The 144,179-nt window shown below is 40.6% G+C and overlaps 1 protein-coding gene and 1 long non-coding RNA gene across 2 annotated transcripts in view; one reads left to right on the top strand and one right to left on the bottom strand.

The window, feature by feature from the left end:
- The window catches only part of LOC118089928 (uncharacterized), a 9,331-nt gene extending 1,351 nt beyond the window's left edge, over positions 1-7,980 (top strand). Inside the window, exons 2-3 of the long non-coding RNA XR_004693202.2 lie at positions 1,708-1,963; positions 3,170-7,980. This is a non-coding gene — a long non-coding RNA (uncharacterized LOC118089928). The remainder of the gene's footprint in view (positions 1-1,707; positions 1,964-3,169) is intronic.
- An 18,431-nt stretch (positions 7,981-26,411) lies between these two features.
- ST18 (ST18 C2H2C-type zinc finger transcription factor) lies at positions 26,412-88,843 on the bottom strand. Its single transcript, XM_035126260.2, has 19 exons — positions 88,813-88,843; positions 76,738-76,916; positions 70,961-71,749; positions 68,133-68,267; positions 65,890-65,980; positions 63,912-64,016; positions 63,190-63,395; positions 61,822-62,033; positions 51,611-51,856; positions 44,651-44,763; positions 41,039-41,101; positions 40,368-40,436; positions 37,140-37,202; positions 36,847-36,927; positions 34,840-35,061; positions 33,140-33,228; positions 31,939-32,042; positions 28,238-28,381; positions 26,412-26,733 (listed from the first exon to the last, which is right to left on the bottom strand). Exons 2-19 carry the CDS (start codon positions 76,898-76,900, stop codon positions 26,593-26,595), a joined length of 3,036 nt encoding a protein of 1,011 aa, XP_034982151.2. The 5' UTR covers positions 76,901-76,916; positions 88,813-88,843; the 3' UTR covers positions 26,412-26,592.
- Positions 88,844-144,179: the final 55,336 nt, after the last annotated feature.

Below are 144,179 nucleotides of genomic sequence, written 5' to 3'. Positions count from 1 at the left end.
TCGAGCTGCCACTGCCGCCGCTGCAGTCAAGGGCTGGGCGACCAATCGCAGCTCCAGCTCTGGAGGCATTGTTTTTTTTCGGCCGGTCTGTCAGGCTGTGCAGCGTTACTGAGTGTAAGAGGAGCGAGCAGCTGGCTGTGAAAAATAGGGCGACGTATCCGATTCCACCCGTAGGGAAGGTTTAGTTTTGAATCACAAAGAAAGGGATTTATTTTCTGCTTTCAAATAATAAGTGTTTTCATTCTTACCTTACTCCTAAAACCGAAGAGTACTGGGGTGGCTTCCTCTTATTTTCACTTTTTTCCTACCGTGTTTTCCACTCCTCTGGTCCATGCGTTTAAGAGCAAGCTTCCCAAGCTCTCCTGTCAGAAGTGGGACATGCTCATGGTGGTTAGTACCCTGTTTCTCATATTTTAAGACATACCCATAAAATAAGCCATAGCAGGATTTTTAAGCATTCAAGGAATATAAGCCATACCCCGAAAATAAGACATAGTGATAGGCACAGCAGTAATACCGACCATGGCAGGAGGAGGAGGAGGAAAAATATAAGACATCCCCTGAAAATAAGCCATAGTGTGTTTTTTTGAGGAAAAAATAAATATAAGACATGTCTTATAATATGAGAAACACGGTATGTCCTCTTTTCTGGCCTTGCTGGCTGCCATGTCTTTAACAGCAGCCTTATAAGCATGCAGACATGCTAAGTTAAGCATGCAAAGCTTTTGCTCTCTCTATATGTGTAGCAGAAAAATAATCATGGGTTTCATTTATGTATTTACTGCTGCCATTTTTTTTCAAAAAAAAAAAAAACTGAAGCCACACTTTAACAGAAGGTTATAATTAGTACAGAATGGCTGCCACGTCCTTGTTTCATACTTTTGATCATTAACACTAACACTACATGATCCTTGCACACCTGAATAGAAATCTACTTGCCTACTCTAATTATGAACATCCACAAAAGTGTGAAATGAAGACTGGATAGGATAACCACTTATGCATTGTCAAAGAAAAAAGAAAGAAATGGGTCACCAAAACGGACATAGAATTTATGCACATTTACATGCAATAATTAGTTGAATGGAAATTTGTGTGTGTGTGTACTTATACAGCTATAAGTAGTAACAGAAAGGTTGCTTATTTTTACTATTTCAACAATGCACACAAGTGGTTTATTATTACTAAAACACTCCAAATATTATACTCCAAATATATATATTAGTAAAAACATATATATATATATATATATATATATATATATATATATATATATATAGTGTTTTACTAATAATAAACCACTTGTGTGCATCATTGAAAGAGTAAAAATAAGCAACCTTTCTGTTACTACTTATAGCTGTATCAAAACTGGGTGGAGAGGGTTGGTTACCAATATACAGAACGACATGCGCACATATCAGTAAAACAGCATGAAAGCTGTCTAGATGCAATTACACATACTGTACAATCACATTGAGATTGCTTTTGGTTTTTTTAATCAATGTATGATTACATATCAGTATGCCATAGGGGAGAAAGGTGCTCTAATTCTGGAATTAAATTTAGCAAATCTGTTAAAGAAGAACTCAGGAGGGTTGGAAAACAGCTGAGCAAACCCACAGAATAAATGTATAAAATAAGGTATAGGTTCTCATCCCTAATGGTAAGACATGTAACGGTAAGAATGGTGTGTTTTCTTCTTTGCAGGTTGCTTTCAGAGCTGTTTTAGCTGAAAAGGGATGAATTAAACAATCCCATGCCTGAATAAAGGAGAAAAGGCCCCGGTTTCCTATGGTATACCCCTGTGTCTGTTGAGGATGAAGTGAATCAACAACACCAATGAGGCTTGCGGGAGAATATTTTATATCACAAGTGAAGTCCTCAAAGAGCCTTTTCCACCAAGAGTTCCAAGAGCCAGGAGATACTGCTCCCATCTTTCTGAAGAACCCTACAAGATTTCAAGGTATGTCCTCTTCTAGGAAGAGTGCAGATAAAACTGAAATAAAACCTTTTAGAATTTAGGAAGTTTTAATTGTTGCCCAATTTTACTTTGCAAACTACAGTGATTTTGTTGTTAATGTGGTATATGGATATTCCAAATCTAAATTAATAATAAAATAAAATGTATTGGCATATATTGGTTTCTGGCAATGAATTGCATGAGTGGCGCAATTGAAAAAAAAATGATCCATTGATTGCATTAAGAGAAATCACTGTAAGAAACAACTGATTCAGTGTCCTTGTTCTGGCCTACACTTCTTTGTGGCTCCATCCACAGGGCTCCCCCATGAGAACATAGTGTTATGAGTTTGGAGGGTCAGTCTGGATAAAACCCTGGTTGCCCTTCCAAACTGGGGAACCTGTATCTGTGAGGGTAAAATGTATGAAGGGAAGCTGGTCAAACCAGTTCCATTGTCCAGGTAATGGATTTGGCTGGCTAGTTAAGTATCATGATTTAGTATAACCAAATAAGTTGCTCTGTAATAGAACAAATGGATGGGCCTTTCTCCCACCCCACTCACCTAGCTGCTATGTAGGAGATCAATAGACAATGTTGTGTGTGACAGGATGCAGGTTGGAAGCTGGAGGCACAAATACATATTTACTCCTTGCTAGATATTGGGGCTCACATAAAAACCAAATGGGAAAGTAAGATCTATTGGGGTGCTATTGGTGTCTGTCCCTCCATTCTATGCTCAGGTTGTATCAATCAATCTTTATTGTGGTCAAAGATCAGAGAGCAAATTTAACATATGCCACATCCACATGAAGAAGCAGACGTACTGAGAGATTAAAATCAGTAAAATCAGCTTGCCATCACTGTCACCGCAGCCTGTCTTGTGTTCAGGTTGTATATATGTGTAAATAAAACCTAAAGACACCACAGTCTCAGCTGATCCTCATTCCAAGGAAACCAAACCGTGGGTAAGCATTTGGAACCCCTGAAGTCTCTCACCACTCAGAGTTTGGGGTGGTGTGTAACAATATGAACTGCCATACAGGCTGTGTGATACTTCAGCAGCCAAATTCCTTTATCCTATCATACTCTATTGTAAGCACTTTGCCAGTGGTACAAACCACTCTCAATATATTTTATTTACTCAGTTTTTACCACATTGGTCCCTCAAACACTATTTTCTCTCTTCTTATGTCTGTTTCTCCTGCTTAGCACAGTGGCATCGCCTGTCTGGATAATCTGCAAACCGATCTTAACCATATCTACTCCAAAGTAAGTTCTACTGAATTCAGTGGTGCTTACTCCCAGGTTAGGATTGAATCCTTAGTTTTGTTCAGGGCAGTGAGACAAGTCATACCTTTCCTTTTGGTTTCCTTCATCTGATGTTACTAATAAATATCCCTTTAACTAGTAGCAGATTGAGGAGGACATTTGTCTCTTATTTTAAGATGTTTACCAAATTTCTGCATGCATGCTTAGTAGCAGCAGCAGCAGCGCATGAAATTCTGACAAGCAGGAGCAAGTCTTAACATAATGTTAGAGCTCTAATCTCACCAGTAGCCTGAAGGTTTCTTTGTACTGAGAAAGAGCCAATAACCTGTCTTTCAAGAGGTTGGACTTAAGCACTTGTACTGCTGCCTCACAAAAGGGGGAAAAGCTGTTGCTGCTTATTCTTAATTTCCAGTATGACTAGCAGGTAATAAGGATGGGGATACCGTAGGAGTCTTCATAATCCACAAACACACACATTTGATTACATTAGCAAAATGAGAAGCAAGGACACCCAGCATGGAATATTGAGGGCAGGCCACTGAGAGAGAGGCAAAGGAATAATGTTGACTGTAGGAAGTCAAATCTACAAATATTAATACTAGGTTTTCCTAAGGGAAAAAAAACCAATTCCCAGCTGGTTCAAGCACTGTAAAACTGTACAGGCTAACCAAGTAAAAACCTTAAAAGGATTAGATTTGATAACAAGGCTGTTAGTTAAACCCTGTAGTAATCACCTGAAATAGCCCCAGTTGAGCCAGGATGAGAAAGTTGCACCAACATATCTCCTGCTGAGCTGTGGTTGGGGGCTTCCTCAGGGTGAGAACATGCAAGGTGACAGGGGAGCAGGTGGACAGGATAGCAGCAAAGTAGTGTAGAGTTCCTCCACTTGCAATGGGAAATTTTCTTGCTTTGTCTGAGAAGTTACAAAACACAGCTCTTTAAAATTCTATGTGTCCATAGTAAGTGGCATTTCAGTTCTATAGCAGTTTCTTGACATATTTAGATCACAGGCTTCTGCTAAAAGTAGGAGGCAATTCTCTTGGACATATTCTTATCTACTTGAAGAGTGGGAACAGCCAGTTCTCCACTGTTGCTCATTTCCAGTCTACTTTAGGTATATTATCTATGGAGCCTTTTCAAGTCAGACTTGAGGGCCTGAGACAGCAGAGGTAAAAAGGGTGGGTAAAGAAAAATCCAGGTTTTTATCCTCTCAACCCCACCAGTTAGATTGCAGCATATCTGTTAATCAGAAACGTATTTATGTGTCTTCATTTTGTAAGAAATACATCCTTCAAATATTTCTACTGTGGAAATTGTGCAGAGCAATTTAGGGCAAAGATCTTTGCCTTGGCTTGGACCTTGATGCCATGGTAGAGGCAAAGCCCAACTTCATCTCAACTGTCTCTCCACTCCTAAGAGGTCCCTGATGTAAAAGCCCTCTCACTATTTAGAGCAGTTTCGTTGGACAAGTCTGTATAGATGCAGTGACGACAATGAAGTATATATATTTTAATGTAACCTGAAACCTGAATCTAGAAGAATTTCATGTGAACAGGTTTGTAATGTATACAAAAGATGTTTAAGGGCTTTCAGATATTATCTATATTGTTACTGTTCCTCTTAAGGAAAGTATAACAATGACAGAATGTATTTCAAGGAAGCTGAGGGAAAACGTAATGGGAATGCATTGTGGAGTCATAGATTGGCGTTGCAGTTCTCCTTTATGTGTAATGATTTCTAAGTGAAAAGTTAGATTAAAGGCAAGGTGAAGAGAAATGTTTAGTTTTTTTATAAATCTGTGTTCTGTGTAGCTGCTTATAATATACTGCAACTTGACAACATCGTTTGAGGCAATTCTTCTACTGAATCAGTGAAGATTCAGAAAGGAAGAGCAAGTTTCAAGTTGACAGATGCCATAGGGGTAGAATGTTAGTCTGTTACACCGAAGAGATACAAAAAGAGTCCAGTGGTGCCTTCAAGACTAACAGGTTTATTGTGTTATAAGTGGGCTCTAGTCAGTGAAAGCTTGTGCCACAACAAATCTCGTAGGGCTAAATGGAATTTGATGTTAATTGTGTATGTGTAAGCAACTATTGTGCTCAATTTGAAAAAGAAGAGCAAGATTAAGGCCTTCTCTCATGCTCCTCACAAAAATTGTCCCCTCAAACTGCTAGTGCATCATGTACCATGTTAGACTTGTAGAAGTAAGTTGGCCCATAACCTATTAGACTTGGGCCCACCATTTGTTGTTCATACTACATCACACTTTGACCAGTGTGATCAGCAGAGTATTGAGTCTGGACTAAGGATTCTGAGCTCCTGTGTTCTGATTCTATACATGATGTCCAAACACAGAACATTTCAGGATTTGTGCCTCTGCCATTGGCCCTTGAACTCCGAGTCGTGATTCGCAGCTTGGAAGTTTAGGCATTGGGAGTGGCCCAGGCTTTCAGGAATGTATATAAGCAGTTGCTTTGCCCCTGTTTCCCAATTATGTAGTTCAATAAAGGTTCTTGCTGTTATTGCTGTGTCTTGCCTCATGGGAACACCTAGACTTCACTTTCCATCTTTTACAGCAGGAGAAATGTAACATGTCATTTTATTTGAAAGACAAACATCAGAGAGTGTAAGTCAATTAGCAATCCAGGTGTTGATAGCATGTCTATGATAGGGTTTCTAAAACAGCAGTTGTTTGTCTTCACCTCTATGAAATGTTGCTAAACATTTTGCTTTAAGGGAAAAGACATTTAATCGAAGTTATTTGTAATGTAGCTGGGAAATTAAAGAGAGAAGGTGATAAAAAATAGAAAATACACTCTACCTTATTGTTTTATTAGGATATAAAAAGGGCAAAGTGCTGATATTAAAGTGTAGTTTTCTTTATGGAAAATCCCCTGCTTGTGTGATAGTAGATCTGGTAAACTTTTAGGAGCAATTATTATTTCCATAAACCATAGTAATAACAAGTCTTTCTATTAAAATGTAATAAGCTTTATGATGCTATGTGATTGCATGCTAACTTCCTTTTTCCTTAGCATCTGTTTAGTAAAAGAACATCACTTTCGGTTTAGAATCTGATTTTTATAAATTTCTCAGTGTGTCTCATTTATAACTACCGGTAACTAACTATGGCTATGCTTTCTCCCCACTGCCTCCTGTTTCATGTCCAAGTAAATGTCTAGGTTGTACATCACATTCATTTCGTCATAATCAGATGCCTTTTGTATTCTTGCTATATTAGCCTTGGTGTACTGTATCTCCTTGTGCAAGACTGTACTCTCGCTCACCTTCTTAGTTCACTCTAGGCATCTGATAAAGTCAGCTGTTGCTTATGAAATCTCACTCCAGGTAAACCAGTTATGTCTCCCGCTTGCCACAGCAGTTTTATATGAGCTTCTACAGTTTAGCTAACTCAGTATGACAGATAACTCAGTCCAGTCACATTATATCTAGCTGCTGGGATTTAGTTCAGATTTACTAGTCTCTAGGGGTGTGTGTGTGTGTGTGTGTGTGTGTGTGTGTGTGTGTAGAGGTGTGTGGCTTCTAAGGTTAGAGTGGAGTTTGGATGAAGCGGAGGTACACCTTTGACTTTTGGCCTACACCCTAATTAGACTCTTGCTTGGAAGTCCCATACATACATACTGAAGGGTTTGGAACCAGTTTATTTAAGAGATTGTCATACCTCATCTGTGCCTATTTGATCCTTCCAATCTGTGGAACAAGCGCCACACAATAACCATTCTGCATTTGTAAGGATTCATGTCTTTAGTGTGACAGCAGCTGTACTTTGGAGCTCCCTGCTTATTGACATTAAGCACTACCACTGCATTCCTTTAGATATCTGCTGAAAACTTCTGTTTAAGGGCTTTGAACATACATAAAAAAGGCAGCATTACTTCCTTTTGGTGAATTTAGCTTCTCAAAATCATTACTGTCAAAGTGAAAAGCAGACCTTTGTCTCAGCACTATTTTCATCTTTGTAAAACTTGGACATTTTCCCTAGCATTTCTCTCCATCCATCAGTTGCCTTGTTTGTTAACTGACATCCTCATTAGACTTGTTTAAATTCTCATTGGTTTCTTCAATATTTCAGCTTCACTTCCCCTAACAGAACTTAATGAGGCTAGCTAGTGTTTGTTGTGGGTCTCTGTTAAGCTTCATTACAGCTTGGCAATAGCAGCTGGTGAAATGTGCCTTGTGCAACCCATTTCTTCCAGGCTTATCAAACAGAATGGCCTGCAAAAAGGTGGACTTCATTTGTTTGATTTACTTTCATTGATTCTTGTATGTGGCAACTGACACCATATTGTGCATTAAAAAACTTCCTGAGCCCTGTCTTTGTGAGTGAGTTATGCTGGAATGTGCAGCTTATGGCAGTATGGCATGGATGCACTGAGAATTGGCTAGAGATCCAGTGGATTGTAACTCTTGTGTTTAGATTGCTCCCATAGTTGAGACATGACCTTCAGATGATCTGATATTGACTGATGGAATAGAATCAAAGAGTTGTAAGGGACCCCAAGGGTCATCTAGTTCAACCCACAGCAATGCAGGAATAATACTAGGAGTGTCAGGAGTTCCTAGTGTAATGATACTAGGGTACTAGGAGTTCCTTTGCTTACCATAGTTGATGATGGTTTCTGGCTGTGTTGGCACAAAACAATTGTTTGTAGCAAGTTTGTGACAGACCTAAGCAGGTGGTTAAGCCCTTCAGACTCAACTTGGCCCCTTCTTTATATTTTCTATCATAGATAGATAGATAGATAGATAGATAGATAGATAGATAGATAGATATTCTTTTTTCGTTGTTATCACTTCACATGCCCATTTCTATTATATGCAAGCTAGCCTTGACTGCCTTGAGTCAAAGTATATTGTTAAGAAGTGAGTGTTGATTGTTCCCCATTTATTTTAGGATAAGCCTGCCATTTCTTAAAGAAATGGGAGTGCTTGATCGCCTCATCTGTCTCCTGAGAAATCTCTATGTGGGACAAGAAGCTACAGTTAGAACTGGATATGGAATAACTGATTGGTTCAAAATTGGGAAAGGAGTACGACAAGGCTGTATGTTGTCTCCCTGCTTATTTAACTTATATGCAGAATTCATCATGTGAAAGGCTGGACTGGATGAATCCCAAGCCGGAATTAAGATTGCTGGGAGAAATATCAACAACTTCAGATATGCTGATGACACAACTTTGATGGCAGAAAGTGTGGAGGAATTAAAGAACCTTTTAATGAGGGTGAAAGAGGAGAGCTCAAAATATGGTCTGAAGCTCAACATCAAAAAAACTAAGACTATGGCCACTGGTCCCATCACCTCCTGGCAAACAGAAGGGGAAGAAATGGAGGCAGTGAGAGATTTTACTTTCTTGGGTTCCATGATCACTGCAGATGGTGACAGCAGTTACGAAATTAAAAGACGCCTGCTTCTTGGGAGAAAAGCAATGACAAACCTAGACAGCATCTTAAAAAGCAGAGACATCACCTTGCTGACAAAGGTCCGTATAGTTAAAGCTATGGTTTTCCCAGTAGTGATGTATGGAAGTGAGAGCTGGACCATAAAGAAGGCTGATCGCCGAAGAATTGATGCTTTTGAATTATGGTACTGGAGGAGACTCTTGAGAGTCCCACGGACTGCAAGAAGATCAAACCTATCCATTCTGAAGGAAATCAGCCCTGAGCGCTCACTGGAAGGACAGATCCTGAAGCTGAGGCTCCAATACTTTGGCCATCTCACGAGAAGAGAAGACTCCTTGGAAAAGACCCTGATGTTGGGAAAGATGGAGGGCACAAGGAGAAGGGGACGACAGAGGATGAGATGGTTGGACAGTGTTCTTGAAGCTATGAACATGAGTCTGACCAAACTGCGGGAGGCAGTAGAAAACAGGAGTGCCTGGCGTGCTCTGGTCCATGGGGTCATGAAGAGTCGGGACACGACTAAACAACAAAACAAACCCTGCCAGGTCTCTGTCAGTAGTAGTAGTAGTAGTAGTAATTTTTTATTTATACCCCGCCCATCTGGCTGGGTTTCCCCAGCCACTCTGGGCGGCTTCCAACAGAAAAATGAAATAAAATAATCAATTAAACATTAAAAGCCTCCCTAAACAGGGCTGCCTTCAGATGTCTTCTAAAAATCTGGTAGCTGTTTTTCTCTTTGACATCTGATGGGTGGGCGTTCCACAGGGTGGGCGCCACCACCGAGAAGGCCTTCTGCCTGGTTCCCTGCAACTTGGCTTCTCGCAACGAGGGAACTGCCAGAAGGCCCTCGGTACTGGACCTCAGTGTCCGGGCAGAACAATGGGGGTGGAGACGCTCCTTCAGGTATACTGGACCTAGTGACTAGGCTGCCCTAGCAATCCCCAGTTGCTTCCTCGCCTAACACATATAATTTCCTCACAAAAGAGGAAAAACAGGTAGTTAATATTCTGGAAAATTAAGGGAAAATATGCCCAGATATTATGTATGAATGAAGGAGGAAAGCTGTGGCACATTAGATACAAATTAACTTACTGATGTATAACCTTTGAGAAGGCACAATGTTCTTTAATCAGGAGGTGATGTGAGTGAGAAGATAGTGAAGACAATGGGTGTCACACCAAGTTAAACAGAAGTAATGATAATGGGAATGAAACACATACTTTGTTCAGGCTAAGGCAGCATATCACTCTGGCAAATCATTGTTTTGTATCATATAGCCTGGAGACAAAGGTGTGGGTGTGAGCTAAGGGTCATGCCTTCTCATTTTCTGTAAACCATTTGCCCTGATTTTAAAAGCTGCAAAGTGTTGTCCTTGCTTTTTAAAAAAACTATTTCTAGCAGATGCTGTTCTGAGGTCTGCAACGGACAGGGCATCCGGCCCTCCGCCCAACACAAAAATGATTCTCTGTGTGTTTTCCTAACCAATGGAGAATCAACCACACTGGTACTTTTCTGAAGAAGTAGTAATTAACTCATAGCAGTTGCAGAGCAGCCATCTAAACAAAGTTTATTGTTATTAGAACTGGCCTTGTTATAGGAAATGTTTAGCCATATTAAATACCAAGAAAACTTTCTAATGCTAAGAAAGTGCCAACTAGACTAACCGAATATGATATATCACAAATTTATAACTACCCTGCAGCTGGTTACAAAATGAACCACTATTTTCAATATTGTTAGGGTCGCCTTATGTTAAGGTGGACTTTACAAAACATCTTATTGTGGGTTGACTGCTGTGTTACAATGATTTCTGCTTTACAATGCGTTTCTCATTATTTACTGAAATCAAGGAGAATGGGCTTTAAAAAATATCTTATTATGTTTCTATTTTCTTTTGTGAGCTAGTTTTGAAGTACTTTGTTAGACCAAAAAGGTAACAAAAGTATTTTAAATAGCTAGGTTGAATTTATTACACACACACACACACACACACACACACACACACATATTACACACACACACACACACACACACACACACACACACACACAGTATCCTTTTATTTTTCTGTTAGGAAAAATGGGTCTCATGGACAATAGAGAACAAATCGGCAATCAAAAAAGAGTTGCCAGCCCTAGTTCCTTTATCCATGTTATATAAATAAATAAGCACATTTCTTAAGGATTTGAGATTGCAATGCTTTCCTCCTGTTCTGCATTATACTATGTTTTGCTCATTTGAATCCTTGGTACTTTATTTATACGGTACATATGTTGTCGTCCCCCCCCCTTTTTTTTTTACTGCTCCTTTTCTTTCTCTTTCATTTGGAAACGATGCAGGTTTGAATCTAGAAAGGCCAGGTCATTTCGTGAGTAACATGCACCTCCTGACTGGTCAACATCTCTTTATTGTGATCCCCGGCGGGGTGCTAGGTCTTGGGGAAAACAAATATTTGAATATAGGTTCAACAAAATGTACCCTCCGCAAGTCACTTCCAGTCTGTTAATGCTCCTTTTAATAAACCAGGAGAAAATGAAGCTGTTTAATTCAGAAGCGGCACGAACTCCTGTTCATTATTGTGTGTACCCAAAAGGATTCGCCAAAGAGTACTCGATGCAATGACAGGCTGGCAAGGGCCAATTTGTGAATAACTTGTCAACAGCTTGAATGAAATTCTAGAAATCCATAACAGGTGCTCTCTAGCTGTAATCGAGTGACAGATGGATTAGATACACAAAACCACAACAAATTGACTGAACGAGAAAGGGAGCAGGGACAAGGGCAAATGCAGGCAGGCTCATTAACTATGCACACAAATACATGAATGATTAAAGATGTTACACAAGACAATTTATGTCTTCTTGCTCAACTTCATGCTGGTTGTAAAGGGAACTGTGCAACAACAAGGCAGGAAAAGCTGTAGGTTATCTAGTCCAAACCCCTTAAACAAAGCATCCTTCCAGAACCTACTGCACTCTACATTTCTGGTACTAGGCAATGGTGGGGATGGCAAAAGAGGTAGAAGGTGGACAAAAGGCTCCATTTTGCCTCTCATTGCTGTTGGGGCCACAACTACTATAAAAATAATAATAATAATAATAATAATAATAATAATAATAATAATAATAATAATAATTTTATATCCCGCCCATCTGGCTGGTTTTCCCCAGCCACTGTGGGCGGCTTCCAGGCTTTTAAGGAGGGAAGTGGGCCCAATTCACTTTCATACTCATCATCTTTGTCCCTTTGAGGGACCCAAGTGCCTCAAAGAGCTCTTACCTCAATAACAGCCACCTCAGGTCCTACAATCATCAAGGGAGGCCCTATTGGAGGTGCCACTGCTGGGTATTGCCAGTTACTGCTAACCTATAACAGGACCTTCTTGATGGTGGCTCCCTGTTTCTGGACTGCTCTCTGGACTGTTCCCCCTCATTATTAATTGTTGAGACAATTTATGGGCACCATCTATGGGCACCAGAAAATGGCCGCCTCTGGCGCCGGAAATAGCTTCTACGCATGCCCAGCGGCCATCTTAGGGCTGGCCATATGGCGGCGGCCATCTTGGAGGTGGCCGCATGGCCACCCCTAAGATGGCCACCCCCAAGATGGCCACCGGACAACTTCCGGTGCCGCTGCTGCTGCTGCTAATCCCGTATTTTTCTGTGGGAGACTTGGCAGTTATGGGGCTGACCCTGCAGGCTCTTATATTCTTACTTTCTTAAGCACTGCTTATGGTTAGTGATGTGAGGTGAGAATATTCTCCGGAGAATATTATTGAGAAGGAGAATATTCTCGAGAGTATTCTCTGCTAGAAAATTCTCCAGAGAATAGTCTCCACAAACTGTAAAGTCTAGTGTAAGAACCAGTTTTACAACCCACATATTTAAAAAAATCTAGTAAATAATAAGTCAAGCTGTGATGTTGCCAGTGTATGTAATGAATAATGATTTTTTTTAAAAAAAAATCCAGTTACATTGGTGGGCATTGTGTCATTCACCATTGGCATTTCTGAAATGTGAGTTTTAGGTTAAAAAATGCTATTCATTTAATTTGATGAATATTTGAATTCATATGTATTTCAACTATATGCCTTTTTTCTATTTTGGTGTGGCCTTATTCTTAGCAATTCTATACCCTTGGCCACACAGTGCGATTTAATTTATTTTATTTTTTTACAGAACGTAGCTTTAATGCTTTATACACTTAAAGTACCTAGGCCTATACAATTATGTGTAACAGCATGTGAGGTGGCCTTGATTTAAACAGTTGACGTTTCTATATTTTTATTTAGTGTCAGTAACTGGTGTTTGCAGTACTATTCAATGGTACAAGGTGCCATTTTCCAGAAATTGACATACTGGTAACATACTGAGATACTGAAATATATTCCAATGTAGATTATATCATTTTCAATGCATTAAAATGAATATTCTCCTATTTTGAATGAAAATTCTCTAATCTCACTAATCCAGAATATTCTCTAAAAGATTATTCTTGAAAATTTAACATCACTACTTGTGGTTATTGCAAGAGGTATGCTGGTGCTTTTCTGACACTTCATTAATTGCATTTATAGCCTCCTTTTCTTTCAAGGCAGTTTGCAGTTTAAAATATTAATTTAATATCTGACAATCTTGAACAGCAATCTTCTTTGAAATGCCAGTGTGGCTGCCTTAAGAGTTCTGCTGTACAAGATGGATCTTTGGTCTGATCCAGCATTCTGTTCCTTGCTGTAACCTGTAAAGTTCCTTTACATCCTACTTAGGGCTACTGGAGAAATTAGATTTGGTTCACATTTAAAGGTGAATCTCCCCAATTCACGCTTTGCAAAATTTTGTGCAAACCTCAGAGGTGTAGCCATCCTTCAAAATTCACCCTTCTTCTGTTTTTGCAGTGCAGTTCTCCAGCCAAGTAATGTGTACAATATTGTAACTTCTAAGGTAAAGCGACCATTGCTGCAACTTGTAGTAGTGAGTTTCATAGGCATATGCATTGTGTGAAGAAATATATCATTTTGCATGTTTTGAACCTCTCACTATTTAGCAGCATTGGATGGCTGCTGAGTTCCAGGTATATATATATAATTGAATGTTATCCATGTAACCCAAAAAACAAAAAAAGAATTACATGAGACAAACAAAGACAAACTATAACAAATAAAACCAAGGTTGGCATAGGATGTTACATTTGAAAGAAGAAATAAAAACACAAAATTCATAACATTGTTTCTTACATTGCAAACTGCCCTGCAATCTTTGAATGGTGGTATATAGAGGACCCAGGTGGCGCTGTGGGTTAAACCACAGAGTCTAGGGCAGGGGTCAGCAAACTTTTTTCAGCAGGGGGCCGGTCCACTGTCCCTCAGACCTTGTGGGGGGCCGGACTATATTTTGGAAAAAAATATGAACGAATTCCTATGCCCAACAAATATCCCAGAGATGCATTTTAAATAAAAGGACACATTCTACTCATGTAAAAACATGCTGATTCCCGGACCGTCCGCGGGCCAGATTGAGAAGGCGATTGGGCCGCATCCAGCCCCCGGGCCTTAGTTTGGGGACCCCTGGTCTAGGGCTTGCTGATCAGAAGGTCGGCAGTTCGAATCCCTGCAACGGGGTGAGCTCCTGTTGCTTGGTCCCAGCTCCTGCCCACCTAGCAGTTCGAAAGCACATCAAAGTGCAAGTAGATAAATAGGGACCACTCCGGCGGGGAGGTAAACGGCGTTTCCGTGCGCTACTCTGGTTCACCAGAAGCAGCTTTGACATGCTGGCCACATGACCCAGAAGCTGTCTGAGGACAAACGCCAGCTCCCTCGGCCTATAGAACGAGATGAGCACCGCAACCCCAGAGTCGGACACGACTGGACCTGATGGTCAGGGGCCCCTTTACCTTTTTATATCGATTTAATTAACAATAAAATAATAATAAAATCTGGCTGGCTACTATAGAGAACAGAATGCTGATCTAGACTGGCCTTTGGTCCAATCCAGTAGGGTTCACTGTATGTTCTTATGTTAAATTTCATTCTGTTTAATTTTATCTTTTGTCTTTTGGTATCTGCTCTTAGCTGGAAGGCAAGGAATGGCTATCAACTGAAATCAGTCAATAAGCCAACTAAAGCAGTCTCAGAAGGAGTAATAACCAAAGTTTTGTTTTGTTTTGTTTTGTTTTTTAAAAGCTCCATAGATCTGGATATGAGTCCTCATAAATATCGTTCATTAAACAACTGCATTGTGTCACCATCCAAAAACACAAAAGGAAGGCAGCTTTAATTCATATCCTGTCCTGCTTTAAAGGGAAACATGGAGAAACCAAAGGAATGAAAGCACCAATAACACGGGGGGAAATGTGTGTGAGAGAGAAAGACGGGGGTGTAAATGAAATCTCAAGCATGTAACAAAATTAAAATTGCATTGGCCCAACTCTTTCAAGCCATCCTTCTTCATGAGCACTTAAAGCCCCCCGCATTCTCTAGTGTGCTCTTTAACCGAATGGATAAAATGGACAGCAGAGAACTCAGACCGTTTAGTTTAAAGGGATGCAAAACAAAACTGTCTCATATTGAAATGAGACCAGTTTTGGCTGCAGTCAATAAATGTATCGCATGTCAAGAATGATGTATTAACTGCACAGACTTTCTTGTAAGCCAGAGCCCCAGCCATAACTGGATGTAGAAGGTCAGCTCTTTTACCGCTCACACCTTGGACTGAATCCTACAACGCTTCAATGGAAGTGAGCCTCATTGAGTTTCGTGAGGACTTGCTTCTGAGTATGCACACATAAGACTGCACTGTAAAAATACCACAGATAGTCACATTAAGCTGTTGTTATGCAGTGCAAGGATTGTCAAAGCCCTGCTCATCCGGAGGTTTTCTGGGTGGTTTTAGGCAAGTTACCTATTATTCACACACTGAATCACTTCCTAATCTGTAAAACTAGAATAATAATGACCAACTATATGTTGTTGTTGTTGTTGTTGTTGTTGTTGTTGTTGTTTTTACAGTTCTCACGCTGTCCTGAAATGTCAGTATGAGGTAAAACATTTGACACCTTCTGAGGTGGTGTATGTTTATATCTATATCTATCTATTTATAGCTATTTCTCTCTACCTTGACACTGATAACTACTTGGGGTGTGCACTGACTCTGTGTGCGGGCCAAATAATGAGACAAAGTGATGTGACGCTCTCTCCCCACAGCCCGAGTTGAAACATGATGGCAATAAAACTCCCAAGTTTGAACAGGACCCCCATAAAGCTGTATGTTGCCCTATTATTTCTCTATTCTTCTGAAGTATATCCATATCCTGCAACATTCTCCAATGAAAATAGGGACATCCTATATTTTCTTATATCTCTGTTTCTTTAGCTCCATGAGCATTTCAAGAAGTGAGTGGCTGTACAAAATGTTGCCTGTGGAGTACTGAAGAGTCCTGGGTTGTTTGACGTTAAAACACATCAGCAGTTTGTTTTTTAACGGAAAAGCTTCATTTAAGGTTGTTGTTTTTAAAGGAACTCTGCAGGCACCATTATGGAGACAGTGTAACATTGTAAAGGCTATTGGGCACAAGCAAAAAGACCAGGCCAGTGTGACCCCTTACTGCGTTATAAAAGATCAATTAACAACAATAAAATTATTAAAGGTTTTCTTCATTAACAAAAGTATGTTCTTTATGTAATTTAAAGTAGTTTATGTAAACATGTTAATCTTGTGATTAGCCCCCATTAGTTTGGTTTAAAGAAATAACCAATTTAAGGTTTCCCTGTTAGAATTTGGTAAAGCACATCTACACATTAATTGCTATTGGATTAGAAAATTACGCAAACCTAAAATACAGCTTTTTTTTAAGGCAGCAGGCTCTGAATCCTAACTTAGCTTTTTCAATACAATCCTGTGCATAACTGTGGTGAGAACTGCCACAGCAGTCTAGCTTACATAGTTCCCCCTTACAAGACTGAACAGTATGTATCTGTGCTATAGATGTGCCCTCCGTCAAACAGCTTTAATTTTTTTGTAGAATTATTCTACTTAAATTCCAGTAGAGGGCAGTGGTACATAGGGATACATAGTAGCCTCTCCTTTTAACCATATTTTCCTTTGTACCTTTAAGGTTTTGGGCAGCTGGTGTTTGTGTTTGTGTGTGTGTATGTATGTATGTATGTATGTATGTATGTATGTGTGTATTTTGGTAAAGAATAAGTTCCCAACTCAGCAGGTGAGATTCCCTGTTTGCCATGTCAACCAGAAGAGCCCTATTCTGACAATCTTCTGGCAGAAAGCCACATGGCTAAGAAAGGTGGAACTGGCAGACGTAGCCTTTGCAAAATCTCACATCCAAAAGCTGTCTCCTCTTACAGTACAATCCCATTCATGTTTGTTCAGAAGCAAGTCCACTTGAATCTAAGAGGTGACGGCAGGCTGAGGCCAGTGGGGCAGTCCCCCATCCAACCTTATAGACCAGCCTCCTTTGAAACAAACATAAATATGAATGTGAACCAGGTGTATCACTTATCCTGACTAGAATGTTCATTCATACTGCAAATATAGTGCTCTCCCATGTTTAGTTTCTCATTTTCAATCACCATTTCATTCTGATAAATGGTGCACAAGAGAGACTCTAAAGTGATTTAAATCCCAGGCAAATGATTTGACTGCAAAGAGGACAAAAATTATTCCAATTCTTTTATCTTTCCCTCCTACCTTCTGAAAGATGATCTGTCCCAGTGAGACAAATGTGCAGCTCCAGCTGCAGGCACATTTCCTCAGAGTTATGGGAGCTATAGCACAAGCCCCACTTCTAGCACACCCCTATTATAGCCAAATCACCTGGCTGCCACAAAACTTCCTAAAAAGGTCACTTAGGGGTCTGCTATGAAAAGGGACTCCCTCTGACCCACTATAATTTGAGTGCTGCATTTCCTCTAGTTGCATCCGGGAGTATGGTTAACGATAAAGGAAGCATTTTGCTAATGTTGGCTTTGTGTATACTATGCGAAGTTGTCGTTGTTAACCCAACCCTTATTTCCAGAATGATATGGAGGCTAAAGTTAATTATTGAAGCTGAATGGGGGGGGGGAATCACCAACATTTCTGTGAAATGAAAGACCATAGCTCAGTCAGTAGTAGAGCAACCACTTTGCATGTCGAAGGAGGCCCTAGACATCTCCATGTTGGCCTGGGAACGTCCCCTCTGAAATACTGGAGAACTGTTTTCATTAAGTGTACTAGATGGACCAATGGCCTGATTTGGTGTAAGACAGGTTCCTATGTTCATGGATACATCTGTAAGCCAGAGTTTCCCTTCAGACTGCTTAATTTTCTTCTACCAAAACACCTTATTAAACAGATGAGGTTGATGAACCTGGAGAATTTCTTCTTCATTTTTAAACACACAAGGTAACTTGTTTTGCCTTGCTCAGACGTGATTGAAAATGCCATGCTATTTTGTCAAGAACCCCATTTGATGCATAATGGCTCTGGCACTGATAGAGGAGAAAACATATGCTGTTTGCATGCCTCTATGGTTCTGCCTCCTCTGTAACATACACTGTGATTATCATTATGAAGACATTATTATTTTTTTGCCTGTTCTCATTGACACACAGCTGGTTGTGGGTGAAATGGAAACTGTGATGGGAATGCTCTGATGTTGCTCTCCTTAACTACACCTGCACAACACAGCCATTTATATGTCACTACCTTTCAGATATCTGATTTACTTCTAGCTTGCTTCATCCTGAATCAGCAAGGGCAAATTTGCATGAAGAAATTGGCATTATGTTCATGGATAACTCTTTTGGATGCAGTCCTGGATGTACAAATGAACCTGAGGGAGATGCTTCGAATCTTACCCCCTTTGTTCCGTAAATGGGAAGGGGTGTCGCTCAGTGAGAGCATCTGCTCTGTGTGCAGAAGATCCCAAGTTCCATCTCCAACATCTCCTAGTAGGGTCAGCATAGACAATACTGAGCTAGATGGACCACTGGTGTGGATCAGTATAAGGCAATTTCCTCTGTTCCTATCTCGGTGCTGATGACTTATTTTTGTCATGGGCCAAGAGCAGCCAGAAGTGGGAGACGGTGGAGTGACTCCCAACTGCAGCTGATCAGCCTTCAAGGACTCAGAGAAGGCACTGATGAGAACCAGCTGGCTTCAGCCTTCTTAAGCAGAGCTTCCAGCAGCAGTCAGATAATGGTAACAATGCTTGTAGTTCCTAGCCTGACCTTGCTGCTTCCTGCTCGTCTTGACCCTTGACTCTGGACCCCAAGATCACCAGATTCCCTGAACCCTGGACTGACCATGTGGATTGCTGTTCACTTGACTCTAGGACTTGACCGACCTTTGGATGCTGACTCTGCTTCCAGGCAAGTACACACCAGAGATTCTTCTAGTTGGCTGGCCTCTTACTCGACATGGTCTCTCAACAAGACTACTACAGTTTTGAGCGGTTAGAATTTAAGTACCAAGTTGCTCTCATTATCAAACAAGTGATCAGCACTGTGAGAGGCCTGATTCATAATATGTCAAGGGTGATATGGTTGCTGCTTCCCTGTACCTAGATCCCACATGTTCTCCGGTTAACATTTGGAAGAAGGAAAAATGTGAGGCAGCAGATCACATTGGAAACAATGTCAATTTTACAGGCCTTCCAGAAAGGCAAAGCACCCAGAAATGTAAGATTTGCTGTGGTTAGGGAAAGGCTTCAGAAAGTGCACTGAACATCTTTGAAAACCCAGTTTGTCATATTCTGTAATATTTGACATGAAAGATCAAGATGAAAATTTCAAAGCAATATCTTAAAGAGTCTAAATTCATCCACCATCATCTTGTTGTTACTTCAACCTATTCCAGGTATGTTGAGACAGGTGGAATTAGACGGAATAGGTTTGTGTTGGGACGCGGGTGGCGCTGTGGGTTAAACCACAGTGCCTAGGGCTTGCTGATCAGAAGGCCAGCGGTTTGAATCCCCGCGACGGGGTGAGCTCCCATTGCTCGGTCCCAGCTCCTGCCAACCTAGCAGTTTGAAAGCACCTCAAGGTGCAAGTAGATAAATAGGTAGTGCTACAGCGGGAAGGTAAACGGCATTTCCGTGTGCTGCTCTGGTTCACCAAAGCAGCTTTGTCATGCTGGCCACATGACCCGGAAGCTGTATGCCGGCTCCCTCGGCCAATAACGCGAGATGAGCGCCGCAACCCCAGAGTCGGTCACGACTGGACCTAATGGTCAGGGGTCCCTTTTCCTTTACCTAGGTTTGTGTTACATGGTATAATACTAATTTTTTATGGCTTTCCCGGCAAGTGTCTCTGCCAAGTTTGAGGGATGCCTCTTTCATCAGCAGCCTGTCATGCCACAACCCTGTGATTCTTGGACTGGAGGACTTTTGGATCCCTTCCAGAGGGATTCTGTGATTCCTTAACCCAAGTAGAGCAGAAGAGTCCATTGACTCTTCAGAAAGGCATTTAGGGTGATGGTGGGGGCGGCTAGACACAGTTCCTGCAGTGTTTTGAGAGTAATATGTGGGGTTGCTCTGAAAGCATTGCATGGACAGGTGGAGCCCCCCAAACCCCAGGCGACCCCTGAGCGGAATAATGACTCAAGGCAGCTTGCTATGGGATTAAAATTGGCCACAACTTTATTAAGATTCAGATGTAGGGAGACCTTGGCTCAGGCATTGGGCGTTTATCCCTCCCAGTCCCCAACCTTGGATCTGGGAGACTTCAGGGTTATCCAGAATGTGTTGGGATTGGGCTGGCTCTGGAGAACATATGTTCAAGCAGAGAGCCCACCCCCCGTTCGTCGCCGCTGGAGGGGAGAGCAATGACAACCTTTTGGCATATGGCCAATACCTCCCCTCAAGACCCCTTTAACGGGGAACCCTGATATCGCCACCACAAAGGGGGTGTGGGGCACAGCTCCACGCCCACCCCCACCCCTCATTTAGGAAGATAGACTAAAGGATTCTGCCCAAGGCCTGAAACTGCCAAAGTTGTGACGTATTACTTTGGGAAAGGCGAAACCTGCCAATGCAGGGAAATTCGTTTCCAGCCCTTCAACAGCGGCCCTAACGTAGCAGCGCCTGCGTACCTGTGGAAAAGAGGTTAACCTGCAAAAGAAGACTTAAATGAGGGTGTGGAGGGTGGGAGAAACTCTGGAGCCAACTGCCGCTTCCCAGGTAAGATTCACCTTCTGTTGTGTGGGCTGTATGGTCCCTCCGCTTACCTGGCCAATCCCCTGGCAACGCCTCCTCAGGCGGGATTGGACAATTGGCTGGGGTAGGCGGAGATCCCATGTATCCAGCCTGGGGAGGATGCAGCCAGTCCGAACTACCAGGTAGCCGCTCTGGGATCCAGGGGGCTGTGCACGACCACGCAAAAGTCGCCCCCCATTTAATGTGGGGAGCAGTCATTCCAGTCAATGAGAGGTTGTGGAGAAAGCCACACTGGTGTAGGCTTCTGAGCAAATAAAAGTTTAATGCATAGAGGAAACCCCTTGGCTACCTTGTAAGGCTGTTTTTTTCCCACTCCCCACCCACCCACCTAGCCAATGGATGAAAAAGACAAGCTTTCAACGTAGCTATAGTTCAACCCATTCTATAGCTGCACATTTGCAATTGATCTCTCTTTTTGAAATGGAGTCTCTTTACACCAGGAGCAGCCAAACTGGCAGACCAACAACAACAACAGTTAGCCACCCTTTACCCTAAGGTCCTAGGGCAAGTTACAATCATGTAAAAATACATTAAAACTGATATTGACACCATCTTTTGACACTCCAAAGGTAGGAAGATGATAGTTCTACTGATAGGAGGACAGAGGGTTCTTCATACTGCTCAACAAGCAAGCAAATGACACATTTTCCATGCTATATTAGTCTTTGTTTTATATTGTTGTATTTTCCAAGAACTTTCAAAATTTTGGATATATTTTTAAACAAATAAAGCTGAATCCTACTTGAAAGCATTTTTAAATCCTCTTTCATGAAATGCCCAAAAGAAGAGAAATTAGGAAAGGAAAATGGTCCTAAAAGTTAACTTGTGTCTCAGTGATACATGTGCTCATCTCCCCCCTGGCTTTCAAACATGCTTTTCATACCACCATTTGCATGCAAAGCTATTTCTCAGGAAATGTGTTATTGGACTTTACCAGGCATCCCCAAACTGCGGCCCTCCAGATGTTTTGGCCTACAACTCCCATGATCCCTAGCTAAGAGAACCAGTGGTTGGGGAAGATGGGAATTGTAGTCCAAAACATCTGGAGGGCCGAAGTTTGGGGATGCCTGGTCTTTACTAAGGGCAAGATGAGCAGGTGGATACCATTAGTAGGAAGGACAAAGTCCATGCATGTGGTAGTACAGCATCTCTAGGAAAGAGAATTTGGGATAAATGGACAAAAAGTGGGTCCATACAACATTAAATGGTTCGGTCCATTGGTTCCTGGGTGTGCCCCGGAGGTCATAGATTTTGCAGCTCTTCCTCTTTGTAGACAGAAAGGGAGGTCCATCCTGGCAGTTGTGAAAAGGACCATTCCCAATGCTCTTTCACCATTGGTGAGAAGGGGTGGTTCCCAAGGGTGTGTCAGGGCAGATTGGGGAAGTTTTGACTCTTCCAGATCTAAAACTGTTTCATTCCCTTAATACACACCCAAAATGGTGCCTCTGTGTTTGTGCAGATATGCTGGATAGGCATTAAGACAATTTTTTGCAGATGTATTTTCACTCTGCTACCCTGCTTCCTTCCCGAGGCATGATACATTTCCGTGTCTCAGAACGCCACTGGAGCCAACTCCAGGAGGCCACGGGTGCTTCAGCACCCACAATAATATATTTGTGGGGCTGTGCCCCCACAAATTCAATGGGCAAAGTTGAAGCCCTTCGTTGTGGGCAGCCACAATCTTCGGTGCGAGACGGTACCTATGCAAAGTGGCATTCAAATACTGGCTGGCGGGGGCTCTGAACAGTTTCTGTGAGGGTTTTGGGGGGATATGCAGCAACATTTTGTTGCCAGGCTCCTTTTCTGGCCTCAAAGTTTCCTGCAGTTAAGAACCACCTGCTGTTTCAGAGAAGTTGAGATCCAGCACACTAAACACTAGATCTCAGAGAACCTCTGAAAGAGAAGGTAGATCTTAACTGCAAAGAACCTTCATGCCAGCTTTTGTGTTTAAATGTACCAGATGCTAAAGGCAGTACAAATTTATTCTTTCTATTTTTTCTTTTTTCTTTCTTTCTTGTTCCGTAGGCAATTGAACTTTGCCCATGAGTGAAAGTACAATACAAAGTGGTAGCTATGGCTTCCTTGGTTGTATTCCCAGTGGATTCTGAAATATTTTCACCTCCTATGTACACACACACACACACACACACATCTTGTTCTTACAAATTCACACACTAATAATTTCATTCCTGGGTGTTCCATTAAGATGTTAAAGTTTAGAGATGTCTGTAGGTCACCGTGTTGGCTTGTGGCATTTATCACCCCTTGCCTTTGGCCATGCTAGCTGGTATTGATGGGAATTGTAGTCAAACAACTTATAGGCCTTTAAAGCCCTAAATGGCCTCAGTCCAGTATACCTGAAGGAGCGTCTCCACACCCATCATTCTGCCCGGACACTGAAGTCCAGTATCGAGGGCCTTCTGGTGGTTCCCTCACTGTGAGAAGCCAAGTTGCAGGGAACCAGGCAGAGGGCCTTCTCGGTAGTGGCGCCCGCCCTGTGGAACACCCTCCCATCAGATGTCAAAGAGAAAAACAGCTACCAGATTTTTAGAAGACATCTGAAGGCAGCCCTGTTTAGGGAGGCTTTTATTTTATTTCATTTTTTTTTTTGTTGGAAGCCACCCAGAGTGGCTGGGGAAACCCAGCCAGATGGGCGGGGTATAAATAATAAATCATTATTTATTTATTATAGTTGATACTACGTTGGCTGCTACTGGTTTAGAGGAACCCCACATTTCCAAGGCAAAACAAAGAAAACAACTGGCTGAGTTGTTTGTAAGTGTAGTTAGATGTGCACCATACACCCCTGTTTATTGAAGACATCGAAGAACTTGTGGAACCTGTTTCAGTATCAATTTTATTTCCTACCATACACCAAATGTACAGCACAGAACACAGTTTTGTTGCTTTTGATGTAAGAAATATTAATTGTATGAAGAAACAGTATACAAACTACTCCAAATTAAAAAAAATGCATACATCATTGCTCTTTACAAAAGGTCTAATTTACAGGATAACTCGTCAATGCAAATTAATCCAACAAAGGAAAGGAAGAAGGAAAGGAGGAATCAGAGTGCACATTACAAAACATCAAGTACCAAGAAGGCAAATAAATACAAAGATACATCCTGAGCGAACAATCCAAACACAGATAAATTAACCTGAAGCCATAGGAAATCATAGTAATAAATAGATAGGTCAGTAGGAGATTGTTTAAATTAAATTAAATATATAACAAATTTCTTAAAATATTTAGTAAATTAACTTTTAGTCTCTGTCATGAGTGAACTTGGTTTCTCTCCCCCCCCCCCCCGTAATGCATTGAACAGGTATAGCAACCATCTTTTTTAAAAAACAAACAAACAAACAAGTACAATAACTTAATAGCAATTTGGTGTTCTATTTTATATTAGCACATACTGTGATAGCTTCTGTCAAATTGTTTTCTTTAAAAAATAAACACAGCTTCTAAGGACATTCTTGTCTAAACTAAGGTCCGAGGGCCAAATCACCGCTGCCCCCCGCCGCCCCCCAAACATTAACAGCAAGCTCCACCTAATGCAGAACAGCAACCACAGCATGACAGCTGAATGATTTGGGAGAAGCACTCTTGGATAGGAACCCTATAATATAAATGTACGAGTGAAGACTGTGAATGCTGTCATATTCAGTCAAAATATAAAGTAGGCAAATAAAAATAAACACTTTCATTGTAGCACAGGAAAATTAAATCACACGCTAGAGTCATGTATACATTTTACATTGAGGCACATATGCACATGAGACGTGTGTGCATACCAAAAAAGGCAGTTCAGCTGGTTGTATATATACCTTCTTCTGAAAACATTAGAATTCTGGAAAAAAAAATTGCATTATTACTTCTAATCCCTGAAACAGACACTGGACCCCTGTTTATAGCTGCTTACTACCGTAAACTGAGAATGGATACGGGTGATCAAGAGGTCCACCTGGGATGCGCACGTATTTCTGAGTGGCTGCCTAAGGACTGTAGCACTTGGAGACATACCCTTATTATGGGATGGTAATCAACTGCAACTAAGGCTGTCTTTAAACTCTGCTCCAAACACATGCAACAACCTGATCCAAAGGAACATGGGATTCTGATATGTATGCAGATCTCTTCTGCAAGCAGAGGCTTCCCCATTCACTTCCATGCACGAGGCAGCAGAGATGCACATTTAGGGGGCATGAGCCGTTGCACAGTGGTCAAGCTTTTGCATACAAAAAAGGCCCAGGCTCATTTCCTGGCATTTCCAGGTAGGTCGGTGAAGTTGCCTGTCTGAAATACTGCCAGCCTGTGTAGACAATACTGAAGTAGATGGACCAGTAGTTCGACTTGGCAGGTAGATGGCAGCTTCATATGTTGAAATGGAGCTGCTGGAGTAGGGATTTTTTTCTGAGATGTTACATCTTAGCAGTCGTAATGGAACTTGCAGTAAATCTGCTCGGAATCACAGCATTTGTGTGCAATTGGAGGCAAACCCAATCGGTGCATTGCTACAGTTCATAGATCCAGTCACCAAACACCATTGCCGTGCAAGCTCAGTTCACAGCAATGGGGCTTAGTCCCCCTTGTCAGAAGAGAAAAGCAACTGCAGCCTTCTCAGATCCTTCCACTCAACCTAGTACAATAACTGACATCTCAGGGAAGATTTGCTCGGCTTAATTGTATGTACAAAATCATCAGCTTGGGATGCATTTTTCCAATATGAAATTATATTGATATTGATCAACTGACCAATGTTTTTACAAGGCTCTGTACAAAAAGGGGGGGAAAGCTACAGGTCATTTCAAAGCCTATCACATTAAAAGGGATAAAATTTATATATATATATATTTTCCCAATGAATGACCATGAGATAGGGGAAAACATATCTTAAATCACTCCAACCTTCCCTTCAATGGTTACCAAGGATTATTCGGGGCAGGCTAAGATACAGAGCCAAGTCCAAAGCTTTGCTGATTGCTATACAGTATTTCATTATTGCTAAAAAAAAATCATGAACTATTACGTTCTGCACTTGAAGAGCTTATGTTCTTCCAGCAGAGGGCACCATTCACCTTTGCATCCTTGGTTCATCATATCTCATGCTATTGAAAACCCTTTTGAATATTTTTGTGTGTGTTAAAATAAAGCTGTTATAAAAAAAGCAGGATGTGGTAAAAATAAAACTAGAATCACAGTTCTGTTATTTTTGTTTCTTTCATAGATTTCCCCCCTTCTTTCCTGTACAAACCCAGCAAAATGTTAAATTTACACTATAACTTTCAATCTATTTTAAAATCCCATTGGAAAATAAATTAACAAACACATTTGTAAAAATATGGCAGGCTGCAGAAATGCTGTTAAAAGATTTAAAAACACACGCACACACACAACTCCTTGATTGAAAATAAATTAAAAAAGTAAAAAAATAGTTACACACACTTTTTACATTCACTTTACAAAATGAAAAGAGTGCAAACCATGATGACAACAAAAAGGATTTGTACAGAAATAAATATATTCTATGATCTGAGTCATTGCTGTTAATACAATAGTCTGTTATGTTCTCTGTCCTTTTTATGTCAGCTGGAAAAAAAATAGTGCAATGTTGTAAATTGTAAATGCAGCACAGAAACCAATACTCCTAAAGCAGTCCAGGCGCTCTTTGCAGATCCATCTGGAGTTTGCTGCTGCTAAGTCACTCCTGTTGCCCAGCAGCTTCCTCATCCTACACGTGGATACCCTTCACTGCCTGTTTGATACTTTCCAGCAGAGCCTTGCAGTCCGGGGAATACTCCCGTTCCAGATTGCTGTACATATCTGTGAGTGTATTTACATATGCTTCAAAATTCTGCTCGCTGATTGGGCCCTGGAATGAAGATGAAAACACATCACACCTAAACATGGGAGTTGAATATTAGGCAAGAGGTCCACTATGTGACAACTGGAGAGAGAGAGAGAGAGAGAGAGAGAGAGAGAGAGAGAGAGAGAGAGGAGCAGCTAGACATGGAAGGAAAACAGCAAGTGTGTGACTCCTGAGACCCTCCAAATGTTGTTGGACTTCAACTCTCATCAGCCTCAACTACGATGGGCAGAGATGTTGGGAGTTGTGTCCAACAACATTTAGAGAACAACAACATTCCTATATCACAGCGAGTTGGACTAGATGATCCTTGGAGTCCCTTCCCAAACTATATGGCTCTGGGTAACCCATTCCTAGTTTAAGATATTGCCGGACTATGGCCTGTTGCTAGGATCACCACCCAACCAGAGAAAAAAAGGCCTGGTCATTTTGAATTCTCTTCTTTTCAGAAACAGTCAAGTCTTTGACAACAGCTCTTTGGATCCCAGCCAGCCAATGGGATGGGGAACTGGGATTCCTTGGTCCTCTATCTGGCACTTGGGTTTCTAGGCTCACCATATCCCCTCCCTAGACTACACCTCTCACTGCCCCTCCTTTGCACCCACCTTCAATGTTTTTGTCTGGATGGAAATGTGTTCTTGAACTCTGACCATGCTTTTTTGCTTGCTTGGATAGAGAGGTGTTTGTGTAGAAAACAGCCTGTTGTAGAAACATAACATTTACAATTCTTCCTCGGCTCACTGGTATGTGGCCCTTGGAGGATTGCCCAGAAAGGAATGTGACCCGAGTCTTCCCCACTCCCAAAATATTTCTCTTCTGTGCTTCAAGGTATGGTCATGGTCTTCTCCAGCAGTAGAGGGGCATTACTCACCTGGTTTCCCAATGCCACATGTCACTGCCAGTTTCCAGGAGGGAGAGTGGGAGGGGCAAATGTGTGGGAAGCTCAGCATGGTGCAGGCACAGCAACACAGACAATCTCACCAGCACTGGACAGGCAGTGTGGTGTAACAGTTAGAGCGTTGGACTTGGACCTGGGAAGCCAGGGTTCAATTCCCCACAAAGCCATGAAACTCACCAGGTGATCTTCAGATGGGCCAGTCACCATCTCTCAGCCTAACCTACCCCACAGGGTTGCTGTGATAGTATTTAGATTCTGCCTTTTTCCTTGTTAGGGGAAAAGCTTACAGATAAAATGGGGAAGAGGATAACCATGTACACCACATTGAGCTCCTTGGAGGGGCAGAATTAGGAATGTTGGACTGGCCATGTTGCTGCACCTGCTCTGTGCCAAGCTGCCTGCTCCCTTACCACCACCGCCCTTGGTAATTGGAAAGCCAGGTGAGTCCTCGCCACCCCCCTGGCCACTACTACTATCCATAATTTTTGGCACAACCCAGAGATTAAGAATGTTGTACAGTTTGAAATTCATCTCTGACAGCCCTACAGCATGGCGTTGAGTAACTTCCCTGAGCTCCCAGAGAAACTGCCACGTTCCCAGCCACAGACATACCATTTGTGGAAGCTGAATGTCGGCCAGACTGGAGATGAGGGCTTGGCTGAGGCCAGCCAACTCCTTTAAGAGGCTCTCGTTGTTCTGCTCGATAAGTTTGTTCTCCTCTTCTATCGTTTTCAGATTGCTCTCCATAGATGTTATCTGAAACCATGAAGCAAAGCAACGTGTGGCGGTGTGAACAGCAGAAGAAAACCAAGGGCTGAAGAATTGTCAAAACGCTCCCAAAAATGTTTAGTGTGCCTGATAAAGCCTGGCACATTTTAGCGGGAAAGTATGCTTTCCAAAAAAATCCTTTCACTTTTTGCTTTATGAGAAAGTATATTTGTAGTTCTTTTTTATTAGTATTATTTTTCAGAATCATCATATACCATCTAGAAACAAAAATAACCCATACCCAACAGAACCAACCAAAAGTCCCTGCTGACCACCAAAAATACATTATGAGAACTTGTGTTCCTGTATGATACCACAACATACAACATCTGTAAAACATTTTCATATTGATGGGTTCTTTTAAGTGTACAATTCCGTGTTTTTGTGTGTGATTGATATTGCCCCTGAAGAAGGAAAATTCACTGCTCCCGCAAAATGCATTGGGCTAACACACATAATTTATTTTTCCAGGGAATCAGGCTCTTTGCAAAGTTTTCTCTCTTTTGTATTCCTGCATTCAGTTCTGGTTACTGCAAACAGTGGGGTTCTTGGCCTAAAATGCAGCTATCAGAAGTGATAGCCCAGGGCAGTGGAAGTTGCCTATGCAGAAGTGAAGCACAAGTCCTTTCCATTCCATGCACATCAATGTCAAAAGGCGCTCCTAATTGGGGCGAGCCATTTTATTTCTAAGTCAGTGGATTCTGCTGTTCTTTCAGAAGAGGAATATGTTTAAATGATGCTCTAGACAGTGACCCTGCTGGATGAAAAGAGCATTGTTTGTGGGAAGCGTGTTCAGAAATGGACGAAAGACTGCAGGCCTCGAGCTGACAACTCAGGAGGAGTGTCTGATTTAAAATGAAGTGTTTTGCCCTTAGGGACTGGCGTAGGTAGGGAGCAAGCAAGCTGCTATTTACATTGCTGCCTTTTTCTTACAGCATCGCTGCTGACTCACTACAATAGCAGCAACCCTGGTACAGTATAGGCTTTTGAGCTACTTTCCAGGGCAAGGTTATGCTGCAGAGTGGCTGAGTTTGGAGACAGGACAGAGTATAAAAGCTAAAAATAAAAAAGTAGAATAGGAACAATGCAACAATTCATTGTAATGTAGGCCAGGCATTATATATATATTATTTTGAGAGAAGCTGAGTGAAAAATTGAGATTGGGGCTGAGACCATACATTTTAAACTCTATACCACTTTAAACAGTCATGCCCCCGCCCCAAAGTCTGGCAACTGTAGTTTCCTCAGGGTGCTGCAAATTGTTAGGAGACTTCTATTCCCCTCACAAAGCTGTAATTCCCAGTTCCCTGGGAAGAGAGATTGGTTTTAAAACACTGGTAATTTTAGCTTTATGAGAGGAATAGGGGTCTCCTAACAAGTCTTAACAAACTACAATCCCCAGGAATTTGGAGGGAGGGTGACTATTGGAAGTGGTCCAATAGTGCTTTCAATGTATGGCTTGGATGTGGCCTGAGACATTTTTAGATAGATACTCTGTCATATAGGGATGGCTCTACTCAATCTTTTCTGTCCTGTTTCCTCATTTGATGGAAGTACTTATAAACGTTTTCAGATGTGACAACTCCCATAACATACACTTCAGTATACTATTTATATTTCAAGGAGGAAAAATGAATGCACTGAAAACAGTTAACATACCCAACTCAGCCCAACTCAGAGTAGACTCATTGAAATAAGTGGACATAGCTAAGTTAGGTCCATTCATTTCAATGGATCTACTCTGAGTAAGACTTAGTTGAATACCATCTCTGGTTTTTAGCATGCCTGAGGAGCTGTGTATATACACACAAACACATATCATTGGAAAAAGTTAATTACAATTAGAATTTTAGATTTAGCTTGTATTTTTTTTCCATTCCAGTTGTCCAATTTTACTTACATTGTGCTCATTCATTAATTTGATGAAACGATGCATTTTTAAAAGTGGAAAATTTGCCATATTTGTGGAAATTTAATTGAGCAAATCATTAGTTTTCCGTATCAGCATGATTTTTTCAAAAATGGGCTGCAGATTCAGTTAAACAACTGCATAAACAACAACAAATTTGGCTCTCAGTAGGAACATAAAAAAGCCTGCTGGATCAGACCAATGACAAATCTAGTCTAACATCCTGTTCTCTCAGTGGCCAACCAGGTGACTGTGGGAAACCCACAAGCAGGTTTCAAGCAACTGTGATTTCCAACAGCTGGTATTCAGAAGCATTGCTGCCTCCAACTGTGAATTTGTCAAATCCTCTTTTAAAACCATTCAAGTTGGTAGCCATTACTGATTCCTGTGGGATTGAGTTCCATTGTTTAATTATGTGCTATATGAAGAAATACTTCCTTTTCTGTATCCTAGATCTTCCAACATTCAGCTTCATTGGAAGTCTATGAGTGCTAGTGTTATAAGAGAGGAGAGGAACCCCGTTTTCTCTTGCCACTAGGGTTGTCAGACTCAATAGAGGACGGGACTTCTGTGCCTTTAATTGCCCTGCTCTCTTTTGAGTATGGAAACCTTAAAGAGAAACCAGCAGACCCTTTGTTTAATTTCCAAGCAAAGGGTCTGCTGGTTTCTCTTTAAGGTTTCCAGACTCAAAAGAGAGCAGGGCAATTAAAGGCACAGAAGTCCCATCCTCTATTGAGTCTGGCAACCCTACTTGCCACTTTCTCCATGCCAGGCATAATTTTACAAACTTCTGCAGGTCGCCTCTTACTCTCCTTTTCTCTAAACTAAAATGTTCCAACTCTGCAACCTTGCTTCATAGGGGAGTGGCTCCAGGCCCTTGATCATTTTGGTTGCCCCTTTCTGAACCTTTCCCAGCTCAACAAAATCCTTTTTGAGCTGAAGCTGTATGACAGCAAACTAGAATGATCTGAAAAAATTAAAAGCAACCCAGGCATTCTATGAGACCATGACTTTAAACCAGTGGGTGGAATGCAGGGAGACCAACAGTAGGTGGAGCTAGACAGATGAAGCAACAACTCCTTTAAAGCTCCAATGAAACCCTCGCTGAACCAGGGAAATGGACCATATATGGGTCAAGGTAGAAGAAGGCAGAGGCAAAACCTCCAAAAATAAAATTGGGCCATGTTGCTTAGGTTTCACAGGCCAAAATAATAAGCTGCAAAGTTGCTGTGATTTCCATGCAACTCTGCCCAGTTTGCATGCTGCTACAATGCTGGATCCATGGGTGCAGGAATGGGAAACATAGTATATGTTAACAACAGCTTGCAAACAAAATTCTCAGTGGTCAACATGCAGTAGCAGTGGCATAGCATAGGGGGTAACAGGGGCAGTTGCCCCAGGTATAAGATAGTTAGCAGGTGCACATTTTGAACACCTGGTGCTGTCTCAATACAGCCATGTGCTTCTGTTACTGGGCTCTGTTGAAAACAGCTTCATGTGAACCAGGCTGGCAACCCACACTACGCTACTGTGCAGTAGAGTTCACCATCATTGGAATGCTAGAGCAATGCCCAGAGAATAGTAGGAGTTTTTGATGTTTGTTTTTAAGGGCTCGATCAGAGATTTTCTTCCTTACCTGTGTCTGAAGTTTCATCATGTCAGCTTCAATTTTAAGGTTGGATTCATTCAGTTCTTTTATTTCTTCATCCAAATGTCTGATTTCCTCCTCATTCTCTAAACCTGCACAAGAATGAGCCAAGTCAAGTGTAAAATCACACCTGACTGAAGAGATGGGCAAATGCTAACCCCTGTGTAATGGTATGTTATAGAACAAGCCTCTTCAGTTAACCTGGTCTCTGGAATCAAAATTGCACATTTGCAATTTAATTCTACACTTAACGGGGTCAGTGTCAAAGCTTCCATTATGGCATGTCAGGGGCAGAGAAGCAGCCATGAAATTTTCCCTTTGCACTGATGGAGCTCAATAGGCCTTCAAGTGGCTGAAAGTGGCCCGCCTGGATTGAAAGGATCAATCCAGTACCTATATTTGTTGAAGGGCAACCCTGGGAACAGAGCGCAGGTCTCCATAGCTCAGGATGAGGGAGAAATTTGGATTACATGTCAATGCAGATCCTTTTATTTTGCAGTTTCTGAACCAACGAGCATACTGAAAAAGCAGTGATCCCTCCAAATTCGCACTTTCCCAAATTTTGTTGTGCAGCTCCCCAACCACAGCATGTGCATAAAATGCTCATGTACAGAAATATGTTAAGGGAAATTGCTTGAAAAATGTGTATTTAGGAGAAACACATATCAATGTGCTGATGAATTTTGGTTAGGCCTATTTTTATTACTAAAATTGTTGTTGGTTTTTATTGTTATTATTGCAAATTTGATGTGGAAATTTGGTGGACTAAAGATGAGACACGGATATAGGCAAATTTGTCCATCTCTACCTGTGTCCTGTTCCTTGTGAGGCAGTACAAAGTACTTTTAATTAAAATGTTCAAATGAAAGGCACAATGTAATTATATATATATATATATATATATATATATATATATATATATAGTAAACCAAACATTAAATTAATTAATCCAATTATGTGTCTTCATGAGGCAGCAGAGGGGCTGTAGCTCTGTGTTTGCAGAAGGTCCTGCTTTCAGTATACAGCATCTTCTGTGAAAGAATATCTGGTAGCTGGATGGAAAGACACTTTTTCTAAGACCCTAAAGAGCTGCTGCTGGCCAGAGAAGATAGTACTGGGCAAAGACAGACTCATTTCCTTACTCCCAGATTCCAGCGTCATATATGTACTGCTTTTGTTATCTTCTTACCTCCACTTGCTTTCAATTTGATGGTCATCAGTTCTTCAGATATTTTGCCCTTTTTTAAGGCTTGTGCATTCAGAGGGCATCCAGACAAACTGAAAAGAGTAGGAAAGGGGACCTATTTGAAAATTGAAACACATTTTTGATTGCTGTATCTCAGCTTCCAGGTTCTTGGCAATACAAGTCCATTTTATTGTGCTGCATGTAAGCTGCAATCATATATTGCTACTATACAGTACAGTGTTACTGGGTGCAGAATATTGCCAATGACCTACTAACTGGTTGTGTAGTTACTAAAATCTCTCTAAGACAACAAATAGGCAAATTGTCCTCAGTGCAGCTCCCTACATGGCCCCACATTTGAGCTGTGTAGTGGGTCATCTTCGATGGTGGCTGCTACCAAAGCAGAAGCTTTAACACACCTTCTGGAAACTAGTACATAGTGGTGCAGCAGTGGTAAGTCAGTGCTCTCTACTGGGAAGGAGAGGCAAAGCAGTGATGAGGTCAATGTGGCACAAACACACTGCAGGAGTGCTGGATTGGCTCTGCAACTGCATTTGCACCATGGAATACCCCGCTGCCTTGCCCTCTACCTCTCAAACTCTGCTGTCATGCTATCTGCAACTAGAGGCAGCAGTGTAAACTCCTGGACCAATTACAGCACAATCCTATACATGTCTAAAGGGACCCCTGACCATTAGGTCAAGTCGTGACCGACTCTAGGGTTGTGGCGCTCATCTCACATTATTGGCTGAGGGAGCCGGCGTACAGCTTCCAGGTCATGTGGCCAGCATGACTAAGCTGCTTCTGGAAAACCAGAGCAGCGCATGGAAACACTGTTTACCTTCCCGCTGCAGCGATACCTATTTATCGACTTGCACTTTGATGTGCTTTTGAGCTGCTAGGTTGGCAGGAGCTGGGACCGAACAATGGGAGCTCACCCTGTTGCAGGGATTCAAACTGCCGACCTGTCTACTCAGACATAAATTCCATGGGATTCAAGAGGGCTTATTTCAAGGTAAATGTGTATAGGATTATTCTATTAAAATCTGTGACTGGTATTCAACTAAATTTAACTCAAGAGTAAACTCAGGAGTTTACTGGAATGAATTAACATGACCAAGCTAGGTCTATTAATCTCTGCTGGTCTGCTTGGAGTAATACTTAGTTGAACACCACCAAATTTACAACTCAAAGGGTCAGCTTAGATACGCAAATGAACATAACAGCTCAGTAATTTGCTAATAAAAATACTTTACATTTTAAACAGGACTTTAAAGCAATAAATTATATTTGCATTCTCAGATAAGTGAATTTAGGATTGTGGTATTTAAAGTCTAAAAAGCTTGCAACTCAGAGTCAACTTCAAAATTTACATGAAAAGAAGAGTTCAGCAATATGGTGCTAAAAATACCTTGCCTTTTAAAAAGAGCTTTTAAGGCTAAGCAGTAAACTATATTTGCAGATTTATCACCTATTCTAGGTTGATATGTGAATGTTTAGACAGCTAAAATAAAACTAAAGACATATCGAAAAATCCTGGAAATCTCTAGGAAACGAGTTGGGGTTAAATCAGGGACTTATGCAAAATGCTAACAAAATTATTCTTATCAGTTCAACAGCTTCAATTTGTTAAATTCACACAATTGCAATACATTGTAGGTATTTGTTGAGTTAAAAAAAAAAGTAAAGATACAAAGTGATACCTTCTATGGGTGACAAAAACGTTATTAACATGACCCAGCCCGTTGCAGCCTGGCAAAGGACAGTGTGGCAGCTCCTGCTTGTTCAGTCTCCAGGGCAGAGAAGACCCATTGAGAGGACTCTCCTTCTGTCTCTTGGCAGCCATAGGACAACCCGAAGCAGTGCGATGAGAAGTGTATTTACCTGATATGTGACCTTGGCCATCACAGCCTAGCACCGGACATCTACAGAAGCACAGCAAAACTGATGTTATTTTTAGGGGAAAGAAAAGAAAAACCAAGAGGCAGAGGGGGAAAATGTCCATGTACCAGCAAAAACACCTCAAGAAAGATTTCCTCCCCGTAAATAAAACAAAGCCTACTATGTTATAATATGAAGGTACTAATAGCGCTTGGGTCTTTCGTGAGGGTTTCCTGTAGTCATCTGGTTGGCCACTGTGAGCTGCTAAACTAGATGGGTCATTGGCCTGATCCAACAGCATCTTTTTTTGTTCTTAGAAGGGTTTCTAATGACCAAATGCCTTGTTTGATGCTGGATTACTGAATTTTTGGCTACTGTATTTTACTCTTGTTTTAAGAGTCATTGATTGATTTTATTTATATGTACTATTAAATAGTGTGGGTTTTTTTTGCAAGCTGCTCTGGAAAGTTTTTTTTTAATTTGAAGAAACAAGGCAAATATATTTAAAAGGAAAAGGAAACAAGTAAAAGGCATGGTTTGAGGGAAATGGCCAAACAAGCCAAAGTAGACTCCTTGGTGGGCCAAGATTGGCCCACAGGCTGCTGGTTCCAAGCTGTCTATACATTAGGGCTGCTATATGAAGACCACTTTAAAAAATACAGTCCAACACACCGTTATTGAACTCAATGGACTTGAGTGTATGCAAAGGATTGCACTGTGAAATACTTTAAATATGGTGGCTTTAAATATGAAGGAGGCCCAACTAGCTTCCATTAGTGGTCTGCCACAGTGTCACGAGTCCCATGCTGTGGATCACTTTTTCAGCAGGCACACTCACTTTTGATTTTCAGGCATCTCTGAAAGACCTTTTTATGTAGGCAGGCCTATGCACCTGTTTAGATGTTTTGATCTATTGATCATTTTAATGATCATTTTGCATTCTTCTTATAATGTTTTCTATTTTATTGCCTGCCCTGCCGTATGCTAAAGGTAAAGGGACCCCTGACCACTAGGTCCAGTCGTGACCGACTCTGGGGTTGCGCGCTCATCTCACATTATTGGCCGAGGGAGCCGGTGTATAGCTTCCAGGTCATGTGGCCAGCATGACAAAGCCACTTCTGGCAAACCAGAGCAGCACATGGAAACGCCGTTTACCTTCCCGCTGTAGCGGTTCCTATTTATCTACTTGCATTTTGACGTGCTTTCGAACTGCTAGGTTGGCAGGAGCTGGGACCAAGCAACGGGAGCTCACCCCATCACAGGGATTCGAACCGCTGACCTTCTGATCAGCAAGCCCTAGGCTCAGTGGTTTAACCACAGTGCCACCTGGGTCCCTTGCTATAAATATATGTTTATAAAGAAATAAAGAGGTCAAATCTTCATGTGCAGAGGCTCCACATGCAGACAATTGTCACCCCCTGTGAGCATCAGCCAGTGAACTGGTAGGGGGAATAATGAATGATGGGTGTACAAGACTGGCAGAAGGGTGAGGTTACTGGTCATAAGGGCTCAGAAGAAGAATGATAGAGTGTCTAAAAAGGGATTCTGCCTAAAGTTTGGCTCATCTGGGCTGAGGGATGAGCCAGATAAACTCAGAGACTATGTGCTTCCTTTGTTTCTTAAGACCTGGGACTTTTCCAGAGCTGTGCCATCTGCTTTACTTCAGGGACAGCACAACAACACCTGAACCATAAAGCCATCCTTTGGAGATTTTGTTTGGATTTTTTGTTAGGAGAGGATATAAGTTAGTGAATCTGAGACCAATCTTCCTGTGATGTATCCAACTGAATAGTGAGACATAAGCGACAAGCCTTTGCCACTCCACTTACTTAAGTTCAGGGTCTTCTTTTTCTTCCTTGGTAGGAGTCACTTTGAGACCACCTTTCCTGGCTCGGGGACAACCAGACAAGCTGCAAGTACACAGAGCAGAGCAATATAGATTTCTCAGGCTTTTGCTTCTGGATGATTCAGGGGTGATGATGCTGTGGCCCTCCAAAAGCCGGACTGCAACTCACACCAGCTGCAGCCAGAATAGCCAGTGGTCAGGGGTGATGGGAGTTGTAGTCCTGCAAAATCTGGAGTGCCAATTCCCCCCCTCCCCAAATAAGCAGAAGATTCTTACCTTCTGTGTGAGGCATAGTTTCCAGTGACATGACCAGACCCATCACATCCTGGAGTTGGACATCTATAAAGCAAAGTGCAGAGAAGAAGATGACCCTTGACATTTCATGAAATATCTAATTTAGGAGATTTTTGCATTGGAATTTCCCACAATACTGGTTTGACATGACTGTGTGCAACTGGAAAAATAAGAAAGTGTACCTAAGGAAAGAAACTATTTTGGGGTGTACAAGGGCTGTGTTGTACAGGGGGTTGCTGATGAAAACTCAGCCACTGATATAAACCTCACAATTTCCCCACTACTTATTTAGATTTCTGGGAAGGGAAAGAAGAAAACAAATGTTTGATTTGTTAGAATCAGTGCATTTCAAATCTGAGAATATATATGGTCAGGCTCAAATATATGCACTGGATTAATTGTTAAAGAAAGAAATATAACCCCCTGTATACCCAATACACACAAGGATTACATTACTCCTAGGAATAGGGATTTTATAGTCTGGCTCAACAGCATTTTGTATTTCTTTTGTTAATACTGTGCAGTGGAGTTATTCATGCCATTAGTCCTGGATCTCCATACGGTAATTTATAGTAGATGTGCGATACAGGTGTGATGGGAACATCTTAGTGGCCTCATATAGAATATACACAGTAGTGTCTCACAGAGGCTTGCAGTGGTTGTACAAAAGGAGAATAGCGATGTTGCTGGAAGTTATATTAACCTGGTTCAGAATACAAATTTAGCATGTTTGGAGGTAAAGGTAAAGGTAAAGGGCCCCTGACCATCAGGTCCAGTCGTGTCCGACTCTGGGGTTGTGGCGCTCATCTCGCTCTATAGGCCGAGGGAGCCGGCGTTTGTCCGCAGACAGCTTCCGGGTCATGTGGCCAGCATGACAAAGCCGCTTCTGGCGAACCAGAGCAGCACACGGAAACACTGTTTACCTTCCCGCTGGAGCGGTCCCTATTTATCTACTTGCACTTTGATGTGCTTTCGAACTGCTAGGTTGGCAGGAGCTGGGACCGAGCAACGGGAGCTCACCCCGTTGCAGGGATTCGAACCGCCGACCTGATCAGCAAGCCCTAGACTCTGTGCATTAACCCACAGCGCCACCTGGGTCCCTAGCATGTTTGGAATAGTTGCCTATATTCAAAACCCAGTGTCATTTCTCTGATTGCAATCTGACCCAGGGAAGAATCCCCATAAGGCACTGTAAGGGCTCAGGTATCCTAGGAAAATGACATGTCCAGTTTTCCTGGCAGCTGAGACACTAATATTCCAGCATTCTCAATGCCAGAGCCAGAGGGGTGAGGGAAGGGAGGAAGAGCTTCCTGTCAGACCTCTTACTCTGCTCTTATTGTTACCAGCTCACCAAACCAAAGAGAGTGGGGCAGAACACAGCTGGAAGCATAAAATGAAGTGCTTGTTAATAGCATACAACAGTTTGCAGCACTGCTTCATGAATGAAGGGACACTCCTGGCAGTAGTGGTGGTAAGAGTGTGTTGCTCATTGGTAAGAGTTGAGGTGATGGGCCACAGCTCAGCAGTAGAGCAACTGTTTTGCATGCAGAATCTCACAGATTTAATTCCTGGAACCTCTAGATAGGGATGGGAGATAATCATGTCTGAAATCCTGGAGAGCCACTGTGAATGGCACAGGCAATACTGAGCTAGATGGACCAACTCAGAAGAAGGCAGGTTCATATGTTCCTAGCAATTACACAGGCAGTAGCCCACAGGTTCCAATGGCCCAATGACGTTATGCACAGCGCTCACTATTGCAACCAATGCACCAGTTCTGAAGACAGTCACATTTCCTCAAGATGCTACAGTGGGAATGCGGGAGGAGATGTGATTAATTCTCAAACAGAAATGCTGCCCTCGAGAAAGATGTCTGCATTCCTCATAACAAATTAGTAACCAGCTCTGTATTTGTTGCACTTTTTCAAGCTGCACTACATGAACACAGGATTCTGTCAAGCATTCTTGGAAGCCTTCGCCAGACTTTATCCAAGCATCTTCATCAGCCAAAAAGCTCCCAATGATAACTGGGTGACTGCCTGCCAACCTTCCTCTTCAATAATAAGGCCAGATGCCCAGATTGCTCAGGCCTCCTTAAGAACCTCCACAACCACTCTTTTGTTTGTGACTTTTCTCTGCAGTATATGGACTCATCTGATTTAATGCTTGCCTCAGCCACATGCAGAGGGGTATGTCTAGTGGCAAAGGATAAAAAGGAAAGATTTGCAGGCTTGGTTTGGATAAACACTCACATTTTAAAGCTTAGCCCAAGTACTTTGATCTGAAAAACCAGACTGCTTATTTTGTGAGATCCAGCCATCTTGCAAGACTTGGTATTTCCAGCTGGCTTTCAAAATATGAGAATAACATTTTCTTTCCCAACATTTAGACACATCTACTTCAAGACCTGACAAACAGTAAGATTCTCTCCCCTTCCTCTGATTTACACCTGCTGCGTGGGATAAGACTGCTCCCAAATTCCCTTAGCCAGGGCAGTTCAACTCCCTTCTGGTGCAAACCCAACAACCTTGTCCCCGTGGGAGGTGACTATTACTATTACTATAGCTATACCTCTTACAGTGGCAGGATTGCATGAGTGAAAGGGGACAAACTGGACAGGTATGGGGCAGAATGGCAGAGGTGTAGAAGTTAGACACTGACAAGTGGGATCTGCAACACAGTAAAGTATTTCCCCTAACCTTTTCTGCACTTCTGCAAACCCTGGAGTTTCCCCAAGCCTGTTAATATCCCCCTTTCGGACATGGCTGTCACATGTGGAAAAATAGTTAATTACGAGACCTGTAACAAAATATTGAAGTGTGGAGTTTTCCTGTTTGGAATTAATTCAGAAGTGAATTAATAATCATGCAGTCTCTGGACAATGGGGAGACAGACATCTTTAGGCCTACTTTGATAGCATTTGCACCCATCCAGGCTTATTCCCTGCCTGGCTACATGCTACCCTTTGCCACCATATCCAGGGCACCATATCATGTGTCCATGACCAAAACCTAGCACTGGAGCAAGAGCTGGACTAGTAGTGCATTCTACAGAAAGCTGGAGTTGTTACCCCAGAGGCTGAGCGAACACCTGCTCCGCAGCTCTACTGGTTTCTGTTGCTGAACAAGCAGACTGAGTTTTGAAGTAAGTAAAATATGTAGGCAGAGAACAGCAACGAACCCCTCCCTCTCCTTTGATACTAATACTCACTTAAGCTCTTGAGAGTTGGCAGCCATCAAGGATTTTAAGGTCTTGTCAGCCAACGGGCAGCCAGAAACACTAGAAAAGAACAAACGTGAAATAGGCTTCCTTGAATATACCTCAGCAAAAATTAAAAGATTGCACTAAAAATATTTAACCATTTAAATTAAAAAACAGATCACAGAGCAACCGCTTGTAAACAAATCCCTTCTTAGTTTCCTTCATCCCCATAGGGATGTGAAGGAAGAGTGTAGTAGAGGATTCTATCCCTCATAGACCACAGAACTCCTTGTGGTTCAGATGATGCATTTCAACTGCTACAGGGACTAAGCTGGATCTTGGTCATCACAGAAACCATCGCATAAGGAGCTCCATTCAGCACAAAGTAGGAACTGGGCCTTTAGTAGCATTTACCCTTTGGAACCCTCTCCTGTTGCATATCCGACAAGCTCTGCCTCTGTTATCTTTTTGGCACTTACTGCAGACCTTCCTTTTAAATGGAGCTTTTTATCCACATCTGCATCTGTACTGGATTTCAGCTCTGTGTTTTTATATGTTTTTATTGCTAAATTGTTCAGGTTGTTATTATGGGATGAGGTCTGTAGTGTATATGAAGTAAGTAAGTAAAAATTCCACAACATCATGCCTTCATTTTGTTATTAATTGCTCTCACTTTTTACCTGCGGTGCGATGCATAGTTTCCAGTCACATGACCACTGCCATCACATCCTGGCGTTGGGCACCTAAAGAAATAAAATGGAAATGCAGATACACATACAGTTGTTGTACATCTCTCTTATTGAACTGTGTGATAAACATACAAAGATGGAGAATTGTTTCCTACATAAACTGCGCAAGTCCAAAGCAAGACTTTAAAAAGGTGAATGAAGGTAGGGTGGAAGTCATATTTTAATATTTGTATTAATATCATTTCTATGGATATGTCCATTGCTCCTCTTCCCCCCCCCCCCCGTTTTCTTGGAGACTTTTTCTTTTTTCTTTTTTTGAACTTTGGGGAAAAAATTGCTTTATGTATATACAAAGCTGAAGAAAATGTGGTGTATGTGAAATGTAATTTTGATATTGGTTATTAGATATGTAAACTAAATAAAGATTATTGTAAAAAAAAGAGAGAGAATTGTTTCCTACATGGGAACACCCCTCTATTACATACCCATAGATATATATGAGGTGCCCTACTGTGCCAAGAAATATTAGTGTAAGTGAGAGATACTCCCAGGCCTTTCAGTGATTGCATCAAAAAAAATTCATGCCATTGAAACAAACAAAATGAACTTAGGTGATAGTCAAATAAATTTTACTCAGAGTAGACCCGCTGAAATTAATGAACATGAGGATGTTAGGGCTATTTATTTCAGTATGTCTACTCTGTGTAAATTTTAGTCAAGTACCACTCAATGAGTTTCTACACTACATTTCCCAATTTGTGCTAATATTTCTCCAAGTGTATTACGATTCATTAATTTATGTACTGCTTCCATGCCCAAATGCTGTCTTAAGTGATACACAATAATGTGGAGAGGCATGGGAAGATGCTTATGTGTATGAACCATCCTTACATTTGTCTGAAATGATACACTTCATAATAGTACCTTTTTCTTATCACATCAAACATATTATGACAGTGAAGATGAGTTCAGAGCAGAGCTGAAGATTCTCAGAAGGCATGGATGCAATAACTTTCATATTCTTGTAAAAAACACTATACTAGTTCAGCATTGGGTGCCCATAGACTCTTAATTCACCACAGGCATTTTTTTCCCCAGGGGGGAAAGTTCAATTTAATGTTTTTTTTAAAAATGTTGTGTATGGATCTGGATTCACACCCCTTGCTATATATTTACAATATGTGTAATATTAAAAGCTGATGTGACCTTGTGATTTAGATGGGCCAGGTTCACCAAGACACTGTAACAGTAACGAACCTGAGGGCCCTAGAATATGAGAAACTGCCATTTTCTGAAAAGGGCTCACCTATTCCATTTTTTAATAGGTCAATTGTTAGCCCCCACCCCCCAATTATTTTTTAAAAAATCCAGAGACTGCATTTGGGTCCCAGCTACTACTTTGTTATTTCTTCAGAAGCAAAATTATTCTCTTAGTTAATCCTCCCAAAGCAGTGTTGATGCATGGACCACAAAGTAATATTTTAAAAACAAGCATAGAATGCACCATATTTTTTTTTTAAGAACTAGTGTATCATTTAGACAACTTATTCCATTTTGTGTCATACAGCTGCTTTGGTATAAATATAATCACCACAGAGACCATTAATATTTAAAAATATGTAATCTATATTTATAATGAAGAAAGTTCATTGTAATTGAGCCTCAGAGGTAGAATTTTTCTTTACAATTGCTATTGTCATTATAGGTGCTTCCTCACGATGGAGCCATTTGTATTGCTCATTAAACTACCTATTCTGCCGGTGAATATTTAGTAAATGTCCTCTGCCCTCAGTGTTACCTTTAGAATCTTTAAATGGCAAGTCTTAAGTGTTTATGAATTAAATTGTGTAGCCAAGCACATTTTGGGTACATATCAGCATGCAGAGCAAGTATTACGGATGCTTTAAAATCCCATACAAGGCTTGGAGTTATTGAAGAAATTATGTTCAGTCATTAAGGTAGTAAATGGCTGTGTGGATCCCTGGAATTAATGTCACACAGCAACAGATCTTTAAATAGAAATTTAATAAATAGTAAAAAAAAATAAAAATAAAGTGTCATGGGGAAATTATTGCTTTTCCTTCCGTTAGCTTCATCAACATTTGTGTTCTTTAAAAAGGCAAAGCTAACACATAAGTGTGGATACAATATGGTGAGCAGTCTTTAGATTTAGATTGGGGCATGCTGCCTCAAAAAAGATTTGGCCCATGGGAACAGTAATATCTGGAGGAGGGCTTCTAAATCCATAAGGCAAAATGTCAGAGACAGAATTGATATCAAAGTATTTGGTGATGAATAAATGAAATTATAGAAAACAGAGATAGAGGCTGCATTCATGTGGCTATTTATTCCATTTTCACAACTTCTTCCTATCTATTAAGTTCTGCATTATGTTTGAGCTTTCACATGGTGTAAAAGCCAGCTCTGGAACTATAGTGGAATATAGCACAAGCTTAGTATTCATTTCTGTGTTACTTGCTTCCAGAAAAAAACCTGTTGGCAAATAATGTGGAAATGAGTGATATATCCCACTATATTCCAGAAGTGGCTTATATATCATGTGGAAACTGAAATAGAATGTGGAAATTAATATTTAGGAAAACATTGTGGAAACGGAAACACTTCTCAGCCTTTTCGCTAAGATCAAGTGTAAAACGGAATAAACCGCCTTGTGAATGCTTCCAGAGAAAGATAAAGAATATCAACTATTAATGATACATTGATCATATGAAACTGACTGATTACTACACCAGTGTGGTGTAGTGGTTAAGAGCGGTAGACTCGTAATCTGGGGAACCAGGTTCGCATCTTTGCTCCTCCACATGCAGCTGCTGGGTGACCTTGGGCAAGTCACACTTCTTTGAAGTCTCTCAGCCCCACTCACCGCACAGAGTGTTTGTTATGGGGGAGGAAGGGAAAGGAGAATGTTAGCTGCTTTGAGACTCCTTCGGGTAGTGATAAAGCGGGATATCAAATCCAAACTCTTCTGATTACATATCAACAACTGCTCTATTAGAAACCAAGCTCTTCTTGGGCAGAGTTAACTTTTTGCAACAAACACATTCTGTTGTCCTTTTGTGTTCCCACAGAATTGTAGCATTCAAACAGGCCTGCCTGTAGATTGGTTTCAGGTACAGCAAACAGGAACTATAATATTTTTCCATCCAAAAGACACCCCCTATTTTGGGGGACTCAGATCTAAGAAAATGGTGGGCGATGGCTCAGAGTATAAGATGCCCCCTAATTTTTGACATTATTTTTTTAGGGGAAAAACCTACTCTTATACACAGAAATATACGGTAATTATTTGTGGGATCCAACCCCTTGCAGGATATAGATGACCTGTTTATGAAGTGATCATTTCCCTGAAGATTTCATACTTGCTATGTGGCATGAGCCAAAAGCAAAGGAGAATATTGCCCCAAATATATCCAGAGATTTAAAGTCCAGCGCTGAAAAGGAAGATGTAATGGCACCCAATATTCTGCAGTGTAAATTAGGGATGAGGTCCAACGTTTCTTCACCCTGGGCAAATCAGCAGTGTATGTGTGGAGTTCTCAAGCCCATAGATAACAAAAAGGAAAGGAATGTTTTGTGACTCACGTGATTAGTTCCTTTTTGAGATCTCTTGAATGGAGCTTAGATTTTGGACTAGGGACCGAGACATCTGAGTATCTTTTTTCATCCAGGCTTTCAGGACAGCTCGCAGGATCTTTCTGAAATAATAAAAAAAGTATGAGGTGTTTCTATCTTCAACACAATACTGGTAGCTAGAGCTTAACCAAAATTTCTCAGAAGACCTATTTCTGAGCCCCCCCCCTTTTCCCCTAGGAGAAAGTAGCTGTTGCTTCCAACATCAGCAAGACAAAGACAAAACCTTGGGGTGGGAGGAGTTAAGGTGCCAACCTATGGCCACTGCTAATGGAAAGGCTCAGCCCCAAGAAACTGTTTGAGAATTTCTCCTGTCCTTGGGGAAATTTGGTAAAAAATGCTCCCCTAATTCTTCTGCTGATAATATCTCTGATGGAGCCCTTCTGGGGGTTTCCCTAGCCCAAGGCTACCAACCCATAAGGCAAGGTGAGGTGGCAGGATCCACATGGGCAGCTGATCCCAATGATAGATCTTCATTCATCTCTTCTTCCCTGGTAGGGAGGGGCCCCCACCATATTGCGATTCACTGCAGGTACCAAAATGTCTTGGGCTGACCCTGCTTCATCCCCTGAGGTTCAGTTGCCTTCATTAGGAACCAAGGCTTTAGCATAGCAAGCCCTGTCCTGTGCAGCTTCAGCAAGAACTCCCCCTGCTTTCTTTCAGACATCTCTTAAAAGCTGTGCTTTTTTAGGTAGGCCCTCACCTTTTCTTTTCTTTTTAACTAGCCATTATCTATTGCTGCTTTTTAATTATGTTTTACCTAGATTGATTGCTTTTACTGCATTGCATGCTGTAAGATATTGCTTGAATGCCAAGGTTGCAGGTTCAATCTGTGTATGGGACAGCTGCATATTCTCCTGCATTGCAGGAGGTTGGACAAGATGATCGTTAGGTATCTTCCAACTCTACAATTATAGGATTCTATGAAAGTGCAGATCACAAATATTCAAATAATAAATAGAAAGGAGAAACTTGAGAGGCCATTCATGTGCACCACAAATGCTGACTACTGTGAAATGGTCAGTTGATTCAGAGAAATAAGCTACCACTTACAGGTAGGTAGCCGTGTTGGTCTGAGTCGAAGCAAAATAAAAAAAATTCCTTCAGTAGCACCTTAAAGACCAACTAAGTTTTTATTTTGGTATGAGCTTTCGTGTGCATGCACACTTCTTCAGATACACACTGATAACAAGCTAACAAGCTTACTTCCAGTTAAGACCTCTCTCTCTCTCTCTCTTTATAAAGGTGGGGGGAATGTGTACAAAAGCTGAACTTCCCCATTATTCCCAGAACAGTCTGCCAAACTGCAGACTGTATTTGTGTGTATGTGTTGGGGGTGGGTGGGAAGGAAGCTCCACTAGTTTCAAGTTGAGTTCTTGCCAGTGTGCATATTCCTATGTGCACACAGAACGACAAAAATAAATGAATGAAATTCCATTAATGTGCAGATGGACATTTATATTGATTTCTGCAAAGACCAGAACATAATGACAACACGAATAACAGATAATAGCATCTGGCACTTTCAACGTTTTAAACCCTGGAATCTTTGGAGAACTGACAGTTGAACTAAACTGACAGCTCCAGTTATTTCTCAACACTTTCCTTTTGGAGAAAGTGTGAGCCTCTTCCAAATTCAGGATTATATTTTTTAAGGGGCATCTGGACAGGCCATTTCTCAGTGTACGAGGGAGACAATATTTTCTAGAAATGACCAACAAAATCAGCCAACTGTTGTGCAGATGAACCAGAAAATAAATTAAAAATAGATTATTTTATTTTACTCTGAGGCAACTTACACCCTTATAATTTGACAAGTTTCTAAGACTCCTGCCATCATGTAGTGTTGGAAAAAATGTAGAATTTTTTAAAAAAACATTTCAGAGACAGTAAGTTGACTTTGGAGGATCAGGAAGCTTGTGGGTTGGATGATGCGATGCGAGCTTGACTTGTGAGGAAAGTTTCAGATCTTTTTAAAAAGAGTGGTGCACAAAACACTCAAACCTACAACATTTAAGCAGAGAATCGCTAGGTGCTGAAAATCTTGGCAGCAATTTTTGTATATAGTATTGCCTCCATCAAGGTTTTGTGTACTCAGATCCAAAGTTTCTTCTTTAATTCACAGAAATGTTTTGGGGTTGTTATATTTTTTACTTCTACAGCTGCAATAATAATAATAATAATAATAATAATAATAATAATAATAATAATAATAATTATTTAAACCCCACCCATCTGGACTGAGGCAATTTAGGGCTTTAAAGGTCAGCACCAACACTTTGAATTGTGCTCGGAAATGTACTGGGAGCCAATGTAGATCTTTCAAGACCGGTGTTATGTGGTCTCGGCGGCCGTTCCCAGCCACCAGTCTAGCTGCCGCATTCTGGATTAATTGTAGTTTCCGAGTCACCTTCAAAGGTAGCCCCACATAGAGCGCATTGCAGTAGTCCAAGCGGGAGATAACTAGAGCATGCACAACTCTGGTAAAACAGTCCACGGGCAGGTAGGGTCTCAGCCTGCGTACCAGATGGAGCTGATAGACCGCTGCCCTGCACACAGAATTGACCTGCGCCTCCATGGACAGCTGTGAGTCCAAAATTACTCCCAGGCTGCGCACCTGGTCCTTCAGGTGCACAGTTACCCCATTCAGAACCAGGGAATCCCCCACACCTGCCCGCCTCCTGTCCCCCACGAACAGTACTTCTGTCTTGTCAGGATTCAACCTCAATCTGTTAGCCACCATCCATCCTCCAACCGCCTCCAGGCACTCAAGGCAATCTATTGGATAAATCCCATCACTATCTCCAGGGATTTTCTAGATTCACTATGGAACAATTTTCCCTTTTGGAAACTTGGCTCATATCACCAGCAACAGGACTCAGTTGTGAGTTTGGTTCATTGGATGGGTTCAAATCAACACCAGCGGAATCAAAGTAAGTTTATATTGAAATCACTCATTATCCTGGTTTACCACTTCTTTATTAACAAACAAGTGTTTTAGCATGTCTATGACTAAAATGTGAGCATCTGTGTCACAACAAACACACTCCTCCCTCCTCTTCCATCACCACAAATGCAGCAACTGCTGAGGACCCAGGAAGATAAGGCACTTCTTTAGCAAGGTCAACCTCAGAGATAGGAACAAGCACAACAATCTTGTCTTGCAATTACTACCCCTGTCACAAGCTGCCTCATAACTCTTTGGTGGTTTATCTTCCTTGTGGCTCCTGTATAGTCCTCTCTGATCATACCCACTTGCACCTTACATGTTTTCAGCCAGCCTCGTGTTCTCCTAACCCCTTTGCCTCGTGTTCTCCTAACCCCTGGGTGCTGCTGCCAAAAAATTAAAGCAAGATGCTCAACAATAACATCAACAAAAAGTGGGCCTGTATGGCAATTGTCCTCCTAAGGAGAATGTCACTTCAACACAAGGTTTTTTTTTTATAAAAAAACTATCACCTGTGAGATTGCTCAGGACCAGAAGACACACATAATTCACGAAGGCACAGCTTTAAAATGGTTGATTGTTGCAGCTGACTTATTGCAGCATGTTATTTGAGGAAACAGTTATGGCTAAGCAAGTAGAAAAATACTTTCTGTGAAGAAGGTATAAGGTTCAATTCCTGGTATTTCTCAAGTAGGGCTGGGAAACCCTGGAGGGTCATTGCTAGTCAGTGCAGACCATGGGAGTCAATGAGGTGCCCTCTTCTACTACCACCACCACCCCTGATCATTGACTAGCTGGGGCAGGTCAGAGGTAAAATATACGTGTGTGGTAGGGGGGGCCCACCGGTTTGGCTACTTCTGGTGCAAGCAGTATTGAACTACATGGACCAGTGATCCTTTAGAACTGAAATCTGAGCAGTTGTATCACAAGTTTACGTAAGCTTTCCTATGTTTAATATTGGTATGCAGCAGTTATCCAAAAGATTCAGGAATCCCCCCCCCCATACTATGTGGGAATTAGACTCTAGTTCCCATTTGCAGACAGCCCTGGGTTGTTTGGCCCTTTAAGTAGTTCTCTTTTCCCTTCCTATAAAAAATTACGCAAGACACTCTTCTTTTAAAGTTCAAACAACATGTACTGTAACTTTTTGTACTTGCAGATTAAATATACAATGCAGGTAGGTGATACTTAAGTTGCTAAAACATGGATTTGTATCTAAGACTGACTAACATTTACAGACTGACTGAAACTCTGAGGCAGACAGCAGCCTAACACAACATACCTGCTGCTCTAACTGTTAAGACTCTTAAACTAACAGCTATAACTGAAATAACTGCCATAACTGCCTTAGGCGTATGACATCGCAGAGTTCTACATCTCTTGCAATTAACCCTTTACATATGCATTTCGGATGCTAACATCCCACAGACTCTTCACTCGCAAAATTTACACTGGCACGGAGAGGAAACCCTCATTTTCTGCATTTTGACCAAAATAGCTTTATCAGCATGAAACTGCCATGGCAGCAAAAAAATAATATGACCTCCACCTGGCAGCCATTTTGTCTGTACCGTTCAGTTACAGGGATATATAAAGCTGAACAAACTGTTCTGATTTCTGTTAATTTATCAAAGTGTCAGTCGGTTGGCATAAAAGGGTCAATGCTGGTGTTTTTTTTTCTGTCATAAGAGAAAGTCCAAATAAACCTCCACTTTGCCTTGATCTGGCAACAAGTTCCTATGGAAAACATGGCCAAAAAGATGGAATGGGGAAGAAAACAAACAAACAAACAAGCAGAAAAAAACACCCCACAACATCCTGCCAAGGCTCAATAAACATAAAAATGAAAAGAACATAACAAAAATCAAGGAAATCACCAGGTTTAAATTATAATTTAGTACAGTATCTCTTACAAATGATGAATTACTTTATGTAAATATTTGTCTTATTTATGAAGGGGTGGGCAGGGGACCACAGCTGCATTTTTTGTTTTCTATTCAGTTTCTATTGTAGGCCAAATTGATGTGCCATGTTGACATGCATATTGATGTTCTCTTCTAGTTTCTTTGTGAGGAACACAGAGAAGTAAATGGGATGCGGCTTATATATTTTTAAAAAAATATGTGCTTGATTTCTTTAATGTCTAAATCTGAGCATTAGCTTTGGGTCAAGCTACAGATGACAGCAGCAGATCTGTGTCTTTAAACCATGGATCTATACCAGTTTAACAACAACAACAACAACTAGTAATAATAATAATAATAATAATAATAATAATAATAATAATAATAATAATAATATATTTATAGTCCGCCCATCTGGCTGGGTTTCCCCAGCCACTCTGGACAGCTCCCAACCATTTATTAAAAACACAATACAGCATTAAACATTAAAAACTTCCCTAAACAGGGCTGCCTTCAGATGTCTTTTAAAAGTAAGATAGTTGCTTATTTACTTGATATCTGATGGGAGGGCGTTCCAGAGAAGGCCCTCTGCCTGGTTCCCTGTAACTTCACCTCTTGCAAGTGAGGGAACCACCAGAAGGCCCTCGGCGCTGGACCTCAGTGTCCGGACTGAACAATGGGGGTGGAGATGCTCCTTCAGGTATACTGGACTGAGGCCGTTTGGGGCTTTAAAGGTCAGCACCAACACTTTGAATTGTGCTCGGAAACATACTGGGAGCCAATGTAGGTCTTTCGAGACTGGTGTTATGTGATCTCGGCAGCCACTCCCAGTCACCAGTCTAGCTGCTGCATTCTGGATTAATTGAAGTTTCTGAGTTACCTTCAAAGGTAGCCCCACGTAGAGCATAGTTTTATGCTTAACAAGCAGCAAAGATGGAATCTGAAGTGTGTGGGGAAAGGATAGATAGCCATGGGGCTCTTATCCATTGCTTGCCTTTATGCCCCCTCCCTAGCCAGGTTCACTTCCAGTGTCAGTACCAGACTGGATAAAAAAATGACCTTGGGGGAGAGGCTGCAGGATGCCAATGGGAAGCAGCGGACAGAGGTTTCAGCACCCTACATCACTGCTTTTTAAGTGTACCACCATTTTACATATGATTGGGCAGGCCTGCACATTCATCCAGGAAGTCTGTACTTCATAAATCTTAGCTCTATGAGTTTGATCACATGATAGCAGAGACTTTTATATTTTGACCTCATATTTCCCTAGGGATAAGAGATGTATAGCCAAAGGGTTGAGACTTAATCAAAGTATTTTAAATGCTAAGATTTAATGTTGAGTTTGCTGAGAGAGAGAGAAAAGCCTTTGGAAGACCTTCATTGTTCTAGCAAATCTCTTTAAAGAAGTGATATTGCTAGGAAAGCAAAAATTACCATCTCTCTCTAAATCATGATGTATAAAGAATATGAATGCATAGCAGATCAGAGATAAAGCTGGGTTATAACTTTAATTCTTAATGTCTACCATGGAAGTGTGAACTTTAATTATAAATTGATCATATCATATATACAGAGCTAGAATGCAGTCCCCCCCCCTTTTTAAAGGATATAAGATGCTTTCATTATTCCCTACATAAACTGGTTCCCAAAATGTGATGCTACTTTCTAGGAATACTGATCATGCTTTCTAGAATCCATGATTTACAGAGCAATCCTGTATGCATCTAATCAGAAGTAAGCCTCATTGAGTTCAATAGGACTTATTCCCAGGTATTTGGATACAGGATCATAACTTCATTGGCTTTCATAACGGTTCTAACTGCACATCTTCCGTAATCCCTCTTTCTATAGGTCAGGAAGGAAACATCCTCATTAGCACCCTAATTCTTAGTACACTGTCTCATTCTTACTCCCACCAAAATGAATAGTATCATAGACTTGCACATGGGCTTAGGAGTGGAGTGTTAGCTGCCAGAGCTCAAACTGGGTACTGTAAAACAAATTATTCCAAGATGAACAATCCCCTCCATGGTGTATCCTGATAAATATATATATATATACCTCTTTCTCTTCCCCCTTTCTCGCCTGGCTCTTGCTATAGTTGATTGGCGTATCCCATCCTTCCTTCTCACACAATGCCTGGTAGAAGGTGGCATTGACCAGAATGCTGCCTGTTTTGAAGGGAGAAGAGGCAGGAGTGGGGGCTGTTGTACTGAAAGGCGTTAGCGGAGTACCCTTTTCTTGGTGCCGGTTCTTTTTCATGCTCAAATCGAGGGTGCCATTTTCATCCACTTCTATATCAGCTCCCTGATACCCAAGAGGAAAGAGAGAAATGTTTAGAGTGTGAACAGTTTGCAGCAACAACATAATAAGACTTGCAGAGCTTTTAAGGGATAAGTGGAAATGCCTGCTTTTATTTAAATTTATCTAAATCTAAAAAACCAGCTTTTCGATTTACACCCGTTAATATTTAATTCTTAGGCGGACTTAAGAGATACCTCTATAATGCTCTTTCCATGTTTCTATGCTTAAACACAGTAAGCAGAATAAGATGCTTCTTAAATGTAAACTATATGTACTAAATCTGAGGTTTTTTTTTACAAAAAAAGTTTAGCATTAAATCTCCTGAATCATTTCACTTTTACAGAGAACTATGATCCCCTTTCAGATAAAAGCATTAATTCACTGCTTAGCTCATCAACAGTATTATTATATTTCATCCACCCCCACACTCTCACAGTATTGCAACATCTGTATCAGAGGGGGAGGGGAAACAAATGTACAAATCAGACCCAAGGGGAGCATTCGTCATGGGTCTTTTATACAGTATATCAGTGACAATCTCACTTTATCTCAAATGGAGCTTGAATTATAAAGATCTTTTAAAAGGTTTACTGTAATCAAGAGGTCCAGACTGTGTCCTTCCCTGAAATGCAGAGCTCCATTGTGGACTGAGATGCAAGTTGTTATTCTTCATGGTGGCCCTTATTCTGCCATAAGGCCAAACTCTGTCATGCCTCTGAATGTTATGTGTGAATCATATTTCTCATCTGCTTCACCATATTAAGAACATAAGAGCCTGCTTGATGAGGGCAGTGGACCATCTAGTCCAGCTTCCTGCTCTCGCAGTGGCCAACCAGAGGCCTACACAAAGCCTGCAAGCAAGTTCTCAGTGCAACAGCACACTCTTCTCATTTGTACAGAGAAATCTACCAGTTAAGTTAGTAGTTGTACAACAGTGTCTACACAGGGTAGAACGTCTGCTCCCTGCATCAGTCAAATGGCAGGTGCCTCCCAGGACCTTATAGTACAGAGGAAGAACTGGGGCACTGCACTGGATTCTCTGATTATGATTTATCAGGGCCAGCCCAAGACATTTTGGCACCTGAGGCATACCACAAACTGGTGTCCCCCACCGAGGAAGAAAGAGTGAGTGAAGATCTACATTAGGAACATGGAAGGAGTAAAGATCCACACGGGGAACAAGGGTAGGAGGAGACCAACAGATCTGGCCTGCAAGGGGTGTGCCACTACAGCAACAGTAACAGCCGATGCATTCATTGGATGCCAGATCTCTTGCCCCTGTGGATCCTGTCACTTGAGGTGGTCAACTCTGCTTGATCAGCAGTCTGCTTGATCAGCAGTCAGGTCAAAGGGCTTCAGAAGAGGCAAGGATTCACTATGCCAATAGTTTCCATACACCCTTGCCTGTTCATTTGTATTGTATCTGACAGAACAGCCAGAGAAGTTCACTGGGGGAAATCTATATCACACATCCAAGAGGTCTGGACTAGAAGAAGAGGAAAGTTTTTCTTCTAACTGTGGAAGGGAGGAGGAGGAGCAATTACCAATGGAGAGATTCAGTAGACAGCCAAGTGCTGCTTAGGGATGGATGGGTGATATGTGGAATAGTGTTTCTGGTATGCATCTCCTTAAGAGCAGAACTATACAGAACTCCAAAGCACTAGTTACATATCAGGCATACAATAATAATAAATAAAAATAATAAATTTCTATTTGTATCCCACACACCCTGGCCAAAGCCAGGCTCAGTCATCTTACATCAATTATTCCAAATATTTATTTAAAATGCAGAGTAAAATCATGCGGAGTAAAATAACCAACACCTGGAAATGAAGTGTCAGGGGGGCCTTCCTACAGGGAGCCTCCTCCCCTCTTGCTGACCAGCACTTCGCCCAGTGAGAGCAGCAGTGGTGGGTCAGGTGAGGGGAATCAGGAAGTGAGCGGGATGGAGGTGTCAGGGCTCAGCGATGTTAGAGAGTCCCTGCGCCGCCAGGACCAAGAGGTGGAGGGGAGCAGGCAGCCCCTTCCGGCGCCCAAATTAAGGCGCGCCACCAAACGTAAGGTTGGGAGGAGGCGTTTCGGGATGCCCAAGCTCTTATGCTGGTCCCGTAGCTGGAAACGTCCACTCCTGGATTCTGCGAGTGACTGAGAGGTCATGTTTACTGCTATCTCTGCACTGTGACTACTATGCACCATAAAACTCTCAAAGACAGAGAGGACTCGGGCGTCTTTACTCAAGAGTAGCCGCAACAACACCATTACATGAAGGGTCAAGTGATAATAATAATAATAATAATAATAATAATAATAATAATAATAATAATATATTTGTACCCCGCCCATCCGGCTGGGTCTCCCCAGCCACTCTGGGCGGCTTCCAGGAAATCCTATGGCTGTGCCTGGCCCTGGAGGTCTCATACCTATTGTCTAATAACATCTGGCCTAATGCTTTACCTCACATGCCTGACAAACAACTCAGATGGTTGGCTAGAAAGGGGAGGGAGTCAAAAGGAGGGTCAAATGTTCCTCAAACTTTGTACAGTCAGCAAATATCTCAATGGCATCCAGTTGTGAATGTAGATGTCAGGTACAATGTTGATTCAAAGAAGGCCAACCACTTAACATAGACAATCCTGGTAGCAGCATCCAGTTAGCAGAAGAATTCCTGAGAAAAATAACTCATCTTGACCTAACTTGCTGCAGCTGCATCACTGTATGCTGCTTCTCAAAGCACGAGCCAGGAAATGTTATGCCTGCACGATGCTTAGACACAGGCCTAGACAAAATATCAGTTCATCTCAGTTCCTTTTGAAAAGTTGAAAACAATCAGGCCAATTGCCTGAGAGAGTGCAAGTTAGAAACTCTTGCGTTTGTTCCTCTCGTATGACAAAGTCCACATTTTCAATCCCCCAGCTTAAAGAGAGATATGCTTTATTATACTTATGGGAAGTAAATACACTTCTAATATGTTCATACACTAAGATGCTTTCGTTATATCTTTTTGCCCCTTTTTAGTAAATAGTTTAATCTCCTGTGATAGTTTTAAGCCCCGACTTTGACAGTACAGCTTATCCTGGATAATAACTTAGTAACCACAACATCTTATGCCATCTGTATAATATCAAATACATTTTTATATCAGCATTAAAAAAAACCCTTACTTACAAAAATCCAAGATATTAACTGTATCACTGCCAGCTGAACCTCCCAGGACCTGAGCACATTGTTGCCATGATTACCCTTGTGTTTTTTTGGCTTCATAGCTGATATATAAGTACAGCCATGAAACAGAGCTACAAGTAATCAAGTTTAATGGCCACTGTAAAGTAAAATGCTAAACATTGTAGTTGCTGACATTTTTCATAGGGGAAAAAAAAAACTTGGGTTAAGTCTGCCTGACCAACATTCACATAAAATGCCAGACCTCTGTGACAGATGGCTTAGGAGAAGATGCCATGCAATGGGGGATGCAGTAGTTTTATAGTGCAAAAACCATAAATAGTGCAGATTTTCTGTCACTGACAAAATACCAGCAACTCAGAAGGCAGGAGACAGCAGCAAACAAATTCCATAAAACAGTCAAAGTCTTCTCAAATTAAATCACAGATCCAAACATGTCAGGAAACACATCTGACAGTTGGGAATCTGGCCTCATTTAGCAGCACCAAAGAGGCTTGGTTGGAAGACAATACACGTTTGTTGATGTGAATATGAAGATACTGGCGAGGGCTATCTTCTGTTGTGCAAGGGAGTTGGGTTGGTGAGTATGTACCTAATTCAGATCAGAAAATACCCGGGTTGTGTAACAAGAGTGCAGATGGGGTTTAAGTGAGCTCACAGATGTACACAACAATCAAATACAGTCACAGAGAAATAGCCCCTTGTGCTCACAGAAGGATGGATCCCATGTTTACAGCATGGCCTTTTTATTCAGTCCAATATAAAATTGCTATAACTTTTGCTGCAGTCTCCACAAATGCCAAGTGAAAGACTATCAGATTACCTCTCCCCCCCCCATCATGCCCTTACTAGATCTTTCAGTGTTCTTTATTGTTCAAATGTTTTTAAATATCTGCATTGAAGTGATTACCAACAGAGAGTAATTTTTAAAGGATAGAATTGCCTGCTTTATTTATACAGCTTATTTTCATCCTGTCAAAGTAAAGATGTGTTTACATTAGTGCTATACTGAAACTACCTTCTGCTTTTTTTAACCATTCTCTACCAAATGACAAGAAAAGGAATTCCATTCAAAAAAATTCAGAAAGAGAGACAATGTTGCTGAAACTCTCCTGGGTTGGGTGCCACGTTTTTGTTGCAATTGATTTACTTCTGAGGTAGCTCAGAAATTTTTTGTATCCTTTCATCCTGTAGATAATTTATCCAGTGATCTGCATTCTGCAGCCTTCCTGGGTGCCTATACTTCCTGAAAACCCCATAACATCCTTGACTGGGTTTCCCATAAGCATGGGAGGATGGGAAGGCTGCCAACTGAGCATCTGTCAGCTGTTCATTATTAACTGTTAAGTGAAATCTGTTTACTTTTAAAGAAATCTGAATTGAAAGTTTTTTTTCCAAGGCACAAGGGAAAGCTTTCCATTTAAAAACACAATCAGTGAGAACTCTTAACTCAGAAACTGAGTAGTCAGGCTTCCTGCCCTTCAATTAAAACCGGGGGAAAGTATCATAAGGTACCTCCCTCCCAATGGGGCTTTTTCAGAGCAGAGGATGTGGGCAGCCAAGGAGGCTGCTGGAGAAATGTTTATTGGAAAGAAAACGCACACACCACCTTCAGATGCCTGGACTCAATCCCAAAGCATCTTGCAATCCTTTTGTGGACTCAATCCTTTTGTGGAGCAGAAAACTCTTGAGAAATTGGGGGCAGGCTTTGGCCCAGCAGTATTTTGCATGTCTTTGGGAGGTGAGCTATACTTTAAGAAGAATCATGAAGTTTCTCTCTCGAGATTAGTCACTTAGAGTGTGGGAGGGACACTGTATTATTCCTGGTTTATTTTTTATCTGCCAGAAAGAATGACAAAGATCATGCAGATTTTATTGTGTTGAACAGTATTTTTAAAAATGTTTTAGACTTTTTTTCCTAGGAATTGCCCAGAGAACATGTATTATTGAGTGGCCAATGCATAGTACAGTATAGCCAACAAACAAACTAACAAATATTAATTCTCAATATTCCTTTCTAATTCCTTTCAAGCAGGAGTGAAGCTCTGGCCTGCAGGCCAAATGTGGCCTACTAGGCCAACTCAGTCAGGACCCCTGAAAGTGCCCCTCATGTACTTCTGCTTTAAAGCCACCTGAACCAATGCCCATCACCACAACTTGAATCAGTAAGTTCAGTGACTTAATTATGTACTATGGAACGTATTTCAGTGATCCTCAGGAAGCAGTCCTCCCAGGGTTCTGACCAATGGGTCCAAAAACAATGGAACAATTGACAAGAACTTAGCAGTTCTTTTTATTTTATTTTAAAAAACACTTTCTGTGTTTTTTAGGGTTGTGTGCAACTAAGTGATACTCAGAGTAGACCTACTGAAATCAATGGATTCAAGTGAGTGATAGTGGGTCTACTCTGAGTATCACTTAATTGGACATCACCATTAGTGTTTAATAGGGTGGCGCTGTGGTCTAAACCACAGAGACTAGGGCTTGCCAATCAGAAGGTTGGCGGTTCGAATCCCTGTGACAGGGTGAGCTCCCATTGTTTGGTCCCAGCTCCTGCCCATCTAGCAGTTTGAAAGCACATCAAGTGCAAGTAGATAAATATGTACTGCTCCGGCGGGAAGGTAAACGGTGTTTCTGTGCGCTGCTCTGGTTCACCAGAAGCGGCTTATTCATGCTGGCCACATGACCCAGAAGCTGTCTGCGGACAAATGCTGGCTCCCTCAGCCTATGGAGCGAGATGAGCGCGCAACCCGAGTAGTCCGTGACTGGACCTTGCGGTCAGGGGTACCTTTACCTTTATTAGTGTTTAATACAGTGGAATAACTTTAAAATTAGATTACCTTTCTTTTGATTCTGGCAGCGCTGCTCTCTCTCTCTCTCTCTCCCTCCCTCCACACACACACACACACACACACACACACACACACACACACACACACAAATATCTTTGGGTACAGTTCTGATTCACTTGTCAACTTCACCATTACTAACACAAGGGAAGAGAGGAAAAACAAATATGTTTTCATCCTACGGTAGTTTATGCTGTTTGCTTTTCTGTTTTGTTTTCTTTCAAGGCACAGTATGTATATGTCATTTTGTCCAAACATGTTGGGAGGAAAACACGCAAACATTAAATAGAATTCTTGGCAAGAGGCAGCTCAGAGGAGAAAGACAGAATGTACGGCTTGTTTCTTCCTCTTTGAGTGGCAGCCACATAAGCTATAAGATAAAACTGTGGGAAACTGTGACTTGATGGGATTGATATGTGATACTATATGACATGACAGAAAAACTTGCAGTAGAAGTTGTGAATCTTAAGAGCTCCAAAAATCATTTTGCCACCTTGTTGGACAAGCCCATGTGCAAGGGGTTAATCTGAAAAGCTTTACTTAAACTCTTGGTGCTATTTTTCTTTCAGTCACCCAAAAAATGAAACAAGAGAGACAGCTCTTGTTATTTAAGTGCATCAGGATTGTCAAAACCAACTCTATTTTTTTTTTGCTGGTAATTAACTATATTTGCATGCAGTTGATTGTAGACAAATGTAGAATATCTGCAATCTGATTCAGTTAGCCAAATTAATTTATAGAGGTTTGTACACAATATATGAAACACCACATGGGATCTCTGAGCCTTTTCTAGATACCACTATCACTGCCACTGTATTTTGGGAAAATAAATTTGTGATCATTTTATTTATGCTGCTAATTATACCTTTCCCTTAAAGCATGTATTGCCTTAAAACATTGTGTCTCATGGATGTTACTAGTATAACTGGATTGAATTTTGTATTGCAAACCCAGCGAATACAGCTATGAAGTGGTATCCTCTGGAAACAGATCCTCTGGAAACAGATCCTTCCGCAAGGCATGTTTCTGGCAGGAATTCCCACCAAGTGAAAAGGTCAGGAGACGTCACTAAAGTGTCCCTTGCACTTGGGTGAGGATTGCTGCAAGAAACATGCCCTCGAGGGAGGAAATGATTCTGAAGCATGTTGCACCTGAAATAAATCTCATTTCTAGAGCCTGGATTTTTTTCTTTTTCTTTTTTGCCATTCAGATGTGCTTTCCCCCCAGATTTAATCAAAAGCTGGATTTTTTAAAAAAAGAAAAGAGAAAGAGACTGGTGCCCTGTTCCAGAATGCATACTAATAAGGAAATAAAACTGACAGATAAGACAATCTGGAGACAATGAGGGATGCTTTTTGTCCTGATCCCTGGAGTTCGAATTTGAAAGCTGGTGGGCATCATTTCTACCTTTCCATCCATCCCATTCTCAAGACCCAGATTATATTTTCTTGCATTATGGTGAGCAGAATAGATAACATTTAAAGAGAGGATAGTTATAGGCAAGGCCAAAGAGAGGATATATTAATTCCAATTATGTTGCCAGTACCTTTTTGTTTTATTTTAGTAGATACAAGTAGAGCTATGGTGGGCTTCAGGAAGAATAACTGGATGCTGGCAGGTTACTTCACAGTCTTTGTTTAAAAACTCATGACTCAATCTACCAAGAACTTTTCATTGACAAGTAACTCTGAAACAAATAGAATTTACACAAAAGCACTGCTGTTCATTCATGTTTACATAGGAGATGTCACCAGTAGGGGTTTCTTTTCTGAGGGGCTGGGAGATTCACATGGAAAAGCTGGATTGGAGAGGAGAGAAAGTTATACCCTTTCAATTTTATTTTATTTTTAAATCCAAACTAAATGAAGGCATTTCCTGAGAAGGTGGTGCACAGGCTTGAAGTGCATCTTTGCAATTAAAAGAAAAATAATGTGCAGTGTGAACAAAAAAGCAAAGCGATGGTCAAATGAAAACCAAACAAGTTTACAGTATTTGATTCACTTTATATTTTCAAACCTCAGTGATTTGTTTTAGTTTAGGCACCTGCATCCATAGTCTATTGCAGTATGCATTTCTCTGTTTAAAAATCTCAATTTCCTAAAAAGGAGCACTATCCAAACCAAATAAAAAGAATGTGTGTGATTTTGGCTACTTCGTCTCTTTGAGCTTTGCTTGCCTTCACTCTGGCCAGAAGCTAATTCTCATTCTTCTGTCAGATATTTTGTACCACTGGTTGTCATTGTGCCCTGCTGGAAGTTTGGCAAAAGTGAAGGCTGGCAGAGAACAATGCCTGACGACCATTTTAATACATTTTTTTTTTAATTTCTGGATGAAAATCACACCCACCCACCTCCTATATGCCCCAAATGCTGCCACGAGTGGTTACGATTGCCTTCCGCTTTTTTGGCAAACGCAAAACAGGTGTACAGCTGAAGAAGAAGAACAATAATCTTATGCCTGGTCCCTTTATTACCTTTCTTTGGCAAGAAAGGTCTGTTTCTAAGGTCAGCCAAAGGTAGGGGAAGCAATTTAATACAGCCTCTGGCACCAGTCTCCTTTTCAACAAGAGGGGGTGGGGGTGGCAAAGTAATATCTGCCATAGCCCAGCTCTAGAAAATGTCTCTGGCCAATATCGTGAATAAAAGCCGTGGATGCAGAGATAGCCAGCAACACACCCTGGGCCCTAAAAATGGAGCTGTCTTGATAGGCAGGCTTTGAATGCAAGGATGCCACTATTGTTGGCTCTGAGAACCTGGCTGCTGCAACGGCAGTCAGGTGCGGGGGGGGGGGGGGCAGGTAGGAAAAGCAGAAAATTCTACTGCACTTGAAGACAGGACTCAGATATAGAATCTGATTTTGCCCATGTGGTAAAAAGATGAGCTCTCCCACTAGGCAAAGCAGTCAGTTATGTGGAACAGGAGTCCCGCTGAAGAAGCATCTCTTCAGCCAGGATAACTGCTCTCAAGATCCTGTTGTTATGAGTCTGCTGCTGCATTACACAGTGGAAAGCTTGCTAAACAGACATCTCTCTGTGTCCCAGAGAACGTCTCCAAGTACAAAGGCAATGTTGTATGTGCCATTCTATAAGACTTTTCATTCATCACCCTTTTCCATGCCCTGCTCCCATCTATCTTTTCTACAAGATGGATTATGTGAGCTGCTGCCAATGCCATAGTCCAGTCCCTAATGGTGCTATGAATGGTTTCCAAAGGTACTAATACAGCTTTCAACAACAACGGGCCGAAGTTGTTTGTTTTCTGGGTTTCATAGCCAGAGGTGTTTCATACCCTATGGAGCAAGGTTTTTCACAACACAAAAATAACTTTTGTAACTCTTAATACACCCTGAAAATGAAACTTGATTACAATGAAATAGGCAGAGTTATCAATGGGCTACTAAAATGGTCTATCCCTATGTTCATCACACAACGCACCTTTTATTCACCTCTTTAAAATATTCAGTGGAATTATCAGTAACAAAAACAGCAAAACAGGTCTGTGATAGCCCCTCCCCACCTCTTTTCTATTAATTTTAATAACCAGACTAATGCTGGTAACTTGCAGTAGTATTTGCACCATGCAAATAAGCCTCATTTCAACAGATTCTGCACCACTGTCCCCTCAAAACCATTTCTGGAGTTCTCCCCCACTTTCCATTATTATTATTATTATTATTATTATTATTATTATTATTATTATTATTATTATTATTACCTTCCACAACACAGTTTTTGCATTTCCTTTCTTCTGCTATCTCCCCCACCCCCACCCTCCCATCTCTCTTCAAAAGAACAAGCAAAAAGGGGCTGCTCTTTTTCCTTCTCTCTCTCTCTCTCTCTCTCTCTCTCGGAAGGAATTGAATGCAATCACTAATATGAAAGACAGTTTATTCACACAGTTCAGTAGCTAGCACACCCTCCAGGTTCTTGGACTTGCCTACCTTGGCAGACAAACTCAGTGGTTTGTTGGAGAGGATCTCTGCTGCTTCCCTGCAGTGGGTGGAAAGGTTCAGGATTGCAGCAGCTGCTGCTATGTGGGTGTCTTCACTACATTGACCGTAGCCATAAGAGTTGGCATGGCAAGGGCTCTGTGTGTGGGCGCTAGCACTAGGCAGCCGATTAGAAAATTTCCCTGGATTTGAAAAATGCTTTGCTGTTGAAAAGAGATTTGATTAGAAATAGCTTGAGTGCAACTGTCCCCCTGTTAAAGATACTGGGGTTTTTATGTATTATCGTTTTATACAATAAAAACAGGCAAATAATACATTAAAATAAGTCTGGTTGGTTTTTTTTACTGGAAGCTCTACCATTGCTATTAAGAAGCATCAGAATTGAATGCATTTAAAACATGAGATCATGAGATTAGTTAAGAAACCCAGAGTTGCTTTATAAATTCACAGGTGCTCCCATTTTCAGCGAGAGCCTAAATTGTGGGTCCTTTCCTTAAGACTTAATCACTCCTTACACAAGAAATCTTTTACTTCCATCAAGTCCAGTGGTGGATGAATAAAGAACAAACAATATTTGGCTCAGTTGTAATTTAAACACAAATGGGCTTGTAAACTTTATTAACATAAACATGATGAATTCCATGGAACTCTGAGTTATAATATATAAAACCAAAGCAAAATTAATCGGCCTAAGCTATAACAATGCTGGGTTGTAGCCAAAAATGGTTTGCCTCAAATTTACTGCAATGTTTTGCTCTTCTTGTGATATCAGTTTGAATCTTAGAAGGCTGGAGCAGTTAAATAAAATATAATTAACAAATGTTAATTATAGTATACATAAGGAAAATGAATATAAAGCATACTGTAAGTGTCAGCTATATTAAAAATCACCTATGTCACCCCTATGTCACCTCAGAAGTAAATGCAATTAAGGACACAGGACAGAATCTGCAATGTGTGTGATCGGGACCAGCTATTCCTTTACTATGGTAAGGTGAGGAACCAAGAGCTCTCCATATGTTGTTAGACTTCAGCTCCATGGCCAATGGTCAGGGAGGGTGGGAGTTGTAGTCTGGTAAAATATGGTTCCCATCACCCTTTTATGGTATGTTTGGAAATGTTTTGGTCAACCAGTGCTGCTTAGCTCTGCTAGGCTATATCCAATTAAGGTTAGATTGCATTGGTTTTAGATGCTAATGTGCATATTTTTATGCTGCTGAGGATGTTATGTTATTATCCACCCTGAAACAGTTTTTTTTGCAATGAAAGGCAGAATATAAATTTTGGAAACACAATAAGATAATGTTCATATATTCATGCTAGCTGATATAGATATGGAGATTGAATTTGTCCACTTACATTCAAGGAACTGTGGGGGGGTTTGTCCTTGCATAGCTGGCACCAATGTACGTTTGCCAAAGACTTGGGCATCAAAGCTAGCATAGTCGAATGGTACTTTCCCACATTTCTCTTGCTCTCTTATGAAGGAGGTTCTGGGGGATGGTGCTGGTTGAGCAGATCGGCAGCTATGCTGAGATATCTCAAGTTGCTTCACCAAGTTTGTTCTGCAGAGACAATGAAGGGAACGATAGGAAAGAACAACAGTGAGTATGGTTTCAATAATGCTGCAGTGTTGAGTGCTCCTGTTAAGTACTCCAGCTAGCCATCTTTGCCATTCTTCAGGATACTCCATCCCATTCCCCCTCCCACCTAGTTTTCCCATTTCCACTCCCCACGATAGTTAGCATTCTGTGGCTACTGTACATGCACAGTCCTTACTGTGCTAGTTTTTACCCCATTTACTAACTGCATGCATAATACATTTTGTACTCATGGAAAAGGAGTCACAAAGTTAGTTCTTCATGCAGGAAAAGACACCTGATCTGTACAGAATGAAACAAAACACCGGAAGTAGCTGGCTAAATTTGCACTGCAATCTGTTTACTCATCCCAAGTTTCCTGTGTCTTGCACAGGACACTATGGATTTGATTACGACTTTTTTCTTTAAAGCAAACGGGAACATTTCAGGGTATTTCACGTTATAATGTTAGCATAATGTTATAATGTAAGTGAAGCATACCTGTGGACCTGATCATGGCACTGCCCTGTTTGGGGAGACTCATGCTGATTTTTTTCCTGAGACATTGCCATTTTTTCAGCTGCAGCAATTGGACAACCAGAAAGACTGTTTAAAAGAGATTTTCCACATATGAGGAGCCGTGAACAACCTGCATTTCTTCTCTCCAAAGATCTTTATAGTGCATTCTGGCAGCATAATCAAAATACTCCCCACATGATTCTGGGGTTCATCTAGATCTCACTATTCTAATTTACGGAAGTCCAACCATGTCTCTTTCCAGAGCTAACTCAGGCATATGTTTCCTGCTGGGGCTTCTCCCCTCTGCATTTTTTGAGGATCCCTTGATTGTTGCAGGTTTGGGGCACTCTTGAGCAAGATGTTCTCAATAGGAAGGTCTGCCCTTGTCCTCACTGTTGCCCATTCATTTGACCTCTCCCTCTGTGTCCAGTGATGCTACTCTTAATATCTGCCCTGTTAGGCTGCCCTTGCTCATCCACTCATACTTCAGCCCTGGGCTGTGAACTTCTCACCTGCCCTTCACTACCATCACCAGCAGTAAAGTTGGCTGTGTAAATATTATATTCATAATATAATGCTCATTTCCGCATCTATTTCTGTTGGGGTGAAGTCAACCCAAGCCAAATGTATCAATGATTTTGGTGTGTTGGATAAAATCATGATGAATCATAACCTGAACATATGTTGAGGAAGTCAGAAGAAGTACATTTGGGGTTGAAGGGAATCAAATCAGATTGCTTTCACCACATAAAACTGGTTTTATCTGTGTTCCTTTGGAATTTGCTTTAATTTCTGCTATTCCTGGTTAGGAATCTTTATGATTTCATATACAATTAAGGTGAAGCAACACAACTATTTAACTTATATACAAATATGCAATTCAAAGCAAAAGTAAAAAATAATATCAGAGAGTGGGCAGCACACATTTATATGGATCTTCCCTGTCTCTTTGGGCAGAAGTGGTGATCTGCCTGCCTGTTAGCTTAGTCTCCCCACTCTCACCCAAGTAATTTCATCTGCCCTCTGAGAACTCAGAAATGCAACAACGGCTTCTGCAGCACGTACCTCTGCTGCACTGAGCTGGAAGGAGAGAGTTACGGTAAATCATGCCCTCTCTGCTCATCAAATCAATGATCTGTAGAGCAGAGGGCAAAATTTAACTTGGTACTGGGCAGGGCAGAGTTTCCTCTCTGACCACCACTGTAATGGGGAGAAATAACCTTTGCTCTTCTTCTGATCTGCACAGATTGCTGGGAAGTGGGGGGGGACCCCTCTCTGAATGTGTGTGTGCTCTGATGAGAGTGTAATGTGTGCATGCTCACTTTTTTAGACATACCCACACCCATGGCATGGGTTCCCCAGAGAGCAATCACCCCAAAAAGGCTAGCCACCCTATCTCAAAGCATTGGTGTCAATAGCTTACGATCAATGAGTGAACCTATTTCTATTGCATTTATCCATAAACACCTAATATTTTCAATACTGCACTAAAGTAAATTGTAAATTGACACAATCCAGTGAAAGTTAAGCACTTTGAACTCTCAAATATTCCAATGGGACCATTAAATATGTGCTTAACTCTCTGCCACTGAAGACACTAAATCTAGAAGTACTTCATTTTGGCTGGATTGTGTCCTAAAATTGTACACACTGTACAAATACCACTTGTAGGGTATAAGCGATGGTTTTATGGGGGTAGGATTGCAGGAGCCAAGTACCTATGCTGCCATTTTGATATTACTTGAGTGACAAATATTAATTAAAATGTTCCCTTCTTGATCAGGCTAGTTTCGGGATGGGGCAACAGTAGCCCTGCAGATGTTGTTGGGTTGCAGCTCCCATCAACTTTGATCATTGGCCAGTTGGGGATGGAGGGAACTGGATTTCAACAACATCTGGAGATGACTGTTTCTGCATCCCTGGCCTAGATTATCACGAGTGGTAACAGACTAGGATTTACCTCCTGTGAGTGTTGCGATTGCTGTTGACATGTCCTCTTCCTGTACATCCAGGAGTGGGGCACTTTAGAACATTTTCATGCATTGCAAGGACTAAAAAGAAGAAGAAAAGAGTGACCCAAACACATATGATCATGACAGTGCGATTCCTCGATCAAAACTTGGAGATACTGTACAGAAGTTCAGTGGTTGTAGTCATAAAAGAAAACTAAGCATTTTCTACATGAACAAGGAGTTCCAAATGTTTGAGCCATCATGGGCCTTCATGGAACTGTGAACTCCACACATAAGGGATAGCAACCCTGCTATTTTCTACATGGTCATGCATCTCTGGAGGAAGGGGAGATGTCAAGGGTCTCTGGTACTGCCAAGCTTGTTGGGTCCTTCAACCTACTTTAACCTTAGTGTCAACCTCCCACCACTGGCGGAGGAATGCAGGGGGAGCGCACCGCCCCGGCAGCGTGATCCTGGTGGGGTGCCATCACGGCTGCCTCCCAAGCTGGGTGCCACGCCTTCACAGGCAGTGTGTCCCGCCCCCAGGATGCATGTCACGCCCCTGGGCCGCACGCCAGCCCCAGCCCCGCCTGCTGTCTGCCCCCCGGTGCCAGAGCATGAAGCTCCGCCATTGCCTCCCATCATGTAAGCACATCAGAGGCTGATGAAAACAACTCATGTCCCAGGATAAAAGATTATAGGTGCACCCAGGGCTCCCCCCCCCTTAAAAATGTTTAGGGGTACTCTCATTTTGACTCAAGAAAACCACTATTTTATAGTTCAAATCAGGAAAAGTAAATACTGTAAGTGGACAAAAGTACAAATTTTCACAAAATGTTTAGGGGTATGCGTACCCCTGCGTACCCCCAGAAAAAAGCACTGGGTGCACCTTCTCACAACCCTCTCAGGCAGCAATATTTTACTCCAAAAGTCATTTCAGAAGTAAACTGCTGTCAGTGAGCAGTGCAGTGTGTGGTAAAATGCTTTGTTCACTTCATTGTGCCTGCTCCTCCTGAGATGAAGTACCACCATAAATGACTACTGTTTGGGAAGGTAGGCACAAGGGAACCCTGAGGAGCCAGGCTTTATGGCTGGGGCACATAACTCAGCTCATTAAAGCACCAAGGTTTTTCCCAGCTGATCTCCAAGTCACTGTTTCTTGATTTCAATGCAAGCAGACTGCACAAATGCATGTGCAGTTTATCTTTTTAAATATAGGGGTAATAATGCCACTAGAATAACCTTAGATGGAAAATGTTTGTTTTGAACAGTGTTGCTTGATGTGGTGAGAGAATGCAGTCTACAACAGTAACAGATCTAAGTTCTGTAAATGGAGCGTCTGGAACTTTTGACCCTCCAGATATTGCTGGATTACAGCTTCCATCATGACTGATCACTGTTGATGCTAACTGAGGCTGATGGGAATTGTAGTTCAGCAACATATGGAGGGCCAAAGGTTCCACACCCCTGCAGTAAATGTATATACACATGTGTGAGAAATAGTGAGCAAGTAAGGGAGCTTGGGACGCAGGTGGCGCTGTGGGTTAAACCACAGAGCCTAGGGCTTGCCGATCAGAAGGTCGGCAGTTCGAATCCCTGCGACGGGGTGAGCTCCCGTTGCTCGGTCCCAGCTCCTGCCAACCTAGCAGTTTGAAAGCACGTCAAAGTGCAAGTAGATAAATAGGTACCGCTACAGCAGGAAGGTAAACAGCGTTTCCGTGCGCTGCTCTAGTTCGCCAGAAGCGGCTTTGTCATGATGGCCACATGACCTGGAAGCTGTACGCCGGCTCCCTTGGCCAATAATGCAAGATGAGCGCCACAACCCCAGAGTCGGTCACGACTGGACCTAATGGTCAGGGGTACCTTTACCTTTACCTTTAAGAGAGCTTAGTGAGTTATACAGCTCTGAAAGGCTGTGTGCAAGTATTTAACTCAGAAGTAGCCAACTCTCCAGAGGTTGTGGAGTACAGCTCCCATCAGCATCAGACAGCATGGCCAATCACCAGGGATTATAGGACTTGCATTCTGAATTACTGGGAGGGCACCATGTTGGAAACCCCTGGTGTGAATGGATGACTGGATGCCATGTAAGAAGCCATTGTGGCTTCACACTCTGCCAAGTAGTTGTATAAGTTCAGAAAGCACTACAGCCATGCTACTGAGAGGCCAGTGGACGGAAAGAGATCAAGAGTGCCAAAATGACCACACTCCTCAAGAAATCACACACAAATTATAAAGATATTGTACTTACTTTCAAGTGGCACTCTAACTTTATGTGGACAACCTGAAAGACTGCGGTGGTGTGGATACAATCCCGTCACATGCCCTGTGCCATCACATCCTGGAATGGGACATTTGGTCTCTCTCTTTTCAGGCCTAGGCAAATCTGCAGAAAATAGCAATGCAGTCTTGTCACCTACATGGAACATTGCTCAGTGTGTGTGTGGAGGGAGAGAGGGGAGGGAATGGTTTTAAGAGGCAGCGGTTCTCTGTCAAGGTGTTAAGTACACTGAAATCCTACATACATTTTAACATTCTTAAATCAATTATTTTAACCAAATTGTTCAAACTGAAGGTTTTGGAATGGTGAATATATTTGAGTCACGAGAAAGAAAATTGGAACCATCCATGAATAAATAATAATAAAATCTTTAGAGAGCCTTGAATATTAAAAGATTTTCCAGGGGCAGGTATCAGAAAACAAACTGTTCCTGGTAAATTGGGACAGCTGAAAAAATATGAGCTAAGGTCGTCACAGTGGAACAATCTACCATATTGTCTATGTTGATGAGTAGTTGTATCTTCTCCTTATATGTTGTATGTATAGCTATTTCCTTATATATCTAATCCACATAACAAAAACAAACTATAATATACTAAAGTGAAGTGTATCCATTTGCAATAAGGGCAATTGTGGTATTTGCAAGTAGCTTGCAGATAGATGTGTTTATAGACAAAGCCACAAGGAAAGTTTGTGTCTGTGTTCTTAAGTTTTTCTCTTTGTAGCTTCCCTGATCTGTTGCTTCCCACCTAGTTCAGCCAATAATTCATTTTCAATCATTCTTCATGCTCTTGCCTTCATAACACTTTATGGGGAAAAGACCATCATATAAAGCATCATCAAGGGCTTAACCTTCTTGAAGAAAGCCCATCATTATTTTTCAAGGCTTCCAGTTCATTTTTCAAGGCTTCCAGTTCTCCAACCTCAGTCCAATGAAGGGGGTATATCTCTCAAGAGTCTTGCTGTATGTTACTGGCTCCCTTCTTTATCCTTCACATCCTATAACCCAGCAGCTTTGGCTTCACCTAATGTTCAAGACTGGACACAGTGGGATATTCCCGTGCCCACCCCATTTCCAGGTCACCAATGCCATCACTAACCACTGCAGCACATAACCAAACCAAGAGAGTCTATGGGTAACTCAGCATCAGAGAATAAACACCCTCCCTGATGCTGATCACACCATTGGTTTAACAAGGCTCATATTGCCCAAGAAAGCATGGCAGCGGAGGCTAAGAAGACATTGGTTGCTGGAAAAACAGAGAAATAATAGGAGAACTGGCTATGGAATGGAGAGAGGAAGAGAATTGGAAATCAGAAATGTTCAACAGGACCCATGGGAACCTGCTATTCTCAATAGAGAGTTGTTTACCCTTATTATACATAGACGTGCATCACCCGTTACATTACGCTATCTAAATATAATATATAGAAATAATACAATATGATATAATTAAATGCAGTGCAACATATTACAAAATAAATAAGTACATCCATTCATTCGCTGGGTAGTTTTTCCTAAAGTATCCTCCATGTACTTAAGAGTTTGGAATTCTAGACACTGAGGCATCATTTTTAAGCTAAGATTATTATAGTGGTGAGGATTAAAGGCTAACCAGGAACACTTTGAAATTCTTATTATCTGCAAATTATTCTGACAACTAGGAGCTGAATTCATTCCATTGCACCCAGTACAAATCTACAGTAATATATATATATATATATATATATATATATATATATATATATATATATACATATATATATATATGTGTGTGTGTGTGTGTGTGTGTGTGTGTGTGTGTGTGTGTGTGTTTGTTACATTTCTACACCACCTTTCATTAGAGAATCACAGGGTGGTTTACAATAAAGCATAACATAATAACAAACAAAAACAGTACCCCTCCCCTGCTATAAAAGGCCATAGTTTGTTTAATTAATTAGGATTGTTTTTGCCTGGTACCTAATGATATGTAATGAAGGTGCCAGGCAAGCCTCCCCGGGGAGAGCATTCCACAAATGGGGAGAAACTACAGAAAATGCCTGTTCCTTTGTTGCCACCCTCTGGACCGCTTGTGGAGGAGGCACACATAGAAGGGCCTCAGATGATGATCACAGTCAGTTCATAGGAGGAGAGGTGTTCCTTGAGTTATTGTGGCTCTGAGTTGTTTAAGGCTTTTATAGGTCAAAGCCAGCACTTTGAATTGGGCCTGGAAAGTAATTGGTAGCCAAACCATTTTGCCCTGGTAAGCAACTTGGCTGCTGAATTCTGCACCAGCTGAACTTTCCAAACCATCTTCAAAGGCAGTGCCACATATAGCACATTGCAGAACTTGGATGTGTATATGAAACATTGTATGGAAATTTTGCTAACTCTCACAATGTTTTCAGACCACAGCAGAAGCACAAACATATAGGTTTGGGGGGTAACTGCCTACCATACTTTTTATATTATTCTGTCAATCTGAACAACTTTATACATTCCTCACTGAACCATATAGTGGTTTCTCACTTGGGAATTGCTGTCACTGGCAGTGACATCACTGCAATGTACTAAATGGTGAGCTATCAAAGCAGGGTAGCAGTGAGCTCAGGGGAGTTTGGGAACAGCAATGTAAGTGCCAGGTTGCCTCTGCCCCTCTGCCTTATCAATATACTATGCTGGAATTCAATAGGACACCGCTGCCAGGCCAGGTTCATGGCAGTCACTTCTCCCAGCTGAGCGCTGTTGGTGTGGAGAAATCACCAGCTGTCTACACAAATGCACACTCCACTCTGAACAAGGAAAGTGAACTTACGTTTGTTGCTATAGATTGGTCTACCACAAAGATCAATCACTTTGGCTTGTCTTCTTTCACCAGCAAGATGCTCTAGTAAGAACCTGTCCAGTTCTTTGTAGGTGCTATGAAAGACATGGCCCTGCTCTGCCTGCAGAGCTATTGCTCGTTCCAGCAAGCTCAAGTTATGTTTTGTTTTATCCAAGTCAAATGACATTTCTGTATTTTCTGATAGACACTCATCTTCCTCGCTGTCTGGAAATGGATTTTTACTCCTGTTGCTGAAAGATTCAACATGCGACTCCTGTGATTCTTGTGGCCCTGTATCTGAGTCAAAAATGGTTTCAGAGTTGTTGAAATCTGCTTCTTCGGTTTTGACCCCTGACACTTTTACGACATCCTGCTGATTACATCCTACAATATATGTTGTATTTAGAGGAAGTTTGACACTTATCTCTTCAGAGAAATTTGAGGAGCTATCCCATTCATTGTCCAGAATTTCAGAACTACTTTCATTATCCTCAGAGGAGCAGAACTGTGGGTCCGAAACACAAATTCTGTCTTTTCTTACTAATGAGTTAATCATGTAACATTCATCAAAGTTGTTATTGTCCATTTCTAAGGACTTGCTGCTACTGTCCCTCAGTTTATTATTCTCTGGGGGATCTGGAGTTTCTTTCTCTGTTTTTTCAAAGTTAGTTAAAGATTTGGCCATTAGGTCCTGGTAGCTGCCGTAATTGTCCGTCATTTGATCATTTTCTTGCACATCCAAATTAGGGGTGGCTTTTGCTGGTGTTATATTAGTCTCTTCTAGAGGTAGGAAAAAGAGAAAAAGCACAACATTAAAAGAAATTCCTTCTTCTTTGACCACAATCCACAAGCCACTTACTTATAAATTAGTCTCATTCATATTAAGTAATTTAAGTTGATAGGTTTGCTCAAGACAAATATCTGTTTTATGAACATGAACTAGAATCATATTGAGCAAACATGCTTTCCAGTACAGCAAACTTCCCCAACCTGGTTCCCTCCTGACTATAATTACATTGTCGGTATTCCTCTGAATATCAGTTACTGAGAATTATGTGGGTGGAATGCTGCTGTGCTCAGATTCTGCTTGTATTTTTTCATATAGCGGCGCCTTGGTTTTCAAACGCCTTGGTACTCAAATGCCTTGGTTCCCAAACGCTGAAAACCCGGAAGTGTGTGTTCCAGTTTTTGAATGTTTTTTGGAAGCCAAATGTCTGATGCAGCTGTCAGCTATTGTTTTCAGGGCGCCTGCACCAATCTGAAGCTGCACCTTGGTTTTTGAACATTTTGGAAGTCAAACAGACTTCCGGAATGGAATAAGTTTGGCACTTTTGTTTTTGCTATTTATTTTGCGTTTTTGTTTTTGCTGCTTTTTCAGTTAATTTGTTTTTGTGACTGTGTGGAACCGAGTTCAGCTACTGATTGATTGATTGTGTGACTGCAGAAATGGATAAAAATCCCCAATCCCTGATGACTATCATCAGTGCAGGTAAGGAAAAAATTATTTTTTTAATTTTATCACCTACAATACTGTCTTATTTATTTTATAGTACAGTACATTGATTATTGCTTTCATTTCATGGATCAATGGTCTCGTTAGATAGTAAAATTCATGTTAAATTGCTGTTTTAGGGGTTGTTTTTAAAAGTCTGGAACGAATTAATCTGTTTTGCATTACTTTCTATGGGAAAGAATGCCTTGGTTTTGAAACGCTTTGGTTTTGGAATGGACTAATTTTGAGAACCACAGTATCACTATGTAGGCATCTGGCCACTGTGAGAACAGGATGTGTTAGACTAGATGGGCCACTGACTTGATCCAGCAGGCTCCTATGTTCTTAATTCCCATCATTCTTAACCATCGACTAAGGTAGCTGGACCTAACGGGAGTTATACTCAAAAACATCTGGAGGGCACCAACTTGAGGAAGGTTGCAGGAGAGAATACTTTAAATATATACTATAACTGGCCAATTCAAATGACCAGAATATTGTGTTGTGAATATACAGAGAAGATCCATGCAACAACTGTGTGATCGTTTCAGCATGTACCCATTTCACACATGAACACCTTGCAGTAAATAGAACTTTGGTTGTGACTCTGGAACATGCATAAAGTATCACACAGCTCCTTGACTACGTGGCTCTTTTGTGTTTGAAGCTGGCATGTTAATTTAAACATTACAAGAAAAAGACACATTGCCTGTGTATTGGTTTGGAATATCATGTATAACAAAATCCTTGGATGCTGCTGCACTAAATGTACTTGTGAAGCTGCTCCTAGTTTCACTGACGTCAGTGGGGACATATTTCCAAAAAGTGGGCCATTAGTTCTACCATAGTCTGAAAAGCTATTGGGGGGGGGGGGAACGAACATAGCGCTTGCAGTGACTGAACTGCTTATTCCTCCAGTATTCCAGTGTAGTTTGAAACATGTGAGGGCAGAATAAAGCTATCCTGGACACAGCTAAAGGTTTTGGTACTATTATAACTTTATGCTGAAGAAGAATCTCCATACTGGGTAGCAGTTTCACAGCGCCATATTCCCATCCATTCTCTCCCTTCTGCTTCAGACTACAGCAAACATGCAAGGATGGCCTGATGGCTGTAGCAGCCCTGAAGTTAGGGTAAGGTGTCTGCTCTTCATTGAGGAGGTGTTGACTTGCTGCTGTGATGAAACAAAGCTTTCAAAAATATCAGATAAATGTAACATTGTCACCTACAGTTGCATCACGTGCTTTTTAGACTGCTCTTAGTGTTTTATTTTAAATTGTTGTAACCCACCCTGGAGCCTTATGAAGGGTGGATAGTAAATAAATAGGAGGAGGAGGAGGAACAACAACAACAACATTCCTTCTCTTCTCCATAGATTTTTTAAATATATAAAATGAATGCTCTGGGTCACTTTTGGTTTAATGAAAGACCTGAATTCTATAGCTCACAGGACACGTGTTAGAAACAATCATGGGAGTCATAGAACTAAAGAATATATTAGATCACAAGGGGGATTTTTTTTTAAAAAAAGAGTAGATTTTTATTTTTACTAAAGGATGGCAAAATACACGTGTATCTTGTGTTAAGAAACATTTTTTTTCTTTGAAATCACAGCAGGAAACAGAAGGTAGTAAAGGCTACTGGAAAGGGGTGTCAAATGCTGAAATACAATAAATCCTTTGTGTCTCATTTAGTTTTTTTCTAAACATTTCCCCCCCTGACAAGGACACTCCAAAATACATCTCCATCATCTTTCTTTCTGGTAATTATCTCCCTAAAATCAACACTGGTCTGCCAGGATCAAGTAAATATTACCATAGTAACTAAAAGCATTTTTGGATGAAAGGAAGAATTTAGCCACAACACTAGCCCCTTCAATAATGCTGATTATAGGGTGCATTCTTTAGTTGGGATGTATTCAACATAAACTGGAATGGTCTACGTTTTACTTCCTAGAAGGGGGAAAACTGAGATAAACAAGCTTACAATAAAATAGATAAGACAGTCTGGTTCTTTGCAGAATCCATGTCAGACCAACTCTGGGTTTAAATCATAAATTAAATATCATCTAAAAATGCAAATGAAGTTTTGTCTCAACAACAGTGAGCTATTAAGAGAAAGTGTAAAGGGTTATCATAATTTCAAAGTATTATCAACTACAGAAAACAAATAAAAAGCATTTTCAGTGAATATGTCCAATTCATTGAACTATTCTCTCAATCCACTTAACGACCCACATGTGTACAATAATGATTTATAGACATTATACCTAATTATGCATATTTGGACTATGGTGGAGTGCCTAACAAAAGCTCTAGAAAGCAACAATTACCTCTGTTGCTTAGCTACATAGTTTAAAATATTCCTATTAAGTGCAGATTATTGTGGAAGGGGGGAGGAGACACAAATGCACATGTGCCATCACAATGCATTTCACTTTACGGCTGCCAAACTGTTAGCATTTTGGGTCATTTCCAGTTTATCTAATTGTTTGGTTCAACTGTTTGTTATACATTAAAGGAAAATATTTATTAGTTATTTCTTGGAGGTTTTCTTGGGCCCTAGACCGGAAGATGTGTCCCTTTCCTTGAAATGTTTTACCATGCACTTGTTTTGTTGGTGCCTGGCTTGCACAACTCCATTGCAACTTTATTTCTGTTGTTATTTTTTAGAGGCACAGTCCCATTTGTCCTCTGCACATTAGGCTGTAAAATCAAAGGCAGGGTAGGGAAAGAGTGTGGTTTGCCCATGTGCCAATTCTCAGAAAAAGGTGCTTGTAGTATTAGACATTAAGATGAAAAACTGGAAGCATGATTCAGAGCAACATGATAAGGTGATCTCACCCCCCCCCCCAATGAACAGGTCAAAAAGTAACTCTTCTAGGTGGCAGATATTTTTTGGATTACGTATATTAGAGAATTATCTTGAATCCAGTCATCAAGATTGATTGACGACATATAGAAGTATTGCGAGCCTAGACAAAATATTAATATTACTCACATATTAACTGCTTGTGGCAAATATTGGGAAACAAGCAATATTAAATAATGCTGAGAAAGAAGCTGCTTCTCTCTCCCCCCCCCCCACCAGTATGGTTATAATAGTGGCAAATTTCCTGAGCGCATGTGTTTTTCAAAAAGCTAGTGGATTTTCCCCATTCTTATTCACAAGCCTTCTGTGGATTGGCTGTGCTAAAAGTTCACCTTTCTTCATTTGTGTTTTCAGCACAGTATTGTATAATTAATTTCAACTGTGGTGCCGATGCAATTTGTTCTTGCCACAGCTTTCCAGCTTGTTCTTCCGTGTTTATTAAGGTTCAAGAGTGGAGCTTGCCCTCCTGTCCTCTTGTTCTCTGCTATGATTTTTTCTTCTCCACAAAAGTAATGCCCATGAGCAAACTGGGCGCCCCCCCCCATTTCTTTCTTTCCATACAGTAGTGTGCACATTAGCATCAATAATCCTTTTAGGCAGTGGAGAGCTAATACAACCTGAAACTGATATGGATATTATCACGTAAAACTAATGCTGACCCAGATTTTAAGAAAAAGGGATTAGAATCTGACTTGATACCTTTGGTTGTCATTGCTCATGCTGGCTGGGACTGATGGAAGTTAAAAGACCAACAACATCTAAAGGGTTACAAGTTCAGATCAGTGCTAGGCCTACTCAGAGTAGACCCATTGAAGTCCATGGACATGACTAACTTTGGCTCACTAATTTCAGTGGATCTACTCTGAGTTGGACTTAGTTGGCTACAAACCATATTTCTATTTATTTCTCAGTCTCATTATTCACATTTTGTCCAAACGATCTGCCTTTTATTGCTAGTGAGATTGTTATACCCTTTGTTCTCTCAGGAGCATTAGCATAATAATAATAATAATAATAATAATAATAATAATAATTGTTGCATTATTTGTATGCTGTCCATTTGAATGGGTTGCCCGAGCTCCGGGCAGCTACCAACATATATATTAAACATTAAAAAGCTTCCCCATTCAGGGCTGCCTTCGGATGTCTTCTAAAGGTTTTATCTCCTTGACATCTGATGGGAGGACATTCCACAGGGTGGGTGCCACTACTTCTCTGTAACTTTACTTCTTGCAGTTATGTACCACCAGAAGGCCCCCAGAGGTGGACCTCAGCATCTGGGCTGAATGGTGGGGGTGGAGCTGCTCCTTCAGGTATACAGGGTCAAGGTCATTTAGGGCTTTGAAGGTCAGCACCAACACTTAGATGCTTTTTACATTCATCTGGAGCCACTAATCTTTGATACCTGCTTTGAGATCATTGCTGTTGTCTTGCAGATCAGTCTTGTCCTCATTTTCCCCTTTGCCTTCCACGCTTGGACTGTAGTGACGGGGTTTCATTAACAGGGACTTCCTTTTGTTGACTGGAACGCCCAAAATCTGTTCTTCAGCTTTTCTCTTCTTTGCCATGGAGCTTTTGTAGGCACTACAGTTAATGGGAGGAGAACATCAACAAAGGAAGAAATGGTTGTAAAATACATTGCACAACTCTACTGTTTTGTTTTCACACAAAAAAGGGAAATTATGTGGACTAGTATAATTGCAGCTCTAAACAGCTGGATATTTTGTGTGTATTTGGTTTTAGCTGTTGGAGCTAAAGAGCGCAAAACACAGCTCCACACCATTTCTTTTCAATTGCTACCAAAAATCTGGATACATATATTTTTAAAGCCTGAATCAACCTTAATCTTGAGTAAACGTTGTTGTTGTTGTTGTTGTTGTTGTTGTTGTTGTTGTTGTTGTTGTTGTTGTTGTTGTTGTTTGTTTAGTCATTTAGTCGTGCCTGACTCTTCCTGATCCTATGGACCAGAGCATGCCAGGCACACCTGTCTTCCACTGCCTCCTGCAGTTTGGTCAGATGACTAATATGCTAATCTAAATATATGCTAATCTACTCTGTTGTGGACTAGACTATATCCACCCAGGGGATAAGGAAAGGTGTATAGCTGTTTGCTAATTCCTTGAAATAAAAAGAGCTAATGTAAAAATTGCGCTACCAGTTACATGTGTCAACTTTCTCTGTTCCCTTCTTCCCCTGTAAAAGGCTTTCCCCCTTCAACAGCAGAATCAACTGTGTTGTAATCATGGCCACCATTTTACATTAAATACAATGCAAAGTACCTAGAGGAGTTAGGGAGCATTGTCAACAGAGTGTAGGGGGAAATAGTAGCCACCACAAAAAGGTGGTCAATAAATAAAATTATTCATAGTGGTCTTCTCCCCCCCCCAAAAAAATAGAGTAAGGTGAGGAGGAGGAGGAGGAGATCTCAGGGGACTTTTCTGGGGGAAATTGTTTTCTGATAAATTTTGGGTCCCCATTTCTGAAAGAACCCCCAGAATAGATGTAGGGGCACACAGGCAAAACAAAGGGAGAGACCATTCTGCTGCTCAAGGTGAAATGTGCTTAACACTATGTTGAATACAAGTCATGGCACTCCACCTTAGATTGACTGTATCAAGGGGTTGATGCAGAGATTGGATAGATACAGTCTCTACTGGTCACATACAGATACTCTCAGGACTGAGTCTCCTTTCATTCCTTGTTTGTATACCTAACAGATAGGCATAGACTGTGTTCACTGTAACCAAATGTATTGCTGGCAATGTACAACTGTACTGTATCTCACTTTCCACAAGATTATGCATCTCGGTCAAATGGGTGTTAACAAAATCTCCCAGTGACAAGCATTGCTTGGATGTGACTATGTAATGAACTCTGTTTCCTGAAAAGTCTGTTGTCACCTGTTGCAAAATTCTCCATTCTCTCTTTTTATTTTTTGCATAAACAATAGTAATTGTCGGTGGTTCTCTTCCAGTTATGCAATATGAATAATAGCATTTATATTATATCTGTCACAGATGAAAAACTGCATTTGTGGATCAGTGTAATCCACTCATTGGTTGCTGGACCCCAGCTCCCCTAGGGAGCATGACAAATCTACATGATGCCCCTGGTTACCAGATTTTGCATTTGGCTCATTGATCTAGCTGAAAGATTTGCAAAAATCCCTGTCTCCAGACAGCTCCCTGTTGGTTACACATATTATGAGGCTCAACAGCATAAATTAATCCTTCCAAGGTAACTTATGTGCACTAAATTGGCTCCAATTGTGATTGTTTTGGATGGTAGCATATGACTAACTTAAGCTTTTTGCTTCTTCTTTTTTTAAAAAAGCATTTTGGCAAGGCATCTTCTTGGCAACTCACCATTGCAAATATGAAGGACGTGGAAACAAATGTGAAGATCTGCACTACTGAAGAAGTTACAGTACAACCAGTGTGCATCTTAAATTGTGAACTCGCTTGATCTGTCACAATGCTGCACAAAGCAAGAATCCAATATAACGGATACTTTCCAATCCCTTCATTTAAAATGGCTTAGGTTTATGCAGCATATTTATCTGTTGTAACAAAGTAGATGCTGAAATGCCACATAACAATATGGTAATGCTATCCGGTGTACATATTACAGGAGTATGCAGCATGCATGTGAATAATAATTAGCTCATACCAAAATAATTAAAGTCACACACCAAGATTTTTTTCTACATATTCCATACGCACAGCATTTCACCCTAAACTTAATAAAATTTGTTAGTTGCTTTGCCAGTTAGGTTAGCAAGTTGAAACAAGGCAGTGGATTACAACTATTTGCAGTGTGGATACCATAGCTGCCAAGTCTCCCACTGAAAAATGCGGGATCAGCAATGGTGCGGCACCGGAAGTTGCTTCTACGCATGTCCAGACATGCGTAGAAGCAACTTCCGGTGCCGGCACTGCCTGATTTCCGCCGCCCAGATATGGGCAGAGCGGCATCCAAAATGGAGCCTCCCTCGCAGGTAGGAAATCCAGGGGATTTCCGGGATTTTTTTTCGATTTAGGATAACAGCGGGAAACGGATTAAAATCCGGGGGTTTCCCGCGAAAAACGGGAGACTTGGCAGCTATGGTGGATACATGAAAAATATTTGTAACATAATTAATAGAATGTTTAAAGAGATGTCAGGGATGCGGGTGGCGTGGCGTCTCTGGACCGGTCTTAGATTCCCATTCAGATAGGGTTTTTCTATTCCTACATCACAGTAGGCATCATTTTACTCTACCCCAGATAGCATGTGGGAAGGATGTGTGCAAAACAAAATGGTTCAATTTCCTTCCATCTGTGGGCATATTTTTTAAAAAAGAAAAAAAAAAGTTCAGTCCCATCATTTTATTGACCCCCTTCTTTCCCTTTGCAGCTCTACAACTTGCTTTCTACAGTCGATCAAGTAAACACTCAAAGGAATATAACAAATAATGCTTGAGAGAAAGGAGAAGTAATATAAGTTTTATTTTGTATCTGAAAATTGTAGAATATAAATTTAAAATGGATGAAAATTTATTTTTGTCACACTCATTGTCCAAAGGCAATACAAATTATCTGATCTATAGCTGATTCTAATTATTCATACTAATTACTTACACTAGGAGTGTCTAACCCCCAGTTCATGGGCAAGATATGTCATTTCCCCCAAGACCCCACCAACTTTGGTGGAGGAAAAAGGGATACGGTGGGGTACCATCTTATTCCCAATGTTATTTAACTCTATATTAGGAGGTTTGGGGCAAGGTATCAGTATGCTGATACTACCCAGCTCTATTTCTTTGTAACATCTAAATCAGGAGAGGCTGTTCAAGGCCTGGACTAGAGCCTGGACTCAGTGGTAGGCTGGATGAGGGCCAACAAACTGAGTCTTAATCTTGGCAAGACAGAGGTGCCATAGGTGAGTGGTTGCAGAATCTAGATAATTGGGCAATTGCCGGCTTTGGAAAAGGTCATACTCCCACTGAAGGAGCAGGTTCACAATCTGGGGGTGTTCCTGCATTAATCTCTGTCACTAGAGGCCCAGGTGACCTCAGTGGTTAGGAGAACCTTTTACTAGCTTTGGCTGGTAAAACAAATTTGGCAATTTCTGGACTGGGATACCCTGACCACTGAAATAGTTGTCCATGCACTGCTAACCACCAGACTAGATTACTGCAATGTGCTTTATGTGGAGCTGTCCTGAGCTGCCCTTGACCTTGCAGCTAGTGCAAAATGCAGCAGCTCTAATGCTCACTGGGACAGGATATCACCATCATGCTATGCTGTTGCTGAAAGAATTGTACTGACTAAGTTCCAAAGGCTGATACTGGTTACAATCCCCCCCTATGATGCATTTTGGTCATTATTTCAAAAACAGATATAAACCAAAGCCTCATTTTAACTATTCTTAGAAAATTCTTCAGTCCTGAAATTATGAACTGGGGGGGGGGCACTGTAAAACACAGTCCCATGGAAAGCAATTGTACTGTTTCTGTACAATGTGCCAAGGGGTCATGAGGTTCGATAAGTTTTTCTCTCTCCAAGATGCATATTATGCATTTGCAAATATATGTCAAGCTGTAGTTTGTCAAACAGTAAGCCTATAATTTAGCATCCCTATTACTCATCTCATAAATTCAACCTCTAATAGTTTTGTTGCTATTTATCAATGGTCTGCTTGTTGTCATGGAACACTGGTTCAGCTGTCAAGGTTATTGGTGAATCGGAGTCATAAAATGGATGGATATTTTTTTATGAATCAGGAGTGAATATAACTCATTCTCACAATTTCTGATATGAGCATACAGTACTTCTAATGAAATAGTGGTACAAGTCAACTTTTTGGATACTGGAGACATTTTTGCTAGGCAATGAAATGAAACCCAAGGAGGCTAAAAACTAAAACCAGTGACTTGAAGACGCCAAGATGTTTGGCAGCCATAGCTTTTTTGTGCAAAAATACTCACTGGTACAGAGTACCAGTGCCTCTTCTTTGCTGCCCATGGCAGCCATTTAGCACTTTTCTCAATACATGAGTACTGGCACCTCATCTTATCATCTTAAATAAAGCACTGGTTGTGCCAACACATGAATCCTCACAATGGAGTGGGACATGTCTTTCTCTAGTGCCAGCCTAATTTTTTTTTTAGGTGAGAGAATTACACTGAAATCCTTTTGAGTCACCAGTGAATAGAGTTTGACCTGAATAGAATTTGCTGAGATATAAAAGTACTTAAGCTAAGAGTGGATGTAGATATAGGCTAAATTAGATACAGGGAGCTTTAATATGCCATAAAACCATGTAGGCTATTCAGGAGCAATTAGTGCAGAGGTACAAGGTGAAGTCAGGCCAGTTCAGGCAGAAGCACCAGATTCGCTCTGCTGGTGTGTCCAAGGTGTCCTTCCTCATTGCTGCCCTGCTCCATCACCAGCCAAGTATGTGGCAGTGATACTGATGCCAGGTGGTCAGATCTGTGGTACCATCCCCTCTGCCCATTGCTCTTGAGCCTAATACACTGAATACATATAAAGTTATAGGATCTCAGATAATAGTTGTGGCACCCTGGACTGGTAGTCTGATGAGTATACCGTGAGTAGGGTTGACAAACAACTCTTGGGATGTTGTCAAAGAAAAGACCAGCACCAAATTTATACTATTATGCATCTGCAAGCACTAATATGTATTGACTGGCTACTTAGCCAATGGTTCAGGACTTGGAAATTTCAGGCCTGAAAACCTCCAGGACTTGTTACCAGTCCCTCATCATTATTGCTAGGTCAGTCAACTAATTAGCCTCAGGGTAATACTACTACTATGTTTAATGCTAGTATTTATGTTTTATATTTTAATATTGATATTAATCAATTTACTATCCCCAGCAACGTAGAACTAATTCCTCTCTCCATCCCAACTGAAGTCCTGAGAAGGAGTTTAGCTTAATCTACTCTTGTGTGACGTCAGGGCAAGCACGCTGACCAAACAGAGATGAAAGGAGTACATATAAAGCATTGGATGGCAATGAAGATAAAAGAGGGAAATCAGGATTGATTAAGACTAATTTTAGGGCAAAATAGCAGCATGAAGGTTATTAAAGTGTGCAAACATACAAATGAAAGGCTTGGCGAAGAAGAAAGTGAGATGGTGCTAGGACGAGGGGTATACATAATAACTCAGAAGAAAATATGTTATGATGTAATTGGAATCAGGCCGGAATTTCAATATCAAAGGGGTAGCTTCTTTTAAAATAAAATAAAATAAAATAAATAACATCGGAAGCAGGGGAGGTGGTATAGCCTTGTTGGGAAAAGAGAATTTATTAGTCCTTCTAAGAGGAGGCTGGGGAGAAATGGGTAATGCTGTTGAGTCATTATGCTTTGAGGCTGGAGATGTTTCAGACAGTAAACTAATGTTATAGGCCACCTGACCAAAAGGAACGATTCAACTGTGAAATGGCTGAGGAAATAAAAAGAAGCATGTAAAAAGGCCAGAATGATAGGAAGTTGGTAATAACCCAGGAGAAGGCATGCAGCTATAATGAAATCTATGCGTGCCTTGAGTTCATTGTGAAACCTGGGGGGGGGGGTGAAATATCTTTGGATGGACAACAAATGCACACTGTTTGCTAAGAAGCCTTAGGCTGCAATCCTAACCCCACTTACCTGAGAGTAAGTTTCATTGAATTCAATAGGGCACGCCTACCAGGACATGTTAAAGACTGCACTGAAAACAAGGTGCTATAGGAACTGGGTCACTGCTTTTTAAAACAAGCCTGCCTTTTTTTTATAAAAAAAAAAGCCCACTGAAAAGTTATAATATACCATGAAGACTCTTGAGATTGGAACATTTATCCTTCCTGAAGGCCCATGGCTAGTAATTTATTGGGTGTGGGGGGCAATGAGATTATTTTGGACAAGGCAATGGTATTTACTAGTTTATTGTACCAGGTTTTTTGGTGTTTGGCATTTTACTATGAAAATAGCTCAAGAACATTCATTAAAATTTTAAATAAAATGTCTGGAACCTATTTTTACAATCTGGTGATAATTCTGTACTAATGAGGTGCTGCTTATTTTATTACAACAACAAAAAAACCTAAAGGCAGCACTCTACATTAAATTGCACACTGTTGTCTTCGCTGCGTCAAAGTTAACTTCAAAATTATTGATTCCTTTGTTTTGCAATGCAAGTTAGCTAAACAATGAAGTGTAGGTGGGGTCAGGCATAACCCAAGACCAAGATTCAGCTCAAAAAGGATTTATTGGAACATCAGGAACAAGAAGAACAAGAAAGACAAACAGGGGCACTTGCCTGGGATATATATACCTTAAGCCAGCCCAGGCAAAACACACTGTGATAGGTCACCTTAATGCTGCAATTAGCGAATCACAACACTGGCCCTATTGGCTGCCTGCCAGCTACTAACAATGTTATTGGAGGGTTTTAGAATCCTCTCTGTCTTTTGTTATGCAGATGAAGCTCCTGAGCTCCAGGAGGCCTGAAGGCCTCGGCATGCGTACAGCCTGGCGTTGGTCTTCAGTGCCTGCATACATAAAGAAATAAGATGATTTCCCCATTTCAGAAATTATGTTTCACTCTCTGTTTGCACCATAGCTGCCAAGTTTTCCCATTTCTCGCGAGGAAGCCTATTCAGCATAAGGGAATTTCCCTTAAAAAAAAGGGAGAACTTGGCAGCTATGGTTTGCACTGAACTAAGACTGCATTTATCCAGACTTCCCACTTTCTTGGTCTAGGTACTATATATGTGTGGGCATGCAAAGCCTTAACAAACCATGACCATGTTTTTAAATAAAAACTTCTGGTCCTAGGTGAGGCCTCAGAGGTACAGACCTCTGAATCTTTGGAAAGAGTCCAGAAGGTGGAACTCTGGTCATTTATTTATTTATGAATGGATGGCAACCGTAGTTGGAATGGATGGCAATCTACCATTGCAGTGAGTAAACCTATGTTCAGTGATACTGAACATAGAACTTCCCTACTTGGAGTTTAATCGTGACCCAGCCAATGTCCCATGTACAAACTAACACCCAATGTGCTCAGAGGATCCCATCACCTCTTATATAAACTTATTTGCTCATGGTAGTGGTACACCATAAGTGCAGGCAAGTGGCTATCATGTCATGTGTGCCTTAACCTGCATGTCAGAAAATCCTACAGAACAGAACTATCTACTAGCAGTAACAGAAAAGGGTGTCATTAAATTGTCACTTTACTAGATAAGGCTATTAGAATTACTGGATGTTATCAAAACTGTATCCCTGGCTTTTAGATGTAGGTAATTAAGGAAAGATTTAAAAGATGGACAAGAAAGAAACAAGGGAGGATCCCAAAAGACTGCAGGCCTATAAAGTTTATTACAGTAATGGTTTAAATTTATAACTAGTTTAATTAATGATGATATGAATGGTTGACATACAGGATATAGTAATAAGGACAGGTGAATTTTAGCATAAATCCTTTATTAACATCATGAATGGCATGCAATGTAGAGTAACCTCATTATAATTACTAGTGCTCTGTACTGACATAACTTCAGGGTAAAATACCAAAGTATGTAATTTACCACACTTTGCCACACAGTTTACTGCTTTAAAATGCCAGCTGTGACAACTCCAAAAATGTGAAAAGCCATTGTGGATAATGGTGTTGCATATCAAGACCCGCAAACCACCTCCTCATTGATGAATAAGACACAAGGACACGGATATTAGGTTAATGTTATTGGGCAAATATAGGGTACAACTTTATTGGCTACAGAATGTGAGCGGTATTAGCGTAGGCATTGGAATTGACCCAACTATATCGGACTCCTGCCCGTCATGCAGGGAGTCCAGTAAGGATCAACCATCGGTAGGGGGAGCCTTGTCGATGCAAACCAACTCGAGCTGCCCCTGGGTTCCCGGCGGAGTCGTGGCATGGCCCTAGCCCCACTCCAGGCTTCGGACAAGATCCACATGCCCGGATTCCTTTAACGGAATACCCTTAAGCTTGGAGAGGCAGGTGATAGCCACACCTCCCCCATCATAAGATCAACCAATGCCGCAGCAGAAAGCTGAGGAAAGAGTCCGCGGAGTGAAGCCAAGGAACTGTGCGAAGAGATTGAGGAAGCGAGCCAAGAGGAAGCTCTCTGGCTCGCGCCTCAGTTTAAATGGGGCCCGGCCACGCACCCCCCCAACCAACGGATTGGCTGGCTGGCAAATGACGTGGTTGGGAACCTCCGGGTGATGTGGGACTTAGTTCCCTGCCCCCAGAGGGGAGTGGGTGGCCACGTGGTCCACCACAACTCCTCCCCACTAGGAAGTGGAGTGGATTTGCCAAACTGTAATAACCCAGCTCAGAATGTGACATTGTCCAACTTGTAATGTTCACTTGGGGGGGGGGACTATGTTTCAAGATTCATTGTGCCATGGGTGCTGAATTCCTCCAGTGAGACCATGGAGGCCGAGGGGACACCCCATCATTTCCCCATTGATTATCAGGAGTGTGAAATGGAACTGTTTTTTTGGGGGGGGAACACACCTCCAAATCAAGCTAGGAAAATTCACTCAAAGCTACTTGGGGTACTTGAGGTCTCATAGCCACAGTCTACACATCAGCTGCCCACACAGTTGGCACCATTGCTGGAATGCTTTAAGGCAGCGATAATTGCCTCCTCCCAATTCACCTCTCACTAGAGATGGGGGATAAATTTGATTCAGTTGACATTTAAAAGCGAACCTACCAAATTAGCATTTTCCAAAGAATACATGAACACAGCCATCCTTGAAATTTGCAGTTCTGTGAATTATGCAATGCTGTTCTGCAGTCAGACAATGTGTACAAAAATTCATATACTAGGCTAAAGTGTGCATAAAATTGCACTGATTAGGGAAAACAGCATATCAAAAATACATTAGAGTAGGGAAATTGCTTTACACAAAAATGTGTATATTAGACAAAAATCTATTTAGGAGAAATTCATAGTAAACAACACTTGTGAATTTGTATGAGGACTTTTTTAAAAAAGCAAACTGATGTGGAAATGTGGAGAACTGAGATTAAGATTGTAAAAATAATAGAGAAATGGAAATTGACACACATCTCCACCTCCCACTTCTCAGGTGGCGAATGGGGGTTGGCATTTCATGTCACTTGTTGCTTGGCCCAAATGGGTGGCATTCAAAATAAACACTCTTCTTCCCCTGAACCACAGCAACATGATCCAGTGGTGAAACCTCCAAAATTAGGTAGGCATCTTTGCTTAGCTCTTGCCAGTGCCTGCTTAAACCATTTTCCTTTAGGCAAGCCTATCCAAGTATGTAGGTGTTGATGTGTCTGAATATTTTTACTGTTAATTTCAATAGTTTTAAAATGTTTTAATTGTTGTTGATATTTTAAATATTTCTTGTAAACTGCTTAGAGGTTTTTATTACAATCAAGTGGTAAAGAAATAAATGATAAAATCATGCACCCATTTCCTAAAACCACCACCTGAGGGGAAGGAGTTCAGCTTTTATTTCTACCTAATAGGCTAATTTTGTATGTACAGAACATCCCCCCCCCCAAAAAAAAGAAATAGGAAATTTTGAACCATTAAATCCTCCCCAACTACCTGCAATCTGAAGTGGTAGAGCTCGGAAAAATATATATCACTCAATTCCACTGAATGGGCAAGCTGGCCTTGTCTCATAACCATGATGGTCCCTCGCATATTAATATGATATAATGCAGATTAATGAAGAATGATACCAGCACGTATTTAATCCCCTGTGCTACGAACCCAGGCACCAGTTGTCTCAGATAAAATATTCCCCCGAAGGGTGATCTATGCCCTAAAGTCTATGGAGTATGGCCAGATGTTCATTCTACTGCTGCAAGACTATTGGCATCCTTCGTCATGACTGATAGTGCTGTTGGCCTGCTGCCTCACTCCTTCTATTTAGTTGATTGTAGAAAGGGTGATAGGCAGCTGCTGCTCTTCACCATGGGATCAGTGTTGTGAGCTTCCATAGGATTCAATCCTGTGCCACTCACTTGCCATGAATATGTTCATCATATCATAATACCCTTGCAGAAAGGTGGCTCTACACGAAACACGAATATCCTTATTCATCATATCATAATACCCTTGTAGAAAGGTGGCTCTACACGAAACACGAATATCCTTACCACAAATAGTATAAACAAACATTTGAAACAACTTATGGTAGCTATGGATAAGAAACCTCTGTAAGGTTTAGCCAATACACTCTGAAACGATGAAATCCTGGTGGGATCGTCACACTTTTCAAGCCCTGCATAGGCATTCATTCCTCTCCTATTTCACGAGGGGAGAGCATGGACACTCATGCTAGTTCCACTGCCTTCCAATACATTCCTGTTACTTGGTCCCACCACTGTCCACTCATTGGGGGTTCTGACCACAGAGGGAGTCTCCTTGGTAGAACAGGTTTGCTGCGTACTACGATGAGGCAGCAGTGGGATGGGGTAGTGTGGCACTGGAAAAGCCAGTTTGGTGTTCCCACCACCCTGACCTTTCTCCCCATTATCCTGCTTTACAGTGGTAACGCTGCTGTAAGTAGACCAGGTCTGTGGCACTGCTCCTTCCCCTCCTACTCTCCCCACTGGAGATATTTCTCCCCACTAAATTCTGCTGGGCATATGAAATAATAAAATAACAATCAGAAATAATTTAAAGTGGCAGCCACCAGAAGAGGAATAGTCCAGCCCATCTAGTTAACAGAACTGGAGTGTGTGTATTTTAATGCTCAGCTGCCTACTTACAAAACTGCCTACTTACAATAACAGAGGGCAGGTCAAGAAAACATGAGAGGTCTACTTCCAACCCAACTCAAGACACTTGTTGTTGTTTAGTCGTGTCCAACTCTTCGTGACCCCATGGACCAGAGCACGCCAGGCACTCCTGTCTTCCACTGCCTCCCGCAGTTTGGTCAAACTCATGTTTGTAGCTTCGAGACACACTCAAGACACACACCAGAACTATCTGGGATAGAACTTGAAGGGCAAAGAAATTCCTTCTCCCCCAGCCAGTGCTACCTAAAACAGAGGCGGATTTAGGGCAGCACAACCAATTTCCACACACAGGGTGCAGGGGCCAAAGGAGAGCCTTCCTGCCTCCTTCCCAAGGCCTTGTAAGTGTTTGGTTTGGAAAAGCAGTGGTGAAGGCTCTGATAGGGTACGAGAGTCCTCCCTCCTCCTTTCCAAAACCTAGTTAGCACTGTGGAAGGCCACAGATTGACCAGCCTGGATCTCTGTGAAGTTTTCCTCATGCAAGGACCTCTTGATAGGTTACAATATTGTTCTGGTGAACTTTAGAAAGCTTACAGGCACGTTAAAATATCCCAATTCAAGTTAATTATTGTGAACACACCATCTGTCCTGGCTATGTTCGTAAGAGATGCAATAAATGTGGGATATAACAGCACTTCTTGTGACAAAGCTAAAGCTTCTTGAATCTTACCTGAGCTCCTGTGCTATCGAATCCACGTGTGCTGTTGGTAAAAGAAGGGAAGACTGCATCAGTTTACATTTAAACTTCTGTGCACCTGCCTATTTCTGATGAGAGATGAAAACCTGGGAGAACACAGGTGACTCTTTATTTCTCCCTAACCACAGGATTATTGCTGCTCTTGGCAACTGCTAAAGTTGATGTTCAATTCCCATGGTTACTTATCTGTTAAAAAACAAAAACTCAAAACAACTCAGCACACAAGGAAGATGATCTCCAGCAGGGGGGAAAAGCCACTGTACCTTTCCTTCTTCTTTTTTAATTGGATGTGCAGTGAGAACATTTTCTTTTCCTAAGTGATAATTTGATTTGGGAATGAGGAAAGCTGGTGTTTACAAATACCTGCCCACACAAGGCTATGCAGCATATTGAAACAGCCAACAGGTGGTTCTAAAGATTACTCATGTTGCACAGGCAACATCCGTTGTCCCACTTCTGGGGAAATCCTGTTGCTCTATGAAGCCTGTGTGTGCAAGAGAGAGGCATTTTAAGCCCTAAATATGTTTAACTAGCTTGCTAAATGAGAGAGATCACCTTTTAAATGTTTAAAGAAAGTATGGCAGTGCATTAACTCTGATTAGAAACTGCTAAATGAAACCCAGCCAGTTAGTCAGTAGCTCCCTGCAGACTTGATCTAATGGAGGCTCACTACAATGTTCAGATATGCAGCAGTAACTTCATTATGCTGTTGCAATTACTCACTTCATTTGGGGATTGATCCTGATCTCACTGAACTATATAGAAATGCTGCCGGGGGAGGCGGGGTGGGCTCTTAAAATAACGTCTATCTATCTTTCTATCTAAATCTTGCCTTCACCATTTCAGGCTTTTGTTATTGAAAGGCCTGTGGAATTTTTTTTTTTAATGACAGTGAAGGGAGATTGGGTGATTTAAATCCCTTATTCCCTTGCAGTTGAATATATACAACATCTGAATGCTTTTGGCTGGTGGCAGGAGGAGTAATAGGAGTAAAAACAGATTTAATATTTTCTGAAAAACAGCCATCTGCAAAGCAGCTGTGTTAAAACGAATTTTGTACAGTCATGCATTTCAGGTGGAAAGTTTTTTGATCCTTCAGGGTGTGTCAAAATCTTGCCTTACCTTTACCTTTGGTACACTTATTTTGACACATCTCAGAGATAGATTATTTAAATTTTGTCATTTAGGAAGATAGCAAGCTATACACTGAATCAGACCATTGGCACATCTAACTCAGTACTGCATTGTCTATGCTGGAAACTGCTCCCCAGGGTATCAGACAGCAGTCTTTCCCAGCAACACCTGGAGATCCAGGGATTGAACCTGGGACCTTCTGTTTGCAAAGCATCTGCTCTACCACTAAGCGGCAGTTCTTTTCCTATTTGAATAAAGACTTCCAGCTATCCTTTGGTATAGTGATTAATCAGCCAATAATTTTTTAATAAAAAAAAGAATCACTGAATACATTGTATTAGCACAGAAAAGTAGCCCAAATTAAGGATCCCATCACTATAACCATCTGCAAGCCACTTTGCTATAAACAGCTTCTGTGTATCTTGGGTAACATTTAAATGACCCAATATTGTGAGCAGAATAGCAGCTTCCAGCCATGGAGTTGGCATCCCACTAGGTGCGGGGTGCTGAGCCCATAGGAAAGTCCCACATGATCAGCTCCCAGCAATATGGGTGCAATGTGGGCACCTCAGTTCACAAGGTTGGGTCATTAAAATCTGACCCCCCTCCTTGTGTAGGGATTGCTGTACAGAGTGAAATGAACACTTACTTTGTGATTATTCATTACTTCTTATGTGGCAAGTGCTTTCCATACAGTATAAGAATGTGTGAAGTAGTTCTAAACAGTCCTAAATGGTCAAAGTATTCTCTTTGTTTGCCCAAAATGTTATGAGGAGTCATGGCTAGTTGGAATGTGGGCAAATCATAGCATTTAACAGACCAGTCACCCCTTCTAGAGAAGCATAGACTATAGATTTACTATAGATATTGTCAGCCTACTGGGATAAATTTTACCTATAGTTACCTTCATAGGGGATAGTTTCAGCTGCCAGGGCTCCCTTGAAGCTGTTATGGTCCTGTTTGTCTGCTCTCTGTATAACAGTGTTTGCCCCAATGGGACTTTCTCTGCCCTGACCTAACTTGGCCTGATGTGACTTGATTTGCCTATCTTGACCTAACCTTGCTTACTGTGACCTCCTCTTGACCTTCCATGTGACCCTCAAGTGCCCATGGAACAAGACAACAATGGGCTGTGCATTGCAGTCTACATAGATCGCTTGTTTTATCCTCTCCTGGTCCCCCACATACCTACACAGATAACAAGGATGCCTGTGAAATCAGATCTGGCTCTGCTATCTGAGTAGCTGACTTCCCATTCTCTTCTAGCTCTGTGCTGCTCATAGGGCATTTCCGCAAGTAATGGTTGAATCATTTTTTGCTACTATTTGCTTCGGATATACACTTGATTTAAAAATGGACTCATCTATACTGCATTAGCAACATTCATACATGGCATAAGTAAATAGATACTTCAAAGGCACTTTAGAGAGTCATGTGTAAAAACACCCTTAGGGCATATGTGGTTAATTAATTGCACTGGCAAATTAGACTTGTTAGCATTACATCTAGTCATTTAAGTTTAGCTACAAACTTCATAACTAAAATCTGCTTCAACTTTAGGTAAAATATCCCTCTTTTATTTTACATATGCCCATTTCCCACTCACAATCAAGGGTCACAAAAAGCATTAACAATTATAATAAAAAGTTATTTTCCTTAAGGGGTTGTATGACTAGTCAATCATGTTTTCCAGATGTTTAGATCATTAAGGGGCCTTTTAATCTCAATATTACATTGCCATCTGTTCTTTACCCAATGAGAGAAAAACCCGAAAGTTTAACTTTTTTTATCGTGCATTTGAACAGATAAATACAAAAACATTAGGGGCATTGCAGTGTTTTGGGATGGAAGCAGATCCAACTTTATATTGCTAAGGTTTTTTGTTTTGTTTTTCAACTTGCCGATAGCAGATTTGATTCAACAAGAAGCAGACAAAACAGTAAAATGTATTCCCATGGATTAACACAGTTTACATATAATTGGAAGAGGATCGTTCTCGTTTGGGAGAGAATATCTATTAAAATCACCGTCTGCATGTTCAATGCCATTCTGCATCAACCTATCCAACAGCATTAGTTGGATTTTTAGATTATCTCCGCGAAATGATTGTACATTTGTTAGATTTTCTTTCCACCTCCACTCTCCCACACATCTAAATAACATTTCACTTCCTAATCTCTGCAGTTTGTGTCCTGGCTTGATTTAAAATGAGCCCTCAGGAAGGTGTAGACTCACTGATGACACATTTGGGACCATGTGCAGAAATTTACATTTCATGGTGCGATGGACACAGGGTCGTAGATGGGGTCTTCTAACTCACCCTTGGTTCCTCCTGAACGTGTGCGTAGCTTTTTATCTTCACCATCTGCATCCATCTGTAACAGTAACAGAAAGTCTATTCACCATTGGAGGCAGTGATGGGAGAATCGTCAACGTGTCTTTACAAAGTTTCCATAGGCCAAGAACTTATTAATCTTGTCACTCAGATAAAATGCCATCTGTGAATAACTTTTAAGCATAGTTCAGAAGATATTTGTAAAGGAAAAATATTTAATTAAGCAAATGCTAATTAGTCCTTTTGGGCAAGTGCCAATGTCTGCAAGCGATCAAGATTTATGTTCTGATCCCAATGAGGTTAAATAACTGATGAGGATGGGATCATGGGAACATATGAAGAGTAAAGATCCACTAGTTCAGCATCCTCTTTCTCACATGCTTCTGTGGATGCCCTGTAGCAACTGATATTTGGTTGCATACTTCCCTGGAAGATGAAGGCTCCAATTAGTTATCAAAGCCAATGAGAAATTTGTCAGTCTAAGAATTTGTCAATCGCCTTTTAAAGCCACACAAGCACTACACTGAATAACACTGAATTCTATATATTAATTCTTAGGCATGGACTCCACAGAGAAGTATATACTAAATAAATACTAGGGTTATGAGAGATGGAGGGGGAATCTCTTTGTTCACTTCCTACATACTGCACATGATATACAAATTGTATGCATCTATCATGGTTTCCTCACTCATCTTCCTTCACAACTAAAAAAATCCAAATGCTTTAGCCTTCCCTCCTATGGAAGATACTCCTGCCCCTTGATCATTTTTATTTCAGTTGCTATGGGGTCATGAAATAGTAAAAGTGGATTTGGAACATCAACACATTGATTCAATGGGAGCGCCATGTGCTAGTAAACTAGGAATGGCATGACTAGAAATGTGGCATGTTTTTTCTATGGTCTATGCACAAGGTTCTAACAAAGCATGGAATCTGGTGGAGACACAGCATGAAGTTGGTCAGTGAAACTAGAAATAACTCATTGATGTAACTTCATAGAGACATTTTAGCCACCACTTAGGATGGATGAATCTCTCCATTAGACAATTTTTCTCTAATAGACACATATGCACATATTTGGCTACATATTTTTTTTTGTCTAGAGAACTGCATCACAAAATTCAGAAAAGTGTGAATTTTGAAGGATGCTTTTTGGATCCAATATTGTTGCATGAAATGCTTTTGTGATGTGTCTAGATCCAGCCCTGAAGCAACTCATGATCTTATAATGGAACAGAGAGTGGGCTGGTTGGATGCAAGAAAACAGCCATAATTTTATTGTATTAGGAAAATCTTAATAAAAATTATTATTACTTCTTCTTCTTCTTCTTCTTCTTCTTCTTATTATTATTATTATTATTATTATTATTATTATTATTATTATTATTATTATACTCTGGGCAGCTTCCAACAGAAGGTTAAAAATACATTAAAACATCAGTCATTAAAAACTTCCCTAAATAGGGCTGCCTTCAGATGTCTTCTAAATGTTATGTAGTTGTTTATTTCCTTGACATTTGATGGGAGGGCGTTCCACAGGGCGGGCGCCACTACTGAGAAGGCCCTCTGCCTGATTCCCTGTAACTTCGCTTCTCATAGTGAGGGAACTGCCAGAAGGCCCTCGGAGCTGGACCTCAGTGTCCAGGTTAAAAAAGAAAAGAAAACAGCCAAATAGGACCTTAGGGGACATAGTCAAGGAATAGAAAGCCTGTGACTACACACTAGATACCAGTGTCAATGTGCATGCATTTGCAGACAGAGCAGCTTGGTCCCCTCACCCACATCCTTGGCTAGCCACAACAATGCTCCCAGATGCATTATGCAGCTGGCGGGGGCAGAATTGGTGACTCTAGATTAATCTTTTGTTCTAAAGATCCAACTGCAGAAACCAAAGAGCCACAAATTGCTATTTTGCTCTAGATTATAACACAGTTACACAGCCCACTAATGGATATTTCACATTGTGGAATGACCTCCCATCATATGTCAAGGAGATAAGGAATTACACAAATTTCAGAAGGCATCTGAAGGCAGCCCTGTATCAGGAAGCTTTTAATAGTTGACATTTTATTATGTTTTTATATCTGTTGGAAGCTGCCCAGAATAGCTTGGGCAAGCCAGCCAAATGGGTGGGGTATTACTACTACTACTACTACTATTGTGGTGATATCACTACCTCTGATTGCTGTGAAGGAGTCTGAGTTTTGGAAAGGAAAAAGTTGGGGTTGAAAGATAAGTTCTTCAACGATCAGGAGCTAAGTATGCCAGCCAGATTCTTAGTCTTTCAAGTGGCTGAGCTAATGGACTGGAATGGCTGGTGTATGTTTTTCTCAAAAACCTAGGAAGCAGCTGGATCCTCCTTGAAAGCTCCTAAGGGGAAAGGTGACACCTCTCTCCCTGCTTCAGCCAAGGATGATGTAATCTCAATCTCTGTGTGAAGAAAAGAAGCATGTTTCCCTACATTTATATCCTGCATTTATATCCTTGGGAGAAAAGCAATGACAAACCTAGACAGCATCTTAAAAAGCAGAGACATCACCTTGCCGACAAAGGTCCGTATAGTTAAAGCTATGGTTTTCCCAGTAGTGATGTATGGAAGTGAGAGTTGGACCATAAAGAAGGCTGATCGCCGAAGAATTGATGCTTTTGAATTATGGTGCTGGAGGAGACTCTTGAGAGTCCCATGGACTGCAAGAAGATCAAACCTATCCATTCTTAAGGAAATCAGCCCTGAGTGCTCCCTGGAAGGACAGATCGTGAAGCTGAGGCTCCAATACTTTGGCCACCTCATGAGAAGAGAAGAATCCTTGGAAAAGACCCTGATGTTGGGAAAGATTGAGGGCACTAGGAGAAGGGGACGACAGAGGACAAGATGGTTGGACAGTGTTCTCGAAGCTACGAACATGAGTTTGACCAAACTGCGGGAGGCAGTGCAAGACAGGAGTGCCTGGCGTGCTCTGGTCCATGGGGTCACGAAGAGTCGGACACGACTAAACGACTAAACAACAACAATATCCTGCAAAGGAAGCCAAGGAAGTATACATTTGGTTCCCAGGCACTGACCAGATCCAGGTCTACCTTATGTCAGCAAACTGGTGTCCTCATGTGTCCTAAGACAAACTGAAACAGGTGGAAAGATAGTTCTGAGCACTAGAAAGCACTCGGGGGAGGCTGCCTCTCTGGGGATCTGATATGGAGCAATGGATTTCTTCTTTGTAGGATTGCTATGCTTTCTGTTTCCACTCAGCTAGTATATTTGTAACAAACTCAATATTTCTACAATTCTACACCATGTTTTTCAGTGATCTCACCAAACCAAAGTGAGTGGGTTCACTGTAACTTCTCCCTGCAATCTTATATGGAAGGTGCGCAACAATATTATGAAGTAGCTACACATGGAATGTGTGCAAAGGAGGGTAACCAAGATGATCATGAGTCTGGAAACCAAGCCTTACGAGAAACAGTTGAAGGAGTTGGGTATGTTTAACCTGGAAAAGAGGAGACTGAGAGGAGATATAATAGCCATCTTCAAATATATCAAGGGTTGTTACATGGAAGATGGAACGAGCCCGTTTTCTCCTGCTCTGGGGGGGTAGGATTTGAACCAATGCCTTCAAGTTACAAGAAAGGAGATTCCGACTAAACATCAAGAAAAACTGATGAGCTGTTCAACAGTGGAATGGAAGGTAGTGGAATCTCCTTCACTTGAGGTTTTTAAGCAGAGATTGGGTGGTTTAGTTGAGATGCCTGCATTGCAGGAGGTTGGACTGGATGGCCCTCAGGATCCCTTCCAACTCTACAGTTCTATGATTCTATAATAATGTTGCTATATATATATAGTGGCAGCATATGATAGCAAGAACAACCAATGAAGTACAGTGCCCAAATGTTTCTTTCCATGACATTAGCATGACTGTATTCCAGCAAGGTCAACCAACATTTGGGCCTGCTCAATGTGGTGGGTGGTTACTGGATATACAGATTAAATGAGAACGGGAAAGTCTGCGAGAAAAGAGAAGTTTGGTTTTTGACATATTGACCTGGTTTCGAACTGGATATCGAGGTGGAAATAACAGCTAGGGAGTTGGAGATGCAGGAGTGTCTATTGGAGGCAAAGTTCTGGGGTAAAGAGTAAGGTCAGGTGTCATCAGCATATTCATGGGACTGTGGGTCAGAAAGAGATAGTGTGTGCAGAAAAAGAAGCAGAACCCAGGAATGGGTCTGTGAGGGATCCCAAGGGAACGAGTCGCTCTGATACATGAACCCAATACTAATGAGTTGAGCAGTAGTCTGGTAAAATAAGGCCGTTCTATCTATCATCTATCTATCTATCTATCTATCTATCTATCTATCTATCTATCTATCTATCTATCTATCATCTATCTATCTATCTATCTATCATCTATCTATCTATCTATCTATCTATCTATCTATCTATCATCTATCTATCTATCTATCTATCTATCTATCTATCTATCTATCATCTATCTGCAGTATTTATTTTATAAAATCTGATTCTAGGCATATGATGAAACAACTGCACAATGACCCCACAATTTGTTCAGAAGACAAAACCTTTGAGAAACTTTTAGTGATCACAGGGATTCCAGACTGAAGCTGCTCCTACACTGGGTCTCTTCTATGTCACTGCAGTAATACGTAGCATGGTTTATCATGTGGTTTCACATTGCATGGATGTGCCATATGGCGAGGGTGATGTGTACAGTAGGCCTCAAATTTCAATCACTCACCTCATCATCTAAAAACAGTTGGGTAAACGATAATCTCTGCAAATGCGAATTTGTCTAAATTATACTGTTAGCATGTGCACCAGTTCTTCACATTTACCCAGCAGCTTCTCTGCATTCTGTCTATTTACGTAGAAAAGCAGTGGTTGTCTGAAGTCCAAACGGGGCTTCTAAGTATCTGCTGAACATGGATATGGATGGAGTTTCCTCATGACATTTGTTCCCTGTTTACCAAACTGTTTTTTTTTAGTGAACATATTTTCCTCCATCATATACAGAAGGATACAACTACATAATGTTGAAATTTATGGTTAAAGTCCGCGTGAAACAAGGGGATACACCCCTCTTCAAGATTGTGAGGAAGAATAAAGGGGGCCGAGTTAACTAGCTGAAGATGAAACAACATTTGTGTGCCTCTCTATTTTTCCCCTGCTAATTATTACAGAGGGCTACATGAGACACAGAACATATGGTACATGACATATGACCCAAATAGCTCTTTACAGGAATAAACAAGCAGTCAAATGCTTGAACAGATTTTTTGAAAATGTTATGCAAATACTTGAATAACTCTGTTACTGCTGTGTTTGTCTCATGCAATCAGAAACTAGAAATATACTATACTATATTTGCAATTTCCAGAAACTGAATGTCATATTTTCATCTGCTTGATTTATAGCTAATGGTTCGCAACACAGCAATTAAAAATAAGGTGTCTGTTTGATCAGAAATGAAAACTTGCCCATGGTTGCTTGCTGCCATTCAAGCCTAATACAGGGTTGGTTGCAATGTGACTGCAATGGTAATGGGGAAACGTAGCTCTGTTCTCGGATGCTGAGTAGTGATTGAAGGCACTGACCTGCCATAGACTTATAATAGGGGAGCAGGTGTGGCAATGATGGACTTTAATTTCCTTTAATAAACCTTTTATGTGCCACACTTTTACTGCCATTCTATGCTCTCCAAGGTCCTGCACATAATAGGTTCATTACTTTTGATTACTATAGTCTATTGAGACAAACAACTCCAGAACACACTATATATTATGTTCAGTTAAACCAATACAGACTATTTATCCAATGTGCATTATTTTACCTGCAACTCTGCTGACAAAATTAACAGCCGCTCCTGTAAGCTAAAACTGTTTAAAACCACTGGTACTCTTTTGTCATCATTTCATAATAAATACCACACCAATCACTACATTTCTCTTTTAACTGTGTAACGAAAAAAAGGGGGGGCTGCCTCTTTTTAAGCAGCAGTTACTTGGGTTTTTTATTTTGTCATGAATATTTAAAAACCACACAATGGATGAAAACCAGCAGCCAAATCAATATAGGTGATTCTTTCTATTGATTTTCTTTCTTTAGGAAAATCATTTGAATTTATGACAGATGTTTAAACAGATTAAGATTAAACTGGCTAAGGCCTGTTTAGTATGATGAGCATAGCACTGTAAACCCATCATCATGGGCTGAGGGAGTCTGATGCATATAAAACAGTCCACTCACACACAACTAAAAATGAGGGAGGGGGGGGGAGCTTTATTTTTCAGGAAACTTGGTGTAATCCACATAGTACAACAACTGTGCAGCTTTCATTCATATAAGTGGGTCTTTTGCAGGGCTGTCAAATGAACTTGAGGGATTGTTCCTCTTGCCTTTGATAGACACTGGTGCAATCTTATTCTTGGTCTACTCAGAAATTAGTCCCCTGGAGTTCAATGGGACTTACTTCCAGGGAAATGTCTACAGAACTGAAGCCTAAATTTCCTTTATATGACCTAACTTCAGTTACCTGACATTACCATACACCTTCCTAAAAAGGAAGTTGTTGTGAAATAAGCCACACTTCCAGGTAGGGCGGTTAGAATGTGGGTGGCACAACAACTTTTCATCATCAACTCTGGGAAGAATCTTTTATTTTTATGTTAAAAGAATATATCATTTTGCATTTAATTCAAGGGAGACTGGCTTACATTAGTAGCAATAAATATGGCATATCTAGATTTCATCATGACCCAACAGCCCAATGCTCTGCTATATCCAGCATCCTCTCGCAATCCATGAAAATTAATGGATGACTATTTCGTCCCATCACTTTAATTCTACATATTTGCAGAACATAGAAAAGAATCAACTTACCATGACTCTTTGGGTGAGCTTTATCTAGTACTGAAATTGTTGGAAATAAAGAGTAGTCAGCCTCTCACAATATGCTCATGTTGCTACAAGATATTTTCCCAAATAAGGCCCATGTTGAAAGGGAAGTTTCATTATTTGTACCTAATTTATGCTGCAGTGTCTGGACCATTGGTTGTGGCCTCAGTGGGACTACTATGGAACTTCACTGAGGTGGGCATCCCTGAAATAGCATGGACAGGAGACGACAATCATGCATGTGTTCAATCAACACATGGGAGAGTCAATGAGACAACCATCTCCGCTTTGCAGACCTCCTTTATTACTCCAGTTTAAACCAGGCACTGTTTCTGTGCTTACTGCATCAAGGAACAGATTTAGGCCTAGTTTTCTAGCCTAGTCATCTCCTCAAATGTACTTTTCTATATGCAGGGATGCGTTTCTTTATGCATTTTTGCATGTATTGTATGGAGGCAGTGAGGTGAGCTCTATCTCCAGTTTGAAGTGGTGTGGTCCAAGCCAGCTCCATGATGGTCAAAATGCCAGAAGTCATCCAGAATCCCATCTACTATTTCTTTCATTGTTCCCTGGAGTGGTACATAGCGCCACAAAAGTGACCAGATGAATACCATTCAAGTGTGGAGGAGAAAGTGGGATCACCCCCAATCGCCAAGCCCTACATCACCAACGATGCCAGCCATCCCCATATGCTCATCAAATGTAAAAAGGATTCTTGCTGCTCCCCCCAATAGTCCCTGGCTCACGGCATCTGGGCTCACAAAGCAGGTTGAAAACTTCTATTCTGGGAAGGTATGCATAAGAGGAAAGGGGAATGGAGGTGAAATAAGTTCAGTAAGATATTTCACACAAGTTTAAAGTGTTCTGTGCTAAATTCTGTATAGGAAAAACAACTCTCTCCAGTAGAAATAGAAGAATTATATTACTTTGATATATTTCACTAACACTGTGCTGAAAAAAGAAGACAAAAATCCAAGCTTACATGGCTCCTGGACAGGGCCGTCTTTACCCGGGGGTGCAAGTGGTGTGGGGCACCCAGGCACCGAATTCTGGGAGCGCCAGGCACCCATCGCTGAAGCCGCCTAAGCTCTTAACTATCTACCTGTTATGAAATAATAATTTTGATCAAGCTAGAAAAATAAAATACATATATACCTAGGTATTACCGAAATGTATACCTACTGTTTCACTAAAGGACTTTCGATTTTGTGCGCTCATTTACCAAAGACGCACCTCGCCAGCGGGGCGCTGGTGCGGATCTTTGCACCCCATTGGTGCATATGCTAAAGACCACACTACTCCTGAAGGAGTAGCCACATTAGTCTGTTGCATCAAAAACTAGGAGTCAGATTTATTGTCACATTGTTTTCTGTACAAGAGCTACTCGATCAGATACATGTTGTTTTTAGTTTTACAGTACAGACTTCACCTATTACAAGAAGCTTTTCTGTTCATCAGAAAAACAAACCTAAAATTTGATGAATAGCACTGCAGGGAAAATTGTTTTATTTTATTGTTTAAGAGATATAACAGCACTAGAGTTTATATATTAATTTGAATGTTAATTATTTTTATGTAGAGTTCACAACATTACTCCCAATTTCTAAGTAAAGGCTGCCATATTACGAATACTTACTGGGATGCATATTTTGCAAACAGCCATAAAATATATATTATGATTTAATCAAGACTTCCTCTAAGTATGTGTTCACACAATGGAGCATTAGAGTTCAATTGACACTAATGATTTTCATTTTAATAAGGCCTTCAAAGAGCTTTTATATTCACTGATGACAGGTAGTGTTTTATGACATCTTAAAATAAAAATATTATGCTTTGCCATGAGTTTCTGGGAAGAGCCTTCATATCATTTTGGAGTGAAATGCAAAAATATTATGTGCAGTTAAGGATCCCCCCCCCAAAAAGTGTGCATTGTGGCTTTCCCATAAAAATCTATTTAGAAATGTTCATCTTTTCTTAATGGACAATATGAGAGAGAGAGAGAGAGAGAGATCTGCCTTGCCGACAGCAGTTTAAGCCGATATCACTGGATAGGCACAATTTTGGTACCACTGAACTTTATACAGTAGTATAAATACGATCTGTCTGCTTGTCTTGATTTTAGCCTACATAATCAAGGCTGCGGTTCTGTAGTATGTCCAACTGAAGTCAATGGAACTTCTGAGTAAACAATTGCATTGCAAAACACATAACAAAGGTATGTGCTGTGCTGGAGCTCTCATTGGGTGATCCCAATGTAATTTTAAAAATAAAATAACAACAGCCATCATCTGACCTAGTTTGGATTGAAGATCATAACATAGCCATAGGAGTCCAACCCTTTCCCAAAACAACCAAACCAGTCTAGATTTTTCTAGAAGCCACAAAAGGTGGAACTTGCAAGCTAAACTTTCATCAGAAGCTCCAAATGCACAACTCCAACTTAACATGTGATGTGGCCCTTGTATAACTAAGAACCTCCACACTACACGTTAAGTTATTTTATATGTATAAAGCTAGCTACTAAAAAATCCTCTGCTTTTCCTCAGCAATGAAGTGCTTTCCTGAGTAACATGGCCTTCTATCACTTCTGAATATATCCAGAAATTGTCTGCATACATATGAAGATCTATTGATGCCTTGCTTCTAGATTACTCAACACTTGGGACAAAGTTCCTTCAGCATGTGCTTCTCACATAATGCCTCTGGGAGCAGCTCCCATGTTTTATATGATCATGGCAGTCTTAAGAAAAGAGTTGCTACTACCGGTACCTCACAAGTTGTTGGAGCCAGATACATGGAGATAATTAGTTCATGTCTTCAGTTCCTCATATCATTCCAACCCACGCCTGAGTCTACAGGTACCCAACTGCAGCCTCAGAAACCATCACCCAGAAGATGCTAGTTGTATGATCCAACACTCAGTAACTCATAGACCAACTACATAAAATATTAAAATGCAATCCTAATAATGTATTACACAGAAGTAAATTTCATTCATGTCATTGGAGCTTAAAGGTAAAGGTAAAGGGACCCCTGACCTTTAGGTCCAGTCGTGGACGACTCTGGGGTTGCAGCACTCATCTCGCGTTATTGGCCAAGGGAGCTGGCGTACAGCTTCCAGGTCATGTGGCCAGCATTACTAAGCCGCTTCTGGCGAACCAGAGCAGCACACGGAAATGCCGCTTACCTTCCTGCTTGGAGCGGTACCTATTTATCTACTTGCACTTTGATGTGCTTTCGAACTGCTAGGTTGGCAGGAGTAGGGACCGAGCAACGGGAGCTCACCCCACTGTGGGGATTCGAACTGCCGACCTTCTGATCAGCAAGCCCTAGGCTCTGTGGTTCAACCCACAGCACCACCTATGTCTTAGTATCGGATAAATGTGTGTGTTTATAATATTGCAGTTTAAACGTGTAACTGTATTTGTGCACCTTACTTCCTTTAAAAAAAAATCACAAAAATATCAAATTAATGTGTTAATCCAGATCAGGATCCAGATCAGGATGATTAACCCTTTCCCATACCATTTCCCACTGAATATCAACCCAATTGAAGCACCATTTGTATTCCTATCATTTTCCCTCCCTTGGCAAATAGCAGCTGAAGGGAGAAATGCCATGGGAGAAAAAAATTGGTTCTTATGTTGTACCATGACCATGATCCGGACTGGAGCCATCACTTTTTATAGATATTAAATATGATATTCAAATATGATTACATATTTAGTGTGTCATCTAATTTGGCCATGAGTCAAATGCCCCCGTTGAAAAGGTTTGGGTTTGAGCTAACATGCGGTGATGCAAACATTTTATCTGTGGTGGTTAATGTGATGGCTCATTCACCTCAGCAAAAAAGAGATGAGGAGAAAAAATTATAAAGAAGAGACTAAGTCTCAAACTGGTACCTCTGAAAGGATAATTTATTAGTATTTGTAAATACTACAGATAAAAACTGTTCAGGAGCACTGCAAATCACTAATATGTGAAATAGAAACATTACAATGAATTCAAAATGCTGAAGCAAATCAATAAATGACCTCATGCTTGCAAGTCACCACTTGATACTACAGTCTGCGAGTGATCAATACCTTTTTGGACTTTGAAAGAAAGTCGTAGAGGTAAGTAGTAGCCACCAAGCACAACTCATTACAGTAGTTTGAAAAGAGGGTAGTCCAAAAGCTAAGTCCTAAATGTTTATTATGTCTCCAGGGCAAGATCATGTGGTGCTGGAAATGGAGAAAAGTTCTGCTGTCAAGGATCAGGTTGCAAATCGGCATAAAATTTACTGGGTTATTATGAATAACAATGGTCACGTGTGTGTGTGTGTGTGTGTGTGTGTGTGTGTGTGTGTGTGTGTGTAGTCTTGGTTACAAACTTGCAATTTATACAATGTAGATCAAAAGTAAATTGTTGCCTAGAGGGAAGACTGAAGCCAAATCAACAAAATTGCATATGGAATCTTTAAATCTATTTAAAATAGGAAGATTATTATTGCTTGTATAGGAGGCTAAAGCCACATCAACAAAATTGCATATGAATGCTTTTAATTCATTTAAAGTAGGAGAAATATTATACTTCAATCATACATTCTTATCTACAATGCAAAGGAAGTTGTTGAACAATGCAGACTATTGCTTCAAAAAAGGTCCATGACATATTTTTTAGCACTTGCCAAGAAACAATCTTAAGTATTCTTCTCTTCTTCCCTCTCCCTCATGAATTCTTTAGTCATGTTTCATTTCCCCCCTCCTCCTTCAGCAGGTATAAAATGTAAAAATGGGATTGAAAGATCTTTTCAGTGATGTGTACTTTTTGGATTTTGATAACTTCTTTTTCAAACACAGTATTTTCCATTTCAACATTATTGCTGGTGCTTCCCCAAAACGAAAAACGAATGGTGCAAATTTGACTGCTTCAGCTGTGTTACTATCCTCCCAAACTAAAATAAATAAGTTCAAACACTAAATCTAAATCTGAAAACAGATTCAATTTGAGACTACATACCGTGTAATCCATTCTAGGACACCATGATTACTGATGGCCAAATGCTATGTATATTTTTGAAGGAGTATTTTTCAAAGGGGGTCTAATATTTGAAAATGCATAACGGCGGAATAAACGTTAGACCAGAGACAAGCTTGGATGGTTCTGTAATGAGGATGATTTATTTTGATTCTCACTTCTGATTTCAGAGTTGTCACTGCTGTTGTGTTCCTCATCCATGCAACTTTGCACAACTGGCAGTGCTGAATATAAACCAAAGCCATATGTTTATGTCCTTTTGCCAAACGATTACAGCAAATAGTTCTATTATTCCCTTAGGTAACTAATGTGTGCCAAGGATTTCTATTAGTCTGCTTTACCAAGGCATCAGAGGGTAAAGTCGCAGCTTTATGAAATGAGGGGGCAGGTGCCAGCTTTATATTTTCAGAGCAAATATGTAAAAAAAAAAAATTATAACACATAAAAGATTGGACAGCACAAGCTGAAACAGAATCTTAATTTTTTAAAATAAATAAATATCTGTAGGATTTCTTTTTCAATGAAATGTGTTTTTTGAATAGCCTATGACAGAAAACCATTTAAAATATAAATAACAAACTATGTTTACTTGCAGTCAAGCACATGATGTGCACTGCAAACATTAAACATGTTAAACACATGCAAAACATGTGTGACATTGCAAACATGCAACATTTGGTGCATGTTTGGTGCTGTATTATTATTTTTAAATTCTTATAATGAAAATGGTACATATTAAAATATATTTTCAATTCTGATGAGTACATGCGACTCTGAAAATATTGTTGCTGCTTGATTTGAGAATGAGAAAGCATCAGAAGTATCGGCCTGTTGTACTGAGAAGATGCTACTACATGGACCTATCAAATTTTGTTAAGAGTTTAAATGAAGCCAAAGTTTGGAAGTCATAATGAGATTTCCAAATGGAACAGCAGCTCAATAAATGAAATCACATACTTTCCACTCAAAACTAAACACTGAATGCATTCTCCCACCTTTGCTTGCTTCGGAGCAAAATTATGTGCAAATTCCAAATGACCAAATCCGTCTCTCGGACCAAAATGTCTTGTTTGACTTAACAGATAATCCAAAAATTCATTCTCTGTAAGAAAGAATGCAAAATGAATGAGCAAAATCACAGACCAAGTAAAAGGAAAGTGTGCTAAATTTCTGCTCCCCTGCCCTGTTATCAGTGTACATGTGAAGAGTCTGCCCTGTGCTTTTCAGTGAGTAAACTTCCATTACTTTGAAAAGAATTATAAGTGCACCTATACAAAATTCAATCCTGCTCTTAAAATAGCTTTATATTTTGAGGATTTGATGCTACCATTTGAGCACACATGGTAGATGTGAGCATTATAAATTTAAGTTATGGAGAATTAAATTGTTCTGTTTTAAACTAAGAGGGAAATTCATGCTACTTAACTGACACCTACATTATTTATTTGGAAATAAGATGCATAGATTTTACAAAAGAGTACATAATTAGGAGTACATAATTTTACATAAGAGAGCCAGAGTAGAGTAGAGGACAGATGCTGCTGGACTCAACTCCCACCAGTCCCAGCTACCGGGCCCAAGGATGATGGGAGCTGTAGCAAAGCAACATCTGGAGGGCAATGGGTTGTCCACTCCTGTGCTAGAGGGATAGACTTGAAAGGCATTCTGTGACGACTCATTTAATAAATACTGGTCTTTCTTTTTGCAGTATATTGCAATGGTTGGATGAAACAACCTTGGATAAGGGATACTTATAGCCCAATGTTACTATCCAGTGTTCCATCTCCATAGAATTAAAACTTAAACAGTTCTTTAGCGGTTCTATCACTATGCAGAGCAGAACCTGTTTGAGAAAGGAAGGAGGCACCAATGATTCTTTATAGGCAACAAGAGCTGCAAATCAGGGCTTAATAATTTGTGCAATGGTTCAGTGTTAGAGCTTAAAAAAGGAGGAAGTGCATGATGTAGGAATAAATATAAATATTCTGAGCAGGTCCAGAGTGCATTTTCTCATCAATGAATTAATGAAAGGGAGTCAGCACATATCGGGACCAGGGGTGTAGCAAGGGGGGTGCGGAGGGAGCGGCTCGCTCCTAGCTCCGTCTTTGGGGGGACAGCGCGAGCAGCACCGCCAGCACCCCACTATATAGCATGCATGCGCAGCATCGCTACATAGCGACGCTGCACATGCACTCTACATAGCGATGCCCCACCCCCAGGTGCATGTCATGTTTGCTGCTCTGGGTGCCCGAGTGGCTTCCTACGCCACTGATCGGGACTAACAGGGAAGAATGTCCAAATCATAGGTCAAGGCAGACTTGAGACCCAACGTGATTTTTCTCTAGAAATTAAATGCTCATGCTACAAAGGGTACACTGATATAATGATGATGATTAAATGTACCACCATCAATATATGCAGCACTTTACAGAGTAGCAACATGGTGTTAAGGAAACGGAAGAAGTTAACAATCCAAAATTCCACACAAAGTCAGTTATAGAGGAAAGGAAGGAAGATGAAGCTTACGCTAAAAAAAGAGAATAATATGCTGAGGTGGCGCTGTGGGCTAAACCACTGAGCCTAGGGCTTGCTGATCAGAAGGTCGGCGGTTCGAATCCCTGTGACGGGGTGAGCTCCTGTTGCTTGGTCCCAGCTCCTGCCAACCTAGCAGTTCAAAAGCATGTCAAAATGCAAGTAGATAAATAGGAACTGCTACAGCGGGAAGGTAAACGGCGTTTCCATGTGCTGCTCTGGTTTGCCAGAAGTGGCTTTGTCATGCTGGCCACATGACCTGGAAGCTATACGCCGGCTCCCTTGGCCAATAATGCGAGATGAGTGCGCAACCCCAGAGTCGGTCACGACTGGACCTAATGGTCAGGGGTCCCTTTACCTTTACCTTTATGCTGAATAAGCACATCTAAGGGGAGGAATAATGATTTCTTGGTTAGAGACCTAGGACCAGTAAGTATGCCTCACCCCAAGGAATGAAGTCAGGTTTTAGTCAAGTTAACGTAAGTCAGTATTTATGTCACTACTGTACATCTTAAGTTGATCCATGGGATTCTTTTGCTTATCATATTAAATCAATGTCTGGCTCAACTATTTGCAACATTCAGTCCCCCATCTTTCACTGTATATAAGTATTATATAATGATTCATTACTACAAAACCACCAACTACGGTAGATGGCTTTAAAATGGGGTTAGATGAATTAATGGTGGATAAGGCTATCAATGACTACTAATCGTGGTTATCGCCAGTATCATGGGGAATATGCCTCTGAGTACCAGATGTTGGGATTCACAAGTGCTCTTGTGCTCATGTCCTCCTTGTGGGCTTCCCTTAGGCATCTGGCTGGCCACTGTGAGAACAGAATGCTGGACTGTGTAGATTTTGAGTATGATGCAGCAGGGCTTGTCGTATGTTCTTAATTTCTGACAATGCACTACACCAGATAAAGTGAAGCTCACTTGGTACATTAAAGTTGTCATGTAAATTAAAGAAGCCAGAAGTGCTAATGTTAATCCCTCAAGATATACAAGCTACATTAACACTTAAGGAATCCAATTGAATAATTTGCATATCTACCTGCATCACCAATGCTAACCTGAGAGTTTTTGATACTGAGTAGTTTGCTTACTGTTCTCTAAATAAGAAGACAGAAGCAGAAGATGGGTGCTCAGAAATTACTCTGAATCTAGTTCTTTGAGGAAGTTCACATTAGTGTCAATTTGTTCTCTTAATATTGAAAGCTGGAAAAAATGTTATTTAGTAATGCCAGACTTTGGAGACGAAGAAGAAGAAGAAGAAGAAGAAGAAGAAGAAGAAGAAGAAGAAGAAGAAGAAGAAGAAGAAGAAGAAGAAGAAGAAGAAGAAGTTGTTCAACTGGACAGGATAGGACTATTTCAACTGTGCAAGAAAAGTTCTTGATGGATTTTGACCACTTTGTCTTGTTTTCAAAAATGGAAATGCCTTTGTTCTGGCTGCTTCAGATCAATTCTGCCTGTCCCCCACAGAATACAATAATAACACCTCTTTTCAGTTTCCTAGATTGAATTTTGTCTATTATCTGTCCTTTTGAAATGGTAGCTTAAAACATTTTCAGAAGTGTTCTGGAAATAATACTCTATGCACAACTTTATCATGGTATGAGTTTACTTTTTTGTAGTTTGACAAGTTTGATACAATCATATTAATAAATTATATTTCAGCTACTGAAATAAAAAATTCTACTTTTAAAGTTTTCTGAGGTATTTTACACACACACACACACACACACACACACACACACACACACACACACACACGAGACACAATTTTGGCATGGTTCTCACTGCTCCTAGGTTTCTAATTCCTAACATGTCAAACAAAGAAAAGTTTAGCAAGTACACACAGCACTGAGTGAACATTACAGCTAAGAGGAGGGAAATGATCCAACTAACTAAAAGGATGTTAATCTTATAATAGACATGCTACTCAAAAAAATTGGTTGTGTGCCCTGATAAGATTTTAATTTACTAATCTTGTTCTGTACAAGAGCCACTTTGCACCTGCCTCTGTCCTTTTGTTTGCAACACATTATCCTAAAACAAAGGATCCCTGAATGAAGCCCTTTCTATATCCTTAAATTTAGCAGCCTTTTCTCCCTCTCTAATGCTCCATCAGGTTATATATTTATTAGCGATACATTTTCCACTTATTTTCTCAAAGATTGCCAATAAACCACTAAATCACATAAGGGAGTAGCTGTAAACCCTTGGAGTTCCCCAATGTCAAACTCATTAGCATCCGAATAACCACACAGCAGCACATCATCTGCACAATTGTAAATTTTACTACTTTTAAATAGCATTTCTCAAAAGGCTCATTTTCAACTTTCTTCAGTGGTTGGCTCTCATGGGGCAAGGCGCTTCCTGACGCTCACAGCTTCAACTCAACAACCGGGCCGTTTACTGTCAGAAGCGTCAGTCCTCTGCCCTAACCCCATCTGCTGTCTCTTGCTTCCTAAGGGACCGAGAGTTAAGACAGCACAGCTGAGATCCACTTAGGAAAGTGCACAGAGGGCAGGGGCGGGTGGAACTTTGCAGACTGACTACAAAGTGCAATAGATTTCTGACTGAGGCAGCGATGCTGCAAAAACGGCTCTGAAAAGTATCATGAAGCTGTAGGGATTTCCTAACCCCTTGACATTAGACAACATGATGAGCTGGGTTTCATCTTGATTGAAGGCCTCAGTCGTTTCAAAGAGACTCCAGTATTTTGCTCTTGATGATGGACCAGTGCAGCCAGCAAGTCTTTCGGATAAAAAGAAAAACCACCTCTTTGATGGAAGATTAGCTTTTTGAAATGATATTCAATGTATTTGTTAGCTATTTTCACATCCTTCACATATTTAGGCTATGCGTGTGTGAGCCTCAAAAGATGACAATTGTTTTGAAATGTAGGAAGACATGTTGTACCAAGTCAGATACCTTGTCCATCTTAGTTTAATATTGTCTGAATAATGTCAAACAGTGGTTCTCTGGGATTACAGGCAGATGTTTTCCCCAGCCCTCCCTGAAGTTTCCGGGCACTAATAGGGTGCTCTGCTGTTGTACTGTGGACCTTCCTCCCAAACACATTAAGACCTTCACACAGCATTGGACTTTTCTCCATTAACCAATGAGTCAATGTCAGCACCTTCAATCAGCCTTCAGACAGATTGGCCCTCCACTCGCTTCATCATTAAGTACAGACCTAGGAAGATTATTGTGAGTTTTATATTCATGGTCACAGAAGCAGCAGATGGAGACAAGCCAGCACGCCTGCTAGTGTGCTTACATCACATCACCCCTTCCTTCCCAGTAAGCAACAGTGACCCACCTACCAGGAAGCTAGCACAGCAGTTCTGTCCCACCCTGCTTGCAGTTTATGCATGACCATGCTTATGGTACAGTGAAACAAGCAAACTGGCCAATCTCTTATTGAACATGTGAACATTTGAGCTGGAATAAATGAATATGTTTTTGGATGCTCCCTTGGCATATTTCATGATGGTGAAGATTATTTTACAAATATTGCTGTATTGTTTGATACAGTTGCACACTTGAGGCTCTCACCATTGCATGTTCTAATGAACATATGCAGTGCTTTTTGTCTGGGGGTAAAGCGTGACACTTACTGTAACAAAATAGTCTCTTGCAAGGAGAACAATGTTTCTTCCCCATCCACTTTCATCCTTAGGTTAGGGGATTAGGCCTATGGACCTGTTAGGCCTGAGAGTATAGGCCAGGGGTTGGAGGTTGTGCAGAAGGAAAGGAATTCATTGGAGGTTGGAGGTAGGAGGTTGTGCAGAAGGAAAGGAATTCATCCTTCAGGCTGAAAACTCCTGATGTAAAGCCAGGATTACAGTGAACACATCTATCTTAAGGGGCGGGGAGGTGTAATACTTGAGAAGCTGGCCCTATGCACATCACCCTCCAAAGCTTTTGTGTCTATCATAAATTCAGCTTTCAGTTTGGGAATGTGAGCAAGTGCCATGAGTGTGCTGATTGCTTTCAAACATAACAAGAGAAGGGTCCCTGTCTGAAATAAAACCAACAATCCTTCACAATTCAATCCTTTCCCTATCCTCAACATCAGCAGGAGACTCATTATTATTATTATTTATTTAATTATTTATTTAATTAATTAATATACTGCCCTAGACCCAGAGATCTTAGGGCAGTTCAAAGAATAGGGTCAATTCACATGATCCCCCATATTGAGTTGACTATGCACACTAGCAGAATTCAGAGCTGGGCTCTGCTAGTGTGTACAGCAAATTTTCTTTTTTCTTTTTTAATAACATATTATTTATTTTCCAAAAATAACAAAAATAAAACAACAAAAACAATTCAAAAACAAAACAAAACAAATTGACTTCCTTCTAATCACTTTCTTGGTTCTATTCTTTATCAAGATACTGCATGTCCATTGTTAAGTTTGTAACATATTTAAATCCCCTATAATCCATTCAAACTAAAATTACAAGTAATCTTAAAACCCTGCTAGTGTATTAACCTGTGTACATTGCTTCTGTATATATGCAATAAACATTTCCATTCTTCCTTAAATTCATTATCATCTCTTCCTCTTAATTTCATCATCAATTTTGCCATTTCAGCGTATTCCATTAGTTTAACTTGCCAATCTTCTTTAGACGGGAAACCTTCTTCTTCCCAATATTGTGCTATTAAAGTGTACAATGTGTACTACAAATTTTCAATGTGTGTCAACATAGCTGCCAGCATGATTTGCCCTATGACTACATGTCAACCAAATGCACAGTAAGTTGCATTCACAAAGTCCACACATTTAGGTGTTTAGATGGCAATACTGTTGAGGGAAGTTGAAAGTTGTTAATATTAGTTAATCTGTACCACTTACATGTTAAGCATGCCATATGGCGTGTATGCTTTAAATTATGCATTTGTTGGTTGGTTGGTTTTTTCGTAGGGATTGACTATATATCAATAAAAATCCTTAAAAGAAAATAAAAGGTAGCACATTTCATTATGAGATCAGCAATGATCTAAATAAAGGTGTGAGATAGGGGATCAGTGCAACTCTGTCATGTGCTGAAAGTTCTTTATGCGCCCATCAAAGAAGCCACTCATTAGGAGGGCCTGGTTGATTTTAGATTCAAATACCCATTTCTTCTACTATTGCTACCTGCAAAGTTGTAGCTTAAAATTAGGAATCTGCTACCCGAGTAATGGCCCTGAAAAGGAAGTTTGAGCCTTTCCCCCCCATCACGATAGACATGGCAATGCAAAAATTTCATACACTTTAATGTTGTAACCTGCCCTATGGCCTTAGGATGAAGGGCACATAAAGGAATAATTCTGTTTGGGGAAAATAAAACCATTGTATACGAGGCATTTTTCTTCCACTTTCTGGAACATAATGTATAATGTGAAGCCATTAACCAACACTAAACCATTTTTTGAGGTATGTGAGCTTATTCCCACAGTGCATGTTCCTTCCTATATGTGACAGTTCCTTCCATGCCATCTCAAAAACTGAGTTTGTGTCCCATAGGGTGCTGTTGTGATTGGTTCCAATCAGACGCTGGTTCAGAAATCTGAACCATTATTTGTGTTAACTTTACATTTTATTTCCAATTTATTTCAATTTTATGACTTTGGATAAGATAAAATGTAACAGTACAAAAGTGTAAATACTCAGAAAAATGTAGCTTAACTGGAAATGTGTATATGGTAAGAAAGGCCTGAATCTGTTAGTAGTACAGTGAATCCCCTGGATATATATATATATATATATATATATATATATATATATATATACCGGTATATATATATATATAAAAGCAGATGATTTCACTTGCTATGGGCAAGCATTTTAAAGCCCCAAATTTAACATACAAATATTTATGAACTTCCAAAAAGTTTCAGTGGTGCATAGAATGAACTGAATCCATTCCATCTTGCCCAACATTTTGGAGTGGATTTTGCCACATTTGAGATGGATTCTACAACCCATTTCTCCCATGTGCCAGAGGTCTCAGAAAGGTGGAAGGATGCCTGGTGTGGCTTGGAGAGGTCACCTGACCACACTGGGCTTCCTTGTATGTCATATGCCTTGTAAGCCTATGTCAAGTGGGTCGTAGCCTATCATTGTTATGTAGGGGTCCTCATAAAATAGGAGATTTAGGTCTAGCACAAACCATGGGAGACCTTGTGTTCCAGGCCAGCCATCAGAGGGAGTCAATAACGCCAGGCACATACTGAAGGGACAACAGTGGCAGCTTCCCATGACCACTCCCCTTTGTTTCAGGACCAGACCTATGTATACCATGCCACCTTTTGTCCATCACCCTAAAACTTGCCAGTTGGCCTCAGGTGCAGTGGAGGACGCTAGCCTTTTGCTAGACTCAAAGTAAACTTCACATGTAGAGTCAGTTTCCTATACGTGGAATGAGAGGAGGGACAGGACTATCTTCTTCTTTCATCATCTAGTGTAATGTCTTGAGTCAGGCCTGGTTCCCATCATGATCTGGGGCCAACTGCCAAGATGTCTGCTTGTGGATCCCAAAGGCAGTGAACTCTTTAACCATTACTTTTAAATGATGGGTGTCACACTGAATTCAGAATACAATTGCTCCCTGTGTTTCATTACACCTGGCTTAACTTTGTTTTAGTTACTGCTGTGACACAATGAGAACAGATTCCCTTTGCCTTAATGAGAAAACCTTTCCACCTTTGTGCTTGTCCTCACAACACCTGTAAAAGGCAACCTCCTTTGCGTTCTTTTTATTTATTTTTAAATACACTGCAGCAGTTTCTAATGCCTTGTGGAAGATCATATTTTGCCTTGCAGAAAGGTTTAACTTTCACCTGATTCAAGCAACAAACTATCTCACAAAGATGCCTGAGGCCTCACATTAATTAACATAACTGCATTTAGATGCTATTCATGGCTGATAGTTCCAACACCTTGTGTCAAAAGAAAAAAAGAAAAAAGGAGGGGGTGCCTGCTGTAAACATTATAAACATATTCAAATAAGCTTAACACAATCTGCCATGCTTATTTCTGCCTAGATCATGGACCAGCGAAATGGTTAATGCAAATGGATTTATAATTTGCTTTGGGGGGCCAGTTTCTTCTCCTTATTTATTAGCCCAGCTGATGGGGCAGATTTGATGAGGCACTTCTGGAATAATTGAGTCATCACACAAAGAAGGCTGCTAGCATTCAGAGTGGTTTTATCAGCAGCAAGCAGGCCTGATTACTGACAATTACACTCTGATCCGGTGATGGAGGAGAAAGAGCCAACGAGTGGGAAATGTCCGTGTTTCTATCCAGGAATAATTTCTACATTCATTTTACATGCTAAGTGTTTCCTATCTCTGCATAATAAACTGTAAACAGGAATAGATGGCACAATGTCCCTTAATATTTCCTGGTAATGAAGACACAAATGTACAGTGAGTGCTGATAAATATAGATGAAACATAAGCTCTTCTCCGAGTCTGTATTGTTACCTTTAAAATAAATGCATTTTGGTGGTAAAAGCATAATCATAGGTAATGCAAAAAAATGACAGAAGATTGAAGCTGTCCTTGTAACTACACAGAAACTTTATAAAAGTCCTGTTAATCACTGCAGCTTTCAAGCTGAAGGTGAAATACACGGAAGTACATCATTTTGGTCCACGGCAGTCAACTATGCAAAAACTCTTTTGGTTATAAACAGGAAAAGGAAGCTACATTGACCTCCATTAGCACTTTGTAGAGAGCGTAACTCAGTGCTAAGCCACACACACAGATTATCCTGAAGCTGGAATACATCTTCACTAAAATAAATTCCATTTCCCTCCTATTGGGCTTTAAAGAGGTAGTATACATTAATGAACAATAAAGGTGGACCTTGGAGAGCTTTAGTTCAGTGTAGGTTGGTCCATTAGGACAAATGGGGCATTGCCCCACTTTGTTCAGTCTGCCCTTGGGCAGCCCTTGTTTGCCTACCTCCTTACTTATAACCAATCAAAGGAATGGCTTTGATTGTCAGCTTCCTCCTCCTCCTCCTCCTCCTCCTCCTCCTCCTCCTCCTCCTCCTCCTCCTCCTCCTCGGTGTCCATGTTGCACTTGTAGAACTCATCAGGGAGGAGGATGGGGACAAAGCTAGGATTAGCCGACTCCACCTCTCATTGACTTTGGCTCCACCTACCTTTAGTCTCTCTGCTTTATGCCCTACCAGTCCCAATGGGCACCAGCCACCACTGGTTTGGGATATCCCCCCCCCCCTTTAGGATGCTGGGTTTTTTTAAACAGATACTTCAGAACTTTATAATCAATTATCGTAAAAGTAGGAAATTTTACATCCCCAAAGAGTCCTTGCTTGGAATGGGTGATGGTGAACAGCTGAAATACAATTCGGTATATTTGGAGAACCAGTTATGTACGTCAGCTATAGAAATGTTAACATGCTAAACTATCAAGATTTCTGTTTTCATTCCAGAGTCTATTAGTTTGAAAACCCAAATAATAACCTTCTGGTGCTTGTTTGCCTCTTTTCCTAATTTCAAGCTGCGTTGTCAAAGAAAGAAAAGTTAGGTGGAATCTACACACATATTAAAAACGCTGTGAAAATGATTTTGTAAAAAATGTTTTGAAAAATACATTGAATTTTACATAGCTCACTGTCATCATCTAGTGTTACATTTGTATACTGCACTTTACAACACATTTAAAAAGTTTTATTTGCAGCTTTATAGCTGAGTCCTTATTCTCTGTTTTCCTAGGGTAACTATGGCAACTGTGTGTTGCTGAAGTAATCGCTTAACTTAACCTGGGTTAGAATAATATGCAATATTTTGAATATAAATGTACGCAAACAGCCCTGTGATTTCAGAACAATTTCTTGTCTAAATTAACAACCCAAATTTGCAAAGAAGAGGAAAATGCATACTTATTTCAAAAAGGTACTGGGCTTAGATTGCAATCCAAGAGCAAGGCCCATTGAACACAGTGGGAATTACTTCTGAGTAGACATAGTGAGGGTTACAACATTAGGCTACATTCACATCATTCATTTAAAGCACTAAGATACACTTTAAAAAGTCATGTAGAGTTGGAAGGGACCGTAAGGGTCATGGCTTCCCCAAAGAATTCTGGGAGCCGACAGCATAGCTGCCAAGTTATCCCTTTTTTAAAGGGATTTTCCCTTATGCTGAATAGTCTTCCTCGCGAGAAAAGGGAAAACTTGGCAGCTATGGCCGACAGTTGGTAGGAGATTCCCCAACCCCGAGCTACAATTTCTAGTGAAGTTTAACCAATCAATCCTTTTTCACAGGGAACTCTGGCAATTATAGTTCTGTGAGGGGAATAGGGACCTTCTAATAATCGTCATCACCCATAGCAAACTACAACTACCAGAATTCTTTGTGGTATCATGCCACTTTAATTGTATGGTGTTAATGTGACCTGTATCATGAAATAACTCAGAGGCTTTAGAAGATGCTTGGGATTGACCAGTATGGTAGCTATGTGGCACAACCCACCAAGTTTGCCTGGGGCAAGCATTATTGAAATGAAGAAAAGTTGTGAATATCTATGTTTGGTGAGCTGCATATATAATCAATAATAACAGTGATGAAGTAGCACTCAAAAAACAGAATGAGGAAGTGGAATCAATAGAAACACTCCAGAGTCAATGTCATGCTCACCATTCCCCACCAGGAAGTGCCTTGAAAGGAATTCTTTACTATATCTACAAAAGTGTGCCTTTATATACTTTTGTCATCCAAGCACCCATCACTTTGATGGCCTGTGTCAGGGCAAGTGAAATGAGAAGTCCCTTGTCATATCCAGCTACAATGAACTGAGTGTGTGAGGAATGGTGTCTTGGCTCTCTGCACTGTAGGAAGAAGATGATGTGAAGGAAGCCCACAGAGTGAAAAGGGCAACCAACCAGCCTCTACTAACTTATTCAATAGTGGCAACACTGCAGCAGAAACCCTAAAGGACGGAAGGGAGATTTTCCCTTTAATACAGGAACCCGTTCAGCTACAGCCACAAGAAAGTGGTAGGGACTTGCCCTACCACAGGCTTACTCATAGCAGTAACTAGGGTGGAATCTACACACGTATAAAAAACGCTGTGAAAATGCTTTTTTAAAAAACGTTTTGAAAAATACATTGAACTTGCATAGTTCACTGCCACCATATCGTGTCACAATTGTATATTGCACTTTACAACATATTTTAAATGTTTTATTTGCAGCTGTGTTGATGAGTCCTAGGACTCTGCTGCAATGCCCCTATGAGTTGTAACACTTCCACCACAAAGGGAGGGGATATCTCTGGGAACTTTATTTGTAGGAATATACCATTTCCCTCTCCTGTGATTATGCTCGTGCATATGGTGTGTGTATGTTCCTGCTCTTTAGGATGGAAGAGAACACTGGTTTGGAAGCAAAGCATGCACTATTTTCTAGAAACCCCAAGGCATTGTGGTTCTATATCATTGTGCAAAAGTTTTTAAGACATTTTCTCATGGATTAACAAACATTTGAGGTAGGCCAGGATAAGAACATTGAAATGCCTGAGGTTATTGAACTGCATGTACATGAAGGGATCTGAAGCTTGGTTTATCGGTGTAAGAAATAATGGAAAGGGAGGGGGAACCCCCTTTTCTACCCATTGCATCACTGGGATACTTAAGAATTCTTAGCCTTTTGTCTTCAAATTATTTCAGTTATTTTACTGCTGTCTCCTAACTTTTGATCTTGAAACAAGACAAATGTTTCAAAATAATAATAGTAAAATAATTGTAAAGCACCTTGTGCACTGGAAATACCTTAAAATCACCCTCATCTTCAGCATCAACAACAAGAAAAAGCTATTCCTTTCAGGCTTCAGCCACAGTCCCGTTCTTCTTTGTGAACAAAGGTTTCTTACTTCAATAGACATGACAGACATACCCCAAAGGAGTGGGGTGGGGAGGGGACTGAGTCACACAAAAGAAAGGAGTGTGCCATCTTTGAGCATGCAAATCACATATGTTCATTAAATTCAACAGTGCCATGTGAAATGCAGTCTGCCACCTCTAAAAGATTTGTAACTGCCCTAACAGTTAGAGGCAGGCCTTCTCAGCATTTACTGCATTGTGCTTATGGACAATCTTTGATGACCATGCATAAGCTATGCATTGTTTGACATTATAATTGGAAGATATAAGACACTTAGTCTAGGAGAGTTTCCTCAGGCTCTGAGGGGCCCTGTTCAAGCAACAATGACTGGGCTCCTGAATAATTTGACATGTCACAGGTTCAAGGTGAGTCTACAGCCTTGCACAATCAGACTTACCAATAACTCTGATTTTATATGTTTTCTGGGAAGACATGAATCCTGTTCTCACTATTTGCCCAAGACTTGCCATTCAAGGCATTAAAAACAACAAAACAAAACAAAACAAAACAAAGAATAACCAACATATACAACTTGTCACTATACCAGTTACCACATTAAACTGGTTAAATTGTGTTGATTCCATTTTGCATCCCGGGACCCATAATGGTGTTCAAAAACGTGTTTTGAAAACTGCATCTTTCTTATAGACCCGAAAACCCTGCAGCCAACAATTTCTAAAGCTGCACCATTGACTATAGAGTGAGGGTTAGATTATGTATCTACAAATATCACTAGCTAGAAACACAGTTACATATTTGAAAACAATCACCCCTCCCCCCAATTAACACACACAAGAAAACAGGTACTAGTTATCCCAAATACTGTTAAAGCCTGTGATGAAGTAAGAATAAGGCAAATAAGGACTATGTCAAATTTTGTTCCACTTCAACCTGTTTTCACTTACTCTTCTTTTAACAATGCAACATCTGTATAAGCCGTCCCCAATACTGGGCTGTTTTTAAAGATAAGATGCTGACAAGTAAAAAAAAAATGATTTCCAGCAGATGCTAAAAACAATCTACACGATCAATGTAAAAGTACACCAATTCCTTCCTTTGAAAGAACAATTCCCTGACTTAATATGTATTTGTCTATCTATCGTTTCAAGCGTTCTTCACATTGTCCACAGATTTTAAGTGTGTCCTCAAAACATTCAGTGATCATAATTAGAAAACTCCGTTGGGAGCCAAACAGGTGTGTGGCGTTTTCTCAAACAGCCTTTTTTTTAAGATTAATGACCTTTTTAAAAACAGCAGCCTGACGACACTGCAAGTACCATTCCAGGCCCTTTTTCGGGGGGCCACACCTGAAAGTGAAAGTGAATTATCAATGACATTTTTTAAAAGAATCAGTGGTTTAACACTAATTTCTAATCAGATCCTACAGAAAGGAACAGCTCGCATGGCAGCTGTACTTTTCCCAGGGTTAATTACCTTTCACTGCTCTCTACTAATGAGTCAGCTGTTCCTGTCATCACACAACTACACTGTGTTCATCTGTAGCTCTAGCTGTGGACAAACACAGGAGCTCAAGCCTTGTTTATATATTTGGGGTGTTTGTTGTGCAATGATTTTACAAAGGAAAAAGTACTGCAATCTTTAAAAAAATTTTTTTATAGAAAACCCATACAATGTGCATGTGCAGTGACAAAGGAGTGGGGCAAAAACAACAACAAAAAAAAACACAGTCAAATGACTCTGCCCCTGCATTTTTATTTTTTTTATTTTTACCACTTCCTTAGATGTTGCAAAAATCTAATAGCTTTACAGCTTTTGGGAATCTCCTGCCTGTATTTTTTTTAAGTACTGCAGAATCCACTGGCATATGAAGAGGTGATTATATCTGCATGGTAGAAGGTAATGTAAAATGCCATGTAAAAATAGTTTGAGAAGGCTTTATGGCAGATGTGTCTTTATGCGGGCATCAGGAGTCTGGGGTTACTGAATGCATGAAACAGCCTTTGCCAACCTGCTGTCTGGGGCTGATGGGAGCTTCAGTCCAAAATATCTGGAGGGTGCCAGGTTGGCAAAGGTTGGCATGGAAGGCTTAGCACCATTGGGGGAGGTCCTACCTCTGCCACCCAGGCCTTCACTGGCCCTTCTGTGCAAAGAAAGAACTTAGGTATGTTTGTTGACAAGAGTTGATGGGTGTATGGAGGTCAAGGGTGGGGTCTGTTGCTGCATCCTGTGCCCCTCTTCACATGCTCAGTGCCCCCTGGTGGCCCACATATGTAGGATGGACATATCCCAGTTCACCAAATCCAGGTAGCTTAATCTTCATGTTATGCAAAACGCTTGCTAATTATGCAATTTTTTAAAAAGGCAACTCCTCTGCACATGTCTCACAATAGTAGAAGGCATCTGCTTGTAACTGTGTTTGATTTGTGCTTGAAGAGGGACAAAGGGGGCATATAGAACTAGGCGACCTAAGATGCAATAAGCAGCTGGTTCATATGAAGGATTTTAGGCCCACCTCTAACCTCCTACATTAACAGTAATCTATATTACACTGCTGCTGTATGTAACTCTCTCACACACAGACACACATATCCACCCTACCACCCACTACACAACAATGCAATATGGGGGTAATTGATTATGTTGTCGTCAGCACTATTAAAAAGTTTTAAATACTAAAAAAGAGAAAACATTTATTTTCCACAAAAATAACACCTGACTTAGAAAAAGCACAAAGGCAGAGGAGGCAATCTGTCCCCTTATCTCAGGTACATGAAATCCTTTATTTCTCCATAGTTTTCTCTGGTCATCTCTAACTTTGGTCCAGAGAAAATAAACAGCTTCAAAAGGAATCAGAAAATTCCATCTCTGAACAATGTTTTGTTTTTTGCTGCTGTCATTGCTTCCCTTACATACTAATCCTGGCTGTGGTTTTCTTTGTTTGTTTGTGTGTTTGTTTGTATTAAATTTCTAAACTGCTCTTCAGCCAAGGATCACAGTGTGGTTTACAGTATAAAAACACAACATTCATAACACAGTAACAAACAAATATCTCAGTTCTATAAGGGCTAGACTTTCTCTTTAAAAACTGTTCCTAATTAGACAAATGGTTTGGTTGGACGGTGTCAGGATTAAGACTTGTGCTACTCTGGAATCTAGGATGTGTTCAGAGGATGTGGCCCTGGCAGAACCCTGCACTTCCATCAACTCCCAGGCATTCCAAATGCCCATCCATTGCTAACAGACATCCACCTTCAGTTCACTCCCTCTGAAAGGAAGGGTTTGGAGAATCTGGTTGATGACATCAGTAGCAGCACCCCCCCCAAAAAAATATATTATACTTATGTGCGATTTCAATTATAAGAAACTTTTTTTTGGGGGGGGGATCATGCCTGAAAAGCAGAATATTAATAGCATAACATATAGATAACATAGACCATTGACAGCTTTCAATTCTACGCCCAGCCAGCTGCGTCATGGACCAGCTGAAATGTATGGACCATCTTCAAGGACAGCCCCTATATTACTCTACGGTAGCCAAATCTGGATGCCATCACAGTATGAGTGCCAGTAACATGGTCTTTGTGCTATAGCTGCGGGTGCAGTCGATGAATGAGATGAAGCCTATAAAAAGCACTTCAGGCAACAAGCACTACCTAGTTCCAGAGGGGTAGCCAGTTTATTCCATTGCAGAAAACTCAGCAAAAAGACTTGTGGCATATTAATAACAAATACGTTTTGAGATAAACTTTTGTACATCTGATAAAGTAGACTCTGGTCCATTAAATCTTATGCTGCAGCACATTTTTAGTCTTTAAGATGCCACAATATTTCCTGTTGTAAAAGCACTACCTGGGCACCCTTGAGCAGAGCTGGATCCAAAAGTACTCAAAAACTGTTCACCTGTCCTGACACCTAAACGTTGTGACCCCACCCAGAATAGGCAATTCCCCTGAAAGGTATATGTTTGATTCTTCCTCTCATAATTCCTCTTTTGTTTAGATACACCATCACTTTGTTCACCTTTATCCAATACATCACCATTTGCAGACATTCTTTCAGGGGAGCTACTGCCACACCTGGTTCAGATGAAAAGAAGCTGGGTGTCACACATGTTCTAATGACACTGCTTTGTAAATTACTCAACAATGTCTCTCACTGATTTTATGTGCATATCAAAAAGCAGGGGTGACAATACGGGGCAGAGAGGAGCTTAACAAGATTAACTCATAGGGCAGTGCTTTTTTCTGGGGGGACGCAGGGGGATGCATACCCCTAAACATTTTGTGAATCTAATGAGAGAAGAAACTGATTTTTAAAAATAATAATAGTGATCGTTTCTTCTCTAGCACGATGAATCCTCAGTTCCATTGCTACCCACTATGGCAGCCTCATTTCCTATCATTGTGTTTCCTGAGTCTCATATGGAATGAGAGTACCCCTAAACTTTTTTTTTAAGGAAAAAAGCACTGCCTAGGGGGAGAGAACTAATGTCTCCCAGCACCACCTTCTAGAATCTGTAACACAGGTAGGAGCAGGTAGGTATGCTTCTTCCCCTGTTCTTGAACCTTGGACATTGCAGGAAATGCTCAGAACAGACTACAGCTCTTGAAGAATGCACAGGCACCACACATTTTCACATGGGGGGGGGAGAGAGAATGAAATAAAAAGAGGAGGCCAACAAAAAAGGTGATTAAAAAGAGGGAATGAATTAAAATGGGTTTTAAGGGAGGGAAATCCTAAGAGAGGGGAGGGAATGGAGGGAGGGGGCAGGGCTTAAGTCTCAAATAACACCTGACATCTCAAAGGGGTGGGGTACAGGTCATTTTTGCAAAAGCATGCGGGTGGCGCTTTGGTTTAAACCACTGCGCCGCTTGGACTCGCCAATCGGAATGTCAGCGGTTCGAATCCCCGCGATGTGGTGAGAGAGCCAGTGTGGTGTAGTGGTTAAGAGCGGTAGACTCGTAATCTGGGAAGCCGGGTTCGCGTCTCCGCTCCTCCACATGCAGCTGCTTGGTGACCTTGGGCTAGTCACACTTCTCTGAAGTCTCTCAGCCCCACCCACCTCACAGGGTGTCTGTTGTGGGGGAGGAGGGGAAAGGAGATTGTTAGCCGCTTTGAGACTCCTTCGGGTAGTGATAAAGCGGGATATCAAATCCAAATCCAAACTCTCTCCTGTTGCTTTGTCCCAGCTCCTGCCAACCTAGCAGTTCAAAAGCACGCAGTGCAAGTAGATAAATAGGTACCACTCTGGCGGGCAGGTAAACGGTGTTTCTGTGTGCTGCTCTGGCCTTGCCAGAAGCGGCTTAGTCATGCTGACCACATGACCTGGAAAAAACCATCTGCGGAAGTAGACAAATGCCGGCTCCCTCGGCCTGTACAGCGAGATGAGTGCTGCAACCCCAGAGTCGTTCGCAACTGGACTTAACTGTAAAGAGTACATTTACCTTTACCCAGGCATCCCCAAACTTCGGCCCTCCAGATGTTTTGGACTACAATTCCCATCTTCCCTGACCACTGGTCCTGTTAGCTAGGGATCATGGGAGATTTAGGCCAAAACATCTGGAGGGCCGCAGTTTGGGGATGCCTGCCTTTACCTATGCATAGTATACTACTAATGTCCTCTCCAAGGATACACACTCTCAAACCTCTGAAGGGGATGGAATTACAAAGAGGGCCCCTTCTGCTGATCCTAACACCTGAGTGCGCCTGCAGAGGATTTGGGGGCTAAATCATTTGGGCTTTAAACAGTAATGTGAGCAGCTTTAATTGGGCCGAGAAATGAATGGGAAATCTGCTGCTTTCCAGACATTTTGGACTAAACTCCCATCAGCCCCAGCCACCACACTGAGCAAAGAAATTTCTAACTCCAAAGTTGGTCAGAAACCTGACTGAGGAGGGTACAGCTAAGCAGATTCACCTAAGGTACTGTGCAATTAGTCACCCACTGCCTGTTAATCATCTTGTCCCAAAATGGAAATTCAGGACTAGGTCACTAGATGGTCACAAATCTATCAGACTTACTTCAGGAAAACAGGAACAGATCCCTAAGTGAATGAGAAATCTGTTGACCTCTAGCAACTTGCTATTATTAGAAAGTTCAAGGGTTGAGCAGCCATATTATGGCACAGACCTTCCTAAATTCATCCTCAGGTTTAATAATCTGAAAACTCGCCCAAGCAACTGTGACTAATGGACGCTTAGCTGATTGCTGGTACAGACCCTGACATAAATGGAGCACCCAAATAAAATATTTGTGACAAGACTTTATCTGGAAAATATGAAGCAAAGTATCCAGAGTAGACTACAGATAGTTCTATGTGTTCACCCTCACAACTGGAAAAAGCTGTGCTAGGTAGCTGTTTAAGTGTAGTTGTGAAAATGTTGCAAATAAGCATTTTGCTGGTTCACTGTCACCTTCTTAACAGAAGCAAAATCGCTTACTGATTAAATGGCTAGGATGCTGCATACCTCAGAATGTATCAAGGCCATCTCCCCGATTCTGTCCTCCATATATCGAGTAAGAACAGTGGGAAAAAGGAGAAGGGCATTATTTGTGGTTGTTTCCTAGTGGAAATCTGCACTTCTGGAGGTTTGTCGTATCCAAGTTAGGTTTTTCCTTAAAGTGATATACTGTATGACTATTGTACAGATAAGGTTGAATATACAGTAGAAAGTTATGTCATGTGGAATATGTTGCATAAGAGGGCTTTGCAGATGAAAAGTCATGTAAAATGAGCATGGGAGGGGGTCAGGATTGCACCAGTTGGCACCACCCCCAACCTTCATGTACTTATGTGGAACCATAGAATAATAGAATTGTAGAGTGGAAAGGGAGTGTCAACTAAAGCATCAATGACAGATAGCCATGCAACCTCTACTCCAATGAAGGAGAGTTCACAACCTCTTGAGGGAGTCTGTTTCACTGTTGGATAGCTCTTACTGTCAGAAAGTTCTTCCTAAAGTTTAGTTGGAATATCCTTTCTTGTAACTTGAAGCTGTGGGTTTTGGTCCTACCCTCTGGAGCAGGTGAAAATGAGTTTGCTCCATCTGCAAACTTGCTTCCATGTGACAGCCTTTGAGATATTTGAAGATGGCTATCATATCTCCTCTTAGTTTCTTCTTATCCAGGCTAAACCTACCCAACTCCCTCATCTGTTCCTCTTAAGGCTTGGTTTCCAGACCCTTGATCAAATTGGTTGCTGTCCTCTGCACACATTCCAGCCTATCAACATCCTGGATATCTAGTTAAGTGCATGCTGGTTTATGCCTGTTGGCCAGATGAATGCACAAAGGTGGGTCTCATCCTGACCTGCATTACATGTCATATGTCACATAAGGTTAATGTGAAAAATGTTGTTTATTCATTTATTTACAAAAATTATATACCATCAGTTTTAAGAAAAAGAATCATAGCCGTGAACGGCATAAAATAAAATAAAGCAATTACAAAATACATCACAAATCAGTAAATCAAATTATCACATCAACCTAGCTGGATCAACATAGCCAGATCACTCCTCAGGGGAAGTGTTGGTGAACTCAATGCTGACTAAATGCCAATACAGTAGGTGCCTGCCTGCCCAGTTTTCATTGAAAGCACATTCTAAAGGGCAGTTGCTGCCACACTGTAGGCCCTGTTCTTAGCTGACATAAGATGAAGCTAAGTACAAAGTAGACATAAGATGAGCAGCAGTACAAAGAGTGCCTCTCCCAATGATCAAAGTTTTCAGGCAGAGGTATACAAGGTAAGTCTTTGCTTCCTTTGTCCCATCCCAACTACAGAGTCCCACTGCTTCTCATTCTCTGCCTGCATACATTGTTCCTTTCTTCCCATAATATGGGTCCCCACATGATCTAGTTAGAGTGTCAGATTACGACCGAGGTGGCCCAGGTTTAAAAGCCCATGTTCACTGCCTAACCCTGTATCTTAGGAAAGGACTGAACTCTAGTAGTGGAGCACATACTTTGCATAAGGTAAGTCGAAGTTTCAATGCCTGGCAACTCCAGACATGACTGGGAAAAGCCCTTGTATGAGACCCTAGAAAGCCACTGCTGGTCAACGTAGACAACATGGAGCTAGATGGACCAGTGATCTGAGCACACCTGCCTATGTTTTATGATCAAGTGATGATCTTTCTGACCAACCTATCTCACAGCGTTGTTGCAGGGAAATCAGTAGAGATGGCTGAAACTTTCACTCTGCCCTATGCTCATTAGAGAAAGAGCAGAATCAACAAACAGACCAAACCAAATATGGAATCCACCATTAATGTTTGCTTCACTTGTCATCTCAATAGCCTTCCAAAAGTTGCACTGGTTGTTTACACCCCACCCCCTAAGATTTAAGTTCACAAACTCAAAGTTGTGTTATGTATGCTGAATTTTGAGTACAAAAACCCAATTCTGTTGCAGCCATGCGACTGGAGACAGAGTTCCATGAGTGGTTCTGCTCTCAGAATGGAATGCTCTCAGGATGGCACTTCTCTTTTACTCTGCATTAAAGTCTGCTACAAAGGATTGGGGGACCCTCTGAATCACGATGGGAGATAGTGTGTGGTGCTGCATTGGATAGGAAAAACAGAGGAAATACCTCTCCACTTCAATTCATATAAGGCCTCTGACAGATCCTCCAAACCATTATTTATTATTGATTTGATGTATTTATATTCTGCGTTTCTTGCAAGGCAATCAGGGTGATTTGCTATTTAAAATACTTTAAAAAAAATTTGCAGTAGAGAAAATGCAGCAGAGATATCTCAGGCAGTTGGTGGTCTCCTTAGAAGCTAATGGTGTGAGCTGACCATTTGTTACTACTACTAGTAGTATAACATTAGGAGGTATATCCCTGTGTGCTCAAAAGGTGGGAGGGAAGTATATAGCTGAACAGTTGGTGGCTTCTTAATATACATTCAATAGCATAATGCCTGTGATTGAGTACAACATGTGGGTTAATTGGGGCTTAAAGCCCACAATTTGTCTGCTGACACACAGGAAGGTAGTGATGCTCTATCACATTTAGTATTGCCAGATCCCCCCCCCCCACTTTCCTTTGGCAGGTCAGCTGTGCCTTTAAAAGAGGCCTTCAGAACTTGCAATGCACCAAGGCAAATGCAGCCCGCCAGCAATGGAGAGTGGCCTACAAAGGACTTGGTAAACTTCCAAAATCTGGAGGATTATGAATCAACAGCATCTATTGTGCACTTTTTCTTTTGACAGTGTTTGTACGTATCTAGTTATGAAAATGGCTATAACAGTGTTTAGTATGATACTCTACCCTAGTCTTCAAGTTCGATACCTTTAATAGCTTGACTCAATTATGTACTTTTTTCTCCATTTCATTCAATTTATTTATTTTTAAATGAAAATTACATGAATATATGTGACAATACACTTTAAGTAGATTTTTGGTCGTTTTAAAATTAAACTGCATTTTTTATATGCTTGCAGTTCCTCATGATATGACACAGGACAGCCCAACTTTTCATACTAAGTGGGCTGCAAGAGTACTTTGACATGGAACCTGTGGGCCAATACACTGCCTTGTTGTGTGCACATGGGGAGGGGGAAATGGGACCAAAATTTGATGCCCCCCATAGCCTTCATGCTGCCTTCCTAAAGCCAGCTAAGCAAGGTACTGAACTTTGGGAAGAAGGTGTGAGGCTCTGGCAGGGTCCTAGAGCCCACCCACCTCCTCCCCTAAGCTGGGAAAGTGTTAACTAGGCTTTGGGAAGGAGGAGGGAGGACTCTAGAAACCTGTCAGAACCCCATGCCTCCTTTCCAAAGCCCAGTGCCTCACTTACCCAGTTTTGGGAAGGCAGTGTGAGGGCTGCAGGGGTTTCAAATGTTGCTGAGCGATGCCAAAAAAAGGCCTTGAAGGCTACCTGCTGCCTTCGGGCCACACATTAGACGACACTGAACTATGTTTGTTGAATCTGCTTGTAAATGACTAGTTTTACACATATTTTTATTGTCCCCCACCCTGAGTTCTTAGGATTAATGATATTATAATAGTCACATTTTTTTCTTATGGTATGATAACCATTTCAGTACTTTCTGCCCATAGCTATGATGAGGAGTTAGCACGTGTGACTTCTAAGAAAGCAATATGCAGGTGGTAACTAAGCAAAATGTCAAAGATCCTGTCTTTCAAATATTTTAGAATCATAGGAAACTACTGTAGATACCAGGACAGAATATTTATATATCTAATTCAGTTCTGTCCACTCCAGGGGGTCATCAAACTTTTTTGGGCATAGAAGCACATTTGCCACCTGCACTGGAAGGAAATCCTGTTCTTTAACCCTGGATAGGAATTGGAATCTGGAGAAACCACAAAATATGTTGTAATTAAGCACACTCCACAATCTATTCCATTACCTACAACATACTGCTTCTTTTAAGCCCACTTTCAGTGGGGGAAGGAACCTTGCAAGTGCCATCGAAAGGGCACACATGTGCTTGAGAGTGCCACGTTGGCAACCCCTGATCTAATCTGGCTGGCCGCATCTTTCTAGGGTCTGAGGCAGAGGTTTTCACACAACCAGCTCCCTGACTCTTTCAACTGGAGATGTCAGGGATTGAATTGGGGGCCTTCTTCATGCAAAATATATGCTCCAGCATGAAGTGAAAGTCCCTCTCACTTTGAGTCTCCACTTAGAACATCTGCCAGTCAAAATGTATGAGTATTTGTGATAATGCTAGTTTCTGTGATATCCAATAAAAAGTGCAAGAAACTATGGGTTGTGTCCGACTAAGTTAGAGTAGACCCATTGACATGAATGGACTGAAGTTAATAATGTCCAGTATTTTCAATTGGTCTGCTCCAAGTAGGAATAACATTGGAAGCAACCTGAATTTGGCAGCTCCCATCTTCACGTTGCCTCCAACTTTCTTCTGAGGAAACTACACATGTGAAGTAAGTAAGAAAGGAGTGCTATATTTATGGATGTGTCCACCACAAATGTAATGGTTAGCTTTGCAGCTTCAGGCTGAGACCAGAGTAATAAAACAAATGCTGCCTCACACATTTAATGACTTGTATCAGCAGCTTAGAGTTTCTATAGCCCCCCTGAGCAAAACAGCATGAAACAGTGGAGGCACTAAAGTAAGGAGACAAATAGTAATAATAACACAGATGCTTTGGGTTTTGATCTACATTCTTCTGCTTGTATCTATCAATAGCCTCACTCATCCTTCCCAAAAAGCAGATATGAAACGAAAGTAATGTATAATAAAGAAAAGCACTTCTCAACATATCATAGCTGCCAAGTTCTCCCCTTTTTTAAGGGAAATTCCCTTATGCTGAATAGGCTTCCTCGCGAGAAAAGGGAAAACTTGGCAGCTATGCAACATATATAAAGGGCTTTTCCATCTCGCTGACAACCTGTTCCTGTCCAGGATTAAAGAATAGGATTTCCTCCTAGGGCAGATGGCAAGGACTGAACTGAGCCCCACTACCGTCCTTTCAGGATCAGCTCAGAACAAGATTAAAATCCTCCCCAGAGGAAGCCCCAGTCACTAGGCCTACCATTTATGACAGGAATAGGGAAGTGGTGGCCCTCCAGATGTTGTGGGACTCCATCTATCATTAGTCTCAGACATCATTGCCATTGAGATGGAAGCTGTAGTCCATCAGTATCAGCTGAACCACAGGTTCCCCATCTCTGAGCTATATGTTTCAAGGGAGTCAGCAGACCCTGAACAATCACCCAAAGAAATGTTGTGCTTGGGTAGTCAATGGACCTAGCCAACCCTAGATTGTCCCAGCCTTGCCAAGATCACACTCAGAAGTGGAGGCAGCAGCATGGGTTGAGTGAAAGCCCAGAGCCAAAGGCATAATGCCTGTCTTGAAGCATCCTTAAGCCACACTCAAGAGGGAAAAGCCCATCCTTAAACCATGCTCAGGAAAGAAAAGCCTGTCTCAACATTTGCTTGAATCAGGATCTTGCTGACACTTCAGAAAGCAGTGGGCAGCTATTAAGATGCTCATTTGTTACTTAGCCAGTGTTGATTTCTCACCATATCCTGTTCTGTTATCAGCGTCTCATAAAATGGACAGCTCCCCTGCTATGTTGAACACTTCAGGCCCTGGACAGCTGTCTAGAAAAACGAGTATCTGAGGCACATTTAAGTGGTAGTGCAAACATGACGCCACATCCTTTCTCAACATTCTAAGAACATAATCCAAAAGGGTGTTGGCTTTTTAGAGTTAAATTTAAAATAGAATATTTGCAGTGTTAAGCATTTACCACTGCTAAACTTCATTCCAACACTCTCCACTTAGCAATACTTACTGGGAAGTGTTGCAGTCACAGCTCTGAGAAAATTCCTAGCCAACAAATCCTGTTTCCTGAGCAGCACTGCACTGACAAATCATTGCCGGATCCCTAAAATATTTGAAATGAACATTTATGTGAAATACAGAGCTATCATGAAGATGATACATTCTTGTAAGCGGATACCTTAAAAAGACCACCATGGGTCAATTTCTTGGTCAAGATTTTTAAAAATGCAAAAAAGTAGTGAGCAAGCTTTTTGAGCTCTTCATAATAATTATTCAGACTAGATGGTTTTTTTAGAATAATAAAATAAAATAATAATAATAATAATAATTTATTATTTATACCCCGCCCATCTGGCCGGGTTTCCCCAGCCATTCTGGGCAGCTTCCAACAGAAACATTAAAATACACTAATTTGTTAAACATTAAAAGCCTTCCTAAGCAGGGCTGCCTTCAGATGTCTTCTAAAAATCTGGTAGCTGTTTTCCTTTTTGACATCTGATGGGAGGGCGTTCCACAGGGCAGGCACCACCACCGAGAAGGCCCTCTGCCTGGTTCCCTGCAACTTGGCTTCTCGCAATGAGGGAACCACCAGAAGGCCCTCGGAGCTGGACCTCAGTGTCCGGGCAGAACAATGGGGGTGGAGACGCTCCTTCAGGTATACAGGACCAAGGCCGTTTAGGGCTTTAAAGGTCAGCACCAACACTTTGAACTGTGCTCGGAAACGTACTGGAAGAAGAAGAAGAAGAAGAAGAAGAAGAAGAAGAAGAAGAAGAAGAAGAAGAGCGAATGGAGAAAAAGTTGGGTATAATTAAAAAGCCCTGAAGAGGAGCCATGTTGGATCAGATCCTACAACTGTTTAGTCCAGCAACTTTTTCTCCACAGTGGCTAACCAGATGCATAAAGAAAGCTCACAAGCAGGACATGAGGGCAATAGTCATCTATGAATCCTCTGCAATTTGTATTTACAGGCATGCTGTTCCTGATCCTGGAGGATTGTAACATTCTTAAAACTGAATGCAAGGGAAGTTATGAAGAGTTAATTATATTAGTATGTAAAGTGCAAACCAGATTTCATGTATCAAGGACTGTTGGGGTAAAGAAACCTCAATGACTGCATCCCTGGAATTTGGAAATATAAAAATCAGAGGTTAAGTGGAACACACAAGTCCCTTGTGAGGAAGAGAGCAGAAGTAATGAGAAATGTATTTACCTTTACATTAGCAAAGCTGTAGCTTAAGTTTAGATAGTGCACTAGGTAAAGAGTCAAGAGAAGTCACATTGGGTAGCATTACCTAGTAGCTGGAGGGCATATCATCCCTAAAAGCTAAATCTAATCATTAGGTGACAAATGGAATGAAGAAGAAAGGGCACAGAGTGATACCACAAATTTACCAACCAGTAAAAGTATTAGAATCACAATAAGAATACAAATGCATGCCAAGACCCTGTGACCCATAGTTCCCTAGTAGATAATACACACAGAGACATGGGTATTTGGGTTTCTGGCAGAGATGGATGTGATTATTGGCTTGGGGTAGAGGTAGTCTTTCTGGAACAGTTGTAGAGACAGATTTATTGGAAAATAATATATAGATAAGAATAATATTGGAGAAAACTGGGTATTGAAACTTGCTTAACCTAAATGGTATATCCCAGTTTCCACTGGCCCTTTAAAGTACGCTTCACACAGACTATACACAGTCAGAAGTCGACCTGGCTAAGAAAACACCACCAAGAGCATAGGGAATTAATCTCCTTTATATGAAACCCCTTACTAGCTGCACACTTGTAAAAGTATGCAGATGAAAATACAAACTGTAGGGTTTCTTTAACTGAAAAACAAACTGACTCTAAAGAGACTTTAAACTAAAGATAAATGCTTTCTCTCTTAGCAACATTCCAACCTTCAACCCATTCCAAACCTCCCACAAACTCCCACATAACTCCTATTAAACTACCTGAGAATTAACAGTAAACTAGCTTTATAACTAAGCAACTCTCATATTAAGATTCAACTGAGGAATCTCTTAAACTGAGAACAACTGAGAGAGTGATCTACTTATAGATGAATCAAACTGAAAGATCTAACTAAGAGATACAGAAGGCTTTCTGGCAGAGCCTTATATACAAAAAGCAGAGCCCATGCCTGTGAGCAATTAACAGAAACACCGGCACCTGTTTCTCTTAAACAGACAGTATTTACATTAGTCCGGCTCTAAAGTAACTTGACTATTCAAAAAATCCAACAAGATTTTCATGTGTGAGTGAAGCTTCAGTAAGTTATGCTTCAGCAGAGCTAAGTGAAAGAAATAAGGGTTTTTTCGTGTGGCAAAGCTACATAGAGAAGAGACTTGGGGAAAGAAAAGCGTGAGTTGCTCTCTGAGTTTGAAAAATAAGATTATTCAATGAATAGTGGATCAGATAAAATACAGTTATATATGTAAACTCTCAAGTACCGGTATGCAATGATTACCTTTCCCTTTAACATTTGGTTTAAAAGTAGACCAAGATTTTGGAAAAAAAGCCCTGAAGCTTTAAAACAACTTTTCCTTACATGTATAGTTAATAAAAGTCATGAAAATGCAGAACACATAGGTAGAGTTGAAAAGTTTTACACATTTTCCTGAATCCAGCATCTCATCACATTTTGATATTTGTTCTGGAGCTTTTTAGTTCTCCTATGGACAGTTTATACAAATAAATCCCCTGAAATTTTATTTATTGACTGCTATACTTGAATCCTGAACTTTCATTCCCAAAGGACCACCACTACCACCAAAGCTGCTATTTAAAAGTGAGTTAAAAGAGAAAGTTATGAAATATCCAGCAATTTTTTATTTTAAAAAAATCACCTAAGAACAGCAGCATTATAGCAAAAAATTAAATAACAAAGATCCTGCAGGAGACAGTTTCACCACCTGAAAACCAGGTTGCCTATGTTTACTAGTCAATGCACTTCTAAAATGTAATAAAATTTAATCTCAGCTAAAGGGACAGTTTCTTTACACATTACTAAGTCTACTACTTGATGCTTCGCTGTGACAACAGATGTCTGTTACAGATGGAAATTTACAGGAACTTTTCATGTCTTGCCTCCATCACTCTATGAATGCCACCCACCCACAGCTGCTTGGAATGTAGATGGGGGCATGGAAACTCGACACCATGCATGTACACTAAAGACAAATTTGGACACACACATGGGAGGAGGACGTTTACAATATGTGTTTCAATGGTATTGGTTGATTTTGTGTGTCAGGCAACATGCCAGTTTTCTCTCATCTGCAGACTCCATGAGACTATAATCCCATGCAATCACAGTCCAACCTACTTATGATTTTGTTTCATTTCAAAGCAGTATCTCCTGCCATTACAGGACTACAATTAGGGGCTGAGTTCACCCCATCTCTTTCTGAAAATACCTTCAGAAGCAACAGGTGATCATAGAGATAGAGTACTTCAGACACCACCACAGATCCACTTTCCAAAATATATGGTCATGAGTAGCCCAAGTGTGAAACTATTTTCCCTTGAGGCCTGCTGATTTAGAAAGGGATTGTTTCAAGAGAGTTTCCCTGGTTATCTTAATAAGGCCATGACTAATGGAAAGCTGGAAAATGCAACTTCCCTACACAAAAAGCAAAGATAAATTGTAAAATCCAAAATACGGCAATACTTTTATTATGTCAAACAAAATGTCACAAAAGAGTGGCCAAGAATTCAAAAGCTTGCTCATTATTTTGTGACATTTTGGTTAGCCTAATAAAGGTATTGCTCTACTATGGATTTTAAAAATTTCCTTATAAAGCTCATTTCAGGCTTTGGAGACAGGATTATGAGCTTGAAGAACAAGATACCTTCTTCCTTCCTTCCTTCCTTCCTTCCTTCCTTCCTTCCTTCCTTCCTTCCTTCCTTCCTTCCTTATTTGAACGTATTAGATTTGCAACTCATGGACCAAGAGTTTACTGTTGATCTCATCTTTCTTTCCTACAGAATAAGAGTGACCTACCTTTGCTGTTGTAAGGGTGCATAAGATATAAGGCCCAGAACTTACTACTTATGTGGAACTTTTGTGTGTATGCCAGAGCTCTGCCCAAAACTTTGTATGAACTGTGCTATAAATAACAAGTAACAACCTTTCTTGCATGCACAATTTGTGTGTTACAGGCAACCACGAACAGAAACTAACTGTGCTTTAAAAAATGTTGCCTGTGGCATAAACTTCATGGTGAGGATATAGTCTGAAGGAACATGAGGCCACCACCTTTCTGTAGCTATGCAGGTTTGGGTTTGGTCAGTGCCTGGATGGCTGACTGCTAGGGTTGCCAGACTCAATAGAGGACAGGACTTCTGTGCCTTTAATTGCCCTGCTCTCTTTTGAGTCTGGAAACCTTAAAGAGAAACCAGCAGACCCTTTGCTTGGAAATTAAACAAAGGGTCTGCTGGTTTCTCTTTAAGGTTTCCAGACTCAAAAGAGAGCAGGGCAATTAAAGGCACAGAAGTCCTGTCCTCTATTGAGTCTGGCAACCCCACTGACTGACTGCGAACCCCATAAACACTACCTTGGATTCCATGGTAGAAGAAAGGTGAGATACAGGTGTAAGAAAAAATAAAATCACCATTCAGGTCAATGGGACTTACTCCCAGGTAAGTGGCTCTATGATTATAGTGGGCGATCATGATATTTCTGTGCCTGAGTATTTGGTTTTGCTCTCCAAGCCCAGTAAACCCATCCTCACAAACACAGGCTTTTAAAATAGTTTCTATTAACTTGGTACACCATCGTCTTGATTTCTTAGATGATCATTTGTGATTACCACATGAAAGACAAACAGTTCAAATAACTCTATGAAAGGGGGGAAGGGAGCCTTGGTTTCCTGTGTTTCAACAGATGTCGTACTTAATTGGTTGCAAAATAAACCAGAGCTACATTCAGCCAGTTTCCCTTGTTTCAGCTGCTCAGACACTTTCAAACATGTGCATTCACCTCCTGTTTCTCTGTAAATGGGGGTGTGGTACAATAATCAAACTTCCCAAAAGGTGCAAAGCAATACACATGCTGCATATATCCCTTTTATGTATTACTGATTAAACAGAAGGCAAAGTTTCAGCTTATGATACAGTGAGAATGATAACAAAACAGGTCTAAAGTATGGCAACATTATGTTGGGATTAATTGAATATGGAACAGTATTTCAAATGGCACTTTTAATGTACTCCAAGTTTTACACTTGTAGACTTCAGTCACCTCACTACCTCACCCACCCCTCAATATTTCTCCATCTTTCAAGATATTCAGATAATAATAATTCCAGTATCATTCAAGTTTGATCACCCACAAACTCTCTGTTGGCTTCCCAGCAGAAGCCAAAGTGGATGACCCCTGACAAACAAAGGCAAGTGGCCAGCATGACACAAATATTTGTATAGTTAAGGGAGGCCAGAGGGAATATTGATGAGGTGTTACATTTTGTGTATTGCCAAGTCAAGTCTTCAAAAATAAAGTGATGGCCTCTGATCTTCATGATGAAAGGCAGATATTAGGACAAAATGTACAACCTATTCTCCCCATAAGAAACAGAACCATTGTTAAAGACAAAAAACAGTTTTCTAAGAGCATAATAATAATAATAATTGTTCAAAGAACTTCACTATAAGGTGAATAATGTTGCAGATAGGAGACTGAGACAGAATTTTTCAGTAAAGACATTTATTGAATTCATGGTAAGATCCAAACCTGGGACTTTTCAGTTGAAGCTGAGTATTTTAGCTGCTTTACAGTACCAGTTCTCCAAATAAAATGTGCTTCAAATACAGGCAAGGTCAAATGTGTTTCAATCACCTGTGACAACTAAACTGAGCAATATTTGTTCTTTTAGTTTAAAAATGGAACTATGGTCCCAAGAGTGAGAGGAAAGAGCTTTAATCCCTAGCAAAAATTCAAATTCCCCAACTGCATGATAGAATAATCTGTTCCTGGAGATAGAATTTTTTTTAAAAAACCCAAAAACACAATACATAGGGAGGGGTGGATACTTTCTTTATGCTTAGGCCCAGGTTCTCTAACACAGAGGGATTTTTAACAAGTCTGACTTTCGGCAGATGACCTCTCTTGTTTGTTCATATGTGTTTTCCAAAATATAAAAGTGAAATAGAGTCCCAAGGGCACTGTACTTGAAAGGTTATGAGAGTTAGAGATTTTAACCATGCCTGCCAAATCAGCAGATGGCTTGTGATTATAATTATATGCATCAATAAAACGAATAATCTTACAAAATTTGAATTTCTACTAAAGTAAGGGATTTAATAAGCAGATGCAACAGAATGCGTTTTCTTTAACCCTTTTCGCTGAGAGCGATGGTTCACATACAGAGCAGCTAAAGCTCCGCTCAAACAAGTTGACCACAAACTTAAACACTATGCACTTTTCCTCCTTAGCAAGGGTGATCTTTTACTGAATACATATTTTGATCGTACTCAGTCAATAATTCATCATCTAGTCTACTTTATGATGTTTGCTTCTTATCGTAGTGGAAATGTCATTTGTACAAAAGCCATGATTGGCTGGACAAAATCTGGTAAAAATGGCATATTCGAATGATCACTTGATTGTTGCTCTGGAATTTCATCCAGCAAAATTTGTATAGTTTCCAGTATCTTGTCGTCTGTATTGGATGGTAATTTTTGTCTGTTTTTGAAAACAGGATATTATTACTATAATTTATTTATGAAAATTAATTGTTAAACCCTTCCCTTTTTGACATTGGACATATTTATTGCATGTCATGATAGAGAAATATGTATGTTTTCTGAAATTATTCTGAAGTTAATATGAAATGTAACAAGAACCTAGCATCCATATTTATATGAAATTCTGGGTGCTCAGATTTGTAGTGTTTAGTGATACATCTTATAGGTATCATATAAGAAGCTGCAATTCTACTCACACGTTCTTTAGGAAAGCCTCATTTAAACTCAGTGGGTCTTACTTCTAAGTAAATATGTTTAGGACCTGGTTGCAAGAGACAAATGCAAAAGACCACATTATGTTTAAATTGCTTGGCTATTTTTACAAGCAGAAAATAGATAATTTAGAAAAAGGGCAATTTTGTTTGCAAATGGATTTATATCTTCATACTATAATTAAGGGACAAGAAAATGTCACCGAAGTACAATTTTGTTCAGCACTCTGAAAACATTGTCTCCTTCGGGGAGGAAAGTCCCATTTAAATGTTAGATTGTATTTGGACATTGTAAATATCTGTTTGGGTCTATAAATGCACTTTTTGAAAATGCAAACTATTTCATTTAATATCACATATCTGATGCTGGCAGGGCAAATAATTCTTTGATGGCTTTTAAAGTGGCTTGTGGGGGTGGGGGAACCCCAAGAATCAACAGAACTACTCTGTATCATGTCAATTGACCGCATAGTCCATAACAGTGCCTTTGGAGCTATTACTATTTTGTCCTGCCATTCCAGCTGCTTTATAGGTATCCTGATAACAGTAGGTAGAGATGTGGTGTCTGTTCTATATACAGTAGGTGATTGCTATATGGTGATACATTTCCTGTTGCATCATGACAAAAGTAGGAAATAAAGTTTTAACTGCAGTAAGCTTTCCAAGACAACATTTTTGGGGTCATCAATGGCACCATGGGGAACTTTCACACGGTTTCAAATAAAAGTATATTTTAGAAATACGTCTGTGATTGGGGGAAAAACTTAGTTGTATATTTTCAATTTGTTGGCCTACAAGAGCAAAACCAAGAGCTAATGAAAAGATGACAGAAAGTTAACTTTGAGAGCAAGCTTTTGCTATAGCTACAGATCTTGCTTTTTAGCTGTTTTAAAAGTTCATTGTCCAAAAGTAACTTAGCACATAGAAATACGGGCAGCTGCTCTATACAGGTTCAAATAATTTCCCCACTTTCTCAGCCTGGTCTAGTGTGACAAGCTCCAGCTCTCCAGGGTCTGAGGCAAAGGTCTTCCCCATCACCATCTCCCTGGACATGACAAGATGTATTTTATTTTCATTTTGGCTGAGAGTTGTAAGGTTATATTTTACAACCACAAAATATTTTTGTTAAACTTCTTCAAGTTCAGTGCATTTGATTAGACCCTTAAAACCCGGCACTATTTTGGGGGGTTTTAATGGGATCAGCAAATGCTGTTTACAAACATGGAGGGACAGGATCGTCTGTATTTGAAGCCACTCTTCGTTTACACAATCAGATGCCAACCCAAAGATTTAGATTACAACTTGCTGACCTTATGATTTGGTACATTGCATGTCACTAAACTACACTAGTGTGCCAGCCTGTTGGTAATTGTCATGAAAAAGATTGTTTTGGAGAAAATTATGAAGCACTTGTCAGCTTCAGGCTTCGGAAATGAGCATACGGAAAATCTCAGTGTTTTTTGGGGGGGGGGCATGACCCAATAAAGCAAACTCGCAGAGTTAGGAAATAAAAATATACACTGATGTGAGCTGGCACTGCTGGGTTGCCTTAGCCATGGTGGGGCATCTTCCTACCACAGTTGTTTTTGAGCACTATGCCTTGTCCCAGATGAAAAGTGATAAAATGATGGCCGGTCTTAAAACTCATGCAAGAACGGTTTTTTGTTTATCTGTCTTTGGGAAGGGGATATGCTTTTGGGGTGGGGAAGTGATGATTTTATGGAAATCATTAGACTTTTAAAATGCTATCATAAGGGTCTGGTGTGTATGACTTTTCTAGATGCAGACTGTATGTACAATATTTATGAAAGCATGACAAGAAGTTTAACCAACACATGACCATGAAAAGCGGCTGGGTAACTTACAGGTGCCTAAACTTAACACCGTTTTTAAAAGTGCCTACAATGCAAAAGCAATACAGTAAGAACCACTTGATGATTCTATGAAAATTCCTAATAAAAAAAGATTGTCTATAGGTAAGAACATCACCATGCAGAGAAAATTGAATTATGCATTGTTAATTAGGAAAGTTCAAAATAAAACTCTAGCTGATACTTCATGTTCTGTAGTGAATTTAGTATTGCTTACTAGATACTTTTACTTTCTCAAGATAGCTTTTACTAAATAAAATAAACTGTTGTATTCCATGTTTTAGGGAATTAAACAAACATATATGTTACTGGGATACACACTTCCAACATATGGTAAAATCATAATTATCAAGTGTTCACACACTTCTCATTCAGCTGCCCAAGCAGAAAAAATTGAAGGTGTAAAGCACAGTTGTAGATGAACAACCTGGTACTAGCCATGTACAGATTGCTAAGCATGCTATTAACACTGTTTACAATTTAACTTTTAAAATGTTCTTTAGAGAATGTAAACTTACAGCAACTGGTTTGTGACAAATGTCACACACAAATTACACCTTTTGTGTGTGTTCTGTTATCTATGTCAAAATTATTGTTAACTTCACAGCACTCTGGATTGCAGTTTTAGGTTACAATGTCCAGTACCTGTAAATAGTTGTAGGTAAGTTTGGTTGAAATGAGTGACCAAGTTAATGCATTACAATTTAGGAAACCTTTGCTGAGTGAGAAACGTTTGCATATATAATCTGATTATTCTGACTTAGTTTTATAAATCACATGAGCGATTTTGTTTTCCAAAATGTAGTAGCTTCTAAATTATGAAAGGAAGATTGTGGGACATGATAATGCAAAAACGACACTCTGGTCTGTATATTTTAACATGTTTATCAAGGGAAAATATATTATCTGATTATCACTGTTATCAACATATTTTAGCAACTTTAGAAGAAAATATGGGATTCACCTGAAATATCTTGTAACTATCACTTGCCACATAATACCCACCCTGACACTTGTAACAACATGTGGAGGTAAAAGTAGCAGAATATATCTAAGGTGCATAAGCAAGACTTCATCACAACTTCCTGTTGCCTTTTTTTCAGAATAAAAAAAGAGAAGTGTATGAAAGGGATTCTTTGATCTGCTAAATTCAGTCATCACTAATGTACATACACATGACATGAACAGGCAACCACAGCTATTTTCCTCTGTACTGTATGTATTTTTTAAAGACCAAAACAAAAACAAAACAGCTACTGGTGTTATGCTTGCAATCAATACATCTTCACATCTTTATTTTCAGCAAAAGCAAGTGGGCAACTGAGAGCAAGATACATCATGATTTAATACTGTGTCTGAACATCCAAAATGATAAAAACCTTCATTTTGGTACACATCATTCTAAATGCCATGCCATTTATTCAAGGGAACAAGCAGCTGAGAAGGAGGTTGAAAGCTGAAATTAATACACAGTTATTTCTATAGTGTATCTTGAAAAGATTTTGGTCCTGCAAAAAGCTAGAAAAATTGTGGATTCTTGTAAAGTTGGTGATAGTGATTACTGTATTCAGATCTGTCAAAGAATGCAATTCTTCCCACAGCATCCTCTTAAGTCACAGCAACGTTAAGTTCACTGAGCATTCTGCTTTACTTTAGAAATTCAAAACTTTTGTAAAGATGACACACAGAGAAAAAGGCACTAATTCCACAGACACACACACACACACCACCCCTCTTCGGAAGTGGCACAAAAGCAATCCCTTCATTATGACCTACTTGTCCAAAACGGACTTTCAGGCTATGGTTAGGCTAAGATTTGCTCTCCTTTCCCCCAGGGCATAATTGTCAGACTGACTTACCGTGTGCCTTTTAGCCTTTGTTCTGCCTCTCGCGCTGACATCAGGGAAGCAGTGATGTAGAATAAAGCAGGGGTGGGCTAGGTTAGTCCAGTGTTTGTGTCGTTGTGTGGTGTGCAGGGACACTCTGTGATACTCTAGTGAGCTGCTAAGCTTTTTTTGTAGGCTTTGTGTCATTTACTTAACGACCAATCTCATTAGCTGCCAGGGTACAATGGGCTGATGCATTTTCTATGTACATACTCTACACAGTGACCCTCAAGGTTGCCGAAGGTCTATTTAATCAGTCAGATGCTGAATATATTTGCAGTAAATCACACACAAAAAATAAAAAAATGAGACCACAGAGGTATCTCATGAGGCTTTAATGTTTCTTGGGAGTTCGTTGAATGAAAAAGGCAGCCGATTTAAATGCAAAAAAACGAGGAAGAATGAGATGGGACACTCTGTAAGATTTGCACTGATGACCTTTAATAATTGCAATAACTTTTGGAAACCCTGCATGTTCCTGCACTTTATTGTTATTTCCTCCATCCAGTTCATGCTTCAGTGTAACCACATTATCATCCTAAAATCCCTTTAAGAAACAGCAAAACAACAAGATGAGCAGCTTTTTAACAGGTTGGCAAAGGTGTATTTCCACCCCCACCTCCCATCTTTCCAGGCAACCTCAGAGTTGGCATCTCTGTATTTCTACCCTCTCTTCTGTTACAAGGCATAAACCCTTTTAACTCCTATGAAAAATGAAAATGCTGAAAAGCCCTCTGAATGACGACAGCTGTCCATAAGTATCAGGGAGAGTTCTATTGTCCAACTTGTCCCTGGATAAAATGAATACTTTACAGCAGAGGCTGTTCAGCTTGGCTAAAGAGTATGGGGAGAAGGGGAGGAGGTCACTGGAGATTTCGCACACTAATTTAATCTGGGAAAAGGACAGGCACTGCATCTCACTTGAACAGACTGGCGGCAATCTGGGCTCTCACAGAACTATCTCCTTTTGCCTGTGCTCTATTTATTCCTTATCTCTGTTTACCAACCGCTAGGTCCCTTTCATTCACACCATGAGGCCGTTCTCCTACTATCAGTCAGCAGCTGACACTGTGGAAGAGCCTCAAAGGCAAAAAAAAGGGATCAAAACTAAACCAAAGCTGTATAAACAATGCAGCAGTAGAAGTAAATGCATAAATCCTAATTCTTAACCCAACCCACAGGGTGCGAACAGAACCTTTATAGTAAATCCAAGAAACCCACCACAGTGAGCTATGGGCTACAGAGGGAACAGGGGAAAGCCAAATATCATTCATGAAATCATCATCTGAGGCAGAAACACTTGCAAATGCACACATTTTGCATGCTCAACCTGGCTTGTATTATAATTGCTTTAGCGACTAAACTTTGTCACTCAGTACATTCGTCAGCAACTAATGATCATCTCATTTGCTTATACTCATATGGTTAAAAAAAAGAAAGAACGGTAAATAAAACCAGGCAATTCTTTATGGGAGCCCCACCCCCTTCAAAGTTTGGATAACTTTTCATTCACTCACTGCTGGATTTAAAAAAATAGATCTAAGGAAAGACAGGAAAATACATGCCAACTTTAATATCTCCCCCCTTCTATTTAATTGTATTAAATAGTTGGAATTCTTACTTAAATCAGTAAGTTTCATTAAAATGTCACTACACTGTTATGTCTAACTCCTGCACAACTTTATATAGTAGAAAGGTGCAGATAAGAAAGAAGTCTCTCTTTTTTAACCACAGTGAAAATTAGACACACACACACACACTCTTTGCTAGCATTCAGCTTCTGGGTGAAAGTTGACCTTTAAACTTTTATATTATATTAAGACTACATCTTGAGTGCTAAAGGGAATTCATCACTTTGAATAGATAGAGATAACAGTTTATGTATCTTACTGGCAGAATGAACCTAAGATGTGTTTCAGGGAGCAACAGCAGACTTTCAAAGTTATATAAAACAAAGTTACAAGACAAGGAAATGGAATATAAACCTTAAGACACAAACTGCTAAGTTTAGAAAGAAAACTATACTCTTATAACTACAATTAATTCTTAAAAATGAAAATAGTGGTTCACATAATTCAAAACATGTTAGATACATTTTCAGGATTGTTGGAAAAATAGTGACAAAAATGTTGCTCATTATCAAAGATGATCTATTATGCCAAATTTCAGTTCTGATTTCCACCTATATGCATTATGAGCAATGAAGTCTTTACTACTTGGATCCTTTTTTCCAAATGAATTAATGAATTAAATTTATCCTTTCACCAGCTGCTAGGCAGCAGATGGAACCATTTCTGAAGCCTTGTTGAATTCAATCCATAAAACTCATTTCCTAGGATTAGCAGTCCAAAGTTTCTTTTAATGTTTATATACCGCTTGGGATTTTAAATTTCACGATGCTAAACTTTCCGCTTAATAATTTTCCTTCTCCCATCAATTTCGTAGGAAACAAACTTGAAAGAAATACTGTACTTTCTACCAAAACATAATAGGTCACATAAGGACAAGATTACATTTCAGGAGCAATCAGGTAAAACAAAGTGGGTTTTTTGTTGTTTACACTGTACTAGTACCATAGAAACCGTTTATCTTACAGTCAACCATTAATTTCAGCCAGAAGCTTTATAGGCTGCAGCTCATTTTAGTCAGCTAATAGAAAAACATCTTGTAGAACTCTCTTATGCCATGTAGCCAGAGCTAGGGAACCAAACTCTTGACAGTCCCAAACAAATCCAAGGTGTCACATCGTTTTAAAACTATGGTAAGCTAATTTTGTCTACACACTCATAACTTTGTGAAATTTTGGGTAGTTATGAGTTGTTAGCCTGTGCTTTTTCACTCTTGATTACATAATAGGGACATTCATAATATGCTTTCAGTAAGTACTTTTGCTAACCAAAGTGAAACTTAACACTGTTTATACTACTACAACTTCAAATATAACAAACAGTGGAGTATAGCAAGTTTGCTCCATGAAAACCTTTTTTAAAATCATGTTTGAAACGGCACCCTGGACAGCTCCTTGCCTGTTCTTTTTCTTACATCTATAACTAGCCTCCTTACCAACCATTCAAAGGCCAAATGATTTTAAATTGTATCTGTACTGAATTCCCCACCACCACCCCAGACTTTTCGCAACACTGAATTATAAAGTGTTGCAAAGTTTTAGTCCTTTGGTAATAACCAGAACAGGGGGGATCATCAGCACTATACTGAAATTGTAAAGCTAGATCTCTTTGAAAGGCCTTCAAATAGTTCTTTAGTAAATAAGAACTTTTTAAAAATCCATGCTTGGCTGTTCTGTACACAAATGATTCCCACTAATTTGGCACAATAAATCTATATTAATCTAATAATACAGTAAGCCAAGCAGGCCACATAGTAATAATTATCATTCAGTAATTGAATATTTAGGAGGAGGGGGAGGAGGAGATAGAAAAAGATTGGTAATCTTAGCTTGCAGGCATGAAATTACTACAAAACAGAACTGATATTGTGTATGGAGGGGGACCATAACAAGA

Source organism: Zootoca vivipara, chromosome 8 (assembly GCF_963506605.1).
Source record: "Zootoca vivipara chromosome 8, rZooViv1.1, whole genome shotgun sequence".
Lineage (NCBI taxonomy): Eukaryota > Metazoa > Chordata > Lepidosauria > Squamata > Lacertidae > Zootoca > Zootoca vivipara.
The sequence above is the reverse complement of the archived record's forward strand: the minus strand, read 5'-3'. Positions and strand labels throughout refer to the sequence as shown.

What these genes read in the sequence shown, in the direction of transcription:
- ST18 (XM_035126260.2), bottom strand. Translation starts at nt 76,900, where the DNA reads ATGGCAAAGAAGAGAAAAGCTGAAGAACAGATTTTGGGCGTTCCAGTC. An exon ending in TGCCATGATCAGGTCCACAG is followed by an intron (nt 63,396 to 63,911) that starts GTATGCTTCACT and finishes TTGTCTCTGCAG; the next exon opens with AACAAACTTGGTGAAGCAAC. An exon ending in ACATTCAGCTTCCACAAATG is followed by an intron (nt 26,734 to 28,237) that starts GTATGTCTGTGG and finishes TCTTCATTCCAG; the next exon opens with GGCCCAATCAGCGAGCAGAA.